The following is a 142,494-nucleotide window of genomic DNA, read 5'->3' as shown; positions in this document are numbered from 1 at the left end:
TAGTTAAATCCAGTCAAGCAGGCAGCCTCTGCTGGGATACACACTGGAGGAGAAGCACGGTCACAAACGATCAGATGAAGGCAGCTGCCAACACTAGGTGGCGCTCTCCCCACACACCCGGCACCTTTAAGAGCTTGGCCTGTGTCACATACTGAGTTATAACAACCTCATATGTGGGTACCTATGTGGGGTGCCTCATATGTGGGGTGGGTAATTAGTTTCTCTTAATGTCCGGGCATGGTGGTGTATATCTTTAATCTGAACACTCTGGAGGCAGAGGCAGGTAGATCTCTGTGAGTCTGATCTACATAGTGAGTTCTAGGACAGCCTGGGCTATGCAGTGAGATTCTGTCTTAAAACAATAAACAAAACCAAAAAACCCCAAACAAACAAACAAAATAAAAAAAAAATCCTCCTATACAAAAATCCAAATCAAAATTAATAATATCAAAAGATAAAATTTAAAGATTAATTTTTGGTTTTTTTTATGTATAAGAGTGTATGTCTTTGTGTGTAAGTCGCATGCATGTGCGTGCCCCAGGAGAGCACCAGATCTCCTGGGAGTGAAGTTACCTGTAGTCATGAGCTTCCTGACATGGGTTCTGGAAACTGAACTTGGGTTCTCTGGGAGAACAGCGAGTGTTCTTAAGTGCTGAGCCACTGCTCCTGCCTCAATTGTTTCTATATTTTATGAGTGAGGAAATTGAAGCACATACAAATTAGACACCTTTTCCAAGGCCACACAACCCCCTGGTCACACAATCTCCTGGTCACACAGCCTCCTGGTCACACAGTCTCCTGGTCACACAATCTCCTGGTCACACAGCCCCCTGGTCACACAGCCCCTGGCTACACAATCTCCTGGTCACACAGCCCCCTGGTCACACAGTCTCCTGGTCACACAGCCTCCTGGTCACACAGCCTCCTGGTCACACAGCCTCCTGGTCACACAGTCTCCTGGTCACACAGTCTCCTGGTCACACAATCTCCTGGTCACACAATCTCCTGGTCACACAGCCTCCTGGTCACACAGCCTCCTGGCTACACAATCTCCTGGTCACACAGCCCCCTGGTCACACAGTCTCCTGGTCACACAGCCTCCTGGTCACACAGCCTCCTGGTCACACAGCCTCCTGGTCACACAATCTCCTGGTCACACAGTCTCCTGGTCACACAATCTCCTGGTCACACAGCCTCCTGGTCACACAGCCTCCTGGTCACACAGCCTCCTGGTCACACAATCTCCTGGTCACACAATCTCCTGGTCACACAGCCCCCTGGTCACACAGCCCCCTGGTCCTTGTAGAAATAGAATTCTGCTCAGCTGCGTGGGCATTGATTGCTATGGTACTGTCAACAAAACTAGATGGAGGGTGGTAATGTCACTTGTTCAAGGTGCTCAGGAGGGGTCTCTGTGAAGCGACCCTTGAAGACGATGAAGAGGACCCAGCTATACGGAGCTCTGGGAGAAGAACATCACAGCACTGGCAAATGCAAAGGCCCTGAGGTTGGGAATGAACTTGTCTACACACTAGGAAAGAAGCCAGCATGCCTGGAGTGTTGGCACATAGTTTGATGAGCATAGAGATGTAGGTGGTGACCCAGAGAGTCTCCTGAGGGCTCACTGTGTGGCCTGTGGGGAGAGGGAGTTGCTGGGAATGTGGTGGGGGGAATCAGACACTGGCAGTTTCCAATCTTGCCTGTAAAATCATGTTTCCAGAGAACGCTGGATGAGAGGATGGGAACAGTGAAGGTGAGCGGTTCTGTTGTCACCAGCAGTGTCTGCAGTGACACCGGGTGCATGCTGAGGACTCCCGGGAAGAGCCCAGGCTCATCCTGGCTCACTAGCCCCTTCTGGGAGACCCCCATGCATCCAGTGACTGTTCCATTGCTGTGACAGAGTACCCGACCAAAGCAACTTAAGGGAAGGAAGGGTTTATCATGACTCACAGTGTGAGGGTGCAGTCCACCAAGGCATGGAGCAATCCAGCATGGAGGCAGGAGGTGGAGTTGCCCACGTGTGGGATGGACTGCCCACGTGTGGGATGGGGCTGCCACGTGTGGGATGGACTGCCCACGTGTGGGGTGGACTGCCCACATGTGGGATGGGGCTGCCACGTGTGGGATGGACTGCCCACGTGTGGGATGGGGCTGCCATGTGTGGGATGGAGCTGCTATGTGTGGGATGGGCTGCCATGTGTGGGGCGGGGCTGCCACGTGTGGGGCGGGGCCACCCACATTAGGTCTTCCCATCTTGTTTAGCCCAGGCTAGACTCTCCCTCTCACAGACAAGCCCAGAGACTTGTCTCCTAGGAGCTGTCAAGCTGACAGTGTTAACCTTTGCCTCTTGTTGCTGGTGGGAGAGGCTGTGGACTGGCTACTCACGTGGTCAGAGGATGGGGAAGCTGTTTCCAGCTCCCCGAGTGGTCCAAGTCAGCACCATATAGAATCAGACATGGGCTCCTATTGGAGGTCAGGGAGGAGCTGGGGCTGAAATGGACATGGTAGGGATGGAGATTTCAGCGTTCTGGCATGGGACATAGCCCAGGCCGATCGAATGAGTCTTCAATTCAGGTTCTGAAACATTTTAATTATGGGGGGGGCATGTGATGTAAAATGAATTTCCTTGTAGATTCCTGGTGATTGCCTCTTTTTAGACACTTTGTAATGGAAAAATCACTTTTTATTAATTAACTCTATGTGTATCGGTGTTTTGTCTGCATGTATGTCCTGGTGTCAAGAAGGCCTGAAGACGTTGGATCTCCTGGAATTGTAGTTACAGAGTTGTGAGCTGCTCTGTGGGTGCTGAGAACTAAACCCAGGTCCTTTGGAAGAGCAGTCCATGCTCTTAACCGCGGAGCCGGAAACAGTCCTCTTTCCTTTCCTAATTGATTTGTCTTGTAAATACGGTTTTCGTTGAGGGAAGGAAAGGGCAGTTCCTCTTACAACCACCAGATGGCAGCATCGCATCATCAAGGCAGTGCTCAGCTCGGCAGCCTCAGACCCGGGGATTTGAATCCAAACCCCAGGCAGGCTCCTGGCTGAGAGTTGAGTCTCCATCCTCGAGGGTGGGCTGTGCTTTGAAGAGGCTCAACCCAGGGGTCTCTCCACAACCCCGCCCCCTGACCCCCGTTTTAGACAGACTCTCGATGCCTGAGGCTGATCTTGAATGTCTGAGTCTCCAGTCTCCACTCTCCGGATCCCAGTATTGTAGGTATGCCACCGTGCCCAGTTTAGGTGGGATCGAAGCGGGGCTCCACACATGATGGGAAAACGCTCTACCGGCTGAGCCGTTTCTGAGGCTCGGTCATCAGAGGCCCAAGCTTTCCAGGACCCAGAAGGGCTTGGGGGTCGTCTTTTGGGGCTCCTCTACTTCTGCACCCCAGGAGAGCCCCGGGCCTGCACAGGATACCCAGCCAGGTCCGATCTAATCTCCTGTGAGTAATGACTCCGCTATTCCCTCTTCCCCTAAATTAAACCTAATCTTGTGTTGACTCTGCTGAACAGGGAGAATAGTGCAGAAGATTAAGACGAGATGGTAGTCATTCTCTTCCAACAAAAGCCAATTAATTGCTGGTAGGATTATCTCGCTGAGTTAGAGCTGCCTTCAGCCTCGCAGACAACTAGGGCGCTTCATCTTAGGTCTGTGCTGACGCAGCGGGAAAGATTCTGGGGAGACATAAGGAGGAACTGCCTGGATGAGGAAGGGGCTGTGAAGGGGGTGGAACTAGTCGTGTGGCAGGGCATCTTAGGTCTGTGCTGATGCAGCAGGAAAGATTCTGGGGAGACATAAGGAGGAACTGCCTGGATGAGGAAGGGGCTGTGAAGGGGGTGGAACTAGTCATGTGGCAGGGCTGTAAGTCCAGGTGGAACCCTGTGGAGCCCTCCTCCGTTTCCCAAACGTGCACCCCGTATTTGCTTTCTGAGACCCTGCCACGTGGGCCATCTTCAGTCAGTGAATGTGGGGATCGAGCCTCCTCCTCTCCCCAATTTCTCCTCTCCCTGTCTCTCCCAGGATCCAGGGAAGCCATGTGTCTAGGGTCAGGAACACACATTTTGTAGGCCTGTAATCCTAGCTACTAGGAAGGCTGAGGCAGAAGGATAACAAATTCAAGGGCAGCCTGGGCTACATAGTGGGTTCATTGTTAGCCTGGGCTACAGAATGAGTTCAAGGCCAGTCAGTGCAACTAGGAAAACTCGGTCTCAAAATTAAAAAGTGTCAAGAGGGTTGGGGGTGTAATTCAGTGGTTAGAGCGCTCGTCCAGCATTAGGGAGGCTGTGGGATGGGGTGTAGTTCAGTGGTTAGAGAGCTCGTCCAGCGTGGGGGAGACTGTGGGTTCCATCTGCAACACAGAGGGAAAAAAATAGGGATTCACCATCAGACACACCAGGGCCTCCCCGGGCATTGCTTCTTCTCTACAAAGAAGCAATCTGGGATTTCCAGGGTTCTGCCCTGATGTTTCCCAGCCTGGCCTGAGGTCTCTGTACCCCAGACACTGTGAACTGTGGAAACAGAGGGCCGTAGAGGGGGAAGAAGAGGCTGCCCACACTCACAGGTCTGAGATACTTCCTTACATGGCCCTCCTAGAGACTGCTCTTGGTTATCCTGATGTGTACAGGCACAAGCTGGGGTTCAGGGGGGTCCCCACACTGTATCCTGTAGGGCCCTGGGGGTCCAAGGGTTCCCCTGCAGGCCTGTGTACACGCGTCTTGTGGATGAATGAAGTGCTATTTCCAGTAGGTGGGAGGCCATGGCAGTCTGGTCCCTTCTTTCTGGCTCTCAGATGTGGAGCCAGGGTGTCAGTGGGATGTGTGGTTCCCCATCACAGCCCTGCTCCTCACCTTGTCCTCCTGCTCTGTGGGAAGCCTACTGCCTCATCCGGAGAGCTCAGCTTCAGTGACTTTGATCTGTGAGTCAGTGCTATTTTCCGAACCCAACAAAAGTGTCCCCAAAGTGCAGTTTAGCAGTCCAGGCTATGTCGCAGCTGTGTGGTCAGCGCGCTAAGCACCGTTCATCTCTGGCCATAGTTAATCCTCTCCTCTCATCCCACTGGGAGGCTCAGAGAGGGGCAGCCTGGCTAAGTATCACACAGCCTACAGCAAGGTACTGGACTCGGGGATCCCAATCCCACAGAGGACGGGGAGCTTTGCCAAGAGTCACTTAGGCCAAGGGGTTTCCCATGTCCCACAGACTATGCTTAGGCCTGGCCTGGGGCATACACCTGTTCATGTGAACCCATTTAACACCTGAGCATTAATTAAGCCCCCTCTGTGTGCCAGGCACCTTGCTATGCTCCCAGGAGACAGCCATGAGACAAAGGGCCCTTGCTCCCAGAAGCTCAGACTGATGTGGAGACTTTTTTATTTTTAAAAGGGAATTACTACCCACAAGTGACAGAGACATGTCCTCTGTCAAATGGGTTGTCAAAAGCCCCAAGCAGTTCTTCTTTGGAGGGCGCTTAGCTGGAGGGGCACAAGAAAGAGTAGAATACAAGTCTGTAAAATAGCTGTGGGACAGTGGACAGACCGTGCGCGGACAGCCTCTTTAGTTTGGATGCTCAGTCAGGGAGGGCTACCTGGAGGAGAAGGTAAGTGGACCCTTGGCTTCCGAATGGCAGAGACAAAGAGGTTCCCTGTTAGAGAACCTGAACTCCTGGTTGTTTCCTGGCCGCAGGGTCTTTCTGATTCACCAGTGTTCTATGGCGGAACAGGGACCCTTGTGGGTTTACTGTCCTTAGATAGTGATTGAGTGTGGGAGGAGGTGGCCTCAGGCAGTGGGAGCTGTGTGAGGAGAAGGGCCTTGTCGGGAGACCCTCAAAGTAAGAACCCTAAAGACAGACATCTCAGGAAAAAAAAAAAAAAGCAAAAGAACAAAACCGAAAAACAAGGAAGAAGGAATCGGGAGGGGAAAATGATTTTCTGGGCTGGCGTTTCCAGGGGGATTAAATCTTCTTTCTCGTCACCACCGAGTGGAATAATCCAATCTATGAGGCGGAAGCCCCCTCCTCTTTATTGCAGCGTCTTTGACCTAAGCATATCTGGCTGCGCTTGAAACCAGACCATCCCGGGGAGGGAGAGCCGGAGGGAGGGAGCGCCAGCCCCCGGACCAATTACTCTGCTCGCCGACACCAGAAAAATGAATTATTCCCCGAAAGCAGCCTCCTCAGCTGATGAATTCTGCACTGCAGTGCTGCGGAGTTCTCCCAAATTGAATCGAAGCTTTGAGAGATGTTTAAAACCAGGTGGAGTGTGTTTCGGTGGAGAGGGGGCTCTGACAGCCTAGCGGGGGCTTCCGCTGCTGGCAGGGGTCCTGGGAGGGAGCGAGGTAGAGCCCATCTTCCTGCTCCAGAGGTCCCTGTGCTCCACTGGGGCGAAATGCTTTGTTCCCAGCCCGAGGCTCAGAGAGGCCAGGTTGTCTGTCTGAGGCCACACAGTGAGCGGGTAACCATGGCAACCTGGTACCTTTCCGTCCCTGTCCTCTGGGCCTTTGCTAGAAACGCCTCCTCAACGCTCTCCCTCCCTGGGAAGCCCAGATTGAACGCGCTGGCTCTGAGCAAGCGCTTCATATTCTGAATCACTGAATCTATAGCTGTGTGACCCGGAGCACGGAGCTCCATCTCTCTGGGCCTCCGCTGCCTGGCCCCGCTCCCAATGAGGCTAACTAAAATCCGGGATTGCCACCCTGACAGCTACAAATGACAGAAACATTTGTCACTCCAAGTGGCCAAGTAAAGCAAACTTGGCATTTCAGTCAGAGTCCCCTAAAGGCACGGAACTGATGGGGGGGCATCTGCACTAGGTCGGCTTTCAGACTGTGCTCTGGGTAGTCCGCCAATGGCCGCCTCGCCGTGAGAAGGCTGAGCGTCCAGTAGTTGTTCAGTCCGCCCACGAGGCTGGGTGTCTCAGCCCTCCCACTCTGGCGCTGGCGTCCTGGAGGATTCCTGGAGACCTATGGGTCACTAGTCTGCTTTGAAGCCACGAGGAAGTTGCCTCTAACACCGATGAAGGAATGCCTCGGCCACAGAATAGATGAACTTGCCAGCCAGAGTGAGGGCAAGCAGGCTAAAGGCAAAGAATTCTTCCACGTCCTTTAAGGGGGGATGCTACCTCGGAAGGCATGGCTCATATTTAGGATGTGTCTTTCTGCTTCAAATACTCTGATTAAGAAAATCCGTCACAGGAGTGACCGGAAGCTTGGGTTCTAATTGGTTCCAAATGTAGTCAGGTTGGCCACCAAGGTTAGCTATCACACTTGAGTTCACGTAATGAAGGAGTGGCTGGAATATTTCTTTATTCTTTCTTTCTTTCTTTCTTTATTAATTATTTGTGTGTGTGTGTGTGTGTGTGTGTGTGTGTGTGCATGTGGGGAGTATGGACATCAGCTGTCTCTGGGGCCAGGAAGGATAAAATGTAAGTGAGCAGAGCCAGGGGGAACAAGGCCTCTGGGTTTCTCAGGTCCAGCCTGTTCGTCAGGGACACCCACCTTCCGGGCCAGAGAGATTAAAGTTTGGTTTTCTGAGAGGTGACCCAGCAAAGAATTCTCCAGCTCCACATGGTCCTGATCATGGGAGTCTTGGGGAGACTGTGTATCTCCCCGAGTCTGTCTGTGAAATAGACAACTGGGTAGCACGGTTAATAAAAACCCAGAGACAGAAATTGGGGTTCAACCTGAAGGTCAGAAAAGCAGAACAGCCAGCCACTGTCTCTTACCTCTACCTCAGTCTGAAATGGCGATCCTGCCTCCAGGAATCTCAGAATGAGACTGTGTCTGAGAGCTGTCTCCTCCCATTTTATATTCCTCCCTAGTACTGGGATTAAAGGCATACACTGCCTGGTTTCTGTGGCAAACTAGTGTGCCTACTGGGATTAAAGGTGTGTGTCACCACTGCCTGGTCAGTAAGGCTGATCAGCGTGGCTGTTTTACTCTCTGATCTTCAGGCAAGCTCTATTTATTAAAATACAAATGAAATGTCACTCCATCAAGTGGGCATGACAGGAAGTGCTGGGTAGCCCCTGGTCTGGCTGGTGCCCAATCTTAAGAGTGTTTACCCCAGAGACTCAGAGGAAGAGGGTGCTCAGCCTGGACCCATGAGAGACAGAACTGGGGGCACCCAGGACTTGTTGGGGGACCACAGGACTTTGAGGAGAGGCCGGCAGGGCATGTGGGTTCTCACACTGACATGAGCCAGCACCAACGCTGGGCATTATTAACACCTGCTCCCAGTGAACTGGTCCCTCTGAGTTCTGGCTTCCACGGTAGCCTCTGTGTAGGGCTCTTCATGGGGTCTCAGCATTAGTCTTAAAAACAATATGTATTATAGGCATGAATATTGGGTGTGAGTGTGTGTGTGCACGTAATGCACGTAACAGAGTATGCATGTGGGGGTCAAAGGGCAACTTTCAGGAATCAGTTCTTTCCTTCTACCGAAGCTTCTGGAAATCGAACTCAGATTTGTGTGGCAGGGGTACCGCCCTCTCCTCATTTGCATAGACAGGAGAGAACTGAGATTCAATGGGGAAGGCAGGGTTTACACACACACCATCATACAGCTGATTAGTGCAAAGCCATACTTCCATCCGAGTTACTCCAATCTGATGGGGGAGGCATGGTTTCCACACCCTGTGGGCGCTGAGCCCCTGAAGCTGCTCTGGTCCCTCTGGGAGGTTGGATCTGTGTTCATGCCTGAGGCCCCCAGAACTCCTGGGTAGCAGGCACAAAGGTAGAGCAGAGGGAGGGAGGGATCACAGCGTGACTGTTCACAGGAAGCCACATGAGTGCCCACGGGGGCAAGAACATCCGATGGTCGTGTCCCCATTTCCAGCTTCTAGAAAGAGACCTAGAATTCACTATTGGTCTTTCCCCGCCCCTTTAAGCACTTAAAGAACAGACCAGAACTGATAGCTAAATTAAACCTGCTGAGAGCGCCTGTTTAATTGAAAATGCCATCTGTAATTTAAATGTCAGAATCGGGGATGGTTATTGCGGCCGCCTTGAAGGCTGGGGCTCATTTCACAGTTTCAAAACAGACCAAGAGAAACAGCAAATGGACCATGGCCTGCGGCATTGTGGACCGATTAATAACTTCTCTGGTCCTGCCGAGCTCTGGCTTCCACGGCAGCCCTCACGTACCGAGTTTCTGGATGGGGGCTGGGATCTTGAACCGTGGGTGCAGAGCTCGGCCCCTGTCTCACCCCCACACACTTCTGCTTCCCCTTCACCCAGCTTCAGGGCAGCCTGGACAGACTGCAGGGCTCTCCTTGTTCCCTCAGAGAGTCGCTTTTGCTTTCCTAGAATGACAACCCTGCCTCCTGGCCTGACGTTCTTCTTTATGGCGTCCCACACAGCCACGATTCCTATGGCCAAAGACAATCGGAGGAACTCATCCACTTGGGATTTCCCTCTTCCAGGTCGTCCCTCCCTTCATATTCTCTGACTGTTAGAGGAAGCTGTGGATCAACAGACAGACTTCGGAGGGAGGCTGGCCATGGGCAACATGCTGCTTCCTGCTGATTTTGCAGGGAATTTGGACGTGGGGTCTTCAGGGTTCCCCAAGTTCAGGGCTCTGTTTTTTATGAAGTCTTCACACACTAGTCCCCAGAACCCCCATTTCTTAATGAGGTTTCTAGACAACTGGAAAGCTCACCAGCCCCTAGACCACAGCCTTGCTTGCCCCTGTGTCTGGAAGCTTGGTCAAGCGCTAATCTGTGGGGACTTCTGGGGTATGGGAAGACATGAAGCTGTCCTGGAAGTCAGTGGAATCAAGAGTCACCTTGTTCCCAATGCCTGTCACCTGGAGTATGGGAGGTGTCTTGAAGGTAGGGATTATTTTGAGAGTGGGTGGAAAGAAAAAAAAACAAAAGCAAAAAACGAAGCTACGCTTGATGCTAGGTGCTGGAAACTGGGGTGACAGTTGAGTTCTGAGTCACAGTGGCTGCTGGGATGAAAAGTGGAGAGATTAGGGGTACAATGAGGCAGAGAGAGCTAAGAAATCCAGTCCTCTCCACCCCCATCTTCCTTTCCTCCTCCTTCTGAAACAGGGTCTCATGTAGCTTACATTGGCTTCAAACTCTCCGTATATCCAAGGATTGCCCAGAACTCCCGATCCTCCTGCCTCCAGCTCCCAGCACTGGGATTACAGGCACACACCACCATTCCTGGTTTATGGATTGCTGGGGATCTAATCAGGACTTCACGTGTGTTGGGCAACTCTACTAGCTCTGTCCCAGGCACCTTTCTTCATTCTTTATTCTTCCAGCAGGTAATCTTTGAAGGGCTATTGTGCACTAGGCAGATAGGAAAGGGTTAAGGTTGGGAGGCATCAGTATTGTCACCAGTGGGTTTGGCTCCTATGCACCTCAGTCTGGAAGGGCCAGGTAAATACAAGAGTTGGGATCTGAAAGGGCAGAAGGAAGGTTCTGGAAAGAACGGTGCCTGGAGGACTGTGAGATGCCAGGTTTGCTGTGTGCCTCTCCGCGTGCTTCACCTGTGAGCTGATTCTGTCCCTGTCTCTCCTCCCGACCATGTGATCCCACACAGTGGCCACCACCAGAAGCCCCGACTAGCTGCCTCAGGGAGCAATCTCTTGCCCTGATTAATTTTCTGTCACCTCAGAGCGGAGTGCTGAGGCCTCTGTCCCAGGGAAGGATGTGGGGAGCTGAGATGGGCAAGGCGAGGGAAGGAAGCCTGGCATTTATTCCTGGGCCTTTGCTGTCATGAATCACAGGAAGCTGTAGACGCTTCTGAGGTTTCCAAGGGGTAGCTCGCTGGGCGACATGTTCCGGGGTCGAGTCATGATTCAGGCTGCCTGCCACGGACATGTGGGCATGTCGTGCCCTGGGGCTGCCGGGAGCTGGGCACAGCCACCTTATGCTTCCAGGGTGCAGCAATTCCTCATTTATCTGGGAAGCACTCGCTGAGCTCCAGTTGACTCTGCTGTGCCTGGGGCTGGGGGCTGGGTACAGTGGAGAGCCAGCCCAGCCTGGTCCCTGTCCTCAGAGGCCTCCAAGTCCTCTCCTACCTTCTCCTAACCCTGTAGGTGAGATTGCCCTGGGCACTGGCTGAGGGCAGGTCAAGTCTTAGATCTGTCCTGCCCTTCTCCCTCTTATCCCTGTTCTGTCAGCCTCTGTCCAGATGGCAAGCAAGATATTCAGGGGCCGGGGATGTAGCTCAGTTTGGGGAGTGTTTGCCTAATATACACAAGGCCCTGGATTCAATCCTCAGAGTCCTATAAAACTGGGTGCCCACCTGTAGTCCCTGCCCTTGGTGGGTGGAGGCAGGAGAGTCAAAGGTTCTAGGCCATCCTCAGGTTATCAACTACACATGAGACCAAGACCAGCTTGGGTCACAGAAAAACCTATTTTAGAAAAAAAAGGGGGGGGGGAGTTCTGAGAAGATGGTTCAGTGGGTAAAAGTACTTGCTTCACAAACACGAGATCATGAGTTTGAATCCCCAGCACACACTTAAAAAACCAGGCATGGTCACATGTAAGCCCAGCACTGTGGGAGGTGGAGACAGGAGGGTCACTGGGGTTTGCTGGCTGCAAACCTAGTTCCAGGGTCAGTGGGAGACCCTCTCTAAAGAGGCTAAGTCAGAGGGTGACAAAGTAGAACCCGTGTCCTCTTTTGCTTCACAAGTGAGTGTGTCCAGACACACATATTTACACGCCCTTGTGCACATATTCCATAAACACACATGCACACAGCAAATGAATGAATGAATGAATGAACAACAAACATTTAAATTCTAAGTGCATTGATAGTTAGAAGTTCTCTGCCAGGACCCTCTTCTCCCAGAACCCTTCTCTGCCAGGACCCTCTTCTCCCAGGGCCCTCCTCTGTTAGGACCCTCCTCTCCTGGGCAGACACAGGAGCCCTTGTCTCCAGAGCACTGATTAAAACCTCTCTGCCTCCCTTCCTATCTCAATCGCTCCCACACTTCCCAGATGAAGAGCTGTGTCCAGGGTTACCCCTCCATCACTAGAGTCTTTCAAGTCTGCCTCACTGATACTAAGTTGGTGGCTTGAAATTGGCCTTTGTGGGAAGATTTAACACTGTGGCAAATGACAGATGCCAGGAACCAGGGAATTTCCACTTTAGGGAGCCAGTCAGGATTTGCCCACAGGTCTGTGCCTGGACCAGGACTCATCTAGAGAGGCAGTCAAGGATGGTATCTCTTCAGAGTATTCCCCAATGCCCCACCTACTGATGAGGGGCTGTTCCCAGTGCTCCCAGGAGGAGCTGGTGCTTCTTCCTCTGCCTGGCCACCTTCAACATCACAGGTGGTTTGAAGACCGGGAATGTGGCTCCCTGCCACCCTTCCCTCCCACACCCAAGTTAACACGGAGATAAGACCTTGCAGCTAATTGAGGTCTCGCTCAAGGTTAACTGGTATTTTTATTGGTGTGAGTGATAGCTCCTTCTGGGTCTGAGGAGGAGGCAGGAATGTGATGATGCTGAGCCAAGAGGGTCCTTCCCAGAGGGAGCCGAGACGCTACGATATAAACTCTATAGCTGCTATCTCTTCCTTCCCTGCTGACATCTCAAGAGCATCCTGGGTATCCTGGGTTTCTCTGCCCACCCCCAACATATTCCCATTGATTTATTTCTGCTTATTCACTTCTTTTTAAAATTATGTGTGTGTGTGTGTGTGTGTGTGTGTGTGTGTGTGCATGTGTGCACATGCATGTAGAAGCCGGAGGACAACCTCAGGTGTCATCACCCTGTTTTTGGAGACAAAGATTCTCACTGGCCTGGACTCACCATGAAAGTGAGCCCCAAAGACCTATCTCTCTTTCTCTGTCTCTCTCTCTCTGTCTTTCTCGATAGGATTACAAGCTACAAGGTTTGGATTTTTAAAATTAAGATTTTATTTACTTATTTAATGTGTATGGGTGTTTGGCTTGCTTGTGTGTCTATTCAACACACATGTATGTACCTGATGTCCATGGAAATCAAAAGAGGGCATTGGCTTTCCTGGAACTGGAGCTACAGATTGCTGATCTACCCCGTGGGTGCTGGGAATTGAACTCAGGTCTTTTGGAAGAGCAATCAGTGCTCTTAATTGCTGAGTAACCTCTCCAGCCAGATTTGTAAGTGGGTGCTGGGGATCCAACTCAGACCTTCATGCTTTGCAGCAAGCCCTTCCTTGACTAAGCCTGCTCTTGCCTGCTCCTCAAGACAGGAAGCAAAGGCCAAAGGCATTGCAAGATGCCCACTCTGCTGCTTCCTGCCCTCAGCGGTACCTCCTCATCCTGCCTTCCTTTCAGCTTATCTATTTACTTATCTGCTTTGAGACTGGGTCCCTCTCTGTGGTCCAGACTGACTTCAAACTTGTGGTTTTCCTGCCTTGGCCTCCATCCTTCTGGAATTATAGGTGTGCCCTCCTCACCTGGTTTTGGATGTGATGTAACTGTGTCCTGCAAAGGTTCAAATGACTGGAAGCTTCATCCCCAGCACTGATTCAGAGGTGTAGAGATTTTTTAACACATGGGACGGAACGAGGCTTTGGGCTGTCAGGACCTCTGAGCTCAGTTCATTCATTATTCAAGGCTGGGTTAGTTCTCAAGAGAAGAAAGCGCTATTGCTTTTTGTTTGTTTGTTTGTTAATTGTTGAAACAAGGGCGGCGGGCTGCGTCCCCGGCACCCGGCCGCCCCCACGGCTAGCTTTACCTGAAATAATTACACGGAAACTGTATTCTTTTAAACACTGCTTGGCCCATTTCTATCTAGCCTCTTCTCGGCTAGTTCTCGCACCTGGACTAGCCCATTTCTAATAATCTGCTGTAGCCCACGAGCTGGCTTACCAGGAATGATCTTAACCTGCCTCTGTCTGGAGTGTGAGAATCATGGCGACTCACTGACTCAGCTTCTTTCTCCCAGCCTTCTGTTCTGTTTACTCCACCCACCTAAGGGTGGGCCTATCAAATGGGCCTAGCAGTTTCTTTATTGCTTAACCAATGAAATCAACAGATTGATATATGACACTCCCACATCAGTTAATGGCTAAGTGAGGTGGTTCACACCTGTAATCCCGGAACTTGGGGAGCTGAGGCAGGAGGATTGCTTTATGGCCTGACCCCAGTTTCTTTCTGACTCAGCACATGGTCTATGCTGCTTCTGCCACTCACCCTCACCAGAGCCTAGCACACGCCACACCGCGCTCTTGGATCTTCAGAACTGTGAGTCAGATAAGCCCCCTTTCACCATGGAGCGCCCAGCCCCAGGAAGAGGATGGACAATCCGTGATCTAGGGAAGACCGTAGCCTTTGCTATTGTTCTCAACTCTGACACCCGGATGGGGTGCTCGAAGGAGGCCAAGGTGAATCAACATTAGCTCCTCAGAACCAGTTTGTTTTTAAAATAAAGATTTATTTGTTTATTATGTATACAGTGTTCAGTCTGCATGTACACCTCCATGTCAGAAGAGGGCACCAGATCTCATTACAGATGGTTGTGAGCCACCATGTGGTTGCTGGGAATTGAACTCAGGACCTCGGGAGGAGCAGCCAGTGCTCTTAACCTCTGAGCCAGCCATCTCTCCTGCCTTGGTTTTTGGTTTTTCAAGATAAAGTTTCACTGTGTAGCTAGAACTTGCTCTATAGACTAGGCAGGCCTCAAACCCAGCAATCCACCTGCCTCTGACCCCCAAGTGCTGGGATTAAAGATGAGCACGGCCACCACCAGGCCAGAATCCTGAGTTTTGTGCCCTCTTTTGATACCTATTAGCTGTGGTTCACAGGGAGGGAACAGAAAGGAGAGCTTGGACCAGCTATGGTAGAAGCAATGGACACCACTTCCCCTGACCCCTAACCTGGCCCTTCTTGGTCTCATTCATTTAAGGACAATGTTCCTATTCCATGTGAAAAAGTTATATCTGTTCTAATAAAAATTTGTAGTTTTTGTTGGAGAAAACTTTGGAGAACTCAAACAGTGTTAGAGTGAAGCCCCCAGCCTCAGCTCAGGCTCTTCCCAGAGTTAGCCCCTCCCATCTGAGCCCAAGACCCGCCCCCTCTGGTAATTATAAGTAACATTAAAACTGCCTCCTGGAGCAAGTTATTACTTCCAAGAATAATAGTCTGTTACTACAAGAAACTAATTAACAGCATGCAATGAGGGGGAAAAATTCAATTAATTAGTGGTTTAATAAGCGCTCCCAATGACTCAGGCCCAGTTTGGGCCTCAGGGTGGGAGAGAGGAGACACTCAAGGGCTGGGTTGGGAATGGGGCGAGTGTGGGGCTCAGTGCCCTGTGGGGCTAGGATGACCCCTGAGGCCCAGCAGAGTCCGGGAGAAGAGTACCCCCTCCGTGTTCAGCCCTGGTTTCTCAGGGTGCAGGGTCCGTCCTGGGCAAAGGCACGCTGGCTCCCTTGTCACTGTGTGGGGTGCACGTAGGGTAGATTGACCCTGTGTGGTGGCTTTGGGGAGATGGGAGAGACTTGTTTTTCTTTGTCCTGGGTGCTAGGGCGCTTGTGCTGGGGCACATGTGTGGAGCTCGGTTTGCAGGGGTTGGTTCTCTCCCTCCACTGTGTGGGTCCTGGGGATTGAACTCAGGTCGTCTGTCTGGGCAGTAAGGGTCCCCATCTGCTAAGCCAACTCCCCGGCCTCTCACTTTGTGCTATAACAGGGTCTCTCACTGAATCTGAGCTCACCGATTAGCTGGACTGGATGACTGCCCTAGGGTCCTTTCTCCCCTCTCAGCACTGGGGTTACAGGTGCATGTGGCATCCTCTATGAATGAGGCCAGGGATTGAACTGAATTGCTTACATACAGCAAACAGTTTACTCTCTGAGCTGTCTCTGTCATCCCTGAATTATTTTAAAACAAAAGTCTTTAGCTGGGCGGTGATGGCTCACACTTGTAATCCCAGCACTCTGGCGGCAGAGGCAGGTGGAACTCAGTGACCGGGCCAGCCTGGATAGCCAGGGCTACACAGAGAAACCCTGTCTCAAAAACAAAACCACAAACAAATCTTCAAAAGTTCTCCCCTCCAGATTGACACTGGTCCTACTAACCTAATAGCCCATCTGTTCCACCCCAGGGCCTTTGCATAGACTCTTCCCCGTGTTGAGAGTTCTTTACGCCTCTCTACCCTCTTTTTTTCATTTAAAAATTATTTTAATTATTTTGTGTCTGAGGGAGAGAGAGAGAGTTAATTATTGTGTGTCTGAGGAGAAGGGGAGAGAGTGAGAGAGAAAGAGAGAGAGAGGTGCTTGTATGCTATGCCTGTGGAGGTCAAAGACAGCAGGTCCCCTGGAGCAGGAGTTACAGACTGTTGTGAGCCACCCAACACGGGTGCGGGGAACCGAACTTGGTTTCTTGGGTTCTCTGGAAGAACAGCTGCCTAACTTAGAAGTTCCTTACAATTCCATTTGCGATTGTATCCCAGTGTGTAATCCTAGGCTAGAATCTGCTATGCACCAGGCTGGCCCTGATTTCACGGAGATCCACCTGCCTCTGCCTCTGCCTCTGCCTCTGCCTCTGAGAGCAGGCACACCCAGCTTTCCCAGCCCTCTCTTCTTCCGAACTCAGCTTGAAGTTGAGATCTTTCTAAATGTCTTCTTTGGTCTTAAGCTTCCACCGGCGCCTCCCCCCATGCCTGACTCGGTCTCTAGGTCTTTCCCCGGTCTCTAGGTCTTTCCCCTCGTGGTCCCTCTGTAATGATTATGTTACCCAGGAAATTGCTCCGTGTCAGCTGTGACTTCCCTTGCCCTGCGGAGCCTGGTATTTAACAGAACTCAATACGTACTCACAGCATCAGAAGATCAGCAGAGGGGTCTGAGTGGTGCTCCCAGGGTGGGAAGAGGACGGTGTTCCTGAGCACAGATGCCCATGGAGGTGTCACAGCTTGCACTTGATGAAGAGTCCTCCCACCTGGCTGCAGCTGACCTGGGGCAGCCGCTAAACTTGGTGCCTGCTGGTGGTTTGCCCCTGCCTGTCTTCTCCAGGCCCTGCGTGCTACCTATCAAAGTAGCTGCTGTGGGCCAGCCGTTTCCAGAGGGAGGCCAACAGGCGCTTATTGAATGTATGGTTTTAATTTATGACAATTCTAATCCCATTACGGGTTCCCTTTTGTCTGTAGGCCGCACAGCGGCGGAGTTTAATTACGGCCAAGCAAGAGTTCCCCGACACAGGGGACTTCGCCTGCCAGCCTCTACCCTCTCCAGTTGTCTGAGGGAGTTTGGTGGCTCTGCAGAGAGCATGTGGCGCGGGGGAGGGGGGGCTCGCTGGCCCCGTGGTGGCGGCATCATAGCGCTTCATGCGGCTCCAGCTACACCCCACAGTGCGCATGGCGACGGCTGCTGGATGACGTTGAGGACCGCGGTGCGTGGCTGTGCTGGTCCAGGCAGCAATGTGCCCCCTGCACAGCTCCTGGGACAGGGGAGGGGCGTCCTGGGATGGCAGGAGAGAGGGCAACTCAGGGGCCTGCTGGGGGAAGGGTTGAAAGGCAGCGGCGAGGGACCCTGAAGTGCTTTCCTAGCAGGTACCAAGCCCTGGGCTCCAACCCAGTGCTGCATGGAACCAGACCCCGAGTTCAAGGCCATTCTCAGCAACGGTGAGGTTTTGGCTAACCTGGATTTTATGATATCCTGCCTTAAAAGAAAATAAAAACAATTCTTCTGAGGTGACCTGTGCCCCCAGTGCCCATTCTAGAAACAGAGTTGGCTTCCAGGATGCCAACGGAGGCAAACTCAAGCCAAGCTCAAGCACGTGGTGATGATGTAACCACACTGCAGAGTGGATTGTAAGGCAGTAGAGTGGAGGGGCCAGGGGTCAGGAGTCAGGCGCTGATCCCAGACTGGCAAGGAGTCTCTGTGTGGTTACAACCTATGTGGGATGCTCCGTTCTCGGATCTTAGGGGCAGAACTCACCGCTGCCTAATTCTGAAGGAGGATGCTTCCAGGATGGAGGCGATGGAGAACTAGGCCCAGAGATTCCCAAGTCCTGTGCCCAGTGAAGGGAAGGGGGCAGACTTGGCCCTAGTGCCCAAGGACAAACAGGAAGAAACAGCCCCTGCCGGTGGTCAGGCAGCCTGTGAGGGACAAAAGTGTGAGAAGAGCCAACAGCATGCAGAGAGACCCAGCATCTAGTGCCCTTCCCACGCTGGGACGAAAGGAAGACCACAGTCCAGGGCGGCTTCCCCACAGGCAGGGTGGCGCCCGGGGGTGGGGTCAGCATTCTGAGGCTGCAGGCTGTGAGGTGAGGGTTAGAACCAGCTGGCTTTGGAGACTCCTGTTGGGCAATTGCTTGTGGCGCTCATGGCTGTGCTGGGACAGCTTCCAGGGAGAGGAGGTTTGAAGGAAGCAGAAGGTGTGTGGGGTTTTGCCAATCTGCAGCTTGAATCCTGGTTCCCTCCAAACCAGATTACATGCGGAGATGCACAAGGGGCAGTGTGGGATGCAGGCTGGAAACCCAGACCCCTGGGAGGGAAAGAGAGTAGCTTACTGAACAAAGCAGACAAGAAGAACAGAAGGTGTGGTAGGGAGTACCCAAGGGAGGAGCCACCCCTTTGCCCCAACCATCATCAGCATGAGAGAATGCTGTTTGTTCTTGCGTTGTCCAATGGGCTCAGTCTCCCCATGTCTACATCTGTAAAATGGGCATAGTAAGAAGGTCTGCTCCATTGACTTGGGGAGCAAGTTTGAGTGGGTAAGTGCAGTGCTTGACACAGTATCTGGCATACAGTAAGTAGCAATTACTTTCATTAGCAATCATTGTGTTTATCATTCTCTAGTGATACCAGAGACTAGCTGTCTTCCCTTCCATAATCAGGGTAGTCAGAGAGGGGTGTGCAGGCATTGCTTTTGGTGTTTTAGGGGTCTTGGGAGTTCCATGAGTGTTTGTTCACAGTCTGGATGGTGGCTGCACCAGGGACGTGTTTTGATCTGCACAGGAAGCAGACGCTGGAAGTGTGGCGGAATCGTCTGGAATCACCTCTTCCCAGAGACACACACTGGCAGAGAAGATTAGTCAGGCTTCACTGGGCTGGGAGATGGAAGCCAGGAGTCACGTGGTGTGGGGTGCAACCAAGTCAGTAGGAGGAGGGGCTCACTGTAAACTTGAGATTTGGGATTATGTTCAAGGGCAGAAAACGGAGAAACAAGGGGGTGAGACAGGGACACGGCCCAGTCACCCCCTGCATTCATGAATCACACTGGGGCTGGAAGAAAGAGACACCCGTGTCTGACGTGGCCTATTCCAAAGAATAGGCTGGCCTGGAACTCACTACATAGATTAGGCTGGCCTTGAACTCAGAGATCTGCTGCCTCTGCCTCCACACCTGATTTGACTGAACTCTTGAGCCTCCTGCTTCTACTTTCCAAGTGTTTGGATTACAAGCACACATCACCACGGCTGGTTTATGTGGTGCTAGGGATGGAACCCGGGCTTTGCACATGCCAAGCAAGCCCTGTAACCACTGAGTTATATCCCCAACCCTGCATGTCCTCAGAGAGTCTCAACAGCACTGTTTGGGAGAGCCCACATCCCATCTCCAGCAAAACCACTGTCTTTCTTGATTTTGTCCTGGTAGGAGACACACATACCCAGCCAAGTCCTGACCAGGACTTCTGCTAATCAAAGCCTCAGCTCCGCATCTATAAAATGCAGTGAAAAGTCTACCTTCTCACATGCTGGAGGTTTACAGGGAGGCTGGGGAGACAGTGACTCCAGCAGAGCCAGGTTCACTGCTAGAGAGATTTACCATCAGAGACTCAGACCCAAGTTTGTTCCTTAACTGTCACCCATGAGGTGACTCCAGGCAATTTCCTCAACTTCCTTGAGCCCCAGGCCCTCCTCACTTGTACAAAAATATGGCTCATAGATTTTTTTAAATATTTTTTACGGTTTATTTAACTTTATTTTATGTGCACTGGTGTGAAGGTGTCAGATCCCCTGCAACTGGATCTTCAGACAGTTGTGAGCTGCCATGTGGGGTGCTGGGAATTGAACCCGGGTCCTCTGGAAGAGCAGTCAGTGCTCTTAACCACTGAGCCATCTCTCCAGCCCCATGGCTCGCAGATTTATATTAGTATGGGTTCAAAATGAGACTTCATATTGCAAGTGTCCAACCCAAGGGAGCGCTCCATGGGGCAGGGTTGGCAGGATAAATGCACCCTCCCTCCCTCCCTCCCCTGCCCAGCCTATGGTCTGTCTGGATTCCTCCTTGCCTGACAGCACAGCCACGCAGACCCACGGTGACACGGGAGGGACTTTCTTTCCTTTCATCTAAGCCTTTTGCCTCCTGGTCCCTGGTGCTCCACACAGCCCCCCTTTCTGCGATGCTCACATCCTAATTAAGTGGAAAAGGCTTTTACGCCATACAATTCTCCAGTTATGAATAACGATACGGGCTCATAAATGAAAATCACTTTTCTATTTAAATGTTCTCTCTCTCTCTTTTTTTCCTTCTGATTTTGGGGGAAAAAAGGAATCAGGAACCCAGGGCTCTTGGGTCATTTGCGATTTGTTCATTTAAAGCAGAGCCCTTAGCTGTCTCTTAATGGTGAGTGGGGGGCCCCAGTTAAATGCAAGGATGTTAATTACCTTGCAGACTTCCATGAGGGAGAGATGGCTGACTCCCGGCCGGGTTAGTAGAGGTTTGGTTGGGAAACATGAGTCTCTTCCATTAAGAGGAGAAGCTTGGCCCAATGAGATGCTTTGAAGACAGATGTGAGGTTCCAAGAATTAACACTGAGGCTGAGAACCTGAGAACTCTGGGGGGAGGGGAGGAAAGGGGGAGGCTATGGGCCTGAGGGAGGGTCTACACAGAAGTGGTAAGTGTACTTAGTGAGGAATGTGCTAATTGTCTGAGGAACGTATATTATTAATTCCCCGACTTGTTCATCTCATATTTATAGCCTGTGGATATGTCTAGCTATTGTGTGTCATAGAGAAAGACAGAGGAGCTGGGGCGATGGCCCAGCCGGTAAAGCGCCTGCTTGCTACTCAAGCATGAGGCCATGAGTTTGGATTCCCAGCACCTGTGGGCATCTGTTACCCCAGCCCTGGGGAGGCAGAGACAGGAGAACCCCTGGGGTTTATTGACTGCCAGTCATTAGTGAGTTCCAAGTTCAGAGAGACCCTATCTTAAAAAAAAAAAAAAAAGGAGTAGATAGGCTCATAAATGCCTCCCCATGCTCAGCACTAGGTTCGATTCCCAGCACATACATGGCTGCTTACAACCTTCTGTAACTCCAGTTCCAGGGAATCTGACACTTTCTTCTGGCCTCTGTGGGTACTGCATGCATATGGGACATAGACATACATGCAGGTCACACACACACACATGCACACACATGCATGCACACACGCGTGCACACCTGGCAAATAAATCTTAATAAAAATAAAAATAGAATATCTTTTACGTATTTTGTGAGAATTTTGTATGTCTCAATTGTGAGTACCTTCAATTCCTCCCTCCTCCTCCCAACAAGAACCCCCCAAATGCTCCAACACTTCCTTTCCTCCTTTATCTTGTTGAGGAATTAGTGATAGCTGGTGGCTACTGGGGAGGGAGTGTCGCTGTGGGTTCTGCCTCTGGCAGATCTGTCAGTCCAGAGGATGGTCGTGTACCCCTGAGCATGTGGGCAGCTCAGACTGGACTTGGTGGGTTATTAAAAAGGGGGTTCTGGAGAGATGGCTCAGTAGTTAAGAGCACTTGCTACTCTTGCAGAGGACCTGGGTTCAGTTTCCAGCACCACCCATGTGGTGACTCACAACTATCCCTAACTTTAGTTTTAGGGACTGATGCCCTCTTCTGGCCTGTTTGGGCACCAGGCACACATGTGCACAGGCATAGAAAGATTCATACAAAATACTCGTTCATATAAAATAAAGAATAATGAAAAGAGGGGGACTGGAGAGATGGGTCAACTGTGTGAGCCCTGGCTGCTTTTGTGGAGGATCTGGGTTCAATTCCCAGCTCCCACATGGTGGCTCAAAACTCTTTATAACTCCAGGTCTGGGGATCTGATGCCTTCTTCCAGCCTCTCTGGGCACCAGGCAGGCATGTGGTATACATACACACTGGTTTCTACATGTACACACCTTCACATATATGTACACACACATACACATACACATGCACACACAAACACAAGAAAGCCAGACACAGGACACACCCCTTGACTCTGGCCTCCAGCGGCGGATGACAGCCTAGGGGAGTGAGCTGACGGGGCGGTGGCAGACACTGGGATTTGTCCAGCTCTTCTAAACACCCCCGCCATTTTCCCTCCATTGCTGCTGTGTGGACACACTGCCTACTCTATTATTTACGTACTGTTTTTATTTTTGTCGACTTTCTTTAAAAAACTGAAATTTAGTTTAAAGGGGAATTTTACATCACAGCAGTAAAAGGAAACCAGTACCCCAGCCATAAATTCAAAGAAACATAAAAATGAATACACGGCTATTAAAATAAAAAATGCCCATTCCTGCATCCTCCAAAAGCAACTCCCACACAGCACAAGCTGCAGCCACTGTGACGAGGAGATCCTGGGACAGAACAGAGAAAACACTGCTTGCCCTTGTGGTCTGGCATCATTGGGAGACAGAAGAGGCAGGGGACAGGCAGTCAGTCTAGGGGCCTGCACTGCACTGGTGGAGCTGAAGCCAAGAGACTGCAGGGGAAAGTTTCCTAGCATTTTGGACTTCAGCGAGTAGTACCATTCAAATGATATGCAAATTACAGATATGTAGATCCCACACCAGCCAGCCTGTGGTGCTCTGGGGGAGGGGCAGCTCTGCGGTGTGGCCAGGGCTCCCAGCCTAACTTCTCCTAGCAGGCTGAGGATTGACAGCAAGACCCAGGGGATGGTACAGAGAGCCCTGACCTGGGAGCCACAGCAGGTTGTGAGCAAGAGGAAGGCTGACCTAAGAGAAGGGGCAGCTGGGCAAACAGGCAGAGCTCAGGGAAGAGAAGAGGTTCCCCCCTCACTGGTAGGTGCTGGCTGCCAAAGTCTTTGCAATTCACCACTGTGATCATGTGGATGGGGGATCCCCTCCTGAGTTGATTCTGGGGCAGGCAGTGGAGGTTCTTTTGCCAAGATGTTGTGACCTTGGGTTCTAGTCTCTTCAGTAGCCCCAGAGCAGGACAGCATTGGGGGAACAGAGGTGTGTGTGTGCGTGTGTGTATACGTGTGAGTGTGTGTGTGTGTACGTGTGTGTGTGTGTACGTGTGTGTGTGTGCATGTGTGTATGGCTAGATCCTGCTATGCATAAGCAAGGACAACGGGGCAGACAGATATGTTAGGGATTCTCCTCCTCTCTTCCTCCCCTATGTACCATCTCTTTGGCCTTTCCCCCCAAATCCACTTGATCAGGGAGAGGCTGTGGCCAGCCACAACCTCCAAGTCTGGTAGAAGAAGGAAGTCACCAAGATGGAGTCACCAAGTCACTGGACTAGTCAGTACACGCTCCTGAGGGACTGTGGGCATGTTTCTATCCCTTTGACCACGTGACAATCTAGGTCATCAATCTGGGGCTTAACTCACTTGGGGGCGCTGCCCCTCAGGTGCTGTCATGGTGGAGTTTGCCCTTGACAGATTTGTCATGTGCCCAGCTGTGCAGCCTGCCCTGCCTGGGCCTGCAGCCGCCAACAGCCAGTGTTGTGGGAGGTTGGGATGGCCACCTTCCTCCAGGCTTTCCCACTTCCTGCCCGTGGAATCGACAGAGGGAGGGGATGCATGCTGCAGGCCTGTTAACTAGGAAACACGCTCCACACCATGCAAGCGAGAGTCAACTTCCTGGCGACATAAGACATTTTTTACGGCTTTGTTCTTCACGGGTGAGAGGAGGCCTTTGGCACGGCAATCATGCTGCGTGGGCTTCGCTAGCGGTTGCTGCTGGCCTTGGCCTGGACCCAGCGCAGCTCATAAAAAAAGCCCCTCTCTGTTGGGGATCAGATCTCCGGGATTCGCCTAGGGCTGGAGAACAGGATGGAGAAACTGAGGCTCAGAGAGGTCCCTGTCTCTTTTTGAAGGTCACACCAGGACATGAGGTGCCTGAGCTTTTTAGGATCCCACAGAAATCTCTGAGACTTTAAAATATTTATCGGCCGCCAAGTGGGAAAAGAAAACTGGGAAATGGAAATTAATAAATGTTAAATGTCCACACAGAACGACACGAGGTTAGACGCATTAATTACCGCATTTGGTATTCATAAATGTGTCATTACCCGCGAAAGCAATTTGTCAGCTACATTCCGGAGTAGGCCCAGAGAATGGATGGAAGGCACAGCCAATTATCAATGGAGTCAGTGCCCGCCAGCCAAACAAGTTCAACAGCCAAATTAGAAAAATCCCTTTTAAAATTGTTGGCAAAAAAGTTGAATTTAATGAGAGTTGCTGATGTCTTTGCTCCTGCACGGGGCGAGAAACTTTTAAAAGTCTTTGCTGGGAGCTGGCAAGATGGGGGCTCAGTGGGTGGAGGGGCTTGCTGCTAAGCCTGACTTCTTGAGTTCAATCCCCAGGACTGGTATGGTAGAAGGAGCAAGGTCCAAGAGCTGAGGGCCCTGACTGCTGGGCAGCCTGAATAGCAATTGGTTTATGGGCTCAGAGAGGATTCTTCTGGTCCTGCTGGTTCTCCTGTTAATTCTTCAGACCCCACCTTGAGAACAACTGTCTTAGTAGAGCTGTTCCTCACTTGCCCTGCTCTGTCCTCTGCAGGACTGAAGACTCTCAGGCCCCCATTGCCTCAGAAGATCAGGTTTAGGCCATGGTGCTCATGGTCCAGATCCCACTCCAGCGAGGTAAGGAGGGGCCAGGCCACATGGAGCAGCAGAGACTTTCCTCACCACTTCCACAGCCAGGCTGCTATGACCATCCTCTCACTGAATCCTAGGGCTATGTCCAGTGTTAACAATTGCTTGGGCCTAACCAGATAATTGATGTCCAAGGCTAAATGGGTTATGTCCCTGCCAAGCAGTCAGGTGAGGAGAGTGGCCTGGTTCATACCCCCCTGTGTCCTGGATGACACTTCAGACTCCATCTGAAAAGAAGGGACAATGTCCTCTGGGAGGGCAGGAGACCGTGGTCTTGTTTCTGTGTCCCTCACCCTTCTTCAAGGGTGGCCAGCATCGGCCTTTGCCGTCTGAACAGCCCCTTCTCTTTAGGTCAGCCTTCCCCTTGCCCACAACCTGCTGTGGCTCCTAGCACCCCACGTATTAGTTTCCCTCGCTTTTTTCATTCACTTCTCGAGGAGTGTACTCAGTCCACACTGGACCCAGAATACTCTTTAGATCCAAACCTTCAAGGTTCTGGCTGGGGCACTGCTAAGCTCCTCAGACCTGCAGCCCAGTGAGCTCCTCACTGCTCTCCCCTCCTCTCCTTGTGATTGGATCTGGCCAGGCTTCTCACCCTGGAGCCTATTCCTATCATGGCAGTGAAGGGTAGAGACACACACTTCACAACACAGGTGGGCACAAGGAGAGAGACTGTTCGCCATGACATGGGGAGTCCCGAGACGCTGGGGGAGCAGGCTGAGAACAGAAGGCTGGCACAACACTGGCTTCTCAAGGAGCTGGAGGAAGGATGGGGGAGTGATAGACAGGAAGGTCCTGAGGTAGGAGCGATGAATGGGGTTGCTGCAGCAGGGCAAGGATGGGGCTGGAAGAACCAGGGGATAAAGGGTTGCAGGGAGAAGTCAGTGGGCAGTCTGGCGTTCTTCTCGATGCAGTGGAGGAAGACAGGAGGGTGGCTCCTAGGATTTGCATTGTGGGTTCCTGTGGCTGTGGTGTCTGGGAGTAGAGGAATGTAGGAGCAGGCATGGCAGGGCTCAGACAGACTGGAATAGATTTTTGGACATCAAGCTGAGAGACTTGTCGACTGGATGTAGGAGGGCTTGACATGGAGGATGTGGCCAGCCCCGCTGGGATGGGGGCTGGAGGGAGGTGTAGAGGCTCACGGGACCCATGTTTGGAATTCCCTTGGCAATGGAGCCATCACACAGGTGAGGAGCAGAGAGTACCCCTCAGGAGAGTGGCAGAGTTGAAGGTGTCCTCAGCAGGCAGGAGAATCTAAACCTGATGTCTCTGCTTCCTGCCAGCCATGACCTCCCAGTGGCCCCGAATGGACTCTTATATTTACGTCTCCAGGGCTACAGGCTCTTATTATGTCTCCAGGGCTTCTTAGGGCATAAATCGGATATCCAAACCTACAGAACGACTTCACTTATTTCAAGGTCTGGCTGACAACACGAGCAAATCAGAAGCAAACGTAGTTTATTGTGCTGAAGGCTCGCTGCCTGCCTAGCTCTGCTGTGGGTGAGTTGGCCTTCCTTCAACTGGGACTTCAGAGGGCCAGGAGGGGCAGAACCGAAGTCATAAGTTACGTAACGGAATTAGAAGCGGTGAGAGCCTGGCTCAGTTGGTAGAGTGCTTGCCTAGCTTGTCCAAAGCCCAGAGTTTGATCCCAGGTATGGAATAAACCACGTTCAATCCCAGCGCTGTGGAGTATGAATTCTAATTGGTCTTTATAATAAAACCCAGAGTCAGATACAGGGGTTAATGCTGGAAGATCAGAGGAGCCGAGCAGCCAGTCACTAGTTCTTACCTCTACCGAATCCTCAGACCAAAGGGGCGTACTTGTCCCTTCAAGTCCCCAGACTGAATGTTTTGAGTTCCTGACTCCTCCCACCTTATATTCCTTGCTCCGCCCAGCCATATCCCTTCCAATCTCCACCTTCCTAGTGCTGGGATTAAAGGCCTGTGGTTCCCAAGGTGTGAGCCGTCACTGCCGACTCTTTCTCTTTGAGACTGAATCAGTCCCGCGTAGGCCAGATTGGCCTTGAACTCACAGCCCAACCACATCTCCTGGGGGCTGGGATTAAAGGTGTGCGCCACCACTGCCTGGCCTCTATGGCTAACTAGTCGCTTAGCTCTGACTCTGATCTTCAGGCAAGCTTTATTTGTTAGATTACAAACAAAATATCACCCTAGCACTGGAGAGAGAAAGGCGGGGATCTGAGAAGCTCAAACACTTGGGGAGGCCAGGCTGGGTGGGGTAAGGGATCCCATCTCAGGAGCAAGACAGTGAAACAAAACTGTGAGATAGAGGCTGAAGGGGTGACAGAGGTGGGGCCATCTCTGTGAGTTTAAGGCTAGCTTAGTCTACAGAGTGAGTTCCAGGCCTACCAGGGCTACACAGTGAGACCTTGTCTCAAACAAACAAACAAACAAATAAATAAAGGTTAGGAGTTAGAGGGCTCCAGGGGTGTTCTTCAGAAGTGGTCAGGGGCCTCTGTAAGCAGAGGGCATCTTATAGAGACCCGCGTGGATGAGGAACAAGCTATGCAGTTATTTGGAGGGAGGTGTTTGCAGGCAGAAGGAACTGTGCATGCAAAGGCCCTGTGGCCAAGCAGACCCTAGCAGGACCCTGCGTCTGAGGCTTAGTGAAACCTCAGGGCAAATCTGTGTGTGTGTGTGTGTGTGTGTGTGTGTGTTTGTGTATGTGTGTGTGTGTCTTCCTGACTCTGCACTCATGTTTACCTTCCCTGAGTAAATGCTTAGATACACACAGGGGTCGGGAAATCTGCTAGCAAATAGCACTTTCCCTCCTTTCCCCCTAAGTTTTATGTTTTAGGAGGAATCGCTGAGTAGATGAGTCAAAAGGCTGCCTCATCGAGGGAGAGATAGGAGAATCCTGTGGCTCTCCCACTATACCAGCCTTCCTGGGGTTGCCTGTGGATCTCATCTTGCCATCATAGGGGAGGGCATGTGAGCGGGCTCGCTGGCACAAAGTGCTGGACTGGTAATAGTGTGTAACGGTGTAATGCCTTAATGGGGCTGTTAGCTGCAATCACACAAAGTCATCCTGCCCCGTGGCTGCTGCCTCAGAAAGCCTTTGTCCTGGTTTTGTTAGTGAGCCTTCTGAGATATTCCCGCACGGGGTGGGGTTTCAGGGAGGAGCCGGACCTGTGATCAAAGCCTGTACTTTGGCTCCTCCTCCTTCCCCAGGAACCTGGGCACAAGGGAAGCTAGGGAAACTGAGGTGACAGTTGTCTGTGTGTCTCAGTGGTGTGAGGCTACAGGCAGACATTGTCTCATTCTTCTGCTTGGCTCTGCCCCAGCCCAGTGAGATGTGGCTGCATTAATGGATTAGGCTGGAAAGGGACAGAGCAGGAGAGCATGTTTGCCCTGTGGGAAGGGAGAGGGAACAAGGACCACCCCGCTTGCAGAGGAGGAATGATTCCACTTAGTGTTAACTGCTGCTCTTTAAGCCTGCTGCCATGTAATTCAGTGGGCAGAGTGTTAGGTTACTGTGCAAAGCCCAGGGCTCCTTCCCCATTGAGTACCATCATGCCTGTAATCCCAGAACTTGGGCTGCGGAGGCAGGAGGGAGGATCAGAAGTCCAGTGACTTCCTCAGGTACGTGATTAGTTTGAGGAGAGCTTGGGCTACAGGAGACCCTGTCTCAAATTAAAAAGGAAGAGGAGGAGGAGGGGAAGGAGGAGGAAGGAGAAGAAGAAGAAGAAGAAGAAGAAGAAGAAGGAGGAGGAGGAGGAGGAGGAGGAGAAAAGGAAGAAGAGAAAGAGGAAGAAGAGAAAGAGGAAGAAGAAGAGAAAGAAGAAAGGACCTGTGGGATGGTTAGGAGGATGAAGATGTCTGCTGCTAAGTCTGTGGACTGAATTTCATCCTCAGAATCCACCTGGTGGAGAGAACCAAGTTGTCTTCTATTCTCCACAAGTGTCATTGCATGTGCGTGCTCACACACACACACACACACACACACACACTCACATACACACACACACTCACACACACACACTCACACACACACACTCACATACACACACACACTCACACACACACTCACATACACACACTCACACACACACTCACACACACACACTCACATACACACACACACTCACACACACACACTCACATACACACACACACTCACACACACACACTCACATACACACACACACTCACATACACACACACCAAGTACATAATTGTAGAATCTTAAAAATAATTCATTCAAATTATTTAAAACAATATTCTTAATTTGTGTGTGTGTATGTGTGTGTGTGCTTGAGTGTATGTAAGTGAACTGTGTGTGTAAAGAAGCCTGAGAAGGTCTGGAGAACTATCAGATCCCCTGGAACGTGGATTAGGGATGACTGTGAGCAGCCATATAGGTTCTGGGAATTGAACCCAGGACTTCTGTAAGAACAGCAAGTGCTCTTAACCACTGTGCCAGCTCTTCAACCCTCAAATCATTAAAAAAAAAAAAAAGGTAAAAGGAAAGGCCACACCCGTATTTTCCTGGGCTCTTGGTGCATAGACCGTAGGGTCTCTTCCTAGCTCCCACTCAGTAACTGGTGATTCACCCCACCTGGGGTGAATGAGGATGCCTCTTCTGCGCTGGCTGTTGAGTTTGGGGTCATGTTCCTGAGGCTGAGTAAATCTTATTGTTGTTAAATTGGGGAAACAGCGATTCCCATGAAAGAGCTAGAGTTCAAATTTAACCCCACCATCCCTGATCCATCGAATGTGCATCACAGAAGTTGTGGCAAGGCTGTACCCGTGGTGGAGCGGCCACACTGCCCTGGACATGGGGGATGAGTTGCTGGCACTGCAGCGAGAGCTCTGGTAAGTGGAGGCAAATGTGGAGAAGGATGAGATGGGGGAGAGAATGCCTGTCATGGGGGGGGGGCAGTACAATGGAGGGACGGGCTCAGAGGGGCCTGCAGGTTAAGGCTTTAGAAAACTGAAGAGAACCAGGCAGTGGTGGTGTGCGCCTTTAATCCCAGCACTCAGGAGGCAGAGGCATGCTGAATCTCTGTGAGTTCGAGGCCAGCCTGGTCTACAAGAGCTATTTCCAGGACAGGCTCAATAGCTACAGAAAAACACTGTCTTGAAAAAACAAACAAAAAAAAAGAAAGAAAGAAAAAAAAAAGAGACGAAAAAAAAGAAAACGTCTGTGAAATACACCCCGATCCACCCGGTACTCCAACACACAATCCTGGGGCTGCCTGGACTCTGAACACAGAGGCATATCCAATCTCCTTCTTGGACCACGGCCTTCCCCCAAGTGAGAAATGAACTCTGGCATGACTTCTGAGTGAGAAATTAATTTCCTGGGTCAGGAAGCAGACCCAGGCTACAGCCTGGGTGACTCGGGGTCTTCAGAGATCTGGAGGTGGCTGTGGATAGGGGGTACCACTGGCCTTTCTCTCTGTCACCTGTGAACTCTGTACATTTCTCCTTTCTCATCTTTGGGTATCCTACGTGTAGATACTGGGACTGCTGATGGGACTTGGAAGCCAGGATGGGGAACGTGGGAAAACAGAGGAGAAGATAGGAGACAGATGTTAAGTTTCAGGGCCTTGGCCAGCAGCCAGCAACAGGCAGGCCACAGAGTAGAAGGAAGACACCCAATAAATTCCCTATTAATTTGGAAACAAACAGAAGAAGGTTGGACATCTTTACTTTTATTAATGCCGAGGCTAGAAATAAACACGAGAGAAACAGCTACCGTTTGTCAGACATTGACAACCGCAGGCGATTTCTACAGCTTCTCTCCCTTCTGTTCTTCTTTCCTTCCTCCCCTTTCTCTACCCAACCCCCATCTTTCCCAGAAGGTTCTCACATAGCCCAGGCTAGCCTCCAGCTCTTCAGGCAGCTGAGGATGACCTTGAATTCCCAATCCAGCTGCTTCTACCTCCTGGATTCTGGGATCACAATATGCCCCACCATGCCTGTTTTTTGCCCAGAGCTTCCAAGCCCCATTTTTGGTCCTGGGGGTCAGGAGAAAATGTGGGGGGCTTCCTGCATGCTAGTCAAGCACTGTAGCAATTGTGCTGTATCTGTAACTCCAAAGAGCCCACTGATGAGGGTTATGGGGGTTACTCCAGGGACTGGGCATGATGCCACTTTCCAGGTAATCCAGGCTGCATGGGGATGTGGGAGGGAGCCAGGCCACGCCTCAGTTCTCTGCAACTGATCCATTGGGCTACTTGATTGGTGTCTGTTTATTTTATTTTATGTATATGAGTGCTTTGCCTAGCATGCATATCTGCACCAAATGCATACAATGCCAGAGGCCAGAAGAGGGCATCAGATTCCCTGGACCTGGAATTACAGATGGCTGTGAACAACTACGTGATGTGAGTGCTGGGAATGGAATCCTTGTCCCTTGGAGGAGCAGCCAGTGCTGTTAAGCTCTGAGTGGTCTCCCTGGCTTGATCAGTGTTTGTCTGTCTAGACGAGCTCTCAGTCCCAGGAGAGCTTGGCATCCATTTTTCCTCATGGTCATGTCTTCACTTCTCAGTGGTAAACCTGATCAGTATTTGTCAAACAAATGAGTAAATAAAACAAAGGGCTGGTTTCTCTGGAACCTGAAACAGGTTTCCTGGGCCTTGGAGTAGGGGTTCTCACTGAAGACCCAGAGTTCAAGTTTAACCCACAATACCTAAGAAGAGGGGCCCTAAGAACTCTTGGTTTTAGATGCTATCACTTCTAGATGCCTCTTGTTTCCACTGAAAGTCAGTCATATTCTCAAGATTAACACGCCATCCTGTCCCCTAGGTCCTAACAGCTTGCCACAATTCTAGGTCCTAACAGCTCACCACAATGAGTACTCATATTCCTGTGGACGGACCAGGCTCTGCTGGGAGCATCTCTCCTGGGGTCTCTTATGCTGTTACATAAATGGAGCATGAGAGACACATGCTGCCTGGCTCCACAGACGCCACTGAGCAGGGACAGGACTTACACCTTTCAACTGCACTTCATTCCGAGAGTCACTGATCTGAAAAACCAGCAGGTTAACCCCTGTATTAGTCAGGGTTCTCTAGAGTAATAGGACTTATAGAGTGAATCTCTCTCTATAGATAGAAGGGATTTGTTAGAACGGTTTACAGGCTGTGGTCCAGCTAATCCAACAGTGGCTGCTTATGTATCGAAGGTCCAAGAATGCAGAAGTTGCTCAGTCTACAAAGCATATCTCAGCTAGTCTTCAGTAAACGCTGGAATGCCGGAGAAGAAGGCTCCAATGCCAGTGAAGGAATGGACTTTGCTATCCAGGTGAGAGCAAGCAGGCAAAGGGCAAAAGCTTCCTTCTTCCAGCACAAGCTGTGGCCCAGAGTAGAGGTGTCTCTTTCTGCCTCCAAGATCCGGGTCAGAAGTGACTCCTCCCACTTCGAATTAAGCAAAAATCACTCACAGGTGTGCCCCTCCATTTCTGGGCTTTGGTTCATTCCAGATGTAGTCAAGTTGACAACCACGAGCATCCATCACGCTGAGCCTAAAAACCACTCCGCATCTCACCTGCAGCCAGCAGATGTTGTAAGAGGGGATGTGGTGGAGGCGTCGACAAGGTGGTCTGTGAATCCTTTCTCTCTGGTTAGGTGGTCAGCCATAATCCTGAGTCTTGAGAGCCTGTACCGTTTTATTTTAGCCATCACTGGTCTCGTCCCTCATCTCTGGATGTCTGGGCTCACGCACTTATTGCAATTCTTAGTCAAGAGTTTCTGCTGAGCCCAACCTTGTATTCCATCAAGGTCATCCAGACCAGGAGGGGTTGACTCACAACTAACAAACCACTAAGCGTGTTCAGTGCTAAGAGGGTGTGGTGGGTAGCTTTATCCGTTACCTTGACACAATTTAAAGCCACCTGGGAGGGGAGTCTCACTGAGGGATTGTCTACACTGGGTTGACCTGTAGGGGAATGCCTTAATAAAGTGAGTTTATGTGGGAAGACCCTGCACACTGTGGGCGGCACCATTTCCTAGGTGGGGAGGGGGAGAGTCCTGAACTGTATGAGAGTGAAGAAATGCCAGTGAGCACAAGCAAGTGAACCTGCAGGCATTCATTTCTCTCCGCTCTTGATTTCAGTGTGATCTGACTAGCTGCCTTGATTTCCCCACAGTGAGGGGCTGTAACCTGGAGCTGTAAGCTGAAATCTATCCCGTTCGCCTCTCACTTCCCTTTGTCAGGGCATTTTATCACAGCCACAGAGATGAAAGCAGAACACCTAGCAAGAGCGTGCACATCCTGATTCTGCTGTACAGTATCGCAATACAGAATATGAAAGTGCCTCTGCCCCTCCCTTGTATCTCCTATCAGTTATAGCAGTTGGTGGCTGGGGCTGGAGCCTCTGAAAAAGCTGTCTTGTGCTTGTGTCAGATAAGGCGGCGGGGATAGGAGAATGGCCGTAACACGGCTTCCACACGTGGCTAGCCTACATTTCCATAGCTTGGGCTTTCTCTGCAGCAGTGTCCCAAGATCCCTATACAGAGATGACACGGCTTCCAGATCCTAACCCTGGAAGGCATGCCCACCCCCAGCGCATTCTCTTGGTCATAGCAAGGCACCAGACAGGGAAGGGGCCCTCAGGAGGCAGGAGAGGAGTCTGGCACAGTGGACAGGGCTCTGTGACACAACTGGAAGCCATGAGTCCCAGTCCTGGCTCTGAGGGTCACTTCTGTGGGTCTCAACTTCCCAAGAGGCAAAATGAGAAGACCTAATCACCAATGCAGACCTGAGCTTGGCCCCCGAGCCTGGACCTCCGGGGTAGCATGTGGTTCTGAGCCCAAGCCCTGGGAGGCCACCAGGCAGGACTGAGAACAGTTGGGGCTCCAGTCTCTGCGCTTCGGAAAGAAAAGTCATCCTCCCCAGCCATCTCTGGGCACATTATTCACGGGTTCATTTCTGTTTAATTTAATCACCAAATGCCATCCAAATGCCATTTATTCTGCCTCCTCACCAGAGACCTACCTATTTATTTTATATTTCAAATGGGTTGCTCATGATCCTGTCACTGGGGTTTTATTTTGTAATTCATTTGGTAAGTTCTGACAAGTTCAAAATGATGCTGTATTGAGCCACCTTCTGGCCCTCCTCTTGAGGGTTCTTTCCTTAATGGACGTCCCCTGTGCCTTTCTTTGTCGGCGAGGACCAGTCCCCCACACTCTCCCCACCTTCCGTTCTTCCAGGAGACTCAAATCTGAACCTCAGCCACTCCTTGGCAGCAACTCCTACCTTTGAAATAAAGCAGTTCTGCTGGGCCTGGTGACACAATCCTGTAGGTGCAGCTATTTGGGAGGCTGAGGCAGAAGGATTAAAAGTTCAAAGCCAGCCTGGATTGCAAAGTGAGTTCAAGACCAGTCCAGGCAATTTAGTGGGATTCTGTCTCAAAATAACAGTTCTGGGTGTTTGGGAGAAGGTTCAGTCCATGAAGCGCCTGCCTGGGAGTTGGGGTGATGGCTCGGTTGGTAAAGTACATGGCCTGCAAGTGTGAGGACCTGAGTATGACCTCTGGAACCCATGTAAAATGCTGGGCATGGTGCCATACACGGTACAGGCAGTGAGAGAAGGATTCTGGGGCTCACATGGCACCCGGTATAGTGTAATTGCTGAACTCCAGGCTGACAAGAGATTCTGTCTCAAAAGAAGCAGACAGTATTTATGTAGCTGACACCCTGTATGGTCTTCTGGCCTTCACACACACACACACACACACACACACACACACACACACACACACACACACGGTGGGGGGATGGGCTGGGAATGTATCTCAGTAGTATAGTGTTTGCCTAGCATGAATGAGGCCCAGAGTTCGATGCCCAGAACCGGCAAATAAAAGGAGTTATTAATCGTAGACTGTATTTTGGGGGCACAGCAGGTGTGCTGGTGAGTTTTATGTCAATTTGACACAGGCTAGAGTCGTTGGAGAGGAGGGACTTTCAATTGAGAAACAACTCTGTAAGACTGGACTGTAGGCAAACCTGTAGGGCATTTTGTTAATTAGCAATCACTAGCTGGGGAGGGCGTGGCTCATGGTGGGTGGCTCCACCCGTGGACTAATGGTCCTGGGTTCTATAAGAAAGCAGGCTGAAGCCGGGCGGCTCTGTGAGTTCGAGGCCAGCCTGGTCTACAGAGCGAGTTCCAGGACAGGCTTGATAGCTACAGCAGGGGAGGGGGGAGCAGGCTGAGCAAGCCACGGGGACAAGCCAGTAAGCAGCAGCCATCCATGGCCTTTGCCTCAGCTCCTACGTTCAGGTCCTTGCCCTGCTGAATTCCTGTCCTGACTTCCATCAGTGATGGTCTCTGACTGGAAGTGTAAGCCACATAAACCCTTTCCTCCCCAAGTTGCTATTTGTCATGGTGTTTCATCACACAGTGGTAACCCTAACTAAGATGGCAGCGCACCCCAAAACTTCCTAGTTTAGAAGACTTGGTGGGTTAAGTAAGGAGACTTAGGGAAGGCTGTGCTCAGGACGCAGCACAGGTTGAGTTCCAGTTTTGTCGTTCAGTCGTTGATTGAGGTCTCACTTCCTGGGCAGTGGTTTTCCAGCTCCACACCTGGAAGCGCTCACCCGTAAAATGGGACAAGATTCGCTGTTACAGGATGGTTTCGGAGGCCAGCCAGGATGACTCTTGCCCTGTCCGTCAGCAGTGCGCCCTGATAGCTGTGATGTCATCTTACTCAGACGGTGGCAGTCCAGCTGGATCCCCGCCAAGGTGCAGGGGTGGAAAGGTGAGAGGCCTAGGGCTCAGGACACTTTTAGTTCCCACCAAGAGGTCCTGACCTGTCCTCCCTTCAGGCCTGACTGGGAGGCTGCCAGGTCCAAGTTTGACCCTGCAGCTCTCCCAGGCTGTGGCTGCCCAACCTGACTGCTGAGCAAGCAGTCTCAGGGGGTTGTTGATCTGAGAGACCAGTGACACCTCAGCCTGACCCCAAAGCCCGCATCTAGGCCTAGGCAGTGTTGTAGAGTTGGAAGCGAAACTTCTAGCCAGCCTGCCAGACCATTTTCCTCACAGTTCCTGGGCACCCCCATCTTAGGATTCTGACCTTATTAGCCCTGGCGGAGAGAGGGCCTAGTGGACTAGAACAGTGGCTTCCTGTGTGTCCTCTTCCTACTCAGAGCGTCCCAGGCCTCCTGGAGTCTTGAAAGAGTTGTTTTTGCTTCTCTGATTGGTGGTGGACACCCACCCTGTGCCAGAGCTTGGGAAAGAGACCTAGAGAACCCCCCGTGCAACGAGGCAGCAATTCCTGGAGTCTTGAAAGAGTTGTTTTTGCTTCTCTGATTGGTGGTGGACACCCACCCTGTGCCAGAGCTTGGGAAAGAGACCTAGAGAACCCCCCGTGCAACGAGGCAGCAATTCCTGGAGTCTGTCCTGCCTTTGTCACCCAGGACACGGCTTGTTTGTTATCATGCTGCTGGATGCCCGAGTCGGCGCCTGTCTGCCCCTGTCTCCCACTCCCTGCCCAGGTCTCTTTGCTCCCTTGTGTTGCCCTCCTCTCTCTTAGATCTCAATTTACACCTTACTTTAGATCCCCCATCCCCAAACACACACTCCAGCCCTGGATCCTCATCAAGCCGTGTTTTCAGGTCCCTTCTTATTTTGCTGATGATTTTGGAACCCCACCCATGCTTCCTCTGGTGACCCCATTTCAGGAGTGTACTGTCTTACTCCCAAAGTCAACCCCCTACTTCTCCCAAGCCCCCAGAACTTCAGGGCAGCAGCACCCCTCAGCAGAGCAATATGAATTGTGAGTGAGGTTTAAAATGTTCCAGCAGCCATGTCTGTCTGTTTGTTTTCCAAGACAGGGTTTCTCTGTGTAGCCCTGGCTGTCCTGGAACTCACTCTGTAGACTGGTCTTGAACTCACAGAGATCCTCCCTCCTTTGCCTCCCGAGTGCTGGGATTAAAGGCCTGCACTACCACCGCTCGGTTCCCAGCAGCCCCGTTTAAACAGAAACAAGAAATTCCCACGGTGTGTGTGATGTTACCAAGACCATCAATAAGTTGCCACTTAATCCGCGTGGAAACTGCAAAGGGTGATTGCTCTCTTTGCTTTTGTCTGCACCAAGATATGGGAGTCGATGTATGTTTTGTTTGAAATTATATCACTTCTGGATTTAGACTACAAGCTCAGAGGCCGCACACGGCTGTGATCATCTGGGACCCACCAAGGACAAGGGTGTGGGCTCCTGCTATTGTGTCCTAACAGGCTGTCCCGTCACTGAGCCTGGAATGTTCTGATATGAGTGTCACACAACCATGTGTCCGTGTCAGAAAAATCCAGATATGGTGCCCTGGAGTTTTCTTTTTCTTTTTAAAATGGAGCTGGAGAAATGGCTCAGGGGTTAAGGGCACTTGCTGTTCTTGCAGAGGCCCCAGGTTCCCTTCCCAGTGCCCACATGGCGGCTCACAGCCTTCTCTAACTCCAGATTCGGGGATCCATGCCCTCTTCTACCCTACAGGGACACCTGCATGCACACAGTACACGTACAGACACACGCACACACACACATAAATAAAAAGTAAATAAAGTTGAAAAACATTACATTTGTTTACTGTGTGTGCATGTGCGCATGCACACGCAAACACACGCATTTGCACACATGTGCATATGTGGCAGTCCGAGGACAGCTTGCGCGACTCATTTCTCTCCTTTTAACATTTTGGCATTTTGGTCCCAGGGATTGAACTCGAGCTGTCAGGCTCCTGAATGGAGAAGCAGTTACTTGCTGTGGGTGTGTCTCAGTGGTAGGCTGCTGCCTGGGCTGCAGAAGACCTTGATTCTCAGCGCTGGGGGAAAAAAAAAAAGGAAAGAAGAAAAAAAGAAAGAAAGGAAAAAAGGACAAAGAAAATGGCTGCCACCATCTACAGCAGCAGCGCTGGGCTTGGGCACTTCCTCGATTGCTCAGGCCACTGGGCCTTCCTAGAAATGGGGCTGTGAGCAAGCAGACAGGAGACTCAAACCACACAAGCTCCAGGGCCAGCATTTAAGATCGCCGCTCATGCCTGCCATCCCAATGCTAGGGAAGAAGAGGCAGGGAGCTTGTTAGGCGTTTAAAGCTAGCCTGGGCTTAATATGCGGGGTGAACGTGACGGAGGCCAGAGTACAACTCTCAGGACTCGGTTCTCTCTTTCCATTATGTGGGTCTCAGGGATCGCACTTAGGGCATCAGGCTTGGAGGCAAGTGTCCTCACCTCCTGAGTCATCTCAAGGCACTTAAGACTTTACAATTGTACATCAACCTCAGGACAAAGCAACTGAGATGCTAGTCTGCAGATGGCTTCATTCCCTGCCTCCCCGCTCCATAATTTGCTGGATCTTTTCTCGCACCAATAAACGGCCCCATCTGCAATGTTCACAGCTCTCTCATAACTCACAGACTGGATAAACCCATTATTTATTTAACCAAATACCTACCGTGGCGAATTTTCTTTTTTTTAGAATATATTAAGGTTGGTCCCAATTTTCTCCGTGGAAGCAAATTTACAAAGAACATTTAAGAAGCGAGGTCTCAAGACACATGGCTGGAGCAAGCTGCTTAAATCAGTGTGTGTATTTTAAAGATTGTGGCTATGCATGACGTATACTCCCAAGAGGAATGCCACAAAGTTCTGCCTTTCTCAGGTTATCTCACGCTGGATGTCACCATTAACACCTTCTGCTCCTGCCTGGAGAGATGGCTCAGTGGTTAAGAGCACTGAGTTCTCTTCCAGAGGACCGAGGTTTAATCCCAAGCACCCACATGGCAGCTCACAACTGTCTGTAACTCCAGTTCCAGGGTATCTGACACCCCCACAGACACAGAAGCAGGCAAGACACCAATGCACATAAATTAAAAATAAATTAGCAAAACAAAACAAGCCTTCTGCTCCTCATGGGAAAGTGTCTCCCTCATGCTTCTCCCCTTCTTATGTTTCTTTAAAAATTTTATTAAAGAGAGAGAGAGAGAGAGAGAGAGAGAGAGAGAGAGAGAGAGAAAGCATGTGTGTTTATGCCCGGTATTTGTGGGACAACTTTTGGGAATTGGTCCTCTCCTCCCATTATGTAGCTCCCTTGGAGACAGGCACATTTGTCCACTGAGCCATCCCACTGACTATCTTTAAAGATTACCCTTATTACGATTTATGCGTGTGTACGTGTGTGAGGGCACCCAGGGAAGCCAGAAGAGGATGTCAGAGTCCCTGAAGTTATAGACGGTGTGAGCTGATATCATGGGTGCTGGGAACCGTACTCCAGTCTCCCGAAAGAGCGACAAACACCCTTAAGTACTGAGCCATCTCTCTAGCACCCCCTTTCTTTTTTTCTTTCTTCTTTTGAAATGGGGTTTCATGTAGCCCAGGCTAGGACTGAACTTACAATGTAGCCAAGGATGACCTTGTACTTCTGATCCTCCTGCTTCTGCCTTCTATGAGGTGCCAGCAATGGACCTTTGTGGTTGCTAGGCAAGCACCGCACTGTTTGAGCTGTCTCCCCCGTGCACTCCTCTGGCTTTACGTTCTTCCTCATCATTGGCATCTTGGAAATCCTGATGCCGCCCGCCTCCCTCCACGTGACCGGTCCAACATCTGAGCCCCTTGCTATCCAACCACTTTCTTTTCTTCCCCAAATGTCCTTTCTCAGATTTTCGTGAGACCACCCTCTAAGACCTCCTAACGCTGCTGTTGCCGAGGTCCTCAGCGCCGCGACTGTCCTCTCTTGGGTCCTCAACCCACAGACGTGTGATTTATGAAAAACGAAAAAAGAGCACCAGGTTGAATAAGATTCCAAACCGTCCTCTGAATTCACCAACATCTTGGTGACTGTGCAGAGTGGCCTTGTTGGTGCATCCTATACCCATGGAGTCAGGCTTTAGCGGTTCTGCTGGGAGGAGGGCCAGTGCTGTGGAGAGTCAGGGGAGGGGTGGCTGGAAGAAGTGGGTCATTAGGGCTTTGGAAGGACATGCCTCCCCATGTGTGCGTCTCCTTGTCTTCTTGTCGTCCTCCTCTCTCTCCTTCACAGCACCATGAATGAGGGGAACAACCCTCCTCTGCCATACCCTTCTGCCTCCCAACAGTCCACAGATGGCGAACAGAAGCCTCTGAGACCAGGAGCCAAAGAAACCATTCCTACTTCAAACTGCTTCTCTCAGGTCTTAGTCATGGCGACAGGAAGCCAACTGGCTCCATCACTCCAGTCCAGGTTTCAGCTAGGACGGACAGAGCTGTCTGTTAGACCACTGCTATGGCATCAGAGAGCTTCCCTGTGTGTTCCTGGAAGCCCGGGCTGGGTGGGTAGCCTGGGGTAGCTGTTCTAGAAAGGGCATCTCATGGCAAGGACCTCTGTTTTACTCCACAGTGCATTTCCACACCAGCCAGGATCTAGATAACTTATTTTTGATTCCATAATATTTTGGGGGGAAAAGCCACAGGACACAGGGAAGTCTCATCTCAGATCTGTGGGTGACCTCCACTATCTACTCCAGCCAGCTCCCTCCAACTTCAGCGAGGCTAGACACAGATGATCTCGGAGCTCAGACTGGTGGCCACTGATCAATGTTCCCTCTGACTGTCACCAAAGCAAAGGTCTTCTGGGCCATTTGAGGGTAGCCTCCCTAATCTCCTTGGTGATCCCAGAAAAGAGCAATTGGCAGCCGTGACACTGAGGCTGGCCTGAGCGTGTGGCATTCAGATGACTTTCCTGGAGAACTGGGGGCTCTTTAAATATATATATATATATTCTTAGCATATTTAGTGTGTGCGCATACGTGCAGATGTGTATGTGTGTGTGTGCGTGTAGGTCAGCAGGGTCTATTCTCTGCTTTCACCACTGTGGGGCCTGGGGATTGATTACATGTTGCCAGGCTTGGCAGCAAGTAACTTAACCCACAAGGCCATCTCACCAATCCCAAAGGTTCTGGGGACCCTTGGGACACTTGGTCACCCTGGATGAGGAGCCAAGAGGTCAGTGCTTCTCCATCTCTTCCTGGCTGTCTCTGAGAGCGTGTGTGTGCCCTTGCCACTGGACTGCACTGGGGTACCTGGCGTTGTGATCCCCATTATCCCCTGCTGTTCATCCCTATCAGTCAGAGACTGGAGAGACACAGGCGACGGCCACTTCCTGCAAATGAGGCTTAAAGTGGTCAAGAGGTCAATTCAGAGTGGCCTCCATGGGCACAGGACACTGTGTCCTCCCAGGCCGGCTGACTGTGGCTTGGTCTGCCTCCCTCGTGCGGTCCTTCTGATTATACCACTGCGAGGAGACAGGGATGCAGTTAGAGTCCATTCACCTCCCGTGCTGCGAGGTCCCCTCAATCATAGGCTCCTGCAATTTTCCGAGCTGTCGGCTCCCCACTTGGCGGGGTTTGCCTGCTGAGCCCTGTGGAGAGGAAATGAGCCTCGGGGACCCTGAGACCAGTGACTGCCTCAGCTTGCTTTTGATTAAAGCAAACCTGGGTGTGAGCTGGGTTAGCAGGCTTGGTCCTCATTACCGTGACTGAAAAGGCCCCGCTTGCCTGTGCAGTGAGTGATATTGAAACAAGGCCTCTGCTGTCCACCAGGGCCAGAACCCTTGTCAAGCCCAGGCTGGCTTTCCCTCCTCTAACTCTGTTCCCTGTGACAGAATTATGATCGTAACTGTAGCAATAGTGGTAATAGCTGTTATCATTGGCTGAGTGCCTGCTGCATATTTGAAATGGTGTCTGTTAAGTTGTATATATTGAATGATGTAGGCATATGCTTATATATACTATGAAGTGTAATTACAGAAATAGGAATATGTAAAGATTAGGTTATTGACTATCTACAGTACCTTCATTTTTTTGGTTTGTTTGTTTGTTTTCTTATGTGTGTGTGTGTATGTGCGCACGTTTCAAGACAGAGTTTCTCTGTGTAGCTTTGGAGCCTGTCCTGTAGCTAGCTCTGTAGACCAGGCTGGCCTCGAACTCACAGAGATTCACCTGCCTTTGCCTTCCAAGTGTTGGGATTAAGGGCGTGCGCTACCACTGCCTGGCCAATACCTTTCTTCTTTAGAGGCTAAACTGGTCTCAGAGAGGTTGAATGACATGCCTGGCATCACACAACCAGGAAAAGGAAAACTGAGACCAAGTCTCCGTTGCTTGATGTCAGAGCCCCTGTCTCACCTTGAAGGTCCTGCCTCGACTTTCCATTCCTCTTTCTTGGTGTACCTCTGTGCTTCTCTGGCTCCAGCTACTTTATCTCACTTCCGAAAAGAGACAGAAACCGAGCCGCCACTCTCCCTGACTTGGGGTGTGACTCCGTGGCGAGGCGCTTGCTCATCAGACCAAGTTCCCAGGTTGCATCACCAGCAATACACAAATAATTCATCACTTGGTTGATCACACTTGATGACATTCACCGGCCCTGTCAGTACTTCCTATCGGAGTCCTTCTCATTAAGAAAAAATTAAATTACAGTCAGGTGGTGCAGGTGCACACCTTTAACCCCAGTACTTGAGAGGCAGAGGCAGGTGGATTTCTGTGAGTTTGAGGCCAACCTGGTCTACAAGTGCTAGTTCCAGGACAGCCAGGGCTGTAACACAGAGAAACCCTGTCTTGAAAAATCAAAAAAGAAAAAAAATGAAGTTCCATTTGTTTGTGTGTTTGTGCATGCCACAGCACCACATACAGCAGGGGTGAGGGCCAGAGGACAATTTGCAGGAATTGGTTCTCTTCTACAATTTGGATTCTGAGGATCAGACTCAGGCACTCAAAACCTGGATGGGAACACCCTTGGCCATTGAGCCGTCTCAGAGTCCCCTCCTTTTCATCCTTTTTAGGATGCTCTTGTCCTCAGCCATGTACCCATGGGTCACCCGATGGCAGCCTCTTGCTCTGGTTTTTGCTGCCATTTCAGACACCTGTTTTCTCATGGGCTGGATTTGACTCTGTGCTCTGCTCAGCATTGGGAGACAACCTTGCCAAGAATGTGATTCTCAGAGCTGACAGGTGATGATAGTGACATCACCGCTCTGTCTTGTGGAGAGCCATGACTAATCCAGGGACCCACTAAGCTCTCTGGAATTTCTCTGATAGGGTGGGAGTGGGGTGTGTCTCAGAGACCCTTGTCTCTGCTGTCATGGGGGACACGTGGCATGTGGACATGTGGCTAAAGGAATAACTGACCATGAAGCCTGAAGGTCGGTAGCCATGTTTGCAAGGCAGAATGGAGGAGGAGACCCAGGCCACAGCTTTGCAGTCGGTTTCCACAGTAGCCCAGCTCCTGAGCAACCTTAGCTATACCTGGCCCATAGAGATTAGCTAGGATGGGTTCAAGGGTTAGAATCGACTCACAGAATGCCCAGTGTATGGAACAGTTCCTTCCGTATGAGCTAGGGTCATCTTTCAAGTCATCAAGGAAACTCAACAAAGTGTTGGGAATAGAGAATAGATTTGATCACCATAACTCCTTCCCACCCACACCCCCATCTCCCCACGCACACTCATGACCGATGCATTTTTAATTGGGATCCATGCATGCCTGGCTAGTCAGGTCTCAGAAGCCCCTTTGAGCTTAGTGGCTCGGGTAACTCTGGTCCTTGGACTCAAGGTAGCTCTGATTTGGGGTGACTGGAGTGGGAATGAGGCCACATTCCTGCCTTGGCCCCTGTAGAGTTGGGGTAGGGGCACCTGCTGGTTCCCCAGTTACCTGATCTTTCCAAGCTTGCCATTTCCCTTCTTCTCTATGGTAGCCTGTTAGCTCGCACACAGGACTCCTGGGATCCATTTGCTCCTGGGCAGTAAGTACTTCCCTGCTGGGACCTTGGGTCTGGAGGTCCATTAGGGTCTCTGGAGGAGCAGCCAGAGAGCTCCATGGGATAACCCTTCCCAGTTTCCCTATCCAGCCTCTTGGCTCCTGAAGTGTCTGAGGGGAGGCCTCATGGCAGCCGAGTGAGAGTGGAGAGTTTTCCACGCTGGAATTCCAGCAACGCAAGTCTCGGTGGAGGAACTCTGCACACAGCCAGAGGGTACATTGTGCAGACAGTACCTTTCGCGGGGCTCACTGCTTGGGGGCTATGAGCTCTCCGAGTGTTGCTCTGGAGATTGTAGTCAAACTGCTACCTCTGCAACCGGGAGGGATCCCATGGTGGCTTCCTCACCTCTTGCCTCATGTCTGCCATGGCTGCAGGTCTGTTCCTTCTACCTGATGCCACTGGAACAGAAGGCATCCAATAGGTGACATACAACCTCTGTTTTCTTCTTCCCACAGATGGATCAGGTCCAGGAAGTCAGTCATGGAAGGTTCCCTGGCCTCCGGTACCCAGTTCAGCATCCTTCCCCACACTAGGGTCCAGGCAGCTAATAATAACTGGGGGAAGTATCTGACTGGTCCCCGTGAGTTCAGAGACCCAGGCCTGTCATATGTATACATGGTGCTTAGCCTCTGAGCCTCCCCCTCCCAATAGGACCCCCCCCCCATGCTGAGCCTCCCCTCCCAAACTTGCTTCCAGTGCCTGGCTCCATGTTAAGGGTTAGCTTCCTCTCTGTCACTTTTAGACAGGCTCTCTCCTCATGGTGGCAACAGGCTGCTGAAGCCCAGCATGATATCTTCCAGGTTGGTGCGTAGCATAAGACACCCAGATCCACAGATATTTGTTGCCAAGAGGATAGAAGGAACTGACAAGCTGGCCTGGGTCAGGAGTACAGCTTTGTCATCCACGTGAGCTGAGAGTGACCACCCTGGGGCCCTCCGCACAGGGCCCAACTCCTTGTTCTCAGGACTGTCGGGTCTTCAAAGGGTCCCATAAGTCTCCAGGGTCTCCTCTGGTTTCTTGCAAACCCACCTTCTCTTGGAATGAGGGAGCAGCCCAGCCTCCTAGAGGGAGAGGGATTTCACTGTTACCTCTGTTATCCCCCAGCCCTACCTGTCCTGAAGACCCCAGCACCTCCCTCTGAGCCCTGGAGCCCCGTGCTACAGTCCAGGGCTGCAGTCTCTGCAGTGAGCATGTGCTGCAGTCTCTGCAGTGAGCATGCATGTTGCAGTTTCTGCAGTGAGCATGCATGTTCTGCACAACTTCCTTTCTATTCTATCCACCATCTTTGGACAGAAGGCCGCCATGGGGCCTCCTGCATGCCAGGCTTGAGTCATCTCTGGAATGTGGGTTCTCATTTGGGGCTCAGGGACTTGAGTCACCTCTGGAACGGCCTATGGAGATTTTTGAAAGGTGGAAGGGCCCTCTGGAGCGGGTTGCCTCAGCAGGGCAGTTGATGGATGGGAAACACAGTGACTCAGAGAGTCACAGTGACTCACCTAGAGTCACACAGCACAGAGATGACAGGAACATGGCTGGAGCAGAGGAAGCCTGTGGGGACGTCCCTGGCTTCTGAGGCTGCTCAGCTAAGAAGAGGTGAGGTTAGAGCCCAGGCCAGCTGGAGTGAAGCCTCAGGCTCCTGCTCACATTTGGCCCCCTTGAGTCTGGTTCTGTTCGCAGCAAGCTGGCAGCCAGCTACAAGCAAGCCAAGGGCTCGTTTCTCCAGACACAGAATGTTCCAGGTCCTCTGCACCCATGACTAAGTACTGGCAATGTTCTTTCCTTCCTGGCTGGTTCTGCCTGATATGCCCTGAGCAAGAAGAAAAAAAAACAGTCTAGATCCTTCCACTGGACATGAGGTATTGTTCCTGCTCCCAGTGAGTCACCCCAACAGAAAGCTGCTGTGTCAGGGTGTGTGTGGATTAGCCAGGACCCCCCTCTTCAGCTCATGCTACCATTGAACCCCAGACTAGAACATTCTCCTTCACTCCTCTTGTCCCTGTTCCTCACCCCATCTCTGCTCCTTGCATTTCCCCAGGCAGATGTCACCGTCCTCCGGTGACCGGCCCTGTGCTCATCTCTCCGAGTGTCTCAGGCTGTGAATGGTGAGTCTGGATTTTGTGTTGATAGCTGTTGCTCAAGGTCCTCTGAGCGAACCCACACCCCTTCCTTGAGCTGGTCTGCTGCCGTTTGATAGACAGCTGCCGTCACTCGCTTGCAAACCCAGGAGTGCAGTGTAAGCAGTGAACCTCAGCCCTGGGCCGGGCACATCCTGTGCAGCTTACAGAGAGCCTGGGTGCCCCATGCGCTCAACAATGGACTGTGATTGTAAACACCGTGCTGCTCAAAGGCTCAGATATACAAACCGAATCATTTAAATAACAAACTGAGTTCTTGCTTGGGGCTGAAGAGTCCAAGCCTTGGTGAAAAGGGAAGGGAACTGGGTCAGTGATAAATAGACTTTCGTAAAGAGGCTGTTTAGACCCTAAAGTGGGTCAGGGCTCAACCCTGTGCAAATTAGCTACTGTTTATTTAGCGGCTTCTCTCTAGTGCGTGTGGCTGCGCTGCTGGAGACCTAACTCATTTGAGGATTGCATTTCAGTAGAATATCAAAGTTCCTTTTCTAAAAATAGCTTTCCCGGGCTGGTGAGATGATTCAGTGGGTAAAGGCACTTGTATGAGGTCTGAAGACCCAAGTTCAATTCCTGTACCCACATGTCGGAGAGAATTGACCTGTAGGTTGTCCTCTGACTTCCAGAAGTGGCACCCACATACCTTCACACACACACACATGTACACATACACACACATGCACACACATGCACAAACAAACACGCACATGCATGCACTTAATGTAATTTAATTTTTTTGAGACAGAGTTTCTTTTCAGTGTAGCTTTTGAACTTGTCTTGGCACTCTCTATGTAGAGCAGGCTGGTCTCAAACTCACAGAGATCTGCCTACCTCTGCCTCCCAAGTGCTGGGACTAAAGGCATATCCACCACTGTCCAACTGTAATTTAATTTTAAGAAAAGATTTTAGGCCTGGAGAGGTGACTCAGTGATTAAGAGCACTGGCTGTTCTTGCAGAGGACACGGGTTCAGGTCCCAGCACCCACACGGTGGCTCAGAACAATATATAACTCCAGTTCTAGGAGTTATATATCCTCTTTTGAACTCCTTGGGGACCAGTAACACACATGGCACACAGACTTTCACGCAGACAAAACATTGCACGTTTTAAAAAAAGTCTTCTAGGGACTGGAGAGATGGCTCAGCAGTTAAGAGCACTTGCTTCTCTTCTAGAAGGCATGAGTTTGGTTCCTGGCACCCATGTTTGGCAGCTTACAACCGCATGTGATTCCATTCAAGGGGAACTGAGGCGCCCTCTGTTGACCTCCAAGGGCACCTGCATACACATACACATACACAGAGGAAAGACACACACATCCTCTTTCTCTCCCCTCTTTCCCTCCCCCCTTACACTGGTGGTGGCATGTGTCTCCTCACCTCCAAGCCTAAACTTAGACTTCTAGCTATTTGTAGAGAAAGCTTGCTGACACCTTCTGAAGCCTCAGGTTTCCTGCCTGCTCTGTGTGAGCAACAGAGAGACCTCTCTTGGGGCTACTGCTAGGTGGAGTGAGATCACCTGCGTGTGGCGAGCACCCTCAACACAGCCCTGCTCATGCCTGCAGCTCCCTCTTACCCCCACTTTGTCCCTGCTGCTGACCACCACTGTCCAGCTCCTTCTATGGATGAGCATAAACCAACGTGTGCAATGATGCTCCCGCAGCACTGTCTAACGTGCAAGCCGAGGGCTGACATACTCCAGAGAACTCAGGCTGGCTCACAGGATGTCACCCTGATGGAGAGGACAGCGGGCTTTGGTGCTTGGATTTGAGTACCACTTCCCACACTCTGCAGCTGGCACTGGGCATACATCATGTCTGCCTCATGCCTCAGTTTCTCCATCTACAGAACAGGCATGTAGGCAGTACCTACTACACAGGATTAAGTCAAGTACGGTGCCTGGCATGAAGGGTGGAGGCTACAGGGCACACCGAGCGCCCTACGTGCAGGCGTACTAGTGGTGAGGTTTAATTCAGAAATTAGACATGGTAAGAGTCGAACACCCTTCACAACAGAACACACATGACACTACGCTGCAATTAGAGCGGCTAGAAATGATTTCTGGAATGTCCTGTGCAATATTTTTGGACTCACGGCAATAGCTGGCCCTCTGTGAGTGTTGCTTATGACTTGAACCCCGCAGTGTCCAATCTGACTCTTGCCCAGCAGGTAGCGGGATAGAACCCGTCCTCACCCTTTTGGCCAGCTTCCAGTGTCTCAGTCAACATGGACTGGACTTCTGTGAGTGCCTTGTGGCTCTGTGACCCGTGTAGATGGGCATGGGACACAGACTTGGGAGGGAACGATCAGGGCCACTTGCGGATCTCCTCCACTGCAGGAGTCATCAGCAGGGCAGGGTCCTCCGCTTTTTGAGAAGGTCCTGGAGGAGGCAGTCCCAACTGCCACTGGCCCCTGTGCCCTATGCAGATGGCTGTGCTGGGGACAGTGGGAGGCAGGCTCCAGTTGGGGACGCAGAGGCAAGGCTGGCAGTCAGAGCAGCTTTCTTCATGCCACTTAGCTTGGGCGGAGAAGGCATGACAGATGAGCTGCCATCCCGGAGAGCCAGCTCTGAGCGACCCACAAACAGTTTTTATAGAACCAGGCACTCACTCAAGGGGGCCGCTGTATGTTTACCGACATTTTAAACGCATGTCTTCCACCAGCCTATAAAGCCACAATTAGCTGGAGCCTAATTTATGAGCATGAGCTGTGGCTGGGGGAGAGCTGGTGCTGTCCTGGCTCGCTGTGAGTGGCTGGGGGCTGCGGGGAGATGGTGGAGGGAGGCCCTCGGGTGTCTCCAGAACAGGAGGGGTGCAGAGGGTACCCTAGTGCAGGGGTGCCCCCTCAGCAAAGCGTGTCTTAGTTCTCAGATCCTCATGACAGCTCCCGGGGTCACCTCTGATGTTCCTCCCATTTAGTAAGTGAAGAAGTTGAGACTCAAAGATGTTAAGTGACTTGGATGCAGGTCACACAGCCTGTAGGATTTGGGCAGGCTAGCAGTTCTTGGTACTGTTAGGGACTCTGAGAGCTGACAGTCCTGTCCAGGTTTACCAGTCATGACCGTGTAGGCACTGGGGAGCAACTCACCCTCTCTCCACTGTGGCTTCCTATCTCGTTAAGATGACGATGGTCAGAGAATCTACATCCTTAGGTGAAGAGTTGGGAAGAAGGCCTCAGCCACAACTGGTGGGCTTAGACTGTGAAGGGGATTGGCTTCCAGCTCTGGAGGTCAGGGGTCTGAAGTGGTTGCTCAGGAGGCTCAGGGTGGGGGGAAGGGGAGGTGGGCTCTGGTTCTGGGGGTACCTGTTCATCCCTGGTCCTCTGTGATCGTCTCGAGTTCTACCCATCTTCACCTGTGTCTCCCTGAATTTCTGATCGTCTTCTGTCTCCTGGAAGGACATATGTCACTTGGCATGGTTAACACAGAATGCTGTCAGAATGCTTAATTTTGGGCCAGAGAGATGGTTCAGGTGGTAAAGTGTTTGCCACACAAGCGTGGGCCTCGAGTTTGATCCCTAGAACCCACGTTTAAACAAATCTGGGCTCCATGGTGGGTGCTTGTAACTCTGTGCTGGAGAGGTAGGCAGCAACATCTTGGGCTCTCTGGTCAACCAGCATAGCAGTGTTCCGTGAGCTCCTTGTTCTGTGAGAGAGCTTATCTCAGGAACTAAGGTGGGGGGCGATGGAGGAAGACACACAGTGTCAACCTTCAGCCTTCACTTGCACACGTGTGCACACGCCAAATGCTTAATTGTGTCCCCAATTTTCCAAATTAATTATATTCACAATCTTGGAATGGCCATGTCTTTGGGGACCTCCAACTGCTGCGCTTGTGATAAGGGCTCCAGCAGTGTGGTTCCTGCTATCCCCGAGGGCCAATGAGGAGTCTGTAGAGTTGCCCCCCATCCCACTCTTCCTGCAGAGCACACATCTGGCTCTGCTCTGGGTCTCCATCTCTGGGTCCAAAGACCTGCAGACTCCTGGTTACAGACCTCTGCATGGGTACCAATGATGACAGCAGCTTGTACTGTGTGAGGTGATGGCTGGCATAGGCTGCTTGGCTCTCAGGAAGCTCCTAGATTCCCCAAGTGCTGATGGAGGGGTGATTGTGGAAATGTACCCCAGCTTCTGCTGGGGATTCCCCTGGGAAGTTTTGAGGAGGCTGTTAGAGGTTGCCCAAACCCAGGGCAAGACACAGTAGCCTTGGACCAGCGAGACTTGGGTGGGAAGGTCCCCTGCCTTCCCGGGCCTGTCTTTCCTTGTGGGTAGCAGGATGGGATCAACACAGTGGACACAGACATCAAGGCTTTTGTTCTTGAAGTGAACGTTGGTTAGCTGTTAGCCGTCTCAAGTCACAGAGCTTGGACACTGAACTAGAAGCAGAGGTGACTCAAGAGTCTCTCCTGTCCCCAACACCCAGTGACAATCATTGTCTGTTGTCAGTGAGCAGTAAGGAATTCTTTTTTTAAAATATTTATTTATTTATTTATTTATTATGTATACAATATTCTGTCTGTGTGTATGTCTGCAGGCCAGAAGAGGGCACCAGACCTCATTACAGATGGTTGTGAGCCACCATGTGGTTGCTAGGAATTGAACTCAGGACCTTTGGAAGAGCAGGCAATGCTCTTAACCACTGAGCCATCTCTCCAGCCCAGCAGTAAGGAATTCTATCCCCTAGCTTTTGTTTAGTTTGTTTTTTTTTTTTTTTTTTTTTTTGAGAGATAGCCTCAGTAGCCCAGGTTGGCCTTGAGCTCACCCAGTTGCTGAGGATGACCTTGAACTTCTGACTTCACAGATGGGCACCAATGCACTGTCTCTCTTTTTCTATGTGTAGTTTTCATTCACTGGGTTGATGTTGCTGCTTTCATTCTGAATCTTGCTTTCTTCTCATTTCTTCTCATTGTTTCCCCATGCAAGGAAAGAATCTTCACAGACGCCATTTCTCATAACCAGATTGTATTTCGCATGGTGACTGTGGAGCTGTGACTTAAGCCAGTATTGTTGGACATCTTGGTCTTTTCCAGGGTGGTGACCATGTTCAGAGTGGGTATGGGGAGTGGGTGAGAGCTGGGGGGAGCCAGCCGCAGGGCTGGGGGCACAGTGTGTTTGAAAGTCTGCCTGAGCTGTGGTCATCGGCCACCTGCTCAGCTGTCTGCCCAGTGGGAGCCACAGTCCCTGCTGTCAGCCCTCCTCCCTGGCAGGTGGCTTTATCTTCATTTCTGATGGCTCTGCAGTGGTCCAGCCCTGACACTTCCTCGTTATGTCTCTCGATCTGGGAGCGTCTCTGTCAAGTAGCTAATGAACTGTAAACAGACACTCCAGTGTTCTGGGGACCCTCTGAGCAGCTCCGGAGGGAGGGGCTGCGAGCTGCTACCACGAAGAGCACAACAAAAGCAGACTGTGACAGCCTCTGGGGAGTCAGAGAGTGGGTTCCCCTCATGTTCTGTTCCTGTCAGCATCCAGGACATGGGAGAGTGGGGCGAGTGGGGAGCTGCCCGGGTTTTGGACCACTCCAGGGTCCCTGTCCTTGTCTTTTCCCAGATGTCTTCAGTCCAGACCACAGCTGACCTATCCAGGGGACCGTGTGGATTCCTGGGTCCCCAGATTACAGAGCAAGGCTCCTGCGGTTGCGTGAGGTTCATGACTTGACTCAATTATCAGAGTTTGCTGGGGAACACTGACCTCGATTGGAGCCCCACAAAGCTTGGCCCAGAAGTCCCCTCTCTGGACTCCACCTTCTCAGAACCAGATTTTCTGCACACAGGTCTTCTGGGACGAGTTGATTTTTGTCCCCTCACTGCTGCTTCCTAGGACCAAGCTTCCCACAGAGTATCCAGCCAGCCCCCCTCATGCTTAAGTCATGAGGCCTTTGTCTTCACCCTCACATTAGCGAAGGGAGTGTGAAGGGCTGTGGGGGCTGTGGGCACAGTGCTACCACACTGGCTTAGAAGGGGTTCCCAGGATGCCTGCCTCCCCCTGAGCCACCTCTGGAAGGAGAAAATGGACCAGCAGGGCATCAGGCTTGCTTCAGCCCCTTCTCCGCTCTCAGGACTTGGCTGTGTAATTCTCACATCACACAGTAGCTGGTTCAGCTTCCAGCGCTGCCTCCCTGCCTCCGAGGACGCCTCGATCTCCTCAGCAATCTCTGTTCCCCACCCACCCTCAGGCCCCTGACAATCATTAATCCTTTTCATCTCCCTGGCTTTCCTTGTTCTGGACATTTGATATGAATAGAGTCACACAGCGTGTGGTCCTGGTGTCTGGCTCCAGCCTGCTCACCTGTGTTGTAGCAGAAGTCAATGAGTACTCCTTCTTTTTCTGTTGAACAGTACTCCATTGTATGGCTAGTCTGCATCTTGTTTGGTGGAATTTTGTGTATGTGTGTGTGTGTGTATGAGTATGTGTGTGAATACATGTGTGCATGTGTGCACGTGTGTGTGAATGCATGTATGTATGTGTGTGGATGTAGATGTGGATGTGTTTGCATGTGTGCATGTACATGCATGTGCGTGTATGTATGCATGAATGTAGTTCAGGGGACTGAGCCTCATGAATACTGGACAAATCCTCTACCACTTCACTATGTTCCAGATGGACATTTTTTTTTTTTTGCACCTAGGGGCTTTTACCATTAGTGCAGTTATGACTATTTATGTACAGAGTATTTTCTTCCTCATCCTCCCCTTCCTCCTCCCCTCCCATTCCTCCTCCCCTCCCATCCCTCCTCCTCTTTTTCTCCCCTCCTCTTCTTTCTCCCCTCCTCTTCCTCTTCGTCTATTCTTCATTTTCTTCTTCTCTTGCTGGGAATAACACCCATTTGCCTTTTAAATTTTATTTATTTATTTATTTTTAATTTTTGTGGCAAGATGGTTTAGCTCAGGCTAGCCTCAAATGCATTATGTAGTTAAGGCTGGACAGCCCTGAGTTTTAGGCCTTCCTCACTCCATCTCCTAAGTAGGGGGATTACAGGTATGCACCACCATCCAGGTTTATGTGGTGGGGGGGGCTGGAGCCCAGGGACTCAGGCGTGCGGCAAAGACTCCATCCACTGAGCTACCTCTCCAAGCTCTCTTTTCTGTTTTAGTAGATTTGCCCTCAGCAGCTTGTTCTCCCTCTCGCATCAGCATGACCCGATAGGATTTTGATACCTGGTCCAGGCTCTGTTGAGACCGTACTTCAAGTAAAAGACATTTCAGTGAGATAAGACGAAAAACAAACTCTCGACTTTCCCTGAAGCTATAGAGAGCTGATTCTAATCGGCTTCTGAAAAATCCGCCCTTGCTGATGCTATCCCTAAGAAAAGACTTTCTGCGGCTTGCTGGCCTCAGAGATGGCTGGGCTGTTGGCAAAGACTCTTCAGTCTGAACAGAACCCAATAATCCTGGTTGTTTGTTTGACTTCGTAATTTACTACCCTTTAAGTGACTGTCCTTTCTCTTTGTGAGTGAGTGGTTCTGAAAACAGAGGAAAGCGGTCGGTCAGCGTTGGTGAAAGCTGCCGGGGTGGGGGGGTGGCCTCTGGGGATTCCTATCTGAAGGAGAAGCTGGGGGCCCGGGGACAGTCTTGAGATCTTCATAGCCAGCCAGATGGACTCTGTTATAACTCCTTTCCAGACAGGACAGGGAGACGTAGCAGGGATGACAGCGTGCCACAGGCTGCACAGCTGGCAGATGGGGGGACGCAGCAGCTTGACCCGGAGGCCACACTGCTAACAGAGGGTAGGGCAGTGCTGCTGGGCAAAGCAGCACCGTTTGTCTGGTGGGCTGAACAGTGGGAAGCAGAGAATAAAGAAGTCAGCAGCTGAGGAATCAAGCGTGTGGGAAAGGGGAGGGTGAGCCTCAGCAGCCGGAGCTCTGGAGCAAGGAAGGGAGAGGGAAACTCAAAGAAGGGGCGGGAACTCAGGAGCCTCAGGTCAGGACCAGGCAACTGGGGGTGGGGCAGGCCTGGGAGACAGAGAATTGCTCAGGAGGTGCTTCCAGAGTAAATGATGCTGGTCTGAAGGGTAAGAGAAGACTTGAGGCTGATGCCAAAGGCGTGGCACAACTCAGGGGACTGGGTAGGACCTGGGTAGGGTGCAGACCTTGCTTGGGCAGTTTCCTTAGTATAGTACCCAGGTCACTCATGAATGACAAGGGAATGCCCAGAGAAGAATCTCAGTGTGTTAGCCCTCTGCCAAGCTAACCAGGTGGGCAAGACTGCTACCCAGTGTGTAGCCTGTGTTCCTGCGTCACTTTTCCTCTAGGTGAAAGCTGACAATCTAACAACGGAGGGACTGACCAAGTGTTATGTCGCTGGGTGGAAGGATAGCTCCAGTACAGGACTTCTGGGCTAGTCTGCAGAACCTTGTGAGGCACTGTTAAAAGCAATAGAAAAGAAAAGGGGCTGGGGGTGCGGCTCAGTTGGTTGAGTGCTTGCCTCCTTGCAGGAGGCCCTGGGTTTGCCTCCCCAGCCCTGCAGACATGGTGGGCAGCACAAGATGGCAGGAGAATCAGAAGTTCAAGGCTACATAGTGAGTTTGAGGCCAGTCTGGGATACATGAGACACTGTCAAAGGCAGGGAGCTATGGAGGGGGTGACAGTGTGGGAGGCGGGGAGACAAAAAGAGAAAAGAAAGAGAGGGAGAGGGAGGGAGGGAGAGAGAGAGAAAGAGAGAGAGAGAGAGAGAGAGAGAGAGAGAGAGAGAGAGAGAGAGGATGTCTCACTATGGGATCTCATTTGAATCAAGACTGGGGAACCTTTTGTCTCACATCATGTACCTCAAAGGCTATATATTGGGAGCTGAAGCTTTGAAGATCTCTTTCCAGAGGAGTAGGGAACAAAGCCCTGGCTGTCCCTATCCTGGAAAGTTACTCTGTGCCGAAGATGTCATGCCCATCTTCCCAGGACACCAACACCCCCAGCTATTTTAAGCCAGGTCAATCAAAGGTCAGCTACTAATCCATTCAGTGTTGCCAGCTGGCGAATCTGTGGGACCGTTTTCTCAACTGAGGTTCCTTTTCTTAAACGACCCTAGCTTGTGTCAAACTGATATAAAACTAGCCAACACAGAGCTTAAAATCAACATTGAGCAGCCCACACTCACCTCTGCCTCCAGCTTCAGGGTATCTAGTTCCCTCTTCTGGCTTCCACAGACACCTACACTCACGTGCACACACACACACACACACACACACACACTTAAAGCAGGACTTCAAGTTTGACCCAATTGCAGTGCAAGGCACACAGCAAACCCTTGGGAACCTGACCCGGGGTGATATGGGCTCTTTAGGTCGCCATGATTCCTGCCATGCCAGTTCAGAGATGGAGACCTCAGTGTTTGCAGTTCAGCCCTCTTCTGGCGGCTCTAGTGCATCTGGGGAAGGAGTGGAGCCTGCAGGAGGCTCTAGGGAAGATATATACATATGGGTGAGTGGTAATTTCCATAACAGACATCATCCTTCCAGACCTGGGACCTTGAAGAAAACACCTTCTGAATGAGCACTCTCAGGAGAAGCCCACAGTGTCCTCCTCCTCTTCCCTAGCTAATGAGCCGAGACTCCAATTACAGCAGGGGCCTGTGTGGTGAGCAGCTCTGACAGTGGCCTTGAAGGAAAAATAGCAGCGCCTGGGGCAGGGGCAACTTCCTAGCCTCATCAGGCCTGCTGCAGGCGAAGGGACTTTGCTGGACAGTCAGGGCCTGACAGGGACTGGAACGAGCTGGGAGGAGGGGGTGTGGACATCTGGAGAGTGACGTGGGGGAGACCGTGTCGGTGCCCTCCAGTTCAGTTTTCTGGGCAAGCTGCCATGGGTCCCCATTTAGCAACCTGTAGCTGAAGCAGTGGAAATCTTGTGAACAGTCTCATGAGGCCTTCAGGTCTCATTGTCCCTGCTTGGAAAACAGCGGTTATTGTTTTTCCTGACTCGGCAGTCTTGCCTCTGATGAGGTTGGAAGTTTGTTTTGGCTCTCAGTGGGAGGTCCGTTATAATGGGGAAACTTTAGTAATGGGAGTGACTCGCTGCCATGGCAACCTGCTCGTATCTTGGTGGACCAGGGAGCAGAGAGAGCACAGAAAGTGGGACCTGACTGTAAACCTCCAGACCCCCCCCCCCAGAGCCCCAGAGATACACTTCCTACAACTAAGCCCCACATGCTGAAGGTTCTATGACTTCCTAAACAGTGCCTCTAGCTAGGGACCAAGTGATTAAACGTAGACATTTTATGTCTAATCCACGATAACAAATGGGCACAATACATGCAATCTATACTTTGAGAGAGTTTGGGAACACAGGAGACACTGGATGTGAAAGTCAGTTACAGGCAGAACATGGGGTCAAGGGCCATTTACAGACAGATGCTGCAGCTGGGGGTCACAAGGTCCAAATGAGTCCCTTGTCCTTCAGATGACAAGAATGAATGTTAGAGAGAGGAAGAACTGACCTGATGTCCCCCAGTGAACGAGTGAGATGGAACCAAGAACCAGGGTCTTGATGCTAAGTCATGCTGTCTCTGTCCTTCCTGTGGTTCTGCTGGGTACAAGTGGGTTGTCCAGGTGTCTGTGGCTGGCAAGGTGGAGGACGGGCTTGCCAGCTGTGGTCTTTCTGGTCTTGTGACTGCAACGTGGTACCCATGTTGTATTTTGTATGTGTTTATGTGTGTGTAGATATACATGATGGATATGCATGTGTGTTCCTGTAGAGGTCAGAGGATTCTTCAAATATTATCCACATTGTTTTGTTCTATTAAAAAAGGTTTTGAAAACTGTTGCTTATGTCTATGTGTGTGAGAGAGAGAGAGAGAGTGTATGGCATGAATGAATGCTGTATGTGCGGGGATGTCTACAAAGGCCAGAAGAGGCAATCAGATTCCCTGCAGCTGGAGTTGCAGATGGTTGTAAGTCACCTGACATGAATGGTGGGAACTGAACTCGGGTCTCTTGCAAGAACAGCAAGCGCTCATACCCTGAGCATCCCCCAGCTCCTTCATCTTATTTTATGAGGCAGCGTTTCTCCTGGAGCTCGCCAGGCTAGCTTGACTGGCCACAGGTCACAGAGGCCTACATGTCTTTGCCCTGATGCTGGGATTACATTCATACAGTGCCATGTTAAGCTTTGTCATGTAGGTCCTAGGGATTGAACTCAGGACCTTGTGATAACACAGCAAGTTCTTTGCTGACTGAGCTGCACCACAGCCCACCCACATCATAAATCCATACTGCCACTTTTGCCTACTCTTAACTGTTAGTGTGTGGTCTCTGTGGTTGGCATCCCATTGGCCCGAGCCCACATGTCCCACTGTCTACGGTGAGAAAGAAGGAAAGCCCAGGAGAGAATTAAAGGCTTTGCCTGCTCTTCCTTTCTCTATGACCTGCAAGCCCCGCCCCCATTCCAGCCTACTTCCATGTCCCTGGTCTTACTTCTTCTAGGTCTTCCTCTCCTTCATTCTTTCGCTCGCTGTGACATTTCCCCCTTACTTTGCGCCACACTTGTGCCCACATCATCCCCTTTCTGGTAGCTGCACTCTTCTCTCGGGATGCATTTTGTCCAGCTGCTCCCATGTCTGACTCTTCTTGTTGCTCAGATCTCATCTCAGACATCACCTGATCATAGCCGTCTCTAGCCACCCAGTCAGTGACTCCCATCCAAGACACAAATGGTCCCAGTTACCAGTTATGTTCATGCTCCCACCCTTACTGGAGGGGAAACGGCCCGAGAGCAGGAGAGTTCATTGGCCAGCATATAGTAAGCTTTCAATAAGCATTCAATGTATTGGGGCTGGAGAGATGGCTCTGTAGTTAAGAGGCCTGGTTGCTCTTCCAGAGGACCCAGGGTCAGTTCTCAGTACCCATATGTGATGTCATATGTGGTGGCTCATGAATGTCTGTAACTCCCTTTCCAGGGCATCTGACACCCTGTCTACCCTCAGTGGGCACTGCCCACAGGAGACACACTATATACATACACTCAGGCAAAACATCCATACACATAAAACAAAAACAAATCCAAAAATAGTTAAGAAAGATTTCAGCGTGTAAATTGCTCTGTGTGTGTGTGAGCACGCGTGCACACACGTGCACACACACACCTGCACGAGTTTGTGTGCACTATGTGTGCATGGGTACCAGAAGAGGCCAGAAGAGGGTGTTGGATCTCCTGGAACTGGAGTTACAGGAGGGTTGTGAGATGATGTGGGAGTGTCATATATCAATCTGTTGATTTCATTGGTTAAGCAATAAAGAAACTGCTAGGCCCATTTGATAGGCCCACCCTTAGGTGGGTGGAGTAAACAGAACGGAAGGCTGGGAGAAAGAAGCTGAGTCAGAGAGTCGCCATGATGCTCCCACTCCAGACAGACGGAGGTTAAGATCATTCCTGGTAAGCCAGCTGGTGGGCTACAGCAGATTATTAGAAATGGGCTAGTCCAGGTGAGAGAGCTAGCCTAGAAGAGGCTAGATAGAAATGGGCCAAGCAGTGTTTAAAAGAATACAATTTCCGTGTAATTATTTCGGGTAAAGCTAGCCGTGGGGGCGGCCAGGTGCCGGGGATGCAGCCCCTCCGCTCCTATTTCAACAGTGAGATACTGGATGTGGATTCTGGAATCTGAATTCAAGTTCTCTGCAAGAGCATTACCACAGAGTCATGTCGGTGTTACGGGAAGTCCTCCCACTCTTCCAGCCTATCGCCGCTGAGATACCAGCCCATTGGGGCGTGGTCTCTCTCCCTTTAAAAAAGCAGCCACTTCCCTCTCCTCTCTCTCTTCACTTCCTGCTCCACCGGCGACTAGACTCACTTCCTGGTTGCGCAGAGGGCTGACAGTGATCTGTAAGTTTTTTCCCCTTTAAATAAATACCACCCTATTAATCATAATTCCAAACTGGTGTGGCATTGTTTATGACTTATGCCTTCATGTCGTCAGTCCGAGGTCATATATTTATTTAAAAAAAAAAAAAAAACCTCTCCTCTCACTCTCTCAGAAAGCTTTCTCAAGCTGGAGAAGTTTAGGGTAGAGAATGGGGTAGACCAGCTAGAAGGTATGGACTGAGGATGCTGGGAGAACCTGGCAACCAGGTTTGCTTTGATATGTTAAATAGGCACCTCAGTTAGCCCTGTGTCCCGGGCTTGAGACCGGGCTAGTTCTTATTCCTTTAGCTGATGAAGGAATTGTTTTGTCTCAGGGTTTCAGAGGTACAAGACAGCTCAGAGTAGCCAGGGAGGACAGAGAGGGGTGAAGGGAAGGAGAGACTAGGAGAGGCAAAGGGGGAGGGGGAAGGAAAGGTAAGCCTGAGTTCTCAGACGTCCTTCGGTTATTCCTTTTACTCCCACCAAGCCCCCCACCTATAGATGTTGGTGGACACATTCAGAGTACATATCCCCCTCTATTAACCATCTCTGGAAAAAAAAATCCTCATAAATGTACCTTTTTAGTGTCCAGGCTTTAAAAAAAAACATAACTCTCTATAGAAATCAACAAAATAAAAGTTATCAAGAAAAAAAAAAAGAAAGTTTTCTCAAGTCTAGGTGAATCCCAAGGGTCCTGGGTTTTTTTTTTTTTTTTTTTTTTTTTTGCATGTACTCTGACAGTTCCAGCTACCAGGAATGCCTGTTACCTGAGCATTTGCTGGCATGCAGAAACCCGGGGAGAGACCTGAATTGGAGGAAGAAGGTGTCAGTGGGAGGTACAAGTTGGGTGTTTTCCAAGCCAATCTTCTCATTACACATACATTTTTAACGCTGCCAGGGTTTAATTTGTTATATAAAGCTGGAAACAGCAGCGCCGCATGTAAATAGCAAACTGTGGGAAGACGGCTCTTTGCAAACATGACTTACAGAGCCTCGCCTGTATCCATAGCCAGAGAGCGAACGGAATCTCTGTCCACGGTGCTGAAATAATCAGACCCAGGACTTACCCTCTGTCCGACGTGCTGAAGCGAGCAGTGTGTAGTCACTAAATCGTGGGGTCACCATGCTTCACCATGGTGAGGTCATGTTCCAGTAATAGATGATGGTAGTTGCAGGCTATAAAATAATCCCATACACCTCTGGCATCTCTTGAAACCCACTCAGGACTTGCCACTGCTGTCCTGCCCCTCCCTAAAGGGATCCTGTTCCACCGGAATAGGAGGCAATGTTAGCTGCCTTTGTTGCTGTTATTAGACACCATGACCAAGGCAACTTGTAGAAAAAGGGATTTATTGGGGCCCTACAGTTCCAGAGGGTGGATCCATGAATGTCGTGGAGGGGGGCATAGCAGGAGGCAGACAGGCAGGCATAGTGTTGGAGCAGCCACTTAGAACTCACATCTTGATACCACAAACATGAGGTAGGGAGTGAGGAGGTGGAAGGGAAAGAGGAGGAAGAGGAGAAGGGAAATGAAGGAGAGAGAAATGGGGGGGAGAGCAAGAACACTCATTGAGAATGCAGTGGACTTTCGAAAGCTCAAAGCCTGCCCCCAGTGACACACCTCCTCCAACAAATCCATACCTCCTAACCCTTCCCAAATGGTTCCAACTGGTGACCAAGCATCCCAAAATATGAGCCTATGGGGGGCATTCTCATTAAAATCATCACAGATTCCAAACCCTTTCAGCCTCTCTGTGGGGCATTTTGGAACACATCAAGATTAGTTAAGGGCATAGGTGCCACAGGCCTTAGCTCACAGGCCACACTTACCACAGTTGTCTCCCAGACTTAGAATGCAAGGTCTGTACTGACCCTGTGTCTGGAGACCCATGTTCAGGAACTCCTGCATGTGACACAGCTCCCCTCGAAATGGGACACCAGGATCCTGTGTGGCAGAATCATATAAAAATTAGTTGTTAGAAAGGACACATAATCTCAGCAAGGGAAGATGAAGCAGGGAGATTGAAAGTCCAAGGAAGGCTAGCCTGGGCTACAAAGTGAGACCCTATTGCACGTAGAACTTCCTGCAAGGGTAATTGTTAACCGCTTTTCGGAACTCTGTCCCCACAGATTAGCCTTTCTTATTCCTTCACTTCATTTCGCCTGGATTCTTCCGGTTTCACTTCCTCCCTTCCACACCATGTCTTCAGTTCCGGTATGCTGTGCACCGGTATTTGTTTTTTGTTGATGTGCAACACTTTTCTGTGTACAATCAGCACACTGTGATTCATTTGTTCCTTCATTGATAGGCAATGGGGCTGTCTCCAGCTTGAGATCTTTGGAAGAGAGCTGAGAGTGGTTTTGTGCATTTTTTTCAGATGGGCTAAACACCCGGCTGTGTTGGATATGCATTCAGGATTGGGATCGTTGGGTCACAGGGTGGACATCAGTTTTCAAATTGGTCATATTGATTTACAGTCATTAAAAAATTTAATTCCTCCTTCCTGGCTTTTTCTTTTCTCCTGACCAGCAGAGACGATGTTCTGGAAGTCTCCGTTTGGATAATTGTGGCCTGAGAGTTTCTGGGGCACTTTGCTGATCAATATTGATTAGATGACTTCCCTGCTAACCTCTGCCTGGAACAGAGACATTTTTCCTTCCTCCCTGTCACCGATATGACCCTTTCTGTAATGGAATCTGAATGAGATGATCCTAGCTGTAAAATGAGTGACCCCCCTCTTCTATCTTTCACATCCTGAGCTAGAATGTGACTGAGAGAAGAATCCAGTCAAGCAGGACTTTGTTCACCACCCTCGGAGCCACAGTGTGGTCCTGGGAACTCTGGACACTCAAAGGCTGGCCTCAAATCTGCAGGAAGCTTTCTGCTCCAAGACCAAGATGGGCACAGAGGCAGTAAAAAGAGAAAACCATTGCTCCCATTTTCACCTTTCTCAGGCATTCTGAGATTCACAGAGACCGTTGCTGCAGTTTTTAGGAAACTGTGTGTGTCTCTGTGTGTGTATCTGCATGTGTTCATGCATCCGTTTGTGTGCATACAAAGACCATAGAGGAAGACATTGAGTGTCCCGTCGTCTTATCATGTTCCACCTTATTCCCTTGAGATAAAGTCTGTCACTGAACCTGGAGCTTGGCTGTCAGCCACTGAGCCCCAATGTTCCTCCTGTCTCCACTCTGCACCCCTCCAGTCCTGGGGTGACAGGGGTGTATGTGGCCATGCCCAGCTTTAGCATCTGGTCCTCGGGCTTGCACTGGCTCTTAGCAAGCCATTACCCAGCCTCCGAGTTTAAGTAATTCTAAAGCACAAGCTGGATCTGTGTCAGAGACAGGGCAATAAACCCAAGGAGCCTGTGGAATATTTCTCACGGTCCTCAACATTGATCTGCTCCTGAAGACCTCATCCCCTTTGTCCTGCTGACTGTGTATTCTGACTTTGGAGTCACAAGGTTTTCAGCTATGTAGTTACTTTTCTGTGGAACCTATTTGTCCATGTATGTCTCTGTGTTTATATATGTGTATGTCTGTGTATATGTCTCTGAGTATGTATGCATATACCTGCATGTGTCTATCTTTCTGTGTGTATGTTTCTATGTATATGTATGTGTATGTTTATGTGTGTGTGTCCATGTGTGTATGTCTGAGTGTTCATTAGTCTGTATATGTGCATATGTCTGCGTGTTATGGCTACTTCAATGGTTCTCAACCTGTGAGTCACGACCTCCCACAGGGGTTGCAGGTTAGATATTTAAATTATGATTTGTAACAGTAGCAACATTACAGTTAGGAAGTAGCAACAAAATAATTTTATGTTTGGGGGGGTCACCACAACACGAGGAACTGTATTAAAGGGCTGAAGCTTTAGGAAGGTTCAGAACCACTGGTCTCTATGTTTATGTCCATAGGTGCATATGTCTGTATATGTGTGTGTCCATCCACACATGTGTATATCTGCCTGTGTCCATTTGTGTGTCTCTGTGTTTCCTGCTGCTGCCTGTGCCTCTTCTGTGTCTCCTATCTCTGTGTGTCTTATGTTGGTCTCCCTCTCCCCTCTCACTCCAGTTTTCACTGGGTTTCTGGCCTCCCCCCTTCCCTTCCTCTGGCCTCCCCCCTTCCCTTCCTCTGGCCTCCCCCCTCTTCCCTTCCTCTGGCCTCCCCCCTCTTCCCTTCCTCTGGCCTCCCCCTTCCCTTCCTCTGGCCTCCCCCCTTCCCTTCCTCTGGCCTCCCCCCTCTTCCCTTCCTCTGGCCTCCCCCCTTCCCTTCCTCTGGCCTCCCCCCTCTTCCCTTCCTCTGGCCTCCCCCCTCTTCCCTTCCTCTGGCCTCCCCCCTCTTCCCTTCCTCTGGCCTCCCCCCTCTTTCCTTCCTCTGGCCTCCCCCCTCTTCCCTTCCTCTGGCCTCCTTTCTCCCTCTCTGTTGCTTCTCCTCCCACTTCGCTGCCCTCACTTACTCTTTGGAGAAAAGATCTCTAAATTCAAAATATCCAAAAGGCTGGTGCAGAATAAAACGAAGCTCCTGAGTTCTCTTGAGATGGAGCATAGTTGCTCACGGCCCCTTCTGTTGCTACGGTGGAGACAGGCAATGCTTTGTGCTGAGATGTTGACCCAGGGCTGGGTCAACAGCAGTCTCAACGTTGCTCTGTCTTCTGAATAGATATCCAGGGAGCTCTTGGCTGGGCTGAGTTGGGGTTAAAGGACTCCGGGCATAGCACGGGTGTGTGTGGGGGAGCAGAGCTTGTTTGTGGGGCCCCTTGGTTTGGGTTTGCTCAGCCTGGACAGTTGGGGGTCAGGCAGATGGGGTGAGTCATGGTAGGATGCAGTATTTACCCTGGGACCTTGGGGATCTTGGAGGGTTCTGTGGACTCCCTACACATCTTGGGATATTCTGAATCTGCGGTTGGGGACACTCTAAGTCTCAAGGGGACTTAACTTTCCTATCAGCCATCCAGGTTACCTGCAGGTCTTACAGGAAGTGCTTTCAAATCTGCCACAGCTGCAAGAGTCTCAGTGGCCCCTCTAGCCCGGCTGGCCCAAGGATGGTCGCTGTCAGCACTTTCTCTCTCCGTGAGGATCAATAGGGCCCTTGGATGTGACCTCGAGTTCAATTATGGCTTCAATTATGGAATAAAGAGGCTGTTATCACACCTACCTCTTATTAGAAACGCCATGCTGGGGGCTGGAGGAGACCGGTCCTGAGGGAAATCATTAGCCCACTAATTTGAAATCAATTTAAAGTGCATTTGCTTAATGATATGAGCATTGTGAATTATCTATAAATTGTTAATTTAGTTGAATGTCACACCAGATTTTCGTTTTATGAATTGGGTTTGGGGGGTTGGCCGATGTGAGGGTGGGTGTTACTTCCCTTCCTCACCTCTGACGCGAAGCTCGGCCATCTCTCTTGTGCTTTTGAGTTTGTGACCTGCAGCTACTCAAGAGCCTTTGAGTGTTTGAAGCAATTAGGGCAGGAAAGGGATGGTGGTAAGTGCCCACACGCCTGCCTGCCGCACACCTCTGTCTACACTCCAGTGACAGTTCGGGAATGAGGGCAGAGCAGAGCAGGGCTGACCCCCTCCCAGCTGCCTCTGCCTGCTCCCCTCACTAGGGTTCACCACCTCTGTCTGAACCGGGAGACAGGAGTCTTGCCTGTGAAGCAGATTCCTGGGATGAGGGAGCGCGCAGTGATGAGAGCCTGTGGGTTTTTCACAGCAGCTGGCATGGGAACGAGGCTGATGCCATCAGAGGCAGCTTTTCTTCCTACAGACTGGGCACCTGCAGAGAGGAGGTAGCACCAGGTGGGCCCCTGTGGGCAGGCAGGGACCTCAATGCCAAGCCAGCTGGAATTCATTAGCCTCTGAATTTCTGCTCCATGCCAGCACTGTTCTGAAAACTGCAGTTAAACCGTGAATAAAGATCTTGGCTTAAAAAAAGAAAACAGACTTCCACCTATGGTCACTTTGTACCCACTGCGCCACACGCCCTGCTGAAACCGGGCTGCAGCAACACTGTGTGACGTGTCGCCTTGCCTTGTTCAACAGACGACGTCTGGGAATGGTTGATCGTGACCCGGGGGCTGCTTTCGTTTCTCTCACAGAATCCGAATCTGCAAACTATCACAGAGGACTTTTCAGCTCTTTGGTAGGACTGATAGACAGCCTCCCTCCACCGCATCTGACCCAGCAGTCCCCACTTCCTGGTCCATTTGAACTTGACACCAGGCCTGGGTCAGAGTCTGCCAGCATCCTTCTACTGAAGAAAAGGATGCTGGAGTCTTGGTTGCCTAGCTGCCCTAACAAAGTACCAAAAGTGGGTGTGTAAGAGCTTCTGGTTCTGAGGCAGGAAAGCAGGATGCTCACAGCCCATGGCCCGGGGAAGCCTATGGGTTCCATCCCTGCCTTGCCCCATTTTCAGATACTTTGTGGTCCTTAGATGCTTTTTGACTTAAAGATACACTGCTCTGGTCCTCCACTTCACCTGGCGTGTATCTCTGTGTGGACACATTATCTGTGTGTGTCACTTGAGGGGGGGGGTCACTGTGCCATCCCCTCACCCAGCCCCACATTTCATTTTATAATATTCATTTTCTGTCATAACAAAGTCCCACAGGCTGGGGCTTCTATGGCAGACATTTATTCCCTAGACCTGGTGCTGGCGGGGCTGGTTCTGCCGAGGTCCCTCTGTTTGGCTTGCAGATGGTACCTTGACCTGTATCCTCCATAGCTGGCCCTCCACGCTTTGTGTACTCTTGATTTCTACATCGTGATTGCTTCTCCCCTGTAGGGACAGCAGCCAGATTGGGTCAGGGCCCATGTTGTCAGCCTGGTTCCTACTCCCTCCCCCGTCCCCCACTTAAAGGCCCCATCTCCAACGAAGTCACATGTGAGCGTCCAGGATTAGGGCCTCGGTATATGGCTCTCGGGATGGAGTGGAACATAGTTCAGCCCACAGCACCAGCCACACTTCATTAAAAGCAGTCTACTCTAATAACCTCACTTTAACTTGGTTCAGTTTGTGAAGAGCCTGCTTCCCAAAACGAGGCCACGTGTTGAAATACCAGAGGTCAGGATTTCAAAATATCATTTTTTGGAGAGGTGACGTTCAGCTCATAAAAGGAGGCTGTGTGTACATTCCCATATTCTCTGGGAACCTGGAATTGTGGACAAGCCTGAGCTGGTCTGCTGGGTGCTAAATGACCCATGGCCTTGCGACACATCTTTCAGTCTAAGAACCCACCAAACCTCCAACCCTTGAAAATACAGCCACCCAGCTAATCTTAGCTGAGTGCAGACTCATGAAAGAGTCCTTCTAGGATCACAAAACCACCTAGAGGAGGCCAGCGGGACCTAGCTTTGTGGTCCTATGGGATCATGAGATAAACATGGAATTTTTAGTTTCTTTTTATTGTTTTTAAGTGATGTGTGAGGTCAAAAGAAGTTGCCGAGTCCCCTGGAACTGGAGTTGTAGGTGGTTGTGAACTGCCCAACATGGGTACTGGGAATCAAACTTAGGTCCTCTGTAAGAGCAGCAAGTCACTTTGACTGCTGAGCCATCTCTCCAGCCCTGTGTTCTTGTTTGACTTTTGTTGTTTTTGTTTTTTGAGACAGGGTTTCCTTTCATAGTCCTGGCTGTCCTGGAACTCACTCTGTAAATCAGGCTGGTCTTGAACTCACAGAGCTCCACCTGTCTTCTGCTTCGGAGGGCTGGGATCAAAGGTGTGTGCCACCACTGCCTGGCATGTCCTTGTTTTAAGTCAGTAGACTTTGAGGGAATTTGTTGGGTATCAAGAAATAATAGATACACTGAGCCTCAGTGGCAAAGGGAAGGTCACAAAGCTCTGAAACCAGGAGCCAAAGGGTCGTGCCTCAAGCATCAGGCACTGTAGAAACATTCTCTTTGAGCCCCTCAGGAGTCTAAGCAATATGCTGGGCGTGGGGATGTAAGCAGTTAGAGCAATGTGCTGGGCGTGGTGATGTTCACCTGTCATCTCAACACCCAGGAGGTGGAAGGAGGATCGGAAGTTGGATACGTGTTGGGAGTTTGAAGATAACCTGGCTATGCATGAAACTCTACTTAAAAAACAAGAAAGAGTAGAGGGTAATGGGTGAGAAGGCGGAGCTGGGAGGCAGGGCAGAAGGCACCGTGACACCTCCTACCCCAAAACCTGTTCTGTCCCTGTGGTTGTTTGAATGAGAATGGACCCTGTATATTTGAATGCTTAGTTTCCAGTTGCTGGACTATTGAGAAAGGATTAGGAGGTGTGGCCTTGTTGAAGGAGGCGTATCACTGGAGATGGACTTTGAGGTTTCAAAAGCCCGGTCTAGCTTTCTCTGCCCACTGCGGTGAATCAGATGGGCGCTCTCAGCTACAGCTCAAGTGCCATGCCTGTCTGCCTGCTGCCACGATGCTCCCAGTCACGACTGTTAGGGACTCACCCTCTGAAACTGCAAGCAAGCCCCAATTGCATGCTTTTATAAATTGCCTTGGTCATGGTGTCTCTTCATAGCAATAGAACAGTAACTAACATAGCCGCATCATGAGAGCTCATCCGGTTTCTCATGTAGATGGAGGTTTGGTGTGTGTGTGGTATTCAGGCAGCATTTACAGTGAACACATCATGCAAGAGCTTGGACGCCCATCCTCTGTCTCCATGGTGCACCTCCCTAGTGGAGGAGCCGGCCAAGCAGCAGGTCCTTAACAGCACAGAAGGAAGGCTAGGTGCTATGTGTTGACGAACCTACACTTGCGGTCCCCACAAAGGCTTCTGGGTGAAGCCAGCTCCTGCGGGAGAAGATGGCACTACACAGTGCAGTGGCTTCAAGATGAGGCTAGCCCGTGCAAAGGCTGGGCTGAGTTGTGGCTTCAAGATGAGGCTAGCCTGTGCAAAGGCTGGGCTGAGTTGTGGCTTCAAGATGAGGCTAGCCTGTGCAAAGGCTGGGCTGAGTTGTGGGTTCAAGATGAGGCTAGCCCGTGCAAAGGCTGGGCTGAGTTGTGGCTTCAAGATGAGGCTAGCCTGTGCAAAGGCTGGGCTGAGTTGTAGCGTTGCCCATGTTAGGGGTGGAGCTTGGTTAGTGAGGCCTGAAGGCGAAGTCGAGTGGCATGAGATGATGGGGGGCATGACAGTGAGACCCTGTAGAGCCCCAGAAGCTGTGTGAAGAACCCCCATTTGAACTAGAGCTTCCAGGAAGTGCTTCAGTTATTGCTGCCAGAGTGTTGCATAACCAGCATCCCCAAACACAGAATCTTTCTGTTCTAATCATGTACTGTCCACTGGGAGTCTGATCTATGCTAGCACCATCTAGGCTTAGTGGCAGGCCAGAGGAGGGGTTAAGCTGGTCCTGCAGGCTTCTCAACTTCCTGGAGCCAGTAGGCCTGGGGACCATGTCTTTTACTCAGAGAGGCAGAAACACAGAGGGGCAGCTATATTTCAAGCCTTTACTGCTTCCTGCTTGTGATATTCCACTGACTAACATGGGTCCCACAGCCAAGCACACTGTCGCAGGGAAAGAAAGCATATTCCGCCCTAGTCAGAAGGACAGCTGGGGAGGGAATAGCTCCTGCTTATTGAAGAGCTTTGGGATGCTAAACACATCCATCTACTCAGGGTTGGGAGAGACCTGTCTGATAAGAAAGACGACAGGGAAGATGGCGTGACAGGTATTAGTGTGGCCAGGACCTGGGCAAACATCATCTTATTAAGGCACAAAGACCACGCTCAGTAGGTATTATTCTATTTAACGGATGAGCGAGCAGGTAAAGATGGAATTGTGACTTGCTCAGACACAAGGCCAGCAGGGGCAGAATGAAGGAGCTACTGTGAGAGCATGGCAGGGGGGCAATGAGCTGAGCTCTGACCTCCTGCTACCCAAGACAGCCCATTCTGGGCATCCTCACTGCCCCTTCATCTACACCTAGGCGTGGTGTGGGGGAGGGGGTATCAGGACCACCGTTGCTTTGATCTCACCCCAGTCTCTCTAGCTCCAACCCTGTCCTTGCTTGGAAAAGGTGTCGGGGTGGGTACCTGGCATTGCCACCAGCAGCGCCCGGGAGGGTATTAGATGCAACTAATGCCAGCTTGTGTTTGTTGAGGCCTTTAGTGGGACCCCTCTCTCCCTCCTGCTGCTGAAGCGAGCTTCTCAAGAAGCCGGTGTCAGCCACCCCACTCTTTACAAGAAAATCATCTACATGATCGATTCCTGCAGTCTGAACACCGAGCATGCAAAGATTTATGGTAGGAGGCTTTCTCCACGGCTCTCTGCCTCCGAGTAGCGTCCCCACCCCGGTGCACACAGGTAACCACTGTGCTGTCTCTCCCTGTATTGTTCTCCAGAATTATTTAATGCACATGCAAAAATTAAAAAAAAAATAAGTACAGGTTCTCTCCTGTTTGGGTTTTGCTCAAACACATAAGCTAGTGGATTTCACAGTTTTACAACCTCTCCTCTCATTTAATCTTCACTGGCAATTTTTTCATCCCGGCACCGAGGAAACTCCCTCGTTAATTTTCGGCTGCAGAGCACAGACCTATGGAACTCACATCCCCTGTCCCGGTGCTGATGGATGCGGGAGGCTCTGGTTCTTTGATAAACCAGACCAAGCTTCAGCACATACCTTCTGCTCTCTGCCAGGGTTAAATTTACCTGCAGGATCAATTCGCAGGAGCAGGGGTGCTGAATCCGAGGGGCGGCATGGCTATCACTCGGTTACACACAGACAGCCCTGCATGGTTGAGCAGATTACACACACCGACAGGCGGTACCTGAGAACTTGCTTCCCCAGAGCCTCGTCACCAAAGTCTACCAGGCGGCTAGAGAGTGGGCTTCTGTTTGGAAAGACTGTCGTTTTCCCCCCATCCTTCCCAGGACAAAACAGCATCCTCTGGCAGATGGGGAGGTGGGCACAGCCCTGTCCATTCTCCCAGCTTGTGGTCAGCTAGGGAAGAGGACAGGGGCACATCTCTGGCAGCAGCTTCCTTTATGGAACAAGACGAAGGCACTTTCTGAGGCACACTGAGGATCCTCAAGGGACAGGCGGCACCCCTTAAGAGCAGAGTAGGCACCCCTAAAGCAGCAATCATTGACATCTGGGCTTGGTAGAGAAGTAGGGCCAAGGGGTCTTTGGTGGGTGAAGAAGGGATTTCACTCCCTCAGACCTCACTCATGCCCTTGGCCCCTCCTCCGTACAGAGGGCTGTCACCTTGGCACACCGATGCCTGCACATGGTGGGTCCTCCCCCCCCCCCCCGCAGGCTGGTTACTGAGCTCAAGTGAACAGAGATCTCATTAAGCTCAGCGAAGCTCATTAAGACTGCAGCCCACATTGGCGTCAAAGGAAGGTCAAGCCTCTATTCACGGGAGCTGGTGCCTCTGGGACCCAGTGGTGCCAGCGCTCACAAAGAAGATGAAGGGGATCAAAGAGGCAGACAGCTGTGTGGCCCAGGTTCCCTAGGGCACCCGAACTGTTACCACCCTCTTCTCCCAGGCCGGCTCCTGCTTTGGGAGAACTGCGTGGGAACTGGGTCTATCAGCCCCTACACAGGGAAGAAGTATGGCTGAGAAAGTACAGTTGGATGTTGAGACTGCCCTCCTTGGAGGAGACAGCAAGCCTGGCCAGAAGCCACTGTGCCATACAGACTTGCCCTCTCTGATACCCAGACTGCGCATCTGTAAATCAGAGGCTAATTTATAGGCGCCCCAGGGGTCACAGAGTTGCCCAGAAGCTAGGGAGTCTGAGCCACAGTCTCCTCCATCCTCGGCCCATCTATCCAGCATCCCCATAGCCCTCTGAAAAGGTAGCGGTCCTGGGAAGAATGAGCTATTCCTTTAAAGTAATGGGCCATGAGCCAGGCAGGGCTCTCCCGGAGGAAGGGAGCATCAGGTAGACAGCACGTAAATGAACCAGCTCTGTATTAATCTGGGTTATTGGGAAGGGCTCAGGAGATATCAGGCCTTCTGGGATATACTGTCAATCTGCCAGGCCCCTCTCCGACTCTCTCGACCTGCCGGCCATTCATTAGCACCACACTCATGTTGTGGTCAGCTAGATGGGCCCTGTATAGACGGCTACCTCACAACGAGCTCCAGAAGTCCTGGGTCAGTACCAGCCTGCTCCCCGGGACCTTTTCCCCAGTGACAGGCCTCCCGCGGCTCCAGCTTTACCAAGAGGAGAGTATGTTACGCAGACCCCGAGCTTGTTTCAGGAGTCCAAGAGCAGGCTCCTCGGTCTGACTGTAGCCTCCAACCCCCTAGTAATATCACCCACCTTTGTGAAAAGTTATATGCTTTCATTGTTGAGGATACACCTTGGGGACACACTTAGGCTCCACGTCTGGCTCGTAATCCAGGAAATCCCATCTCGTATGTGCTGGCTCTCTTGAAAGCATCATCTATACCTGATGACCAGAAGAAGAGCTGATTCCTCCTGGGTGTGGTAGTTCAGGGGCAGAGGCAGGTGGACCCCTGAGTTCAAGGCCAGCCTGTCTGCAGAATGAATTCCAGGACAGTTGGGCTACTCAGAGAAACCTTTCTTGAACTCCCTGCCATTCTGCCTCAAAAAAAAAAAAAAAAAGAAAGAAAGAAAAGGAAAAGACCAGACTGTGACTGTGTGTGACAACCCTGCCCCTGTGTGTGATGTCTGTCTGGTCCTGACGTCTAGTTCCACAGACAAGAGTTTATTGGGGGTGAGGTCTCTGAAGCCAACAAGGTTAAGATGGAGCCATTAGGGTGAGGCCAACTCCAGCATAGCAGATGTCTCTCGTAGAGAAGGTTGAGGATATGAAGTGACAGGCACATAGAGGCTGGGAGACGCCCAGCAGCCAGGGGAGGGGGCTGGACCAGATCCTCTCTTTGGATCCCCAGTGGAAACAGGCCTGCTGTCAGAGCTGAGGGTCTTACATCTGTGATGCCATCATGGCCCCTCAGGAAAGAAATACCAACTCCAAGAAGAACATCTGCTATATCACAGGCCAGCCCGTCCCAGGGATCTTTCCATTTCTTCACGGTGGATGGTGGGTACAAAGGTTTGACAATCCCCCAACAAACATTAGGCGCTAGGCCATGCCAGGTGTACACTGGGCAAGGACACAGTGGTATCTGTCCTGCACTCCAGCCCCCCCTTCAATATCTACTAGTGACTGGGTGAGCTGCTGTGTAGACCACCCCGGATTCCTTTCTCACCCTCAGGGATCTGTCCCAGCTCAAGCCGTGTCCAGCTTTATATAACTCAAAGGTCACGTGTTTGTTCCCGGGAAGGCCAGTGTCTGTCACAATGCCAGGCTTTCAGAGATGCCCAACTATGGGGCTGAATGGGCCCCATAAAGTCAGAAGCATCTTCTGAGCCCCAACCCCCACTGGGAGGCCCCAGCCTCACACCGAGCCCAGAGTGCTCCATCTCCATACTGGACACCCCTATCCACTCCCGTGTCTGTCCAGGTCCAGTGCCACCCTGGGTGGGGCTGCGCGTGAACACTTAAGTTATTGCATTATTAAGGACATGATGGAGCCAGTGAGGCTGGAAATGCTTGTGTTAATAGCAGCGGCCTGCAGTTTCGTCTCACTTTAATAGGGACCATCTGCCGTGAGCAGGCGGCTGGCACAGCCAGCTCCTCCCCGTGCGTGCAGCACCCCAACACACATGAGTCATCCGTTCTCAGTCAGGTGAGGGCGATGAGGTTTAGGAACTGTGGGGGTAGCTGAGCCAGAACTCCAGGGAGGGATGTTGAGGCTCCCTGGAGGTTGAGGTTGGGGCTGGGGCTAGGACATGCATGACCCCAGAAGTGCCTCTGTCTCTGCTGGCCTGGACACAGGCCTGGTGATGATCACGGGGTCATCAAGCACTGGCTGCATAATGCTGAGGGGGTGTGACTCAGGGGGTGTGTCCCCCTGGATCCGCTGTGCTCTTCTTGCAAAGGCCCAGGGAGACCTGTGCTCTGAGGCAACTTTGGCTCTGCCCTGATCCAGCCACAGGGCAGCCCCTGCCTCCTGGTGCCTCAGTTTCCACATCTGTAGAGTGGGAGTCCTGAAATGTCCACCCAAGCAGGCCGTGAACACTGAAGCGGCATGAGAGAAGACCCTGGTAGGGAGCCACCTGCTTGGTGGTGACTAGATACGGGAGGAGGGCAAGCATCCTCCACGACCGGGCAGACCTCAGTTGGGGAGAGGGGATGGAGACCAGACAGTATGGGGCTGTCTGACTCCACTCCCAGTCTGAGCTGTGATGAAGGTAGTGTGGCCCACACAGCTCTGAGTCCCAGTTCCACGAAGCCTGCAAGCGGAACTAGTTGGAACTGGGCCAGGAAACGGAGAGCCTCTGCGTCTCAGCTCCCTTCGTCCTCGGCTGCAAGGTTAGATGCTGGAGACAGGACCCAAGCACGGGGCTATAGTGTAGCCCCACTGGGCAGGGGGATCTTGTAGCCGCTGCGCAAGAGCACAAGGCAGGCACCCAGCCCCAAGGCTCCTGCCAGCAGCACAGCACCCAGGGCCTTGAGGAAGGAAGTCCTGGTCCGGGTGAAGGAGCCCGGGGCCATGATGCCCAGCAGGGCGGTGCTGACGGTGAGCGTGTAGAGAATGGATACGCCCGTGTTGAGTGCCACGATCTTCCCAAACTTGGCGAACGGGGCGATGATGCAGAAGAAGAGCGGGACGGTGGCGATGACGGTGGTGAGGGCGCTGGACACGATGGCCACGCCAACATGCCGGACGGCCTCCAACGTCCTCCACTGGCGCTGAGAGCTGGCATCCTGAGGCAGTGGAGAGAGAGTGGGGAGGGCTGAGCACCCACTGCGGGCATTAAACCTGGGCTTGACTTTGGAGCGGGTGAGCATACACCGCTGCCCCAGGCTGGCTCTGCCTGAGACTGGCTCCCACCTCGTAAGTGGGACTCTCACAGGGAGGGTCACAGGGCACAGACATGCTGAAAGGATATGCACGGTGGGTCCTTATACATGGGGGCTCTGACTGGAGTTATTCCAGTCTTTCAACCTGAAAGTGATTAGGAGTCTTAATTCTGTCACCTTTTGGTCCATGTCTTCACATCAAACCTAGGACAGGTAGCTTTAATTGTCTACTTGATACAGCCACCTGGGAGAAAAGTCTCAGTGAGCGGCTGTCTGCATCGGGTTGGGTTGGTGGGAATGGTTAACAGATGTAAGAAGACACAGTCTACTCTGGGCAGCACCACTCCCCAGGCAGGGGAGGTCCTGAGCTGTGCAATAGTGGATAAGTCAAGCTAAGCTCAAGCAGCAAGCGAGCTAGCAAGAGAGCATACATTCAGTTTCTCTCTGCTCTAGACTGAAGAAGTATGTAACCAGATGTTTGAAGTTTTTGCCCTGATCCATCTATAATGTTGGACCATAAAGTGGAGTTATAAAGCAAATAAATGTTTCCTCCTCTAAGCTGGCTTTTGTCGGGGGGATTTTATCACTCAATAGGCATTTAACTAGAGTAACCCCACCTCCCATCCCTTCCTTAGGTTCACAGCAAGCTTTGGCTGTTACATGACCCAAGGGCTGCAGGGCTGTGCTTGCATGGCTGGAAAGACAACCTCCGTGCTCCCAGGGCTGTGGATTGCGACGCTGCAGTGTTGGGAACAGCTCCTAGGATGCAGCTTGCCCATGGGTGGAGTATGGGATGTTCATCTGTTCTTATGGGCCCTCCCACTGACCCAAGGTGGGAGCTGAGTCAGGGGTCAGGCATACACAGGACAGCTTACCTCAGCCTGGTGTGGGGGTAGATTTTCCCCAGCTAGCAGATAGCCTTCTACCAGATGGACACAGTAATCCACAGAGGAGCCGACCAGGATGGACAGCGAGATAGCCTCCACGGCTCCCATCTCCCAGCCGCTCCAGTACATGATGGTCACCACAAGGCAGACAATGCCTGCAGGAGGGACAGCAGAGGTACGCTTAGACATCCCCCTATCCACGTGGTCCTAAAGAGTCCCTAGGAAACAGGGACATCCAGAGTCAAGAGGGATGAGGGTCAATGCCAGAGAGAAGGGAAGAGATGAGGGAGGGGGTGGGTACAGCAACGTGTCACTTACCTGAATGATGGCACAGAGATACCTGGTTCTACTCAGGGAACACAGGCATGTAGTTTCTGTGTGTCACAGTCACATAATGCCAAACTGAGGGTCTTTTCATAGGGGTAAGAATGGCAACAAGGCCTTTTCTAGGACTGGGTGGCCAGAGGCTCAGAGGTCCAGAAGACTCTTCCCTGGTCCCACTCCCATGAGCCCGGCCTGTTGTCGCCTGCCACAGACCCTTACTGACCTCATCCCCAGGACACATCACCCTTGGCACACATACCCAGGATACTGAGGAGCACAGGCAGCAGGAGGAGGACATGGGTGGTGAACACGGCCACTGCAGCCACACAGATGAGAAGCGAGAGGACCAGGCCGTACAGGGCACTCTGTACCCCTGCAAGGGAGGAAAGAAGGGACTGCAGGGTGAAGAGACTGTGCTTCCTCTTGACCCCAGGACAGAGGTTATTGGCTTTGTAGGAAGAGCCATTTTGAGCTTTTCTCTAAGGTCTGCCCACAAGCAAAATTTATTTGGAGTTCAAGGAGTTAAACAGGGCCCCAGAGCAGATCAGACCCTAGGACCCTACTTTTAAAATTATTATTGTATGTGAGCCCATTGATCCAGCACACAGGTCGGGGTCAGAGGGCATAGGGGAGTTCGTTCTCTCTTTCCACCATTGGTTGGGGGACTGGCTCAAATGATCAGGCTTGCACAGTGAGCGCTTTTATCTGCTGAGCCATCTCACTGGTCCAAATGTTCCTTTCCAGGTGGCCAAATTCAAGATCACACATGGCCAGATGCCACCGGCAGGAGAGGACCCACACTCTGGCCTCTCATCAGTAGTCTGGCAACTGTATCTCATTTTCCTTGGGTTCTGAGCCAGGACTCAGGATAGCAGAGCAGTGGCGTAGACGACACCATGCCCTCATTGTGGGTGACTGCCTTTGCGTGGCTACTCACAGCCGGCCTGCAGGAGGGTTGGACTCACACCCACCTATGATCTCCATGAAGATTTGCTTCCAGTGCTCGCAGGTCTGGAAGCCTCGGCGCAGGGCTGAGCCCTCAGGGAAGGTCTGCAGCTGCTGCCGGAGGAAGCTCTCCCAACGCAGGTAGTCCGAGTAGGTCTGGAAGGAGGACTTGCCCTTGTATGTGGTCTGCAGGGGACATGGTCTGGTGAGACTAGTGGGTCTTCTTGCATTTCCTAGAGACAGCTACTCTGTGGCCACCAGCGGAGGTGTCCTGCGAGAATGTGGGGGCTGAGCCATCCCCCATGAGCTGCCGCTGGCTCTGAACCAACATAATTCTCTCTTAGACTCCTCCATGCTTCCTCATGTCACCCTCTGCCTATTCGGGAAGCCCCTCCACATGACCCTAAGACTGGTTTCTTTCTGTTCATGACGTGCCTCCTCTGGGCTCTCAGAACATCTGGGCAGATGCTTGCCTCTTGGCTGGTTATGCAAGCTTGCAGTGCCTTGGGCAGCCTGCTAGCTCACAGTGCACAGCCTTAAAAGGGACCTAGAACTTTCTTTTGTGTTGCCTCACTGACCCAGTTCTGTTATGATCTAGCCTCAGCATGTCTACTCACAGGTGTGTGTGTGTGTGCACATGCGTGTATACATGTGAGTGCTGCTGAGGTTCAGCTGGGAAGGGGATGACCTGCTTGGTCGTGGAGATGATCAAGGGCATCTCCAGTCTCAAGTTGGCTGTGGCATCAGCTTGTAAAAGGGAAGACGGTTCCACCACATGCTACGAGACGGACGGATCTTGAAGGACATGTTGCTCATGAAAAGGACAAATCTGTGATTCCATTTATATGATATATTTAGTGTAGTTAAACACAGACAGAAAATAGAGTGGGGGTTGCCAAGGGTTGGGAGGAAGGGCAAGAACTTTGCGATTAATGGGGACAAAGCTTTGTAGATGGATGGTATCAACAACAGTACAACTGTGACAATGTATTTTTCTTTCTTTCTGAGACAGGGTCTCACCATAAGGCCCTAGCTGGCTAGAAATTCACTATATAGGCCGTGCTGGCCCAGAGCTCACAGAAATCTATTTGGCTCTGCCTTCCAAGTACTAGGATTAAAGGTGTATGATACCATGCCCAGTTGCCAATGTCACAAAAAATTTTATGTTTAAATATCATGGGAGGTCTGCCCCTTTCTGAACGGAGATGGAGGAGTGGATGGGGGGGATGATAGATGGGAGGGAGAGGAGAGAATGGGAGGAGAGGAGGGAGGGGAAACTGTAATTGTATGTAAAATGAATAAAAAAAAGTCTAGAATGCTGGGATGGCCAGTCTTCGTTGTCAATGTGACTAGATTTAGAGTCAGTAAGGATTCGATGAGACACACCCCTGGATGAGTACGCTGAAGGTATTTCCAGGGAGCTACAGTAATTGAGAGGAAAAGACCCACTTTGGGTATGAGTGGCACTATCTCATGGGCTGGGGACCTAATTAAATAAATGTTAGGAAAATACTTTTGAAATGCCAATATTCTTTCTCTACTTCCTGGTTCACCATGACAGGAAACACTCCGTTCCACCACCCTGTCTCAGTCATGAGGGAGTAAACTCTTCCTCCCAGTCAGGTATTTTAGGTCATAGTGATAGAAAACTGGTACCAGGAGTGGGGTTGTTGCTGTAACTAACCCTGACCATTAGTTCTTATGCCCCTAGAAATTTGTAGGAGGAATTAGAAAAACTCTAGAATGTTCTAACCAGAGTTTATTGGGCCATTCTGGTTGGAGTTTGGAAGATCAGAATGCTGACAGGAATTTAGACAGTAAAGACTGTGTGCTTGAAGTTTCAGAGGAAGCAAGGACTCCTTTGGAAGTTAGACTTTTATTCATGTTATATTCATTCATGTTATATTCTGGCAAAAATCACTGTCTACATCTTGTCTATTTCCCTTCATGGATAATTTTGTTTTTTTTTTTTTTTTTGTTTTGTTTTTCGAGACAGGGTTTCTCTGTGGTTTTGGAGCCTGTCCTGGAACTAGCTCTTGTAGACCAGGCTGGTCTCGAACTCACAGAGATCCGCCTGCCTCTGCCTCCCGAGTGCTGGGATTAAAGGTGTGCGCCACCACCACCCGGCCCTTCATGGATAATTTTTAATTATCAATTTGAAATACCTGCAATGACCTGAGAAGAAACTCTCAGTGAGAAGCTGTCTGGGTCAGGTGGACCTGAGGGCATGTCTGGGGGATTATCTTGATGAGAAGACCCACTTATCTTGGCACCATTATCTGAGTAGGGAAGCTTGAACTGTATAAGACTAGAGATGAGGAGGTGGAGAGATGGCTCAGTGGTTAAGAGCACTGGCTGGTCTTACAGAGGACCTGGGTTTGATTCCCAGTACCCACGTACTGGTTCACGACCATCTGTAACTTCAGTTCCAAAACATCTCATGCCCTTTTCTGTCCTCTATGGGCACTGAATACATGTGGTATACAGACATACACATAGGCAACATTCATACATTAATAATAATAGTAATAATTTTAAGAGAGTGTAGAGATGAGCTCACACACACATGCATTCATTACTTTTTGCCTCCTGACTATGACAGAGGTGTGCCCAGATGTCTCAAGCTCCTGTCATTGTGACTTATTATGATGGACTGTGGCCTGGAACTCGGAGCTAAAACACACCTTGTATCCCTTGGGTTGTTTCTGTCAGGTATTTATCACAGTGTGCCGGACAGTTTCATGTCAGTTTGACACAAGCTAGAGTCATCTGAGAGGAGGAAACCCCAGCTGAGAAAATGCTTCTGTTAAGACTGGGCTGTAGGCAGGCCTGGAGAGCATTGTTTTAAATTAGTGATTGATGGAGGAGGGCCCAGCCCGTTGTAGGTGGTGCCATCTCTGGGCAGGTGGTTCTGGCTTCTATAAGAAAGCAGGCTGAGCAAGGCAGTAAGCAGTACCCCTCTATGTTGGCCTCCATGTTCCTGTCCTGTTTGAGTCCCTGTCCTGACTTCTTTCAATGAACAGTGATATGGCAGTATAAGGCAAACTCATCCTTTCACCCCCAACTTGCTTTTGGTCATGGTGTTCCATTGCAGCAACAATAACCCTAACTAAAACAAACAACAACTGGGAAGATATTAAGCAAGTCTCAAAACATGGTGAGAGGACTCATTTAAGGGTGACAGATTAATTAATTTAGCCAAGGAAGTTCCAAGACAGCACAACATTGAGGCTGTGGCATAGTTAATGCTGCCCATTTTTAGCCAAATTTATGGTAAAAATGAGTATTCAAAAACAAAAGCAGAGTAGAAGGATTTGAAAAACATGGAGTCTTCTCACAAAGGTGATCAACTGAAAGCTGTAGGAGAAGGATTGTTTCATAGATTAGCACTATCAAGGAAGCCCAACCATTTTGAACTAGGACAATAGGGAGGAATTAGACTCTGGGGCATAAAAGTGATAGCTCGTTTGGAAGATTTCCCTTGGCAAAAACAGGACCACCCAGGGAAGTGCTTTTCTGAGTTCAGCCACCTGGGCACTTAGAGGCTACTGAAGCCATGGCCCAAGGGCGGCCATATACTGCTCAAGTTGGTGTCAGACCGTGGTATCATCCACACGTGCTGGTTTGCAGGTATGCAGGATGCAAGAGGCATAGATCATGGAGCCTCACAGGGGCTCACAGTTGAGCGCTTCCTTGAGTCTCAGAGGAGACTCTGAAAGCAAGACTTTTGAAAAACATCAGAACTGTTAAGAATAATTTTTTTTTTGAGACAAGGTTTCTTTGTGTAGCTTTGGTGACTGTCCTGGACTCTCTCTATAGACCAGGCTAGCCTCAAACTCACAGCTATTCTCCTGCCTCTGCTTCCCGAGTGCTGGGATTAAAGGCGTGTGCCACCAATGCCCAGTAGGGCTTTTTAACCCTGCTTTGTAGGCGGAGAATCAGAGGACAGAGAGAACTGGGGACCTGATCTACAATGTCATTGTCACCAGGATCAGGTAGAGGCTGGGACCCTGGTCTGCACAGGGAGGCAGCAGGACACCAGGGCGGCCAGGCCAGGTGATATGACGGTGTGCATGCGTGTGTACACTTATTCCTGTACCTCCCTTGGCGGAGCCGAGGGAACATAAAGATGACAGAGAGGCATCTCCTGGGCCCCCTTTCCTCCCACAGACAGTTAATCTATGTGGCAGAAAGGAAGAAGCTGTGTAGTCAGATGGGTAGTGCTTGCCACTGACAACTGCTAGCTGTGAGCCTCAGGCCAGAGCCGAGGTATTTTTCCCTGGTGGGGCAGAGAAACAGGAGTGTAGGGGGACATGCGTTCAAGACAAGCACACTGCGCAGCGCCCCCAGGCTCACCGACTCAAAGGCCATGGAGATCCACTGCACACGGCCCTCCTTGACACCCACCGCCCCGTGGGATAGCTGCCCTGGCAGCAGGTTGGGCTCAGGCAGCTCCTTACACTCGGGGTGCAGCATCTGCAGGAAGGAGGAGATGCTGTACCCTGTAGGAAGAAGCAAGAGGAGGTTGTGATGGGAAGAGTGGCCGGTACCACACATTACACCCTCACCTGCCTCTCAAGCTCCCAATGTGTCTGCAAACACTGGGCAGTGTCGTTGAGAGTCCTACAGCCCACACTTGCCGCTGAGGTGGAAAGTAACATTTTGGGCCACCTCAGCCAGGTAGTCTTTGGACCAGCAACTGAGCTTGCTCTCAGTTTTGGGAGAGCCCCCTCCCCCCGCTTGAGGTATTCCTATACATTACACTAGTACACATATCACACCTTAGGTGTGTGTGCCCATCCACTCGCAAGCCCGTGCATATCGGGGAAAATGTTTGTATGGAGTTGTGAGCGTTGTATAGGCATGCTCCAGCACAGACATCCAAACACTAGGCATGCGCTATCGCACCGTGTCATGTGAACCACGATCACACATACCTGAGGGCAAGCACTGGGCCCCGCCCGGCTTCACCAGCTCCGAGTTGCCCGCGATGGCCTTGCAGAGGCGACACAGGTGCCCGATTTCTTTGAAGAGGTCAAAGCTGCTGTCGTAGATGACGCTGCCCTTTCCCAAGGAGACACACCGGCCCGGGCACTCAGTGAGTTGTGGACTCAGTCCCAGGCTCCCCTTTCCCACTGTGGGCTCAGACCCTTCAGCCGCTCCCGTTAACTTTATTACCATGTCACCCCCTCATGTGGTACCCACTGTTCCCCTTGCTCTGCCCTTCTGGAGCCTCTGCTCCAGTAATAGCTCATCCCGCAGTCCCCTGCCCTTGTCTCTGTTCTTCCTCTCAACTGGACACAATGCTTTTCTCCTTTGCTTCCAGCCAGCTCTATCTTGCCTGCCTGTCCCCTCCTCGGTCTCCCACCCCTGCTCTGCACATGGACAGTGTCCATCTGTACTGGAAAGACAGAGCTCAACTTCTTCCTTTTGTTACAAGCATGTGCTGTCATGCCTGTGCCCAACCCAAACATGACCTCTAGTGACATTTTAAGTACACCTGCAAGGTCGTTCAATCACACATGTTCAGTGATGTCTACATACTTCACCCCGGAGGAGGACCAGAGGACAGGTTTCACATGTGACTCCTCTCATCTCTGTTCCCGCCCCTAAAGGGGCCATATAGCCAGCGTGGGTCCCCAAATGTACCCATATTCTTGAGTAATTCTCAGTCAGTTCTGCTCAGTCCTCCAGGGGAACAACGTCCCCTCAGGGCTGCCATGAGTGTATATGAAGGACTGGACAGGCAAGCCAGGCACACGTGCCAGTTTTCAAGGTTGCTGCTGCAGCCGGGCCCTCCTACACCCATCCAAAGTGGCCGTACCGGGTCCCCGATAACGTGGTTGTCCATCTGCTGGGTGCGGTTGATGCCAATGATGCCAAAGACCACGAAGACCATGGCCCCGGTATCCACCAGTGGCCGCACTGCTGGCTTCCCACAGCCTGTGTTCACACAAGGGTTGAAGCCAAAGGTGGCAGAGATGCGGGCCTTGGGCACTGCAGGGGGGAGTCAGAGCCAACACTGAGGGGAGGGCTCAGGCTTCTGAGGCCCCCCTCGGTCCCCCCAGGGATGTGCCCCGACAAGTACCTTTGTCACTAGGCACGAAGAAGAAGCCTTTGGTGGGCCCATCGGGGCTGGAGCTGAGCAGGCACCCAGGTGGTGCCACACACAGGCGCCCGTGGAAGGGGGGCTTGTGAGACTGGGCAAAGTACAGCTTCCTGTGGAGGCAGGGAGGCCAGGCTGAGTCGGGAAGGCCAAGAAAACTCAAAGGATGTGAGGTGAGGAGGCCTGGCTGGCCTAGGAAGTCCAGGAAAGGTCGGGGAAGACGAGGCAAGGAGACCATTTCAGGGGTCACAGAGGGTGGGAACCAAGCTGTGTTTCCCCTGGCACAGGAGCAGAGGGTGCCCAAGGACTGGGAATCTCATGGCTTGCTTTATCCCTGCCTTTGCCAAGACTAGCCTGGCTCTCAGTCTCCCACACTGGCACGGGTTGGGGAGGCACAAATGTCCAGCTTTGGAATAGCCCCCTCCAGAGTTCAGGAAGGACCTAGGGCCGGCTTTAGTGTCCCACCTCAGCAGCCTATAGACCCATTGAAACCCGAGGAGTCAAGGAGCCTTGAGTTTGCCGCTGGCTTCTAGTTTCTTCTAGAATGCTCATCCAGGGAGCTGCTAGGCTCCAGGCCACATCTGTGCATACAGAACAAGCCCAGTTCTGGGCTCAGCAGCAGTCAGTCCACCCTGAGACAAGGATGTTTGGCTGGAAAGGACCCCGCTAGAGCCACCTCAACACCCGCTGCCTCCTGATTTCACCTCTCTGCTCCAAATGAAGTCAACCTGTGGTGATGGGGGAGCTGAATGCCTGATGCCAGTTCCCAGTCAGACCACAGTGCCCAGGAAGCACACTTACTATAGGCCTGGCACTGAGATACCCTCCTGGAATGGGGCTGGGCTGTTCCCGAGTATGAATCCTAGTCTGCCAGCATGCAGCTGCCACTTGGTAGTCTCCTGTCTCCCAGAGAGGTGCTCGCTACCCCATCCTGTCTCCAGCATGCAGACACACAGCTCACATTTGGTGTTAGTGAAATGAATGCCTGAATACTTATGTCAAGACAGCCTTACCTGATAAATAAGGCTGTGTTCAGAACACAAGGGTATAAAGCTGGGGACATGACTGCCTTGGGGGCTTGAGACTCCATGTGGTGCAGAATGTAGCTCTCATTCAGCAAGAATTAGGTGCCTGCTGCATGCCGGGGGGTGGGGAGACTGAGTGTAAAGCAGAAACTGCACCAGATACAGTCTGCGCCATTCCCCAGCAGTGTAGGAGAGGGTGCAGGAAACCAGCTGCTTGCTTATTACAAGTGAGTGAGAACCTCGGACAGGAAGTGTGTCACACACTCATCTGGCCAGCGGAGACCTACTGAGTGCCAGACACCACACCAAGTGTGGGATGCACCAGAACAACCTCTCAGAGCGTCCGAAGGGCACCTTTCCTGGGGTGGGACAGGTCACCTGCCAGAAGAACATGCCTGCATGGAGAGTTTGGGGTGATGTGGGATGGGGCAGGGGCTCTGCTCAGGGACAGCCTCCCCCAGGGGGTGACATCAGGCTAGAAACTTGGATCTGGAGAAGTGAAGCTCAGAAGGACTTGAGCAGAATGTTCCAAGTACAGGAGACGGTGACCGCCAATGCCCTGAGGTGGATCCAAGAGATGGCCATGGTGACAGGAAAAGCAGAGCTGACAGGAACAGTGGCAGACTGGGCTTGGGGAATCGTGGGCCCATAATCTTTGCTAATATCTCCTTGCCTAGACTGAGAGAAGCGAAGAGAAGCAATGGTCTGGGTGGTGCACACAGGTCTATCTGCCTGGCTCTTACCGGGTATGCTGTTGCTCCTTGGTGGCCACGTAAAAGCTGAAGTCAAACTTCCAGCCCCGCTTGGCGTCGCAGGCCAAGGCCGTCACCATCCACTTGCGGGAGGGGCTCGCCGCCTGGAGCAGCCCTACTGTAGACATACAAGCGGTCAGCTTCTTGGTGAAGTCACCAAAAGGCGCTCTATACACCTAAGCAATGGGTTGACAGAGACAAGACACGTGACTCGGGGAGGCTGCCTGGGCCTGCCCGGCCTCAAGGTCTGTCCCCTCCCTCCTTGGCCTATCTCCCACCCTGTCCTGCTTCCCAGAGCTCAGAGGCCTAGGCTTGAACTTGAAAGCTGGGCAACCCTTCCTCTCTCCCTTTGCTCCCTTTCTCTCTGAACGTCACTTCTTTCCACCAAGAACTCACTGGGCTAGGCCTAATTGTCGACTTGACACAACCAAAAGTCATTTGGGAGGAGAGTCTAAATGAAGGACCCTCTGCACTGGGTTGGTCTGTGGGGGATGTCTCAATTAAGTTAACTGGTGCGGGAAGAGCCAGCTCGCTGCGGGCAGCACCATTCCCTAGAAAGGGGGTCCTGAACTGCATATGAATGGAGAAGCGGAGCTGAGTACAAGCAAGTGAGCATGCATGCATTTATTGCCCGCTGTTCTTGACTGGAGATTTGATGTGACTAGCTGAAGTTCTTGTCTTGATTTCCCCACAATGATAGACTGTAGCCTAGAATTGTCGACTGAAATAGACCCCACCATTCCTCCCCTAAGCTGCTTTGCATCAAGGCATCTTATCACAGCAAGAGAAACTAGGAAACTAGGTGTCTCCCTGGGACAGGTTCTGTGCCTGGATCTAAGGACTAAGCCTGGGCAGGATGGGCAAGGCCCTGCCCTCATGGACATGGCAGTGGGGATGCTGTCAGATTCCAGATGGGCCAGAGTCAGTCAGACAGGACCATCAGGTGAGAGAAGGGGCAGGGGAGAAGGGCATTCCGAGAAGGGAGGTCAGGCAGGGCCGTGGAGGGAGGGAGGGCATTTGTGGTGGACAAATCTGACCAAGTAGGTTCCTCTGTGCCAGACATCTGGACGGTGGGAAAGGGTAAAGGAACAAGGATGGTACTCCTGTTGAGGGAACACTGACTGTGGGCTTATCCTGGAAGGCTGTCTTCTGGGCAACCTCTTGGTTATAGGATAAATTATGGGCTGCCAGTGGGGACACTGAGTTCCATCTGTCTGGTGGCACACAACTCTTGTTCCCTGTCCATTAAACCCCGTTTCATAGATGAGGAGACAGAGGCTCAGAGAAACGGAATCACCTGCTCAACAACATGCAAGTTGCACATGCCAGAGCTAGGACTCAAACCAAGGTCTGCCTGGACGTAGGCCCCATAACACATCTGTCTGCTATGGACTGGACCTCATGTGCCTGGAGCAGCTCAACCCTCAAGGGCCCTGCTACCTGCCTACATGGCCAGTATCCACCAGCATGGCACCAATGGCCCCTCCTCAGTGCCTAACTCCCTGACAGCCGAGGCTCACCTGGAAGGATGGCACCTCTCCATCTCCAGGGGATACAGCTTGCCAGGGGGCTGGTAGGCTGGCATTGAGGGACAGCCTGTAGACAGCCGGACGTCCTTTGCTCTTCACTTTGGAGATGTACACAGTGCTCATGGACTCTGAGAAGAAGCAAGGGATGGAAGAGGAGTGGGCAGTGACCTTAACAGCTTCGGGATGGGACAGAAGTCCACCTTAGCCCTGTTGGTCGAGGAGCTGAGCACTGAGCTTGGGCTCCTCCTCAAGGATTGACACTGGCCCTTCTACCAGAAAGGGTTTGTGGGAATGATAGTGGGAGGTGAAGGTAATGGAATGAGATCGTGGTGGTGACGGTCATCGGGCAGGTGACAGTGATGGTGGAAGGTGGTAACAGTCAGAGAGTCACACAAATGATGTTGGAGACACCAGCAGTGAAGTAGGCTGGTGTTGCCATCCATGGGATACAGTGTCAAAGATGGGGCTAGGTCTGTAATGGCAATGGTGGGAACCACCGGTGACAATAAAAGTGGGTGACAGGGAAAGGATAAAGATAACCGTCCACTAGGGTCACTTCCCCTTGTCCCAGCACTTCTTCAGGAGACCCCTAAGAAATGAATCAAAGCTCTGGACACCCTTATACTGACTTTCAGAATGGCCTTGGTGACCAGGGCAGGCTCATGGAGGCTGCAGTTGGCAGAAGAGGCCTTGAGCTCTCCTTGAGTTCTGGGGGCTGTTGAGATGGCGGATGAGGACTCTGATTTTTCATATGTTGTCCCTTAAATGACCCAAGGACACAGGTTCTTGCTCCCATGGAGGGGGGGTCAGCTCTAGGTGTGATCTGTTCTCCAGGTGGAGTCAGACACGGGAGAACCAGGGTGCATCTACCCACCCACTCCACTCACCCTGCGCAGTGGCCTCAGGCCGGCTGGCCCAGGAAGCCCCAGAACCTCGCTTCTTCTTCTCCAGGGATGTCCTGACATTGTTCTGCAGGCTGTGGGGCTTCTCCTGGAACAGACCTGCCCCCACACACTGAGTCAGGGACATGGGGGTCCCTCTGGCCACGCCTGGTGGTCTAGGAGGACAGGCTAGGATCTGTGAAGGGCCCAGAGGCTGGGAGGAGTGGCTATCAGTGGTTTGAGGGAGAGTCAACAGAATCGAGGAAAACATCAAATGTTTATTTTGTCCCCATCTGGCGATGTCCCCACATGCCCACTCTGCGCCTCACTTTCCCAATTATCAGGGGAGGGTAAGGCTGGGCAATGGCCTGCCTTGTTGTAGCACAACAGACAAAATGTTGGTTTAAACTGAGAGAAATTTCACACATTAAAATATCAGCCCTCATAACCACCCAAGGTCAGGGTTATTAATCGCATCGGCAGAGGAGAAAGTCGTAGTTTTGGGGACCAGGGACAGCATAGGAAATGAGGGGAGTTTGGGAGAGGTCGTCCTTTGTAGATCCATAGCCCTCTTTGCTGCCACACAAAGAAGGGGGTGAGGTGGTTCTCCTTCAGATGGCTGCTCTGGCATCTGTCCAGCTGGGAAGTAGCAGGGGTCAGGCGGGGGGGTCCCTGGGAGTGTGTGTTGTGAACATAGAGAGCGGCTCTGAGACCCAGGGGCTGAGCTGGGGCTGACTATGGATGCAAGGCTCTGGGTACCTGTCTGCTCCAGTCTGCTATCATGCATTCGGCTCATGCCATGACCAAGGGGGAAGTCTGGGTTAATGGGAACAACGCCCTAACTAAGTGAAGGCAATTACAGCACTAGCAGCCGGGCTCCTCTCCTGAGCTGCAGCCACTTAGCTCAGTAAAGCATTCTCCCATTCTGGTTCTGCCTAGCAGGGCAGAGTGGTTTCACTTGCTCACCTTTGCCGCACCCCCCCCCCCTCCGTCTCCCTGTCCCAAGCAAGGGCCTTGACCTTGGAAGCCACTCTTCCCCCTCTTGCTCATCAACACCTACTGTGTCGTCCTCCTAGAGGTACCAAATCTCTCCTAAGACAGTGACTCTTGAGCCCCTCCATGGTTCCTCCAGAGATGGTGCCAGCCTCCTGCCCACCTCCAGCTGGTCCACTTACCCAGCTCCCCCCAGGACTCTGCTCCTCCCATCAACACACGGGCCAGTATTGGCTCCTGCAGCCACTCCTCTCGGGCTTGGCTCTGTTCTTCTCCCATCACCGCCACTGCCCGCAGCCTAGAGCCCTCTTTCCTTGCCCCTGCCCACCTGGCCTCACTGAGCTCCTTCCTCTCCTTCGGGCTAACCCACGCCTTCCCTCCACAGCTCTATTAGCTTGGTTGACTCTCATTCTTTAAGTCTCTGTTTAGACACCACCTTCGGGCAGCCCTCCAAGATATCCATGCCCACAGAGCACTCTCTCCTCCCTCCACAAAGGCTCCTCTCTGCTATTGGGACAGTTTGTCCCTGACTCAGCAGTGTGGACCCCCGAGCCTAGGATGTCTGTCCTTCCTGCTTACTGCATCTCTGCAATAGTTCATCTCTCAGGCCAACAGTGGGCTCAGACACCACAGGATGTGGGCTCAGCCGGTGGGGATCCTCACCTGAGCAGGTGATGCAGGAGATGCCCTCGGCACTCAGGTTGTACTTGAGGTCCAGCAGCACCTGGATGTTGGTGTCAGGCCGGAAGAGCAATGGGGCCCGGCTGGCAGGGCGGAGCCGACTGGCAAAGACCAAGGACAGGATGAGGATGGAGGCGAAGAGTCCTGTGAGGAAGACGCCGTGGAAGGTGGATGAGGCTTGCACTCCACCCTGGCGGAACCACTGTCAGTGTGGAGAATGGGCAGGGGGGAGTAGTCCCACCAGAGGCAGAGACAGCTATGGTGTTTGTGGAGTTGCTGGGCCAGGCTGTAAGGTACAAATTGACACTCATCCACAGGGCCAGTGTGGCACTTTGAATGTAATTGACCCCCCCATAATCTCATAGGGAGTGGCATGATTAGGAGGTGTGGTGTTGTTGGAGTGAGCATGGCCTTGTTGGAGGAAGTGTGTCACTGTGGAGGCAGGCTTTGAGGTCATATACACTCAAGATACTACCCAGTGTCTCAGACCACTTCCTGTTGCCTACAGATCAAGATGTAGAACACTCAGCTCCTTCTCCAGCAACATGTCTGCCTGCACGCCGCCATGTCCTGCCAGGACAATAATGGACTGAACCTCTGAAACTGTAAGCCACCCCAATGAAATGCTTTCCTTTATAAGAGTTGCTCCAGCCATGGTGTCTCTTCACAGCAACAGAAACCCTAGCGAAGACAGCCAGCTAGTGTCTCAGAGCATCTGACAGTCCCCGCGGACCTGGTACTTCCCCTTGACTGCAGCAGCTCTGATGAGCCACTGAAGAAGGCGAAGGCTCCTCATGCATACTGAGCACCTGGCATGCCCCACCTGTGCCAAGCTGAGACCTTTATAAACACATCACGCTCCTGAGAGCTGTCTTCCTAGACCCTTGAGACAGAACCCAGGCCCGGAACAGGCTTCTACCACCGAGTTATGCCCTACACCCTGGGCACCATTACCACCTGCATTTTCAGGACAAGAACTCAAGTGAGACTGCCTGGCACAGCCAAGGTCACGGTGGGCAGAACCGGGGTTCAAACTCAGCAGCCAGGCTAGTCTATTCCAGGGCCAAGCATGAGGACTTTGCTCTCTTGCCTGGCACAGGGCAGCCTGTGAGCTGTGGTGGAGGAGGCCCAGGGGCAGCCTATGCAGGAAGAGGAGGAGAAGGCAGAGAAGAGGTCCCACCCAGGTCTCTAGGTGCTACTCCATACCCAGTGTTTGTTACTTGTTTTGTTGTTGTTGTTTGGCTGGTTTTGGTGGGGGTGCGTCTACCCTCAGGCCACTGTAGCGGTGGAGCCAGAAGGCGGAAGGGAGTGTTCACACTTACCTACAATCACCCAGCGGCTCTTGACAGCTGCCCATAAGACCCAGTGGTGCAACAGCTCTTGCAGCTGGGCCAGGAGCTGGCCCCTGCTGCTCCCATCGGGGGTGGGTTGCAGACCCTCACGGGGCACAGATACCAGCGACACGTCACCCAGCTCTAGAGACACTGCCAGGCAGAGTGGTAGCCAGTCAAAGTCTGGGCCTCAACCTGCTCTGGCCCACACCTGCCTGGGGAAGGCCACACACCAGGTAAGGTCCCCACAGGCCATCTGGCCTGGCCCCCTTGGGACCCGCCTATCTTTGCACGTCCCTGGCCAGGCTGGCCAGCTCTCACCTGGCTCATCCTCCACATTCAGCAAGGGGATGTCATCATCCAGGTAGGGTAACGGGCCCTGGGCAGGGCCACCCCCAGCCCGCTCTGGAGCTGCAAACAGGTCCCCAGGGAAATGCAAGGAGCTCTTGCGGCCGCACTTCTGGTGGCAGCTATGGAGGGCAGTGGACAGGCATGAGGCTAGGAGTCACAGCACCCAGAGAGGATGGGGCAAGGCCAGGAAACTGCATGAGCCCAGACAGCACATGGCTGCTCCTGCCTCTCAGGAAAAGGCAGCCCCGACCACAAGAGCCAGCGCTGAGTTCTTCTGGGGCCATCGACCCTCAGCTGTCGCTCTTCCTTGGGGACACAAAGGGTCACGGCAGGTGAAAGAGCTGTTCTATGATACCCTATGCCTAGGTCAGATTCCACATTTCCATAAGAGGCAGAGTAAGAGGACACAGGTCCTTGGGCCCTTGAGGGGAATGGTGGCTAAAGATGGTCAGTCCATAAGGATGCCCACCTCCTGTCCACATGTGACCACAAACAGATGCTAGGCAACAGTTGTTCCCTCCCTGTCCCTACCTAGCCCAGGGCTGAGCACACAGAAGCCCAGAGGGTTTGGAAAGAGAGGGCTGGGTGCTGTGGCTACTCAGGGTGTGAAGGGTGCAGGCCACTCACCTGCTCTGGCACGAGCTCTCCAGGGGTGCCATGTAGAGGCTCCAGAGGCCCAGGGCCGCAGGCATGGTGAACAGGACAGCCAGCCAGCAGCAGGTCACAATGAGGGACATGAACAAGCCAAAGTCATGTACAGCTGGAATCTGCAACCAGGAGGCACGAGGACAGGATGATGGCTAGGCTTTGCTGTCTCTACAGCCGGAGACAACCCAAAGCTGGCTCTCTCCAGGATAAAGTAGGAACAGTTTGGCTGCGGGATGATAGCGCCAGGCCTGGAGGATGCCAGATTCTGGGGCTCTGCTGGACACTTCAGAGGAAGAGCGTGCTCCACCCGAGGGCAGAGACTCGGGTCTACCTGTAGCCAGCTGGGAACAGCACCTCGCCAGAGTAAACATCCCGAAGCGCTATTACCCAAGTCAAGACACATGCCCCCAATCCAAGCTGCCAGTTGTTGAGAAGGAAGGGAAGTTTGGTACCCAGCAATGAAAACAGGATACAGGATCCCCAGAAATCCGACAGGAACCTGCCTGGGGCCGTGGCGATTGGAGGAAACCCTCACCAATGAGCAGGTAGACCTGAAGTTTATAAAACCACCTTACCACCTGCTCTTCTCAGCTCCAGAATAACCCACTGAGGGACTGAGGCCCGGAGAGGTATATGTGAGCTACAGGGTCAGGTCACAGAGTCTCTCAAGATGTGTTCGTAGGTACACAAGACCCACTCAGGAATATGGAAGTGGGAGCGGCGCCGGGAGAGGGGGGAGAGGAGGAGAGAGAGGGAGGGGGACAGACAGACAGACCAACTGTATGAGGGATGAAAATGGGGCATGAGGTGCCAGGGAAAGAGCTCAGGCCAGGGGCGAGGAGACTGTAGAGGAGTTGCCATTTACCAGCTGTGTGACCATGAGTCACTTTACCTTTCTGAGCCCCAAGTTTCTGTGCTAGGAAGAAAAGAGACGGTGACTATACTTTTTTTTTCTCTCCAAAAACCCAAATTGTTCTCAGTTACACCTGTGTCTAAGGAATAGAGTTTCCCTGGGGTTGATTGCAATCCCTTTTTCATCTTTTTTTTAATTTATTTATTGACTATACTTTTATCTTGGGTTGTAAAAATCACATGAAAAGAGCTTCAGAACCTGCCGGGTTCCCCAGGGCCACGGCGGGGTACCTATTTGCGAGCACCAATAACTAACGGTATGATTGTAATCACCCCACTTGTTGGTTTTGGAATGGGTGGTTAATCACAGAGATGGACTTCGGGGTCACAGCAAGGGTCCTGAGATGAAGGTGCTGGGGTCAGGAGCCAGCCATGTGTGGGCAGATGAGAAGCCAGGACAGGGACCTTGGAGCAGGCTTCCCACCTGGGAGAAGACGTTGGCTGCGTAGGCAGCGGCCGTGGTCAGCGAGGTGAAGAAGGTGGCCTTGCCTGCTGTTTGGATGGTGTGGATCATCCTCAGCTGGGGGTCCTCCAGGTGGGTGGCCTGGCGGTAGGTGTTGATGAACACGAAAACATCATCCACACCTGTAGGAGGGAGGCCCGGCCGGCCGGAGGGCAGCTCAGCTCAGGCCCTACTGCTGTGTCCCTGAGGCCAGGTGTGGGACGGTCTGGCAGAGCGCTGGCTTAAGGAGGGCTATCTGGCTACAGTCAAGCCCCACCAGCCAGTCTCCTTGGCCCCACCCACTATGGCCAAGCCCCACCTACCAGACTCCTTGGCCTCACCCAGTGTCTCCAAGCCCCACCCACTGTGGCCAAGCCCCACCCACCAGACTCATTGGCCTCACCCAGTGTCTCTAAGATCCACCCACTGTGGCCTAGCATCACCTACCATGCTCCTTGACTCCACTCAAGTCTCCAAGATCTACCCACAAAGTCTGAAGCACCACCTGTGCCAGACTCCTTGGCCACACTCACTGAATTCAAGCCCCATCCATCATGCTTTTTGGCCCCACCCAGCCCTCTTCCAAAGTTGAGCTGTGGTTTCCACCACCTTCGTCACCAGCCAGGATACCTTCTTGGGGAATCGGGAGTCCTGTGCCGCGGCGGGGAAAACTCACCAATGCCCACGATCACAAAGGCGGCCACTCCATTGAGGATGCCAAGGTACTGGATGCCAAAGACCACGTGGTAGAGGAAGAGGGCCACCAGGCAGCTGAGACCGATGCTGGCAATCCCGAAGAAGGATAGGAACACTGGGCAGTGGAGGAGCAGAAGGGCCATGGCAGGGCCCTCATAGAACACAGGCTCCCTTCAGTAACCCTGACCTCAGCCCCTCATCTTGGCCCCCCTGCACCACTCTGTCTGTTCCCAGCCAGGTGGAGGGACAATTGGCAGAATTTGAAGCCCTTCATTTCTACAGAAGGCCTGTGTGGCAGATGGGACCTCTTATAGACAACCTCACAGACAAGGAGAGAATTGTGAGTGTTTTATACTGTGTGTCACCTGAACACACAGTATAAAACCTATGTCCGGTTCACCACTGGATCTGGAGGTGTCAGAACATCGGGCATACAGCTAGTGCTCAGTTAATATTTGCTGCATGGATGATTGCGTGCCTTGTCCAGTTTTCTTTTTTTTTTTTTTATATTTATTTATTAGGTATACAATATTCTGTCTGTGTGTATATGTGCAGGCCAGAGAGGGCACCAGACCTCATTACAGATGGTTGTGAGCCACCATGTGGTTGCTGGGAATTGAACTCAGGACCTTTGGAAGAGCAGGCAATGCTCTTAACCACTGAGCCATCTCTCCAGCCCCCCCTTGTCCAGTTTTCTATCTCTGCTCACTTGGGCAAGAGCACACACCTACTGTATACAAGCAGCTATTAGAGGCAGCTGGTGCAGGTGAGGAGGTGGCAGCAGTGGGGAGGAAGGTTACGGGCTAAAGGGAAGCTGATGTGGTACATAGAGCAGGCTCTTGAGTAATCCATAACAGTCTAAAAATATCCCAGATGCCCCTACACAAAGTTGTGATGTCTGAGCGTCATCCGGCCCAGCACGGACAAAGCCAGATTCGAGGCTATCCTGGAACGCTTGAGCAGGCTGGCGCGTGCTGCGGGGAGAGAAGACGCTGGCTCACATGAGCCTTCCGAGATGCCGTACCTGAGCAGGAGGTGAGGATGTAGACCAGGGCTGCGATGCAGCTGCTGCTGATGAAGGCAAGGAGCATGTCGTTATTGAAGGTCCTGCGCACCTCGTAGTCAAAGAGGTCTGTGCCCCCATAGAGGACCTGGACTTTGCTGGTGGAGGGAGGCCGTGGAGAAAGGAAATACAAGAGAGAGACTGAAGATGACTGTGGACACTTGAGAGCCGGAGCTGTGCCCTTCATCCGTGGATCTTTACCTTGACTGCTCGTTAAAATCACTTGAGCTTCCAAAAGTCTTAATATCTAGGCCTGATGCCAAGCAAATTAAATCTTAATTTCTTGGGTGGAGCTGAACCAAGTGTTTGTCCCTTCCCCCAAATCTCCCAGGTGATGCGTACATTGCATCAATCTCAGCCGAGGTTGAGAGCCACCATTCTACACCAATAATAATCAGTGACAACCAACCCCCATGTCACCTTCAGTTCTCAACGGTTCACAGCAGAATCTAAAGGCAATCAAACCGGCTCCAGATAATCCCATTTTACACCGCTGTTCATTGTGTGCACACTACAAGTTACTTACCGCAAGAGAGCCTACCAGGATGATCAAGCTGCTTTCTCTCGTGTGAATGTGGATGTGGTATGTTCATGCCTGCTCATATGCGTGAGTGCACATGTGTGCACATGCACTTGTGTCTGTGTGGGTGTGGAAGCCCAACGTTGATGTAGAAAGTCTTCCTTGATGGCTCTCTCTGCCATATTCATTTTCAAGTGAACCCAGAGTCCTCTGGCACTACTAGTCTGGCTAGCCAGCTCGCTCTGGGGCTCCATCTCCACTTTACAAGGTTTAGAATTACAGGTGGACTGCGACAGTCACCTGGCGTTTATGTGGCTTCCAGAGAGCCTGTGGATCTGGGGCAGGTGCCTGGTCCTCACAGTCAGGCAACAAACACTTAGCCACTGAGCAATCTCCCCAACTACAAACTGTATTTATTTTTAGTTTCGTCAGACAGAGCCCCACTATGTATCCCTGGCTGGCTAGAAGGTTCTATTATACCAGGCTATACTTGAACTACGGTAGTCTATCTGGCCCTGACTCGTGAATACTGACATTAAAGGTACACCACCATACCCAGCCCTCTCCAAACTGTATTTTTAAGATTTATTTTTTTTATTTTATTTGTGTGTGTGTTTCCTTGTGTGTGCCATGGATGTGTGGGTACCCACAGAGGCTCATGGAAGGCTTCAGATCCCCTGAAAATGGAATTACAGGTGGCTGTGAGCCACCTGGTGTGCGTTCTGGGACCTGAACCCGGATCCTCTGGAAGAGTACTGTATGCCCTCAGCCACCGAGCAACCTCTCCGGCACCCAAGCTGCTTTAAGAGGCAAGCAAGAGTGACACTTTCAGCAGTGCTGGAGCGACGGCTTGACATCTGGACCGGCCTTACCACCGCAACCACAGACATATGAAGAAAAGGGCTGGAGAGGAGGCTGAGTGGTTACAGCATGTGTGTTCTTACAGAGAACCTGGGTGTGATCCCGGGTACCCATATGGTGGCTCACAACCGTCCATAACCTAGTTACAGGGGGTCCGACAAGCACTCACGTGGTGCACTTATATGCACGGAGGTAAAACATTCACATACATAAAAAATAAAAATAAATCAATCTAAAAAACTTTTAAAATATGAGAAAACATGAAATCGGACTCTGGACACCAGACCACAGAGGACCGTGATCCTCTGAGATAAGAGATAAAGTAGGTGCTATGGCTCCGGGGCAGGCGCCTGGACAGGGCTGTGGATTCTGGGCAGGCGCCTGGACAGGGCTGTGGATCCCGGGCAGGCGCCTGGACAGGGCTGTGGATTCCGGGCAGGCGCCTGGACAGGGCTGTGGATCTGGGGCAGGTGCCTGGACAGGGCTGTGGATTCCGGGCAGGCGCCTTGACAGGGCTGTGGATCCCGGGCAGGCGCCTGGACAGGGCTGTGGATTCCGGGCAGGCGCCTGGACAGGGCTGTGGATCTGGGGCAGGCGCCTGGACAGGGCTGTGGATTCTGGGTAGGCGCCTGGACAGGGCTGTGGATCTGGGGCAGGTGCCTGGACAGGGCTGTGGATTCTGGGCAGGCGCCTGGACAGGGCTGTGGATCCCGGGCAGGCGCCTGGACAGGGCTGTGGATTCTGGGCAGGAGCCTGGACAGGGCTGTGGATCCCGGGCAGGTGCCTGGACAGGGCTGTGGATCCCGGGCAGGTGCCTGGACAGGGCTGTGGATCTGGGGCAGGCGCCTGGACAGGGCTGTGGATCTGAGGCAGGCGCCTAGACAGCGCTGTGGATCTGGGGCAGGCGCCTGGACAGGGCTGTGGATTCTGGGCAGGCGCCTGGACAGGGCTGTGGATCCTGGGCAGGAACCTGGACAGCGCTGTGGATCCCGGGCAGGTGCATGACAGCGCTGCTGTACCCAGGAGAGCCTCGCGCATCAGTTACTAGATTCTCCAGTCACTGGCAAATTCCTTAAACTTGATGAAAACGGTGAGCCTGTCGATCCAAGAAGCTGAACCATGAGCTCCAAAGACCAAGCAAGTACATGGACAATAGGGTGCATCACCTGTGAGCTGCTCGGATACTCTCACAAGAGAGAAAAAATGACAGAGGGAAAAGAGATGTCGCATACCGCAGAGCAAAGAGAAGAGTGACAGCAGACGTCTGGTAAGAAATGAAAGTCAGAACACGGCAGCCTCCCCAGACACTCAGGGGAAACCCAACCCAGAATTCTATACCCAGCAAAAATACATTTCAAAAGCAAAGGCAAAATCAAAACTCTGTCCACCATACAAGCCAGAAATTGCCTCTGGTATGCTCACATACTGAAGATGCTGAGGGCGCCCCTCAGGCCGAAGGAAGATGAGAGCGTGCAGGAAGGAGGATCTGCAGGAAGGATAAAATGCACTAGAGATGAAAATGCCACGAGCAAGAAATGCAACGTTTCCGCTTATCTCTACAAAAGACAACTGGCCACTTAAAAATAATAAGGTTGTGTGGGGTTCCTAACAAACAGAATGTGGACCACAGTAGTGTGGAGGCCACAGGAAACCCAGAAGGCTATAACTGTGTGCTATGCTACCATCTCAAAGATACACCGTGATACTTAAGGAGGTACCCTATAAATCCTAAAGTAGCCACTGAGAGTTATGGCTAAAAAATAGGATTAAAATAAAAGCATAAGAAATAATTCACCCTAACGAAATAAAAGAATTCCTCATTCCATCTGTTCAGCACCAGGGTCTGACGGTGTCAGCAAGCAAACGAGGAATGAAATGTATCTGTGCTGGAAAAGAAAATGTAGATCTGTCTTCATCAGTATAATATATGCTTATCTGTGTGGAAAATGGAACGGAACCTAAAAAACAAAGCAGCAACAACAGAAAACCCTAAGTTTGACAAGGTCGTAGAACACAAAGGCCATTATAAATTTAAGTTATAAATTAACAGCTGGAGAGTAAATTTTAAAATTATATTATTGTAGGAGCAAGAAAATGGAAACTTCTTAGAGATAAAATGAAAAATGACACTAGATGTACCATGTTCATAGTTCCAAAGATGCAGTATTTTAAGGTGTCAATCACATTCAAGAGTCCAGCAGACTTTTCTGTCTCCTGGTACTTGGGACTGAACCCAGGGCAACCATGTTGGAGAACTCCGGAAGTCTCGTAAGTTAAACATAGGCCCACCATGATTGCTCGGTCATTTTGCTCTGAGGCATTTCTCTAAGGCAAAAAGTATTTGTCCCTACAAAAATGTATACACCAACACTCATGGGAGCTTTATCTGTAACGGTTCAACCTGGAAGCAACACAAACACTCACTCGCCAATGTGTGAAGAGATGAACAAAATATGACCTCCATACAATGGAGTACCATTCCGTGTTCAACAATAAACTGTTGAAATATGGTAAAAACATGGGCACAATTCAAACTGGCTAGAAGGAATGAATGCGTTCCATCAAAAGAGAATATAAGATACCATGTATACAAAATTCTAGAAAAGGGATGTCTATGCATGCTGGTAGAAAGCAGAAAGAGTGGGCTGGAGATGTGGCTCAGCAGTTAAGAGCACGGTCTGCTCTGGCAGGGTTCAAATCTCAGTACCTGCCTGACAGCTGGCCCATGTCTGTAATTTCAGTTCCAGGGAGACAGATGCCCTCTTCTGGCCTCTTAGAGCATTGCACGCATGTGGTGCATCTAAATACATGCAGACAAACGCATAAAATTGAACAAAACAAAAATGGAAATTGATTGCTAGGGCTGGGGCTGGGAAGCAGCTTGGAAGCAGGGTGGAGGATGAGACAGTTGTCAGTGGACATAAGAAAATGTGCTGGGAAATTCACGATCTTGACACTGGATGTATTAGGATTGAAATGTAAGTATATACAGTTGGTCACGTACCAATTATAACTCAACAATCTTTTTTTATTTCCTTAGCCTCATATATAATAGCCAAGAAGAAAATATCTCTGACTTTCTTACTTTGATGAATTAGATAGATCATTTTTCTTTGAGTAAAAAAAGCTGAAAGTTAAATGAATCATTTGCTGTGTATACATACATTTATACTTCCTTTACGGAGTGTCTTATGGGGAAGGGAGCCGGAGAGATGACTCCGTGGTTAAGAGCACTGGCAGCGCCTGCGGAGGACCTGGGTTCAGATTCTAGCACTCACATGGGGGCTCAACACACACATGATACACATGAATGCACACAGGGAAAACACACACATTTAAAAAACAGACAGATCAACCTAAATGCCCTTCGACCCAAGAATGGATAAGGAAAATGTGGTACATTTACACAATGGAGTACTGCACAGCAGAAAAAAATAATGACATCTTGAATTTTCCTGGCAAATGGATGGAGCTAGAAAACATCATTTTGAGTGAGGTAACCCAGACCCAGAAAGACAATTATCACATATACTCACTCATAAGTGATTTTTAAACATAAAGCAAAAAAAAACCAGTCTACAAATTACAATCCCAGAGAATCTAGACAACAATGAGGATACTAAGAGAGACATACATAGATCTAATCTACATGGGAAGTAGAAAAAGACAAGATCTCCTGAGTAAATTGGGAGCATGGGGACCTTGGGGGAGGGTTGAGGGGAGGGAAGAGGCAGGGAGGGGAGCAGAGAAAAATGTAGAGCTCAATAAAAATAAATTAAAAAAATAAAAGGAGAGGAAAAACAGTCATTTTAAGAAAGCAGCAATGCCGGGCAGTGGTGGCACACGCCTTTAATCCCAGCACTCAGGAGGCAGAGGCAGGCGGATCTCTGTGAGTTTGAGGCCAGCCTGGTGTAGAAGAGCTAGTTCCAGAACAGGAACTAAAAGCTATGGAGAAACCCTGTCTCGAAAATCCAAAAAAAAGAAAGAAAAGAAAGCAGCAATGGACAGACAAGATGGCTTGGTGGGTAAGGGAGCTCCGTGGGTGGTTCTGGAACCCACCTAAGTGGAAGGAGAGAACAAATTCCTACAAGCTGTCTTCTGGCTTCCACATGCACACAGGGGCATGCATGTGCCCTCACATGTTCACATACACATAATGAACAAGCCTAATAAAAATTCTCAATAAACTACAGGAGCAACAAGAAAGAGTTGCGGCTGACTTCTCTACTGAAAACGACGGCAGCCGCGAGACAATGGAGCGGCGTCTTTAAAACAGAGAACAAACACAGCTGCCAATTTGGGACATGGCACAAGTGAAGTCGATTAGAGAAATGAACGTAAAATAAAAGTGCTTTCCAGGCAAACAAAACAGAAGTCACCATCAGCAAATCTGCACTCAGAGAATAGTAAAAAAGAATTCTTCAGACACAGAGAAAGTGGTCCCAGAGGGAAGCATGAAACCGTAGAAAGTAATGAGGAGCAACAGGAAAGGTAAACACGAAGATAAACAGAAGTGAGCCGGTTCTGCAAGACAGAATGGGCTGGGGGGCTTTAAGTGTATGTACAATTAAAACGCGCACAACAAAACCACAGGAGGATGAAGACAGTAAACGCCACGCACTGTTCTCAGTCGCTGGTGTTACCAACGAGGCCAGAAAAGCGATGCTTCGTGTAACTACGCCTTAAGTCAAGGTGTGTTTTCCTCCCAAGTCACCAATAATTCAACAAGAAAAAAGATTCTGTGAATCTGAAAGAAGGCATTAAAATTAAATCCTCAGGGCCTGGCTCTCACTTCCTGCTAGGAAGTGCCAGGGCAAGGCCTTGAACTTAACAGCCGAACATTTCAGCAGAGGTAGGTGATACCCACACACAGGCGTCACCGGACTTCCTACCTCGTAGACTGCTTGGCTAGCATGGCCACGTAGGTGACCACGAAACTCTGAAACTTGGCCCTCTGTTCCTCCCAGCGATCATCTACTGAGTAGTAGTTGGGGAGCGGGGCTCCAAACAGGATCTCGCTGCGCAGGAGGGAGCTCTTCAGATTATCCACCGAGAGGCCTTCATCTACGTACCAGTAGAACTCGGGGTGAGTCATGGCCAGCTCTAGGGAGCCTGCAGGGGACAGGGAAATCCAAAGAGCTCAGTGCACAGCTCCCACCAGCAGCCCTCCTTCCACTACAACATCTGACACAGAATCTACAGCTTCCTAAGGATGAGCCTCCTTTGCCTGAGCAGGCAGTTCCCACTAAGCAAATTACGCTTTGATTCCAATTTGAACCCCACCTGATTCCAAAGCTCAGTCTATAATCCTGTTAAATCCCTATACTGCCTGTACCCTCCCTCCATCCCAGACCCTACTCTCTAAAGCCCCACCCCCAGGATACTCTAAACCTTATGTCTCATATTTCTCTGTGTCCTGGCTAGTGTTTTGTTTTGTCTTGCGGTTTGACACAAGCTAATGTTATCTGGGAAGCTAGGAAGAAGAACCTTAACTTGGAAAACTGGTCCATCAGATTGTAGGCAAGTCTGTGGGAACATTTTCTTGATTGTTAATTGACAGAAGAGGGCACTATTCTTGGGCAGGTGGTCCTAGGGTGTTTAAGAAAGAAAACGGAGCAAGCAAGCCAGTAAGCAGCGGTCTTCCACGACCTCTGCTTCAGTTCCGGCCTCTAGGTTCCTGCCTTGAGTTCCTGCCCTGCCTTCCTTCGATGATATATCATGATGTCGAAGTGCAAGAAGAAATAAACTCTTTGCTCTCTAAATTACTTTTAATTACAGTGTTTTTATCACAACAATAGAAACCTAACTTCCTTCCAGGCCCTCTCTAACCAACCCCACCCCCAAGTGTCTCTTCATGCTTTCTCTCTGTCTGGACTCAACCAAAGTCCCAAAGTCCCATAGTCCCAGTGGCATCCTATTCTGTTGCTTTCTCTCCCTCTTCCTGTCCAATCCCAGCTGCACACCCCACTGATGTCACGCCCCCTGGCCACGCCCCAGCTCTGCGAAGTCCTTTGCCATCAGTGCACCTGCTCACCCCGGATATCCGCCAGGTCCTGGCCCATGCCGTCGTAATAGATCTTGCCGCCCCTCTCGGTGGGAAAGAAGTAAGTCATGAGTGAGCTGGGCGGGGAGCAGTAGGAATAGGAGCCGAGAGGTAGGTCCTTGAGTACCTCGTGCGGCTTCCAGCAGAACTCCCGGAAGCCTGGGTGGTCCATGATCTTTCGTTCGATCTCGTGGATCGTGACCAGGCGCTCGCTCGTGAAAATGTTGCGCTCCGCGTCTCCCCGCGCCAGGAAGATGAGCTCGATGCGCCAGTGTGCGTGGGTCTGGGTGTTGGCGCTCACATAGGTGCGCGAGTAATCCCAACGCGAGGTGCCCCGACGGGATCGGCTCTGATTGGCTACCTGGTCCCCCTGGGGCGGAGCCTGGCGTCGATGTCGCTCACTCGGACTGGCTGTTGCTCTCTGAGTGGCAGGGGATACCCTCGAAGCTGAGCGAGGGGTCCGGGATGCAGGTCGCGAATGATTCCCCAGGTGCAGCTGCTGCAGTTGCTCTGTGATGAGGCGCTGCAGCGTTTCGGAAGTGAAGTCCGCCAAGTCCCGCCTGTTGCGCCCCCAAGATCCAAACTGGGATTTGAGGGCCAAGGCCAGAGCGTCAAAGCGCTGCGACGCCTCATGGTTGCGGATTTCGAAGGCATTGTAGGAGATGTCGATGTCCAAAGGCGGGTAGTAGAGAAACATGAAGGCAGACAGCACCATGGGGATGCTGCAACCGAGGAACAGCACCAGACCTGCGCAGCATGGGTTGGTGAAGGCCCAGCCCAGGGTGCTCCAGAACCCTGAGGCTGGGGGCCTGGAAGGCAGCGTCCAGCGTCTCCAGCAGCCCTGTGCTCCGGAGGGCAGCCGTGCCCCAGAGACACCTCTATAGGCCTCACCCGAGGTCTCCTCCTCCTGCTGTTCCTCGTCTAGCCACACATCCTGCAGCAGGGGGTCATCCTCCGAGTCCATAGCCTAAGGGAAAAGGATGGGTCAACAGCCTTGAGAAGGGAGGCTTCGCCCAGCCTGAGTACCACAAGCAGATACCAGTTCCGCCATGGGATCGAATCACGTGCTCACTATAGTCTAAGGAACCCAAGCATATGTGCACCTACCAGGAAAAACACGGCCCGTCGTCCCTCCCTGCCCCCCCCCCCCCCCCCCCGGCAAATTGGTCTTGGATTTCAAGACGGGGAGGGGGTTGCTGGGGCTGGAGATAGGGTTCAGTGGTTAAGAGCACTGACTGCTCTTGCAGAGGACCCAGGTTCAGTTCACATCACACACACACACACACACACACACACACACACACACGGCATCTCACAACGGTCTGTACCTCCGGTTGCAGCAGATCAGACTCTAAGGGGCACCAGGCACACATGTGTGCACACGCATACATGCAGACAAAATAGCCATATGCATAATAATAAAGAAGAAAAGGAGACTCATAAGCCAATTGCAACAGAAAAAAAATTCTTCTTGTGTGTAAAAGCCAGCCAAGACTTCTGGCTATACGTGATTATGTGATTTTTCAATCTTTGCTGCGTTCTCTGTCCAACTCCAGAACTCAAGGCCAGTGTAAGAAGTGGTTCCATAGCAACTGTGTCTGTATAATGAGCAACTAACTGTAAAGCACCTTCAGGAGTCTGTCAGGGTAGAGGGAGAGAAAATGATCTCTGGAGTCAGACAGGTCCGGGTTTGGGTCCTGCAAGACTTGCAGCCACCCTGAATTTCAGAGTTACCCTCTATAAACATTCCTGTCTCAAAGGAGTGCGGGGTCAGAGGTGGAAGTACTTTGCAGTCTGTCAGGCAATCATAGTTCTTTTGTTCCTATTTGGAGACTATAACGCCCTCAGCCATTGCCCAGGGGACTGTGCCAGGACTAGGTGTCTGCCACAGGGCCCTCCGTCTATCCCCACCCCATCCCTGCACGCGGCAGCAGCTGCTGCAGCCACCATTTGTCAGGCTTAGACCACTTAATATGCAGCCCCGGCCACCGGCAGCCCTCTGAGCGCAGGCAGGGGCTAGGCATCTCTCAGAGAGATGTGAGGACTCCCACGAGGTGGCCCAAAGGCCACCTTCAGTGTCACTGGGATGGCCTGCCACCTCGATGGAGGGAGACTCCTCATCCAGATAGACCACAGGCAGTGGGCTTGAGGACGCCGCTCTTCCCACTGGCATTCCTTGGAGCGCTCAGCTTCAATTAGCTGGTCAACCGGGAGGAAGAGGGTGCTGTCAGTCCAGAGGACATAAGGGAGAGGGAGGAGGGAGGAGTAAGGGATAGACTCATGAAGAGAGCAAGGTAGGGGGGTGGAATAATGGGAGAAGAGTCAGATGCAATGGAGAGAAGAAAGAGAAAATGACTGAGGGACCCTTCGTGTCCAAGACTTAAAAGAAGGAAAAAATCAAGAGAAAGATCCCTTCGTGGAGAGCAAAGAAAGAAAAGATGTTCCCAGTTCTCCTCCTCCCTGCTTCCCCCTCTCCCTTCCTGCCTTTTTATTAGGTCTATTCTGTCCCCTTCCCCACTGTGTGTAGGTGTGCATATACTAATCCACAGGGTGCATATGGCATCCAGAGGACAGCCCTCCCTGTCATCATGTGTGTTCCAGAGACTGAAATCGGCTCGCAGGCTCGCCTTTCCTTCCTAAGCCATCTCACCAACACACTTCCTGTGTGTGCTCACGTCAACATGTGTGAGTTTACGTGCATCATGTGTGTACAAGTGCCCACAGATGTCAAATGGCATCGGGTTCTCTGGAACTCAAGTGATGTGGGTGCTGGGAACTGAACCCAGGTCTTCTCAAGAGCAGTAAGTGCTCTTAACCACTGAGCCATCTCTCTATCTCTGTCCTTGTGACCTTTGATGCTGGGTCTCATATAACTTAAGCTAGCCTCAAACTCTTTATGTAGCTGAGGATGACCTTGAACTCTTGATCTTCTTGCTTCTACCCCCAAAGTGCTCGGGTGCCAGTCATGAACTACCATGCCTGCCTGGCTGATGCAACCAGTTTCAAGGCCAGTCTTGCTGGGACTCAAAGCCATATCTGAAGCAAAATCCCACTTTTATAACCAGAGGGCGCGGTGGGGAAGGAATCTCATATGTATGTACTTTAAATATAGCCCAACGAGAATGATTATCACTGCCCAGGAGGATTATGGATGATTTTTATTTTCTCTTTTATGTTTGTCTGTTTCCAAATTTTCTGCAATGATCAGGTAAGCCTTGCTTTTGGAATCAGAGATAAATGTTATTTAAAAATAGCTTGTGTGTGTGTGTGTGTGTGTGTGTGTGTGTGTACTCGTGTGCATATTTTCCCAGCTGTCTTTACCTCTTTAAAGAGTCATGATAATTCACACAGGGTGGGGGAGGAGAGTGCTGGCCTCTAAGAAACAAACCACAGAGAGTGGACACAGGACACAGCAGTAAGAAAGTGTATCACTGGGTTAGGAGGGAAAGGAGAGTAGACACTCCCAGTCCTTTGAGACAGAGAGAGCAGTCGTGAAAGGAAAAGGAAGTAAATCACAGCACATAAAACCTTAGCAAAGGCACTGTGAATGTGGCTTGGTTGTAGGGAGCTTGCTGCACACTCATGAATCCCTGGCTTCCACCCCCAGCATCCATAACCACGGCACATAACCTCCAATCCCTGCACTCAGGAGATGGGGGCTGGAGTGTCAGGAGTTGAAAGGCTATCCTCAACTTCACTGCAAATTCGAGACCAGCTTGGGCTGTATAAAATCAGGTCTCAATAAACATATAACATACAGCACTTCCATTGTACACATGGGAAAACCGAGACCCAGTGAGCAGGGTCATGACACCCAAGGTCATTCCAGCAGCCAGCAGTGGGGCCAGGATTCTTGCGTGGAAGGTTTCTATTTTGCCACTAGGTTCTGGGGTAATTTTTCATCAGCCCCAGGGGACAGGCAGGTGTGGGGATGATAGACATATTCAAAGTAGAGAGAGAAGCTGTTTAAAGTCTACAGGGAACGGACCTGTGGTGGGGGGCAGAGTGGACACTGGTCCGGGCCCCCACTTAGCACCCAGGCAGGAGGCCCAAGCCAAAGCTCTCTGTTTACAGCTTCCCTCTTTCTAGCCAGGGATGACAGACTCCTTCTTTCTTCTTTCCCTCATCCCAGCCAGACTATTAAAATGTAATCAAAAACTCACATTAGACATGCAGAGTCTACTTAAAACACATATATGTATATATATAATTTAACGGCAATTAGGAGCTAATCAGCTTTTTTTTTTTCTCCCTGACTCGGTGTTTTGCTTCCTTGGTTCAGCGCTGGTCCACGAACAGCTCAGAGCCCTTAGAATCCCTCACTCTTGGGTTGAGAGATTCGGGCAGAAGTTCAAACCGAGATATTTTGAGTTAAGTGGTTCCACTCTGGGGCTGTGTTGGAGAGGACACGGTGTGTCTCTCCTACTTGTGGGTCTGCCTCTCTCACGAGCCCAGCTCATGCAAAAGGAAAGGAAGAGGTCACAGACACTCCTCTGTATTGCTGTCCTGAGTCTTGGTCCTGTCTTCCCAATGCTCTCACTATGTGCCTGTAGCCCAGCATCCCCAGCCCTTTCCGGTGACCTGAACACTCCGCTTCAAACTAGGAGACTGGTGACAGCTAAAACGCTCAAAGGGGCAAAACCACACGCCTGGGGTGAAGCCAAAGCCCGGATAGCTTAGCTGGAATCTCCGACACTCGTTAAGATAATTATAGCATCTTAATTAGTTCTGCATCCACCAGGCCACCAGGATTTTCTATCCGTCTTCTATCAGTTTCGCACCAACCTTGCAACAGAGGCATGTGAACAGCCCCATTTTACGAAAGAAAAAAATTCACAGAGAACATTGATATCTATACATATCCAGAGGCTCTGTTTCACTAGAGAACTCTAATACAAAGGAGTAAGGAGCGGAGAGAAAGTGGGATTGACGCAGAACACCCTCCTGTAGCAACTAGGCACTAGGGCAGTTCCAGAATTTTCTCCCAAAAAACCCAGGCCCTAGTCTGGAGATATAGACCAGTAGAGAATGCTTGCCTAGCCAGTGTAAGGCCCTGGGTCAAACCCCAGTAGCAGAGAAAAGGAAATTCCAGACCCTCACTGGGGAATGCCCCCCAGACCTCTAGACGAAGGCAGATGGTACTTCCTCGAGCCCTTCATTCTTCCTCCTACAAGACCCACTCAGACCTCTGCTCATCCCTGGGGCAGGCTGGCTGTGCCCAGCTGAGGCAGATGCCTAGACCTCCTCCATCAGAAGTGCTCCCAGGAGGCTCCATCCTGCTGGCTCAGAGGGGCCTCGGCTTGTTGATTAGAAGTCTAGGTGGGGTGGAAGAGGAAGAGGGTGGGGCTGTGGTAAGCCTGCCCGAGCCCCCCATTTCTCAGAGAAGGACAGGCTGCTGAGATGGAGTAGGTGAAGGATGGCTGTCCTCCCAGGCTGACAGCTGCTGACGAAACGGGGCACCGACTCGTAAACGCAACAGCTCAATATATACTGAGCAAACAAGCTTTGCCCTGGGCGGTATATCAGCCAGGGCACTGTCCCAGAATCCCCAGAGAAACCTCACAATCATGGCCCGGAAGCTGCTTCCTTCCTGACGTTCTGTGGATTCCCTCTGGTGGGCTCAGTGGGACAGGACTGGTCCCCTGACAACAAGAGGTTATCAGAGACTCGAAAGAACCATGGCTTGATTTCAGGAGCGAAAGATAAGCTGAGCAGCACAGACTGTGTAGTTAGTAGACCTGGGTTCAAATCCCGGCACTGCCACTAGCTGGGTGTTTGGAGCAGGAATGTTTCTCCCTCAAAAAAAAATAGCGGGAGACTTGCCATCAGCTGGCCTTACTGTGTGGCCAGCACACACTATGTGCTTTTAAAATATTACATTTATTTGTTTACTGTGTGTGTGCATACATAGGTGTGTCGAGGAGGTCAGGGCACACCTCGTTGGAGTCATTGCCTTTTTCATCGTGTGAGTCCTAGGGTTTGAACTCAGGTCGTCGGGCTTGGAGGCAAGCGCCTTCAGTTGCTGAGCCGTCTCACCGGCCCTCTCCTCTCATCTATACCATTTCTCCTCTGCCCTCAGCTCACAAGGCAGCTGGCTGCCTGCGGGGTGGGGCTGGATTGAGCTCCTGCAGGCTGGAGCAGAGGCCATCCTTTTAGCCACCCTGTTTGGCTGCCGAAGGGACAGGGACGGCACACACTGGTCGCTCCTCCTCTCCCCCTTTCCTCCTCTCCGCTCCTACCTGTGCAGCTCTTCCCAGCCTCTTCCCAGCCCCATCAATCAGCCCAGACTCTGGAGCCTTTAAAGCAGTCTCAGCGTCACAGAGAATAAGACAATGAAAGCGTAATGTGCCCAGCAGCACGGACAGAAGGTGGAAATTAGAACATGCTCCCAGGTATTCCTGGTGGGAGGGTCAGAAGGCTCCAGAAAGCCCACCCACCCTGTCACCCCTTCCCATCACATCCTGGCCACCGCCTGAAATGCCCATGTGGGGCTCTGGAGACCGGAACCCCTGAGGCTCAGCAGTCTCTGCAGTGCCCCAGCCCCAAGAAGATTGCATTAATAAAAAAAGAGAAAGAGCCCACAATGGAGGGTGAATAACCAGGGCTATAAAAGCCAAATTGGATTCCTTCCTGGCTGATGAGCTCAGGGCTCCTCTCTCTCTCTCTAAGACCCGATTAGCAAATATGTAAAACCACTCTTGCTTCCCTGGTTCCAGGCAGCTCTTGCTGGAGCTTACTCAGGGGCAGGGCGGTGAAGGAAGCAGTGATGGGCACCCGCAGAAGCAGGATTGGTACCGGCCTGCCACAGACCTGCTGTGTGACCTAGAGCCGGTCATCGACAGTCTCTGGTCAGCAGTTCCCCAGACAGTGAGGGGGGAAAGTCGCCTTAATCTCAGTGGGGGAAACAGTGGTGTGCTGGGGGGAAGTCTGCCCCTTACCCTGATCACAAGCTACTGTGTAATGGGGTAGCGGGAGTTGGCACTCAAGGACAATGTAATGCCATCGCACTGTGTGGCAGAGATAGCTGAATAGCCAGTAGCTGTGTGCTGGGTGCCTTTGGCTTCCCTGAGACACAACACAGCAGGTGGCCATCTTACTGTGCCCAGTTCTGGGGAAGGCCTCAGATATACCCAGACCCCACCCATGGGCCCAAGCATGTGGCAATACTCTTCAGGGTCAAAGACCTCTCAGAGAGAAGCTGGAGGGGACAGAGAAGCTGTAAGAGAAACAGGAACCTAAAGCAAGGTGCTCCAGCCTTGGGGAGTACTGTGACTGGTTCTGGGTGAGAAGGAAATGAAATCTCTGGAGCAGAGCCCCTGCCCTTGAGAACTTGGGGCTCCTGACTCCCAGGCTTATAAAACATCAGCACCTGATGAGAGGCGGGAGAATGGTAGAGGCCACCCAGGCTCCACGTACCCAAGACAGAGCCATTTCCTGCACAACTTTGATCTTCTCAACCTAGGGGACTTGGACACTGTGGCTCTACGGCAGCTTCCAGATCGCAGACCGTTTGCTATCGTGTTTTCTACCCCGAGGAATGATTTCCAATTTGCAAAGCAGAAAACAGCATCTTTTAAAGGTCTACCGGGGCTCATTTCAGCCTGAACTTCTCACTGTTAGGTTTTACTTGAGTTTGACATATTTGAAAATGCTGGGCTCTAAAATCAGCCCTCCCGACCCTCACTGGTGTGCACGCATCCCCACGCATACACTGCACCCTGGCTGGTGTGCGCATTCCCGTGTATATGCTGCACCCTGGCTGGTGTGCGCATTCCCATGTATATGCTGCACCCCGGCTGGTGTGTGCATTCCCACGTATACGCTGCACCCTGGCTGGTGTGCGCATTCCCACCCATACACTGTGCCCTGGCTGGTGCGCACATTCCCATTTAAAAGCTGCGCCCTGGCTGGTGCGTGCGTTCCCACGTATACGCTGCACCCTGGCTGGTGTGCGCATTTCCGTGTATATGCTGCACCCTGGCTGGTGTGCGCATTCCCACGTATACGCTGTGCCCTGGCTGGTGCGCACATTCCCGTGTATACGCTGCACCCTGGCTGGTGCGTGCATTCACACACATACGCTGCGCCTTGGCTAGTGTGCGCATCCCCGTGTATACACTGAGCCCTGGCTGGCGTGCACACTCAGCATCTACCCGAGTCATTCTAGCGACAGTCTGAGTCGGGCCCCAGATGGGAAAGCAGGACAACAGGGCCCCAGGCTGGGAAAGCAGGACAACAGGGCCCCAGGCGAGAGGAGAATAAAAACGCCAGTCTTGGAGATGGACATCCTGCTTTGCATTGAGGGAGTCCAGTTGAATTCTTTCTGTGCCCAAGTCAGTGGCTTTCCCCAGTGACTGCTGATTGACAGTTCCGGCATCCATGGAGGAAGTGTGGTCAATGCTGGAGGAGAGTATCCCTCCTTACTTGATATTGGCTCAGAGCCCATAGCATAGCTCTGGTCCACCCCATGATGACTCCACTGGCTACTGAGACAGGCAGGAGTGGGTCAGAGCTGAGCAGCTAGGGCCGAGGGCTCTGGGTGGAGAGTGGGACCTCAAGAGCCCACCTTCAACTCCGCAATTTTTTACCATAAAAATAATGGGGAGATTCAGGGCCCCACGGTTCAAATATGGAGGGACTCACTAAGGCCACCGGGTCCCAGCTCCAGCACTCATCCCACCTGTTCACACAGAGATATCACCAAGTCCCATCCCTGTCTCCTATTGGCGCTTCTGTCAAATGGGAAGGCTGATTCCAGTGAGCTTCTAAAACAACCCAGTTCTGTCTTGCAGAGTCTCCAAAAGTCCAGAATGCAGGAGGTAACAGAAAAGATGGAGCTAGCTGGGGAGGGGGCTTCTGATTCCCTGAGATCTTGGGGTTATGGCATCTGTCAGCATTGTGCCCTCCTAGATAGATTCATAGGTGCCAGGGGAATCCCACAACTGAGGGTCCTTCAGGATGAGGCGGGGGCAGGAGATGTAGTGGGAGAATGAGGCTCGCAGGATCAGATCATCTCTCCTTATCCTGAGCCAGTGGTATTGTGGGCCCTGCATCACCACAGGGCAAAGAGAGCTATGCATGAGTCTAAGCATGTTTAATGGAGGACAGCAGAAGGAGAAGTAACCCACTTAGTCTTCTGGGCAGGTGAGGGCGGCAAGCAAACTGAACTGGTTCTTATTCAAATGCTGTCCCTGGCTAAACTGGCAGCCATGGGAAAGCAGCTGCTCCCCACCGCAGAGTGGCAGGCCCTGCCATGATCCTAGACTTGGGCATGGCTTCATCTACTGTATATCCTTCCAGGAGAGGAATGTGTTAGGGTCTCTAATCCAGAGCGAAAGACCCCTCCACAGGCTTCTCAGACTCAGGGACCTTCTCTAGTGACAGGGAAACTCTTTCTGGAGTAAGGGAAGTTCTTTCAAGATGAGGAGAGGGACATAGGCCCTTCCATTCATCAGTACCTGGAGCCTGGCCCTGCCAAATCAAAGCCTTGATCACCAAAGTTCATCAGATCGATCCATCCATTTATCCATCCATTTATCCATCCATTTATCCATCCATTCATCCATCCATCCATCCATCCATCCATCCATGTCTGTCCACCAATCTATCCATGCAACCACTTATCCAGAGTACACGAATGTGTGCATTCATCCATTATCTATCTACCCAGCCATACGTGCACCTACCCATGATGGAGGAAGGTCATTGGTTAAAAGAATAAAGAAACTGCTTGGCTGGCCCTCATAGGTTAAAACATAGGTGGGAGGAGTAAACAGAACAGAATGCTGGGAGGAAGAGGAAGTGAGCTCAGACTGGACAGCTCTCCTCTCGGGAGCAGACGCCTCAGAAGAGACGCCATGCCCCGCTCCCAGGCAGACACACGCGATGAAGCTCCGACCCAGGATGGACATAGGCTAGAATCTTCCCGGTAAGACCGGTGCTCACAGATTATTAGAGATGGGTTGATCGGGATATGAGAATTAGCCTGTAAGGGCTAGAGCTAAAGGGCCAAGCAGTGTTTAAAAGAATACAGTGTCTGTGTAATTATTTCAGGTAAAGCTAGCCGTGGGGGCGGCCTGGTGCCGGGGACGCAGCCCGCTGCTCCTATCACTACATACCCATATATACATACATATATACACACAGCCATGCATCATCCATCATCACCCATGCATGCATCTACCTACTCATTCATCCATGCATCCATGCAACCAGACAGTCATCCATCCATCTATCCATCCATCCATCCATCCATCCATCCATCCATCCATCCTACTCTCCACACATTCACCCATCCATGCATGCATAAGCCTATTCGCTTTTTCATCTATCTATCTATCTATCTATCTATCTATCTATCTATCTATCTATCATCTATCCACCCATTATGCATTCTACCCATGCATTCATTCATCTATCCATGCATCAACCCACCCACCTACGCATCCATACAGGCATGAAACCATCTACGTACCCATCCATCCATGCATCCACCCCACCTTATTGGTACTTTCTATATAAAAGGACTGTTATTTTGTTAAATCGTCCTAGTCTTGACTTTGTGGTGCCTGAAATTCTTCTTCCACCAAAGATTCATGAAGCTTCTCACCCTGGATCCATTCTCAAGGTCAGTGATGCCCAAGGACATCCCTCAACTCGGACATGCCCCCACTTATCACAGATTCCAACTCTGTTGCTTCAGATGGTCTGCCCCAATCCTGTCGCACCTTCTAGGGCAATCAGATTTCCTTGCAGGTAGCATGCAGCAGTTGCTACTTCAGTACTTGCCCCCAGCCGGACCAGAAAGGTTGCATCTGGCGGCTGATGCTTTTCCAAGGCCTGATTTCTTTCTGGCTTAATTTTTCTCCGGTCTGGATTGCAGACTAGAACCAAAACCAGTATCCTATTTTTGTGAAACCACACAACGAAGTTTTCAAATCAGGAAAGGCTTGCAACCAGGAATTATCAGATGTTATTATATCTTATAATAATCTATATTATAGAGGGACCTGGGACCCAACTGTGTCGATGAGGGATGGGAAGGGAGAACAATCTGGATGAAAGCCAGAGAATGTCCTGCCAGCTGGTCACATCTGAACATCTGGAAAGTGATCTGTTCGGCTGCTTGGCAATCAGGACTGCAAATGACCAATTCCCATCCGGAGTCAGACATAAAAGCTACCCGGATCACTGAGGATCCAAAAGGTACTTCTGCCCATGGTGTTAGCAAAGGCCAAGCCGTGGGCTCCATTCTCACATAGTGGTCTGCCATCAGCTTGTCTGGTTCAAATCCTGCCTCGTTTGTTTCCCACTTCACCTCTCTGTGCTTCCCAGTTCCAACCCTTATGATGGACATAGCAAGTGCCACCTGTTGCCAGGTGAGCATGAGGACAAACTCCACAGAATGTTACCCGAGTAGCAAACATTCAAAGTGTGCTGTGTGGGACTGGAGAGACGGCTCAGCAGTTAGGAGTTGTTCTTGCAGAGAACCAGCACCCACATGGTGGCTAACAACTGTCCATAACTTCAGTTCCAGGGTATCCAACGACCTCTTCTGACCTCTCTGGGCACCAGGCACACATGTGGTTCACATATGCAAACAAAACACTCATACAAAGCTGGGCGGTGGTGGCACATATCTTTAATCCCAGCACTTAGGAGGCAGAGGCAGGAGGATCTCTGTGAGTTCAAGGCCAGCCTGGAACTGTACAGAGTGAGTTCCAGGAATGCCAAGACTACACAGAGAAACCTTGTCTTTAAAAAACAAAACAAAACAAAACAAAAGACCACTATCATACACATAAATAAAAATTTAAAATCTCAAAGTATGCTGCCTATTTTTGGAGTCATTCTTACCACTGGAGTGACCACTCAGCACCTCAACCCCAGCAAAGCTCGTAAGAAATCCCCCACGATAGTACTAAGGTCAGGACTTGGAAAGCAATGGAAATATTACTTCCCAGTACCCCAGCATCCCAATTTAGGAACATCTTTCTGTCCTTGAACTCCATGTAAGCCGCCTTCCCAAGTCAGGCAAATCCCCCTCTCCTTCGGGACAGGACCGGTCCCATCACCAGTCATGTCTCCTCTTTTGCTGACCAGGTGGCATTCTTGTGCTGGAGATCAGGACCAGATGTCACCTGGGAAGACCCAGCCCCATAGTCCTGCCCATCACAGCCACGAAGACAGAAAACATGCCTGGTTATTATAGCATCCGCAGAAACTTTCTCCCTGACCTGAAAAAGACCGCTTGCTTGGATCAGGTCCATAGTCCCAGAAAATACCTGGCCCTTTTCTGTTTCTGGTGGGGACACAAGAAAACCATCACCTGTCACCTTTGCTCTCAAGGCAGCAGGAGTCAGGCGTGGTGTAGGGGACTCCATGGAACTCTACAAGGATAAAGACAGATCCTTCTGTTTCTGAATGCCCAGTGCCTGACACCATGGGGCTGTGCAGGCAGATGCTTAGCAGTGCAGGGAATTAAAAAGGCCTTTTCTAGGAGGCTTAAGGCTCTGATACTGTCTCTCAGGACACCCCTCTCTGTAGGGACCCAGATGGCATAGGCTGGCATCAAAGCCTATACAAACCTTTCCATTGTCCCTACCTCCCAGTTCCCAATACAATGAGACCTGGGCCTGTCACCAATGCAGCTCCAAACTTCCCAGGTTTCCAGGCTCTTTCCCTTATTAGAAAGAGGAAGTGGGATGCTAGACTCCAGGGCACATGGGGCCTACATGCCGTGGCTCCCCCTCTAGTGGCGACTCTACCTGGAATTTAAGGTGAAATGCTCCCAACCTTACGCTCTAGTGACATCTGGTCCCAGATGCTGCTTTGGGCTCCTTCCTTCCAGGAATTGGCAAGGACACAGTAGCTGCTGCTGCCAGCAATCGTGACAAGGCTGGAGAGGTGTCGTATAAATAGGCTGGGGCTACCCAGTGGCTCCGCCTCCCCCCCTGGATCTGGTCCCACATCTTTCCTTTCTTCACTCTCACAGTGAACCTGCTCTCAAGATCTCTGCTGGATTCCAGCTGCTCCCTAACTGTGTGACCTTGGGCAAGCAACTCAACCTCTCTGGTCTCACTGGTTTCCTTCTCTTGTGAAGTAGAACAAGATTGCCTGCCTTTGGGGTGGTTGTGAGGGTTAGAACATAAAGGACATCTAGCACCATGCCCGACATGCTGTGTGACAGTTACTGGTTGTGATGCGGAGATGGCGTGAGCAGTAACAGCAGGAATTTCGTCTCTGCCCTCAAAGGGGCACTGTTTGGCTCACAGCCGCATGGGCTCAATCCCCCCGGACCAGCTGGACAGCTCCAGAAGCCTCTGCAAGCTGAGGAGACTCGGGTTCTGGCACCAGAATGCTGGGTGATGCTGGGAGACTCACTTGCCTTCTCTGAAGTCACCTCCCCATCTACAGCCTCTTGGGCACTGGTCTCCTCTGAGTTCAGTTGTCTTTCAGTGGGGCGCCACCTCTCAGGAAGCTGCCTGGGCTTCCAAGGTGGACAGTCTAAGATACAGAACTGAGACATTCGGACCCAACCTCAGTCCCATCGTGGCTCAGAAGTCCTGGGTACCCAGCCCAGGGTACCGGCTCAGGCCATTTGGAGACGTGTTTGCGACAAAGCTAACTGAATCCCTCAGGAAGAGAAATTGACATTCTTTGAAAACAATCACATAGGTAGGTCTGTTTTTTTTTTTTTTTTGGTTTATTTGGTTTTTGAGACAGAGTCTCATTACATCCTCCAGACTAGCCTTGAATTTCCTAGTCTCCCTGACACCGGGATTATGGCATGCACTACTATGCTATCCATAAGTGATTTTCTTGACAAAACATATTAAATAGGCAAGAAAGAAATAACCACAACAATGCAGAATCCTGGGCAAAACGGAGCCTTTTGTTTCATTCAAATCAAAACTCGGTCCTGCCTCATGTGATGGTGCGCACCTTTAATCCCAGCACTCGGGAGACAGGGACAGGAGGAACTTTGTGAGTTCGAGGTCAGCCTGGTCTGCAGAGTGAGTTCCAGGACAGCCAGAGATACACAGAGGAAACCCTGTCATGAAAAACTAAACAAGCTAACAAAAATTCTGTCTCAACTTGGACTCTTCGGACTGTGTGGGCTCAGACTAGTCTCTTTATTTCCTGGAGCACTGTTTTCCCATGAATTCCTTGAGAGTAACAGCCCCCATGCCACGAGAAGATCTCGAAGCTTACAGACGATTGCCTGTGCAGTGTATTTAGTGTCTGGCGCACAGCGGGCATCCAACTACTGGCAACTGTCATTGGAGATACTATCATTGCCAGCCTCTCACTGTAAGCAGGGGACCCGAGGCCATCAGCTTCACACGGCCCTTCCCGAAGAGCTGGTGACTAACCCACAGGAACACACTAACTGCCATTCATCTCTGGCAATTTCCAGCCAGGGCAACTCAAGAAGGTGGTCCTGTGGTCTCCTAATGTGAGGAGCAAGCTCTCTGGTTCTGCTGGCTTCCCTGGACTGGTCCCTGCAACATCCCTGCCTCTGGCCTTTGTTGAGCAGCTGGAACGCGTGCTGCACGGTCTGCCCGTGAAATGCGGCTCATGGAAAACATGCATATTTGTGACTGGGTGCGTGTTTCTATTTCGGGCTGACACTGCTCTCTTTATTTATTTTCCCCGGGATATTGGTGCTTTGGAATCCAGCTTTGTAGGGCGTTTTGACAGACTTTGAAGGCTCTCCCACTCCCTGGGCAGAAACAGGCTCCAGTGGGAGGAGGGTGGGCAGGGACAGAGAGGGTTTCAAATGACAGGCCCCCTCCCTTGGCTAGGACAAGGGACAGTGACTCTCACTGCCCACACCTGAGCATTCAGGAAAAGGAACATAGAGGTGTACAGGTGAGGAAATAATTCCAAAGAGGGGAAAAGGGGGCTGGAGAACTAATCACCAAGCTTCCAATTAAACTCCACAACATCACCATGGCCATCATTTTGGGGTGCTTGTATTTAAAAACAATGGTAGATTGGTGATTCCCTTAGGGAGCCCACCCTGTCCCTTGGCACCATACTGTGCAGCCCCCAAATCAAGAGGTTTTGAGAAACTGCTTAGCCAAACAGTGCTGAGGCCTGCCATTCCTCCCTGCACAGATCTGACTGCCCACGAGCAGGCTGCTTGGTTGAGTCCTAGAGACTTGAGGCTGACACTTGAGATAACACTGACAGGTGAGGTACCTTGGCCAGTCCCTTCTGTGAGGCCGTGTGTCTGGGGACAAGGATCTTCAACCCAGCCGCCCCATCTGCCTTTGAATTGCCAGGTGTGGTAGGTAGTCAGGGAAGTCTTTCTTACCATAAAAAAGGGCTTGAACCTTCATGGCTTGACACAGTGGACAGCCATATCAGTGCCTGCCTCCATGGTGACTAGACCCAATCAGTGAGACCCTAAGAAAATTGCTTGGCATCTCTGGTCCTCACCAACTGGGCATCCCTTGCAGGGTAGCTGGGGCAGTAGTGAGGATTTCTGAGGAAGTTGCGAGGCACTGTAACCTCTGGGAGCTGCAACCATGATTTTCAATCCCAAGTCCAGCCACTCACGAGAGAGTCGGTGTTCTTCATAATCAAGTCCAAAAAGGGATCCCGTGGGCAGTGGTGCCCTTTTATAACGGAAATGCTGGAGCTGAGACTAGGGTGGGAGTCTGTCCAGGGAGCTCTGGGTACCTGTGACAGGTTGAGACCAAGATCTAGGTATCTCCATTTCTGGCTCATTTCTCTCTCTATACCAGGATTTTCTCAAGCTTTTTCTGAATTTTAAGGACAAGAGAACAAGACTGTCAAAGGACAAGCCGGGGCATGGATACAGATCCTTCAAAATGCCAATTCTCCAGGAGGACTAAGGCTTTCTGTGGCCCCAGAACTAACTCACTCTCCAGGTTCTGGTGCCCCCTCAAGACACTTTTTGAGGCTTCTGGCCCTGGAAAAATTTCAAAGATTGGCAGTAAGCACTGCTAAGGCTATTGGACAGAGAGGATATATATATATATATATATATATATATATATATATATATATATATATCCGAAGAGGCAGGAAGGGGTGAATGGAAACTGTAGCTGAGGAAGCCATCCAAAGTCAGTGCCCCAAAGGCCAGCACTGCCAGCACGGGTATCAGAGTGCAGACTGGGTCAGACGCAAGCAAAGGAAACTCAGAAAAGGAATGGAGCCAGCCTGGAGGGATGATGGACAGGAAAGACCAAAGGGTGTGCATTTGAAAGATAACCCTGGGAAGGAGCAGAGCAGTGAACAAAGACAGCACAAGCAAGGACTGCAGACCCTGGAGGGAGAAGATATGCCAGGAAGAGGCTTGAGTAGGCATGGGGGTGGAGAGTACGAAATGGACACTGAGCTTCAAACCAAGACAGTGAGGCGCCTGCCTGCCTGGCTGGGCTGCTGCCCGGAGCTTCCTTTGAGCCTAACAGCTGCTTTGCTCCTTCTGGCAGACACTCTGATTCCGGGGAGGTCTGCAGTAGAAGGAAAAAGGGAATGTTTGAGCCTGTGTGTTTGTGTGTACACATGCCAGTCTCTGTGCCCCACAGCCTGAGACCCTGTGTGTCCTTAGGTGTCAGCAGGAGTCCTATGCAGTGGTCTCCGGAGTCTGGGGTTTTAAAGCATCCTCCAGAGAGAGCGTGGGGTGGGATGCACGCTGGTCCACAAACTGGGGCTTGTGGAAAGATTAGGCTTGTCCACGTGGGTGTGAATCCTAGGTCTGTATTGCGTTGCGTGTGCCTATGAGCCACGAAGGGAGTATGTTTACCAGGATGGAGTGTGAATTTGTGCATAGAGTGTTGGCGAATGATCTATGGATAGTGTAAGTGTGCATGTGCGCGTGCTTAATGCGTGCATGGGAAGCATGGGGCTGTAGACTCCGGTGCGCTGTCCGCGGTACTGACTGAGGGTGTGGACAGGCCAGGACCCGCACTCAGATTCAGGAAGCACCGCTGTTAGCTGGCATCCTCCATGGAGCAGACAGAGGTCCTGCAGAGGAAACCTCCAAGGAGACATCTCCCCCGGGGAGTTGGGAAAAGTTCTCCCAGCGGCAGGGTTGGCTCTCGGGACTCGCCGTCACTTAGGCTGGGAATCTTCCCCTGACTCTGGGCTCCATGGCTGCTCAGATACCCACCCCATCATAGCCCTCACAGACGTTCTGAGCCGAGCCAGGGACCCTCTAGAGCTAGGCTTCTATTGCCTGCCGGAGCCTCAAAGGTTCTCTCACGCAGCGGCACCTGCAGCGGGTTAACCGCGCCCCAGGACTCGAAGAACGTCCCGCTGAGCGCGTGAGTGCTCTCAAGTAGGGGGCAGCTGTTGAGGCCATCATTCACCTTTTCCTGTCCCCTCCCTCCCCTGAAGCCCGGCGGACAGAGGATGGGGGTAGCTGACGCTCAACTTTTATGGACCCAGAAAGACACCCACTGGGACAAGCAGGGATAGGGGGGTCGGAATCCAGGCTGACTCTGGACGTTAAACTCGTTCCGGCAGACCGAAGCTGCAGCGGCTCCCTAGCGCCTTGATGTGAGGCTGGGATCCGACCTCGGAAGTGCGGGGAAAAGCTATGAGATCTGAACTCTGTCCTCATCAGCCAGCTTTCCTGGGACGCCGAGGCCCTCACCCAGGGTGGCCCGAGAGCGGGAGAACTTTCCGCACTCCTCTCCCATCCCCTCCAACCCCCCGCGCAGGCCCGGGCACGTGTGGCACGTTATCCCCTTCCCCTCCTCTGAGCAGCGCATCCCCAGCCCCGATGGCGACCAACGGCCGTCCCACTCACCTCGCTGGCCGAGCTGAGCTAGGGTGAAACACAGGTGCGGTGGGGAACTGGGGGCTTCGGCCACCCCGCCGAGATTTGTCCCTTGTGGGGAGTCTCAGGGAGGAAGGTCCTCGGAGCTGCAGGAGCCTCGCGTTCCCCCAGCTCCTCTCCCGGGCGTGCAGACCGCGGGCAGGTCAGTGACAGCTGCGTCCCCAGCGCGCACCCGGAGCACTCGCCGCCTTTTATCTGCCGCCCGCCTTTGTTTGGGTCCCGGTTCCTACCACGGGGTGCGGGGGGTGTCCCGAGCAGGTTCTGGAGTCACGCCGCGCCACGGCCACTGGCGCCTCCAGCCTCAGCGCCTGCGGACTCTGCGTCACCGTCCTGGCGAGGGCTTGCGCTCCGCCGCGCGCTGCTGTCCCCCGGTCCCGCCGCCAGGCGCCGCCCTGGCTGTCGCTCCCCCTGCGGGAATCGCGCGGTGGTACAGCCAGGCTCCCCGTGCTGGCGAGCAGAGGCTACGCATAGCGCAGCGACCCCTGGGGGTCAATCCCAGACTCTGCAAACGGTCCTGGCCATGCCCCCTACCGGCCCCCGAGGTTTCCGGGTGCCCAGGTCTCTCCCAGGCGTGCGCTCCTGCTGGCGGCTCTCAGCGACATCTGCCCATCTTTGGCATCTCACCAACCCGCTGGACACTCGAGGGCATCCCGGGTTCCCCCCGGAGGTGGCTGCCAAGCCCAGGCTCCTGGCACCATCCCTTCCTCCCTCCTCTATTCACCTCTCTGGCAGCAGAGCCCAGAGCCCTGCCAGCCCCTGGGACCAGGCACTCGTCCAGTCAGCACAAGGTCTGCCTGCCACCTCCTGCAGAATGGGTGTCCTAAGAGGAAGGAGCCCAGGAATCAAGACCACCCCCCCCGCCCCCCGCAGCCGCTCCGGGCCTCATTTCTCTCTTTCAGGGCTCCGAAGGCATTGGCCTTGATGTCACTCAAGGAGAGGTAAGCAAGCCCTCAAAGGGACCTGGTTCCAGTCTCATGCTGCAGGAGGGATGCCACTCAGGTGATTATAATGTAAAATCATAATGTAAACTGCTGGAGAACCAAGAAGATAGAGAAATAAGTGAGCTGAAATCTCTACCTTCAGGAAGTCTCCTTTTATAGAGGAGAATGCAGGAGCGTTATGACATAAAACTATTGAAAGCCCCACACCTGGCTCTACGCACCGTAGCCCGTGCCCCCATCTGTAATTTTGAAAGAGGAAACCTAGGGGCCTGGGCAATGGCTTAACGGGTGCTTGCTGCCAAACCTGACAACTGAGTTCGATCCCCAGGGCAAACCCACTCCGTGAGCTGTCCTCTGAGCTCCACTCACGCACAGTGGTACACATGTGCATCCCCTTTAAACACACAACAAACAAAATTTCAATTAAAATGGAGACAACCTGGGAGTTCTCTGAACCCCCCTATCTTTGGGGTTCTACAGTGAAGCCTATTGTCACTCACCTGCATCACCTGCTCAGCTTTCTTAGACAGAGTCCCAGGGGACTGCACTCACTGACTGGCTGCCAGGTGGAGGTATGCGCACTTATGATCCTGGGTGCCCCAGAGCTCATCTGCATGGAAGCAAATGACCAGAGCTAATTTTCCTGCCCTGGTATTTGCCCCCCCCCCCCAATATGTTTGGGAAGGAATTTTAGAGGACCCACTGGCCAGCCACCAAATCTGTCAGAAGATCTGTAGTGAATTCATGCCACCCTGAAGACGTTAGGGTTAGGGTCTGTGCCTGGCAGGAAGGATGCCGAGAAAGAGAGAGAGAGAACTAAGGCCTAAAATGGAAGGTGTGTGTATTCTGCCACAAATGCAGAGGCCAAATGTGATTCTCCAGACAGAGCAGCCCAGCAGTGCCTTGCAAACGTCCATCCGTCCATCCGGCTCCACCTAATACATCCCAGAGGGAGGCAGAGAAAGAGGAGCCATGGGGGGAGGGTGGGAGGAAGGAGAACCAAGGAAATTCTTGTTTCTAAGGGAGTAATGGGAGACACAAAGTGTGTTCCCAAGCCCAGCTGAGAGCAGAGGCTTGCTCTTCTGGGTGAATAGCTGCATTCTTTTCTGCTTGTTTTTAAGACTTCTTGCTTCTAAGAGCCCCCTTAAAGTTCTCCAGAGGCCCTGAGCTTTTTCCTGTAGTCTGGCAGAATCACAGGGCACCCCAGTTTTGCTCCCAGGGTGCTGTGCCTCCCACTAACCCACACTGTGGATATGACCCCCATTCCCAGGAACTAGATTTGCTAAGAGCCCCGATGTCATCCTCCCTACTCTCATTAAAGTCCTTTCTCCCCTTTCCAGAGCTCCGGGTAATCTCCAGAGGGCCAGGGCTCGCTCTGCCTTTCATAAGGGACCCTCTTCAAAGGGAAAGTACAGAGGCAGGGGACCTGACCATTGTCGCTCTCCCCACCCCACCCCCCTCTCTCTCTTATGTGTGTGTGTGTTTTGTAAGGGTGATACCGAGAAATCCTGAAAGGATATGATTTGCCCAGGCCATCAGCAGGGTTTTAAAAATGCAAATGGAATCAGGCCTTTGAAATATGTCCGCTGTAAGGGAGAGCCTGTGGTGGCAGCAGAAAAGCCGCAAGTGTGGAAAGCTGAGCGAATCCTGCTCAGGGGCTGTTGCCTTCCCTCTCTCCCTGGCTGTCCCCGTTCTCAGGCACCTCTCTGAATCCCACCCTTTACCTCCAGGATCTCCCCAGAGATGACTGCAGTGGTCTCATGATGGGCCCAGCTCCGAGCCAGCGGAGATTGCCATTCCCCATGGTCCCCTCAGTCTCCGAATTCCAGTGCCTTCTGCCGGAAGTGTTTCCTGGGTCTGATATAAATTCCTCGTCGTGCCCAGGAGCTGCTTCCCTTGTTCTTGTCTTCCCAACTAATTGAAAAGCCTTCTCTTGAAAGGGATGGGAGCCATAAAGAGCCACTTTGTCCTTGGTTGCCATTCCTCTACTGCCCCTTCTGTCTGGTCTCCAGCTATGCAAAAGCAGGGCCTCCAGTCCAGCTTTCTCTGGAGATCTGTTTTCCTGTTCCACTCCCTACCAACTGCTGTGTGACCTTGAGAAAGTTACTTCACCTTGCTGAGGTCTCACCTCCCCCCCCTCCATTTATAGAATGGAGACGATGAAAGTACCTGGGCCGTGGCAATGGCTATCAAGGCTTTCCAAATAAGAGCATCCCTATGAAAAGCTGCATTTGACACATCTGCACGGCATAGATTAAGATGTAGGTAAGTGTCAGAGCCGTCTACATACTCCTGGAGCCAGGACGCCAGTTCCTCCTATTTCTTTGCTTCACCGGTGAGGAAGAGTGTGCTCAAATCATGTTATTTCACCAGATGGCTGAGCAGCTCAGGGTTAAGCATATAGGGAGGGTTGGGAGTGTTTATTTTAAAAAATATGGTATATTAAGACACTGTCCCAGCATGGTGGAAGGGGATAAATACTTTTTGAAATAGTTCCCTTTTTAATCTACTAACACTCTGACTTTGGGAAAAGTTGGGGTTGAAGGTGTGTGTGTGTGTGTGTGTGTGTGTGTTGTAGTAACCATATGAGCTTGGGTGAGCTGACACTTAGTTTACCCATCTGCAAAATGGGATTAAGGAGGACCTGCACTGCTCCTACACTTGCAGTGAGTTTTATCGCCTCTGCGGACTGTTCAATCGTCACTTATATAGAGTTTAATCCAATGGAGTCAGAAAGATAAATGATGGGATGATTGGTTGTGTTTCAGCAACTGTTAGGTTGGTGAGGAAAGAGCTTGGTAAGCTTGCCCAGGAAATCGTCCTCTTGAGCTCACACAAGGTCGTAGGTGAACTGGAGTTGAAGTCCAGGCCTTCCAGGGTCCAGGTCTGCATTTCCTCTGAAGTACTGTCTTTCCTCCCCCCAGCCCCCTCTTCCCTAAAGGTCCATTTAGGAGTCTGAGTTTACAGAACTCTCGTAAGGAGAGAATAGATGAACTGATCATTTAGGAGAAGAAAGAGGTTTGGGGAAAGCGACAGTGCCAACCTCAGCTGGGTTGCTCTGAACAGGCTGGTTGGGGGGGGGTTGGCAGATGGGTAGCACCCTTCTTTCTCCCCCAGCATTCTGCAAGCAGCCAGGTCTAGCATTCCTTTCCCAGCCTCACCGGCCTCCTCCAAGGAAGCAGGCAGCCTGCGCCAGAGTGAATACAATCCAAGTTATTAATTGCCTGCAACAATTAGCCCAGTGCCTGGGCCTGCAGACGCCTAGGCTCTGAAAAAGGGAGCCAATTACAGCTTCATCAATATTCACGCTGCCGCATAATCTTCTCCTGACATGAGGCCCCCAGCTCCCCACCCTTGTTTCTAGAGGCCTTTGCTCTAACCCACGGCATCTTCAGAAGACCCAATATTGCTGAAGCCTTTGAGAGGAAATGTCACTTGGGGCCAGACTCAGAGGGATGTTTCGTGTAGTGGAGTTGTACCACTGGGAGAAAAGACAAGGACTGTGCCAAAGACCTAAAGGAGTGGCTCCAGCCAGTATGGTCTTATTGTGGGGGAAGCATTGGTGTCTCCAGGTTGTGGATATCAGTAGATTCCTTGCTGCTCTTGTTGCTAGAATGGCTCAGAAAGGGGAGGTAAAACTTCTGGGGCTTTTCGTCATGTGCGTTTATGTGTCTGTGATGTGTTTGTGCGTTGTGCGGGCCATAAGTCCACATCGGGGTCCTCCTCTATTGCTCTGTATCTTATTTTCTGAGACACGCTCTCTTGCTCACCTGAAGCTCACTGATTCTGCTAGACTGGCTGGCCAGCAAGCTCCCGGGATCCTCCTGTCTCTTCTCCAGTGCTGGGATTGCAGGCATGTGCTCCTGGTTCAGTCCGGGGGTCTCTGAACTCAAGTCCTCAGGTTTGCACAGCAAGCGCTTTGCTGACTGAGACATCTCCCCAGACCAAGCTCTAGTCTTAATTCCAGCTCTGTCACACACATGCTTCATGGCCTGGTAAAAGTTCACTTCTCATCTCTGGGCTGATGTCTTTACCTGCTCCCTTCCTCATGCGGGAAGGAAGATTTCAGAAGGGGCTAAGCAGAGCCCACAGTGAAGGGTACACAATGAGTTGGAAAGAAAGACAGTGTTTCTGTTCTGTCTAGGAAAAAAAAAAAGATCTAAGAGGAGAGACCATGACCCCCAGGGAAGGGTGGAGCTATGGGGATAGGACAGATAGACAGCTAGAAGCGCTGGATGCTGGCCCCAGATTTGCTGTAACTCACTCCTTGGCCTCAGCATCCTTTTGTACCTGGTCTCTTGCTCCTACTTGCCAAGTGAGGACACCAAAATAGATGTGCACAGAGGTGCCCTGGTGGAATCTCCCAGGAAAGTGTGGGAGGCACGACGAATGTGCAATGGGTCCACAGCGTCAGAGGAACTTTCAGGAAAGCCCTGTTCAAAGGGCAAACGGCAGGGGCAGTTCCGTGAAATGGCCCAGAGAACACAAGATGGGACACACCGCTCTCACGGCCAAAACTGTGCACTTGTGTTTCTGTGACAGCCAAAGAAACAACACACTTTTAAAAATCAAGATACAGAATAAAATTTATCTCCTGGTGTAGAATTTCTGAGACAGGCTACATTAAGAATCCTTGGACAAGCCGGGCGGTGGTGGCGCACGCCTTTAATCCCAGCACTCGGGAGGCAGAGGCAGGCGGATCTCTGTGAGTTCGAGGCCAGCCTGGTCTACAAGAGCTAGTTCCAGGACAGGAACCAAAAGCTACGGAGAAACCCTGTCTCGAAAAATAAAAAAACAAAAACAAAAAAAAAAAGAATCCTTGGACAGCCGGGCGATGGTGGCGCACGCCTTTAATCCCAGTACTCGGGAGGCAGAGGCAGGCGGATCTCTGTGAGTTCGAGACCAGCCTGGTCTACAGAGCTAGTTCCAGGACAGGCTCCAAAGCCACAGAGAAACCCTGTCTCGAAAAACAAACAAACAAAAAAACAACAACAACAACAACAAAAAAAAAAAAAACAAAAAAAAAAAAAAAAAAAAGAATCCTTGGACAGAGCCTAGCCCAGGATTGTTTCAGCACCATGGACAGTGACCAGCGCTTGCTGTAGTCAGGTGAGGGCTTTACAACTATGGAGTTCAAACCTTGGAGGTGGTATGAGGCTTGGAGCCAGTGGTGTTGAGCAGCACTCGGGTTCAAGCCTAAGTTTGTGTTGCCTGGCTTTCAAGTGCTCAGTGAAGCTGCCCAAACCTTGAGAGGACAGAGGTCATTCTCATGGCCCGTCTCTCTGCTCCTCCAGGGATACTACTCAAGGCTCAGCATGAAACCTCAGCCTGGCTCCCCATCCTGCCCTTTATCTGTCTGGTTTCAGCTTCCTGGTACAAGTTGGCCAGCATCTTGTGCTCCTCTCAGTTCTGCTGGCCCACTGGCGCCAGGAGACAGGGCAGCTTTCACCCTGGCCACCAGGATTCATCTAGAACTCTGCAGTGACAGCAAGAAAGAGCTTTCCTGGCATCTCCCCAGTCAGGAATCTGTATGACTCTGATGGGCTGCCCCCCAGTGCCAGCTTCTATTCCTGCACGCCTCGTGTGGGCAGGACGCAGAGCACACTACTCCAAAACACAGTGGTAGGGCACTGAGCTGGAGTGGAGGGCTGAGGGACAAACCCAAGTTTTATCAGGTCATACACCTGTTAGGCAACAAGAAGGCTGCCAACCATATCTGTCATGACCCTAACCAATGGCTGCCATGGATTGGGAGCCAGGCCCTGTATACATATGCTTTCACCGAAGCCCCTCCCCCAGGAAGTGAACTTTCTTGTTCATTTATTTTCAGAGGAGGAGTAACTAGTGGTTTCAGGTCACCAAGTGGAAAAACAGAGGAGTCAGATTCAGTCAAGTTCATCTTCACATTCTGCCCACTTTACAGTTGTGAAGACTGTGGATGGGAGCTGTCAGGGCACTCACATCACAGAAATCAGAGATGGTGCAGCAGGTTTGAACCCAGGGCTGCCGCTGTCTCCTCTCTGTCTCTCAGGGGGAGCACATGTCTTTCTGCTCTGGTCTGCGGACCTCAGGACTCAGCAAGGTCTTGAACACAACTACTGGAATATCTCCACACGTTTTTAGAAAAGTCATCACCAAGTTCACATTCAACTTGGTTGCACTTGAGATGGTCTGAGTTGACTACAACCTGCCTCAGGAAACCAGAGGGACCAACCAGCCCCAAGGAGGGAGAGTCACACCTCATCTCCCTAGGACAAGATCCAGGGGCAGGACTAGTGACTTCCCCTGGCCCAGGTACCCAGGTCATCCAGCCTCTTCTGTGAACAGCAAGACTGAGGCCCAGGCAGAGGATCCCACGACCGTGTTTACTTCATAGCATTGCTGTCCTTTCGGCCACTTCTCTTCTGTCCCCTTTCTGCCATCTCCAAGTCCTCATTTTGCAGCTGGGCACGTCGGGGGACAGCTGCTCTTGTTGGCAACCTCAGCCACATCTGGCAGATGTGTCAGCAGGATGCAGAAGGGATGTGTGAGTAGCCTTAATGTGATGTGGGGGAGCAGCTGTGGGCAGAGCTGTGCCTGAGGAACCAGCTTGATGGCCTCCCCCCTCCCCCTTCTTTTCTCGTCTCTTCCCTGCCTCTCTTCCTTTTTCTCCTCTTCTTTTTTTGTCTCTTTCCACACTCCACACCCCCTGACCTCATCCTTTACCTGTACCTCCTTCTATATTGGTCCCAGTAATGAGGTCACCACCGTCTTCCCTCATCTTCCCATGACCGAGGGGAGGATAGTTATCTCCCTTTTATAGACAGGAAGAATGTAGAAGTCAAGATTTGTAGGGCCCAGAGAGTTCAAGCCCAGTCCCTGGGTCTCTGCTCTCCCAAGTGCTGAGGGAAGAAGCATAACACCTCAGCCCTGTGGGACAGGAAGGCCAGAGCTGGTGATCCACGCTCTTGGTCTCAGAGAGGTTGTTGGGAGGATGTGTCTCCCTTGAAGCTCGGAGCTGGTCTCGAACCCAGCCTAGACTGTGAGTCTCTGAACTCCAGCTTAAACCCCCTCCCTGCCCCATGCATGGGGTCAGCCCAGGGTCCATGATGCTTATAGGATGTAAAACCAGAGAAAAGGAAGTAGAGACAGAAAAAACACAACCAGGCTATTCCACAGGGACCCAGGCACAGAGGACTTCTCCCCCTGGGATTCTGTGACTGTCATTTCTACACTGGGACAGAGCGCTTGGTACTGGGTGAACCTGAGTGCTTTGATGTCTGTGCTGCTCCCTGGAGGATGTTGTCTGATCTCACCTCCAGCTGTCTCATGGCGGCCATGACTGTGATGCCCACACTCAGGAGGCTGAGGCAGGAGGATCCTAAATTTTATGTCAGCTTGGACTACATATTGAGATAATATGTCTTTTAAAACAACAAACACCAGGCAGTGGTGCATACCTTTAATCCCATAACTTGGGAGGCAGAGGCAGATCTCTGTGAGTTTGAGGCCAGCCTGGTCTATAGAACGAGTTCCAAGACAGTCAGAGGTACACAGAGAAACCCTGTCTCGAAAACACCAAAATAAATAAATACGACAAGCACGCGCGTGGTTGGTAAAATCGAGTGGGGTTGCATGTGCGCGGTTGGTAAAGTCGAGTGGGGTTGCATGTGCTGTTTCTAGGGTGCATGGCAGACCCCAGGAAGTGTCGCTGCTGCCTCCTAGGTGCCGGGATTGTCCTCCTCCCAGCACCTGCTTCAGTGCTGTGTTCTCAGCTGCCTGATCTTGGTGTTTGCTTGTTTAGTGGGGTTTAGATAACAAGGCCCCAGCAAACAGGTTGTGATCTATCAGCTGCCCACACAAGCCCTGCAGTCTAACGACTTGGGCTCAAACCTCAGTTCTTCCAGTGACTGGCAGGCCACTCTGTCACATTGGGAAAGTCACTAAACCATTCTGTGCATCGATTTTCCCACCTGCAAAGGAGGCTCACAGTGGTGCCTGCTGATGGAAGCGGTGCCGGGGACCAGGGGCGTGGGAGAGATAAGTCAGATGAGCAAATGCTGGCTGGCATCCCAGAGGGTTTTATAGAAAAGGTAACAGAGCCAGACGTGGGACCTGCAATCACGGTACATGGGGAATAGAGGTGGGAAGATCAGAGGTTCAAGGTCAGCCGTGGCTACTAGCAAGTTTCAGACCAGCCTAGGCTACATTCGACCTTGTCTCAAAAAATAAACAACCGTCACTATCGCAACAAAACAAAAAAGTTAATGATGAGACTGAGTCACAGGTACAGCAAATAAATGACCTAACTATTGGAATGCAGGATTAGAATCCAGGACCGCCTGGTTCCCAGGCCTATGCCTTTCACCAGCAACCACACACCCAGAAGTATGAGTGGGATGGGGATCCATGACCCCCGCTAGGACTGGAACAGCATAGGAGCTTCACACCTGCCTGTCTGCTCCCCGAGTCACTCTTCCTTAGCTGGGAGCTCACCCCTCCCACTGTGTTGTTCATTTAAACTACACTCCTTCCTGCTTAACTGCAGCTCCCTAGGGTCCTCCCACCTGCCAAGCCCGCTTACCTTGCAGGTCCCAGGGGGCCTACAGAGCCCTGAGCTCCAGCCTTGTTCTGGGTCTGGGCCTGGTATGAGGCTCTGGGAGAGCCAGGAGAACTCCCTTCCCCTCTCCCCTGATGGTGGGAAGGTCCATGTTCCAGGAGCAGCACTGCCCCCCACCCCCGCTGCCTGGCCCTCCAGGACCCTTCCTCTTGCCTTATAACCTGCCATTGGCTAGTCTTCCTCTGTCTCTGTCAGCCCCTACCCCTCCTGTCCTAATACACACTGATCGGGCTTCTACGTGTCCTAGCCAAGCTCACGTTCCCGCCCCCACCTGAAATGCCTTTCTCCTTCCTCACTGCCGGTGGATTCATCCATCCCTGGGCCAGCTCATCCTGTCATCACAGAAACCACCCCCATCCTCCCCACACCTTTCCTCCCCAGAGTGCCACCCCACCCCCTCCTGGCTCCCAGAACAAATTCACACATCTATTTCTGCACTTATCCCAGCCTGGCTTGTGTGTTCTTTATGGAGATTGTTGACTAAGTGTGGGGGCTCCTAAATCTTTGCCGGGGGCCACTTCCCAGGCAAGGGCTCCAGCATGGCTGAGGGGGACCCACTTCCCAGATAAGGGCTCCAGCATGGCTAAGGGGGTCCCACTTCCCAGGCAAGGGCTCCAGCATGGCTGAGGGGGACCCACTTCCCAGACAAGGGCTCCAGCATGGCTAAGGAGGTCCTTGGGCAGCAGATCCTGGAACTATGGGGCCATCTGGCTCCCACAGCCAGGTCAGACCCAGACACTGGTGTCGTCATTTCAGAGAAGAGACAATGGATACTTCCTTGAAGGTACAGCTGTCCTGTGATCGCATGGCCTTTGCGGGGTGCTGCAGACCTGAGCCACTACTCCCTCATCCTACAAGGACCCTAAACCCTGGTGCAGGGCTGGGCTTGGGCACATCCGAGTCTCCAGTTCGCACTGTGAGTATGGCTGCTGGGTTACTCTGAGACACTTGAGTCCTTGAACAAGAGGTTTCTGTTTAGCTCACAGCTGGAAGACCAATTGGGAGCTCTGCTGCGGGTCGTGAGTGAGGCCACCTCTGCTCTGGGGTGCTGGAGGGGTCCAAGGCTACTCTGACTATATTCCTCTTCTTGCTAAGCCAGGGAAAAAAACAACCGGCCAATTGTGACCCATAACTATGTCCCAGACTAGGGGCTGCAGAGATGGCTCAGAGGTTAAGAGCGCCTGCTGCAGTTGCTGCAGAGTAAAGTTAAGTTCCCGGTGCCAGTGCCTAGCTGCTCACAGCCACTGGTAAGTCCAGGGCTGCCCAAGGGGTGGGAGACTCCACTCAGCTGTGGAGGGTGTTGAGGAGACCCAAGCACGGAGGCCACTCATGCAATCGTTATGCTGTGTCTAGGCCTCTCTTCGTACTTTTAGATGAAACTAATAACTAGATGGTCCTCCAAAGCCACTAGACAAGTTCCCCGTTTCCCCCTCGGAGCTACTAACTGCGGAGTCCTTGGCTCAGTCTCACGTTCCCTGTTGGAAGCTAAGCCCGGATGGCTGCACATTGGCAGAGAAGGGCAATGGAGAGAGTGCCTCCCCGCCCGCAGCAGTGTGACATAGGGGGAGGGCACAAGGGTGCCTGGTGCTCTCGGTCCTGAAAAGCGAGAGAGCTGGGACCATGTGCTCTGGACCTTTGCCACACTGTCTTCTGGCACCATCTACTGTCCAAATTTTGGGAGTTTTGAGGTCTTTCCAAGGGATTGACTAGGTGGCTTAGCAGGTGAAGGCACTTGCTGCCACGCTCAAAGATCTGATTTTGATTTCGGGGACCCACGTGATACAGGAAAGAGCTGACCCTCACCCAGTCGTCCTATGACTTCCTCGTGAGCACTGTACATGTGCGTGCATGCCATGTGTGCGCTGTGTACACACACACCACACACACACACACACACACGGCATGCACGCACTCACACGCACGCGGGCACTAAGTCTGAAAGCTAAAAAAAGCTTAGTGTGAGGTTTTCATGGTACCATTGCTCAGCGCAGCCTGAGAAACTGTGTGGGGGTTTTATTTTTACCTTCCTATATCTGTTCACCCTCTATTTAAAAAACACTTATTTTTATTTTTAATTATGTGTTTGTGTAAGTTCCTGTGTGGGTTTTGTGTACACGAATCCAGGTGCCCAGGAGAGGCAGGGAAGTTGAATCTCCTGGAACCTGAGTTGTCAGCAGTTGAAACCCTTCTGATGTGGCTTCTGGGAACTAAACCTAGAGGTCCTCTGGTCCTCTAGGGGTCTTCACAGCAAGTACTCTGAACCACCAAGCCATCCGGCCAGCCCCATGTCCATCCACTTTTGATAGCAAATGACTACCACCTCTTCCGCTCGATCTCTGAATCACCTCTCCCCTTCCGGCCATTTGAGTTGGATGGAGACAAGCATTTGGGAGTCGGATGAGCAAACAGGGTAGTCCATTATCCCCTTGACCACTGTGTCTGGTTCATGGTGGCAGATCCAGTTCAGTAATCAATCTTAATGCTTTCGTCACTTGGCTTGGTGAGAGACCCTCATCTGAACAAGGGAACATGGGCTCTTTCTTTACTACTGGCTGTCACACCAAGGTATCTGTTCTCAGAATAAAAGCACCATGAACTGGGGGGCAGAGAGGGGAGAGAGAGAGGCAGTTTGAGGGGCTGGATCAAGCTATGCCTGGAGTCTTGGCTCTACTTTTGAGTTTTTCTCTGGCCAGGCAAAGGCAGGATTTTGTCACTGATAACAGAAAGAGTCTGGTTAAACAGACTCGAAATCCCATTTCTCATGTCACCTTTCCCTGGGAGACACAACAAATGTCAGTTCATTTCAGATAAAGCACCAATGACAGACCAGAGAAATCATTCTGCCCGAGTCTAGATTGGTGAACCAGTGAGCTTTTGGGCTTGCTTATAGGAGCTTGGGTGAGGGGTTTCTTACGGAACTGTGGGCGATTCCAAATCAGTCACATCTCCAAAAAGTCTGACCCCAGCATGGATGATAACCTTCCCATAGCTGCATAGATGGAGGGCCTCCATCTTACTGCGGGTTTTTCATAGGGAGTCTCAGCTGATCTGAGTAAGATGGTAGTGTCTGCCATCCCCGGAGGACAGCAGCCCACAACGGCACATCATAAAAATTTGAACACTCAGAGCAGAGCAAGAGTGCTCAGAATCATAAGTTTGGTGTGGCCCAGAGAGGAAGCCCACAGTGATTAATCCTATCTGGGGGAAACATGGGAAGAGCTTTAGCTGTGGGTGTAGAGAACCAGTCTCTCCATACTGCGCTTGTTGCTGGCACAGATTATCATCCGCGTGCACACAGCTGGTGCTCAGTAAGTGCACGGGTTGACTGACGTACCCTATAGGCAACCTAGCAGAAGGAATCCTGGTCAGAATGAGGGTGAGATTTGGGGGGAGCACCAGGAGTAAACGAGATGCCAATTTCCAGCCTGGAGGTTGGCTTTCCAAGCAAAGAATCTAAAGACCGGAATGGAGATGAAGGCAGCCAGCAGCACAGCGGCTGCTGGGCTAACTTCCCGCCTGCAGAGGCACCTGGGGCCCTTGTAGACCGTGATTGGGTGGTGTGCTCCAGAGCGGTCGTGCATTCCCTGCTCGGGGTTCACAAGGAGATAGGGTCTGCCAGGGACTCTGGGAGTTCCATCTGGGAAGGTCTTGCAAATAGTGATATTGATACTGAACTCTCTACGTGCAGTATCTTAAAATATGCCAGCCTGGGGTTAGGAGGCAGCCTCTCTCTCTCTCTCTCTCTCTCTCTCTCTCTCTCTCTCTCCCCTCTGGACCTTGTTTCTCAAAGTGCAGTCCATGGAACAGCAGCACCGGCAACTTGTAGGCGTTTGCTAAAAATGCAAGGGCTGGAGAGATGGCTCAGTTGGTAAAGTGCTTGTCACTCAGGCATGAGAACGTGAGCTCCATCCCCACCCAGCACCTATGTAAAGACTGTGGTGGTGCCCGCTTATAATTCAAGTGCGGGGGGGGGGGGGGAGAGGAAAGCGAAGACAGGCAGATGCCTGAAGCTGACTGGCCAGTCAGCCTAGCCTAATTTGTGAACCCCAAGTCCAGTGAGAGACCCCGTCTCTAAAAAGAAGGTGGGCAGCTTCTAGCAACACATCCAGGGTTGTCCTCTGGCCTCCTTGTATAACTGAGTACATGTTGTCACGCGGCACGCATGTGCATGTGCACACATACACACACACTCTCGCACTCATACACGCACACCGTACCAGCTGATTGTGACGACTTTTTAAATTAGATTCTCCCGCTGTCTCTCAATCTGGTTAGCAGATCTAGAAAACATTGCTGGCTGGATTCCCCTACCCACAAGGTTCTGACCCGGTTGCTCTGGGCTGCAACCTGGGCATTGGGAGTTCTGAAAGTCTAGCAGGTGTTTCTCATATGCAGCAGAGGTTGAAGACCACAGCTTGAACTGTATGGGGTGTGTTCCCCAAGAGAGGTTCCCATGCAAGCAGTGCAGCTGAGGTTTCTCATATGCAGCTGAGGCTGAAGACCACAGCTTGAACTGTATGGAGTGTGTTCCCCAAGAGAGGTTCCCATGCTAGCAGTGCAGCTGCCATGGAGCTTACTAGAGAAGAATCCTCTAACTTGGAGCCAGGGGCCAGCATTTGTGTTTTAACTAGAAAAGTCCTAGGTTAGTAGAGGGGTTCAGGCTTGAACACTCCACTCTGAGTCTGAGGGACCCTCTTTTCCCCTGAAACTGGAGTTAAAGGTGAGCCACTTGGCGCAGGTGCTGGGAACTGAACCCAGGTCCTCTGGGAGGGCAACAAGTGCCCTTAACCCCTGAGCCATCTGTCCAGGCCCTACTTATCCTCGGTTGGCTTCAGTTTCCACATGTGTAAAATAAATGAAGGGTGGGAACCAGTTCAGAGCAGCCTGCTCCCTCGCTGTTCTCATGGCACACATGGCTACTTGTTACAGAACCCTAAATTTCTCAGCATCCTCCAGCCCTGGACTTGCAGGCATTTGAAGCAGATAGGTTGGCACTGGACTTAATGCTTCAGGCTGTCGCTAAGATCTCTGAGCTCTGAGATCAGGTGCAGGCTTTGGACCTGTGCTCTGTCCCCAGCCTCCTTCTTTCCCTTTTACCCCAAGGAATGGGGAAGCTGGTGCACCCATGGGGCACAGGTCATGACACCCCGTTCCACACACCCCATATCTCCTCTTCACTTTGGCAGAGCTGACCCTGCCTACTGGGCTTTTCTTTATCTCCTCCTCTAGAGTGAGCTGCAGCCTTCAAGGCATAGGTCAAAGACAGGGAACTGTCCTGATGCCTGCAGACAGGGACTACCCAGTACCTGCACTGTGGTCTGGGGAACATCATGCCCAGTAGCTTCCTGCTTGCTCTGTGCACCTTCACTGTGGTCCGAAGTATCTGGAGGCCACCAGGGTGCTCGGCACAGCCTGGTGGGCTTGCTCCTTCCCAAGGAGATCGTGGGAAGAAGAGGGCGACAGGAAGCTGCAGCAGATCCCCGGCCATCGACAGGAAGCGAACAGGCAGATGAGTGAGGTGTTAACTACAATCACTGAACCCTGAGGTAGGGGCTGTCAGACCTGGACTGTATCCATGCTTCACATTGGGCTGAGTTCAAGGACAGAAGGAAGCTACCTCTCTTCTCCTCTTCATACCCCTGCCCACTGTGCTCAATCCAGCGGGAAAAGAGGGTGGGAGAAGTTCATTCCTGCTACATTGACTGTGCTCCTACTGTGTGTTCAACCACCAGAAGCCACGGGGCCTTAAAGAAGCATGGATCTCACTCCCAAGGGAATGGAGAAGGAGAAAGGCATATTGAATCCAAGAGCACACCCAGCCCTGTGTGAAGCAACCATATACGTAGCGCTTATCATGTGATCACTGAGTGACAGGAGGGTCTGCCAAGCATCTACCATGTGTAGGTCCCCAGAGAATATGTATGGGGTACCTACTGTGCACAGGCTCCCATGGGTCCCATACTGAGCCCCAAGAACAGAGAATGAGAATGGAGGCAGCGTACACTGAGCCCTGGATGAGACCCTCACATCATGGAAACCAATCACAAGTCTTTCAGAAGCATGTCTGTATTTCCTGGCCTCTGTCCACCCCAGGGACCCACTTCCTCCTCTGCCAAGACTCAGTTTCTGGGATGTGCTGTCTCCTTGCAGAGCCTGGCTCCTGCCTTGACTTGCCCTCTGCTTTCCCACGGTAGAGTGTTCAGGCAGTTCTGATGCTTCTGCAGACACACCTCTCATTGCTGAGATGGCTCTGTCCGGCAGGAGCTTCCTCTTTCCTCACACTGTAGAGAGGGCTGCCGCTCGTTTTATTCCGGGAAACCAAGGTTCTAAGAGGCCGATGGATCCCACTGAAGTCATTTAGCCCAGCCAGTTCAGAGAGCTGGAGTGTGACTGGGCGCCCAGCTGTCCCAAGGGACACTGGGTGAGTGACCCAGGTTAACTGAGGGTCTTTGGCCATGCTGGTCCCCAGAGACCTCCTGATGGCCGTTCTGCCAACCATAGCTGAGCCTTGTTCTCAAGTGGTCTCTCTTCCCCCGTTATCCCTTAGATGTCTACCCAGGAGCCCAGCAAGCCTGGGGGTGTTACATTCCCAAGGGGTGACGTATGATGGCATTTCTGAGTGAGAGACTGGCAGCAGATCACAGTCTGGGGGGGCGGGGCTTCCCCCTCCCTTGGAGGCTTGCAGGCTGCATTTACCCACCAGGTTCTCCCACCCACAAATGACTACTGAACAGCTTGCCTGGGAAGGAGAATTCCTGGATTATGGAGCCATGATGCTAAATGGCTTTTTATCTATGTTTTTTTTCTCATTTCTTAGACAAAATTGTGGAAATTTGAGTGAGTTAAGTGCAGAGGAGATAAAAAGCTGTGCACATTACGGCATGGGGGACGGTGTTGGACACCTTGGGAGGAGGAGAAGGGAGACATAATGGCCGCCACTGCCTGCTGATTTTCTGAACTTATTCCCTATTTTCCTGGCATGGCCTCTTTCTCTTGCTCCGCATCATACACACAGAAAAGAGAGCCCAGAGAGGTCAAGTAACTGGACTAAGGTCACATGGCCAATATGTAGCCGTGTTACAATTGAAGCCAGGTGCTCTGTTTCCAAGGTCAAGTCTCTGACTCCCGGCCATGCTAAGTTGGATCACTGTGACCCTTACTGAGAGGCTGGCCAGAATGATGCCCTCATCACACAGCTGGTGGGCCACAGAACCGGGGTTAGAACCCAGGTTCCGCCCTCGGTGGGCATGGCTCTGACAGAATCCCACAGGGAGAGGCAAGGGACTATACCACACACCTGTGCCCCAGGCAGCCACGGCATGAATCGTCTAACACAGTGGCTCTCAACCTTCCTAACATGGCGGCCTTTAATACAGTTCCTCATGTGTGGTGACCCCCAACCATATAAAATCATTTTGCTGCTACTTCATGACTGCCATTTGGCTATGGTTATGAATTGTAATGTGAATATCTGCTATGCAGAAGATGCGATATGAGACCCACAGAGGGGTCACAACCCACTGATATCAGCTCTTCAGACCCTGGGTACCAGCTCCCAGAGACTAGGAAGGTGCTGTCTCTGCTGCTGTTCAACCGCACAGCCCTTTAAGGGATTATTCACACGGCCTGACGCGAGTCTCTGCTCTTCAGCTTGTCAGTCATCAGACCCGTATCCCAAGCTCCATTCCACATCTGGAAAAGGGGATAGAGACCAGTGCCTGTCTTCTGGGCTTCTTGGAGATGTATGAGGCCTCGGAACAGTGCCTGCCAACAGGACACGGTACGTGCTCGGTAAAAGCTGGTTCTCCGTTCATCCCTTCAACCATGTTCTCGGTGTGCACTTGTGTGTCCATGCAGAAGAGTGCACACACAGCTCCCAGTCACTCCAGCTGCAAGCTCACAGCCTGCGGGAATGGGAAGGGGTCAAACGGAGGAGCGGTTGGCGAAGGGCAACCTAGATAAATGCGGGGAACTTGATGAGCTTAGACAAGAGTCAGTGAAGACCACGGCAAAGAGACAATTAAGCTTAATCCTGATAGTGGAGGGGCCTTTCACCTCCTGGACAGCCACGAAGGACAGGTGAACAGGGAGCCACAGGCCGGGCATCTAGAGCAAGGAACAGCATTCAGTGACTCAGGAAGGGAAATCTGCCCCCTTAGGGGCCTGTGAGATCCCAGGGTGGCCAGATGTGAGCTATGTCTCAGGCAGTGAGCAGAGATTGTACACTGGGCTGTCAGGAGTCTTGGGAAATGTTGGGGGGTAAGAAATGCACCCCAAGTCACCATGAAGAGATTAGTTGGTAGGGCTATAATCGCACCCCAAGTCACCATGAAGAGATTAGTTGGTAGGGTGACGGAGACAGGAGGATCCCTGGGACTTAATGGCCCGCCAGTGTAACCTAATAAGTGAGCTCTAGGTTCAGTGAGAGAGCCAGTCTCAAAAATAAGGTGTACAAGCCAGGCGTGGTGGTGCACACCTTTAATCCCAGTACTCGGGAGGCAGAGGCAGGAGACCCTCTGTGAGTTCATGGCCAGCCTGGTCTACAAAGCAAGTTCTAGGACAGTCAGGGATACTCAGAGAAAACATGTCTCAAAAAAAAAAAAGTGTGCAGTGAGTCCTCCCTCCCCCACAGAAAGAGAGAGAGATCCTAGCCCCTAGTGCCTATGAATGGGACATTATTTGAAATAGAATTGTCACAGCTACAATGGGTGAAAAGGAGGCCACACAGCCATAGGGTGGCCCTTAGCCTAACGTTCATCAGTCTCCTTAGATGAGAAATGAGAGCCAGGAGGGTCAGACTTGGCGAATACCAAGACATACAGGGATAAAGGCCATTCAAAGCAGAGACTGGGAGGAACATCAGGGGTGACTGCCCCCCAACCAGAAGCTAGAAGGGCCCAGAATGGGTTCCCTTCAGACTGCAAGGCCCTGTGCCAGCTGGGGTTTGACCTTCCAGACCCTCTGGGAAGCGACGCCTCTTATTTGAACCACTCATCTGTGGGACTTAGCGCTGCGGCCCTGACAAACCCACCTAGGGCTGATCTGCCGCCAGAGTTCATCAGAGGGTGGCCCAGAAGGTTCTCGCCCAAGTTGCTTCTCTGAGGCTCCCATGATGCCTAGCACTCTGTGGCACCTCTTAGAGCTGGCACCAGTCCACTGCCTGAGCTGCCAAAACCCCTTCTACCTGTTTACTATTTCCCGAGGGGCCCAGATTCCTGGGTTCACCTCAGGGCCATAGCTTTAGCAGCGGCCAGGGTTCACGGCTGAGAAATACAGCTGGCCTTAGGTGGTGACGGGTCCAGCGGGTTGGCATGAATCATGTTTATTGAAGACAGGAGACAAAGGGAGGAAGAGAAGAAAGCCCAGGAAGGGGAGGCGGCAGGCAGAGGTGCAGCGTGCGGTGGGGGCAGCCTGAGAAAAGACCCATTCATTTCCCGATGCTTGCTCCAGGACACCGCAGACCAGCAAGCTGGCGAGGTTTATCTGCTTGCTTCAGCTGTGAAGTTCACTGTGTGCCAGCCGCTTGGGTGCTTCAGGGATTTGCCAGCCCAGGAGGGGACAGGAGGCCCCCCAGAGCAGCTTCCGGCCCATCTTTTGGCCAGCAGAGGCCTGGCTTTCAGCGCTGTCCAAGGGTGAAATTGCTTTACATTCTGCCTGGTAATGAGGTGTTGCAAATCTCGGCCCCCAGCCAGGAGGAGCAGCTCCGGCCACTAGCCTTGGCCCAGCCATGCTCCAGCCAGGACCAGACGGGCTAGCACAGCCAGAGAGGAGGATGGGTGCAAGTATTTGAGGTAGGGACAGGGAAGCGCAGAGGCAGAGAGTCCATGCCAGGAGGTGAAGGGAGGGGATTTTTCTGAGACCCACCTTATGCCCAGCACCTTGTACCCAGCATTTTGTACTCAGTACCACAAACTCAGCACTTGGTAGCTAGTACCCGGAAACCTGCTCAGTTATGCTGCTTTACACAGCAAGTCTCTCTCTGGTCCCCCACGGCTGCCACAATAAATCAGCAGGAGCTACTGTCTCCTGTGGCTGTCAGTCCTAAGCCCAGGTGTTGACAAGGTCGCACCTTTTTGAGGCTCTGGGGCTGATCTATTTCACACATGCTCTTCTCCTTCAGTGTCCCCGGGCTGATACAATCCCTGGGTTGTCACTCCAATTTCTGTCTCCATCACCGTACAGTGCTCTCTCTATATGTCTGTGTTTGGGCTCAACTGTCCCTCCTACGAGGGCACTAGATTAAGACGATGCTAATCCTGTATGACATCATCTTAACCCCATTTCCACCTCCAGTCCATTCCCACTGTTAGGGATTTAGGACACTGACCAACAATTGATTAATACTGACTGACAGGTGTTGTCCATCCTGTACTGGGCTAGGAGCTATCTGTGACCTTGCTGGTCATATTGTCACACTAGAGAGATACCCATCTTACCGATGAGAAGATTGAGGCTAAGAGAGAACACACACACGTGCGTGCATGCTTGCACTATAGCTACAGCTGGGAGTATTTTTATTTATGCTTTAATAGATAAAAGTTGCCTGAAGATCAGAGGGTAAAACTAAGCCACCAGAGGCCAGGCAGTGGTGTCACACACCTTTAATCCCAGGGTTTGGGAGATAGATGTAGATGGAGCTCTGTGAGTTCAAGGCCACCCTGGGCTACACAAGATCAATGCAGAAACAGATCCAGGTGGTTGTGGCTCATACCTTTAATCCCAGCACTAGGGAATCACACGGCTTTAATCCTAGAACTAAAGGGGAATGAACATAAGACAGAAGGAGACAGAGGCTCAGGGCTCAGTCTGCAGTTGCCCAGCCTTGGTAAAGGTAAGGCTTCTCTACTGGCTTGGCTGCTTTGCTTTTCTGATCTTCAGGTTGAACCCCAATATCTGTCTCTGGGTTTTTAGTATTCATGATACATTAGATCTCCTGCCTACCACACACAATGCCTGGGCTCTACCCACAGTTATACAAACAAAACAGAGACCTGTGGCTAATATGTAATGAGTTTAGTCCTTGATTCAATAAGACGTAACTTAGTAGCCAGGCAGTAGTAGTGGTGCACATGCCTTTAATCCCAGCACTCGGGAGGCAGAGGCTGGTGGATATCTGTGAGTTTGAGGCCAGCCTGGTCTATACACTGAGTTCTAGGACAGGCTCCATAACTACACAGAGAAACCCTGTCTTGAAATGTCAAAAAAAAAAAAAAGTAACATAGTCATGAGGTGGATGGAACATCATAGCAAGTGTGGGAAAGTGGAGAAGTGAAAGCATCTGAGGTGGGAGTGGGGACCAAAGAGGCTTCCAGGAGGGAAGGAAGGGCAGGCTCAGGGTCGGTGATCAGAGTAAGGTGTGGCACCTGAGGTGTGGCCTGCTGGAGGAAGTACATCACTGGGGGCGGGTTTTGAAGTTTTAAAGCCATATCCTATTCCCAGTGCACTCTCTGCTTTTTGCTGTGGAAGATGTGAGCCCTCAGCTTCCCATTTCAGTCACCATGCTTCTACTCCGCCATCACAGGTGCTAACCCTCCCTTCCGTAAGTTACCTTGGTCATGCTGTTCTATCACAGCAGCTAATACCCAGGTCCTCGATGCTTTGACTTCTGCCTCCCCTTGCCCATGAAGGGCTCATGATCCGATCCCTCAGATCCCTCCCTGCCATCTTGGCCATTCTTCTGAAAGACCCTAGAAGGACACTACAGCAGGGACAGGGCCCAACTCTGACCCTTCTCAGCTATGTGTCCTTGGGCCCCATTTTCACCTCTCTGGGCCACCACTGCAACAAACACTAAAGAAGATCAAAATTAAGGTGGCCACAGTGCAGGTGATTCAAAGACTAAAGGCTCTGGGAAACTGTCCTCACTCCTTTGTGACAGACAACATCCAATGAAAAGCAGGGTCTTGGCTCCACTTGGCAGCTCACCCCACTGCACCACCCGCCCACTGTTCTTTGAACGAACACTCCCCTTCACACCTCAGGGCCTTTGCAGAGGCCTTGCCCACTCCTGGAGCCCCCACCCCAATGCCTATACACACTCAATGATCAGCACGCTGGGCAGGCTTGGCATTGTGAATTTCCTCTCTAGACCTCAGTTCCCATAACACGGGGAAAGCACACAGTCTCCTCCGCGGGCCTGATGTGAGGATTAAATATGGTAAATATGTCTGAAGCACTGAGCATGGTATCAGAGGAGGTGGGATGGTTACTGCCTGGGTGTCTGGGAGGGTGTTGGTGACTCCTCCACCTCCACAGACAGGGAGTGGAGAAGGGAGAGATGGGCACGGGAGGAGAGGTGAGGTATAAGAGCTAATTACAGGGACAGGATCCTAGTCTAGCACCTGAGGCTCCTTGACTCCTGAGAGTCCCTGCTACCTGGGAGCCTCTGCCTCCCAAGGGTGTCTGCCTCCTGAGGACATGAGCCATTTAGTCTTCCAACTCCGACCCCACTCTGTTTCAGTCTTCCCTGCCCCAGTTCTTCCAGCTGTTTCCCTGTTTAAGCCATTCTTGGGACTGCCTCATCCTGGTCATTCCCTTTTTCTACGAAGACGGTTTGTACCTTTGTCTTCCCCACACAATTCCTTGGTCTGCTTACCGATTCTTAAACCTGCACCCTTATGAGGCAGCACTGAACTCTATCCCTGACCTCAGGGCCCAGCAAAGGTTTGTCTGCTTCTCCGAGAATCAGTGAATGGAATGAATCCATGAAGGACTGCGTGGGAGATGCAGGGGGTTACCAGGCCCTACAGCCCTGGCACCAGCCCCTTCCCCCCTCTCCAGCTGCTCCTACGGCTACCTTTTGCCCCAGGCGGACCAGTCCTTCTCTGTACGGGGAAGGAACCCTGACTGCATTGCAGTCACCGCAGTAGAGATGGTCCCAGAATGCCGGCTCCACCAGGCGCAAACGACCTCACGCTCTTCTTCTGCACCTGATCTTCCTGCGGCCTCAGTGAGTTTGTTACTGGAGAGGAGACATGGATGATCACAGAGAGAGGGAGTCAAATTCCTAGACTTGGGAAAGGGGTGCAGCTTCCCCACGCTGGCCCTGGCCGGGACACACGTGTCCTCTCCTGCTGGGAGAGCCACTCCATCTTCCATCACCCCCCGATATTTAAAGAAATTAAGGTCAGGTCTGGCTGCTAAATATTTGTCTAAGCAGAACAGAAAATGGTGCCAAAGAAGGCCTTCAATTTTATGAGCAAATAAATCGTCGGAAGATGAGTTGGGGAGAGGCAGGCGGCAGGGACTCAATTATTTAGAGCAGAAAGTGCCTCCCAAAGTCTGGAGGGGCTGTCAGAGTCCCCCTTTTGGAAATGCAGTCTTTCTCCTTCACTTTGCTGTATGGGCTGGTCACGTACACACTCTTGCCTTCCTCCGTTGGATCCCTGGCAGGTAGTTTAGGTTCTCCTTCCTGGACGGCTGCACCTTCTCATCCCCAGAGTGACTGAGCAGAGGAACTTGGCCTCTGTGCTCCACTGAGCCTGCACCTGCCTCCAGAAACAGTCGTCACCTGCCCAAGATCAGCTCTCACTTCCGTACCATGGGATATTCTGGCGCAGCTTCTTGGAGTTGCTGTGGGCTTAAAGAAGGGGATTCTTGCCAGTGCACAGGTCCCCGAAAGATGTTCTCATTCTAATTCCCAAAGCCTGAGGCTATCATACTTCATGTCACAAGGGTGAGAGGTGGTATGGGGGAATCCAGGCTGTAAATGGAATTAAGGTCGCCGATCAATTAGCCTTTGGATAGTAGAGGATGTGGGAGGGTGAGGATCGATCTGGGAGGAGGAGGAGAGTTTGTACTGGATAGGAGACAGACATCAGCCTTGCTGAGTTTGAACTTGGAAGGGACCATGAACCAAGGAATACAAGTGGCCTCTAGAGGCTGGATCAGGCACAGAAAAGGGTTCTTCCTCAGAGCCTCAGGAGCACAGGTCTACCCATACTAAGGTGTTAACCCAGCAAGACTCATCTGGGACGACAGACCTCCAGATATGCCAGACAATGCTTTGTGTTATTGACTCATTTTACTTTGGGGGAATGCTCAAGTATGCATGCATATGTGTGTTCAGGAGTTGGTACTCGCCTTTTGCCTGCTCATGTATGCATGCATATATGTGTGAGTTCAGGAGTTGGTGCTTACCTTCTGCCTGCTCATTTATACATGCATATGTGTGTGTGTGTTCAGGAGTTGGTACTTACCTTCCACCTGCTCATGTATGCATGCATATATGTGTGTGTTCAGGAGTTGGTGCTCGCCTTTCGCCTGCTCATGTATGCATGCATATGTGTGTGTGTTCAGGAGTTGGTGCTCGCCTTTCGCCTGCTCATGTATGCATGCGTATATGTGTGTGTTCAGGAGTTGGCCCTTACCTTCTGCCTGCTCATGTATGCGTGCATATATGTGTGTGTTCAGGAGTTGGTGCTCGCCTTCTGCATGCTCATGTATGCATGCATATATGTGTGTGTTCGGGAGTTGGTGCTCGCCTTCCACCTGCTCATGTATGCGTGCATATATGTGTGTGTTCAAGAGCTGGTGCTCGCCTTCGGCCTTTTGAGATAGAGTCTGCTCCTCATTTCTCTTGCTGTAGTGCACACCCCCAGGCTAGCCGACATGGAGCTTCTAGGCTATTGGATCTGCCCCCCATCTCAGTAGGAATGCGAGAATTACAATGGAGCTGACTTTTTATGTGGGTTCTCGGGATCTAACTGATGTCTTCCATCTTCCAAGACTGGTGCTTTTATCTCCATCTTCTTGGCCAAAGGTGTTAGTTTTTGGAGACAAGGTCTCCTGTGTCTCAGCTAGTGTCAGACTTGCTATGTAGCTGAGGCTAGCCCCCAAACTCCTGATCCTCCTTCT

At 51.6% G+C, this 142,494-nt stretch overlaps 1 protein-coding gene across 2 annotated transcripts; it reads right to left on the bottom strand.

Moving 5' to 3' along the window:
* Positions 1-71,969: 71,969 nt before the first annotated feature.
* On the bottom strand, positions 71,970-118,445 carry LOC121448407 (protein dispatched homolog 3). 2 transcript variants are annotated; one of them, XM_041652412.1, is made up of 21 exons: positions 118,069-118,445; positions 100,269-101,244; positions 99,127-99,346; positions 92,815-92,858; positions 91,771-91,905; positions 91,077-91,237; positions 89,720-89,859; positions 89,063-89,211; positions 88,733-88,894; positions 87,393-87,554; positions 85,743-85,856; positions 84,847-84,983; positions 83,318-83,502; positions 81,532-81,662; positions 81,268-81,440; positions 80,381-80,507; positions 79,800-79,945; positions 75,470-75,629; positions 74,758-74,871; positions 74,163-74,329; positions 71,970-73,191 (listed from the first exon to the last, which is right to left on the bottom strand). In XM_041652412.1, the coding sequence occupies exons 2-21, from the start codon at positions 101,239-101,241 to the stop codon at positions 72,829-72,831; spliced, it is 3,963 nt and encodes a 1,320-aa protein (XP_041508346.1). In that variant the 5' UTR covers positions 101,242-101,244; positions 118,069-118,445; the 3' UTR covers positions 71,970-72,828. The 2 variants fall into 2 exon arrangements, with proteins under 2 accessions (XP_041508346.1, XP_041508344.1); XM_041652410.1 differs by having other exon boundaries at positions 92,815-92,951; positions 118,069-118,444.
* Positions 118,446-142,494: the final 24,049 nt, after the last annotated feature.

This window comes from Microtus oregoni, unplaced genomic scaffold, assembly GCF_018167655.1.
Source record: "Microtus oregoni isolate MIOR12 unplaced genomic scaffold, Mior012 000005F_ref0000423, whole genome shotgun sequence".
Classification (NCBI taxonomy): domain Eukaryota; kingdom Metazoa; phylum Chordata; class Mammalia; order Rodentia; family Cricetidae; genus Microtus; species Microtus oregoni.
The sequence above is the reverse complement of the archived record's forward strand: the minus strand, read 5'-3'. Positions and strand labels throughout refer to the sequence as shown.

Coding starts and splice junctions, on each gene's coding strand:
- LOC121448407 (XM_041652410.1), bottom strand. CDS start 101,241: ATGGACTCGGAGGATGACCCCCTGCTGCAGGATGTGTGGCTAGACGAG. Junction 74,872..75,469: donor AATCTTCATGGAGATCATAG/GTGGGTGTGAGT, acceptor CCTCCCTTGCAG/GGGTACAGAGTGCCCTGTAC. Junction 73,192..74,162: donor TACCCCCACACCAGGCTGAG/GTAAGCTGTCCT, acceptor CCACTGCCTCAG/GATGCCAGCTCTCAGCGCCA.